The sequence below is a fragment of the Nothobranchius furzeri genome, chromosome 5 (genome assembly GCF_043380555.1).
Source record: "Nothobranchius furzeri strain GRZ-AD chromosome 5, NfurGRZ-RIMD1, whole genome shotgun sequence".
Taxonomy (NCBI): Eukaryota; Metazoa; Chordata; class Actinopteri; order Cyprinodontiformes; family Nothobranchiidae; genus Nothobranchius; species Nothobranchius furzeri.
In genome coordinates this window covers 48,375,527-48,519,705 of record NC_091745.1, presented here as the reverse complement: position 1 = coordinate 48,519,705, position 144,179 = coordinate 48,375,527, and the positions used below count along the sequence as shown (strand labels likewise).

Here is a 144,179-nt window from a genome sequence, read left to right as displayed (position 1 = left end):
CCAGGACTACAAATGTGCTTCACCAAAGTGACACCATTGAACCAGACACAGAGAAAACTGAGGGAAAATGGCTGTAAGTTCAGCAAACTTCCCACAGGAGGAAAGAACCTGGCCATGTGGTAAGTAGCAGCTACGCTGGTGGGGGGTGGGTGGGTGGGGGGGGGAGGAGATTATGTGGTGATGTCATACATGCAACGTGCTGATTTCTAGGCAAGGCGGATTAGAAAATAGCATTTTTAGCCCCGTTGACTTGCATTCATTTTTTCATTCTTCCGGGGACCTGTGATGCGGAAGTAGGCTCCCTATTTAGAATGCTGCTGCTAGAGTCTTAACTGTACCAAGAGAACCGAACACATCACTTCTGTTCTTAAATCTCTACACTGGTTACCAGTAAACTACAGAATCCATTTCAGGTAACACTTTACAATAAGGTACGCAAAATTGTGCTTTGTTACTAGGGAACGACTTAGGTGGTAATGAGTAATTAAGCAGGGAAGAATAGGTAGTTAACCAGTAGTTACTGGTGAAAATGCTCATCAGTCTTTTTTCAGGGACTAATAGGTAGTTAACCAGTACTTGCTGGTAAAAACCCCAGCAGTCTTATTCAGACCGTAATAGGTAGTTATCCATTTGTGCTTCGTTACTAGGGAACGACTTAGGGGGTAATGAGTCGTGAAGCATGGAAGAATAGGTAGTTAACCAGTAGTTACTGGTGAAAATGCTCATCAGTCTTATTCAGGGATTAGTGGGCAGTTAGCCAGTACTTACTGGTAACCACCCAGCAGTCTTATTCAGGGACTAGTTATTTATGAAAGCAATAAGAAATGAATCCCAGATTAATGTAGTGCCTGTAGACGCTCTTTTATAAACCTCATGAAGGATGCAGATAATTTGCAACGTCAATCACTGTTTCATCTTGAGTTCACTCGTCTGTCACTTCGTCATCCATCGTCGGCATCCGTCCGTCTCGAGACAATGGAAAGTGAAGCCTCCTCCCAAGTACCTACAGAGGAATGAATCAGTACCTACTAGGTACTTAAGTGTTACCTACTGCTTTTGTGTACCCTAAAGTAAAGTGAAGCCTCCTCCCAAGTACCTACTGAGCAATGAATCTGTACCTACTAGGTACATAAGCATTACCTACTGCTTGCATTATATAATCTTGACAAATAAATGATTTATTAAAATATATTAAAATACAACTAATATAAATAAATAATATTAAAATACAACACTGTAATTAAACATTTTTAAACTATGACTTGTTGAATGTATATCATGCCCAAAAACTACACAAGACAGATACAAATTGCAGAAAACAGTTTTTACTATAGACCACAGTTTTATTCACACACACACACACACACACACACACACACACACACACACACACACACACACACACACACACTATAATATAAACAAATTAAATGTTTCAGCTGGCTAAATAGAATGCTGCTGATCCCACTGAGTTTCGAACCAACATCAGCAAAGGAAATATAAATTCATAACCACACAATCATGCCTCTGGACTACCAGAACCCACACACTAGAGAGCCTTTTCGTTTTGACATATATTTAAGCTTTGTCATGTACCAGGTTGTAGTTATCATGTTTAATTGGAGCATAGAACGTAGCATTAACAATTCCAAACTAGTAACAACCGTAATTCATGTGGGTCAGCTTAGTTTAAGATTAAGTTAAAAAACAAAAAACAGAAGAAGTCAGTGGGCTAGGCTGAGTTTGCGTGAATGGGCAGGGCTGACTCTGGTGCAGCTCCACCTTTGTAGCTCTGCAGCGAGCCAACTACCCCTGACTGCATCCCGGAGATCGGGGCGGGGCTAAATGTGGGCGGGGTCAAACGTTTAGAGGTGGGCGGAGACAACTATTTGACTCCTGCGTCCTGCCCCTCTCAATGGAACAATGGAACCAGGAAACCGCTATGCTATGTGTGTGTGCAATGCTGTGACAGGTGTCGGGACAGAGGGAAGTAGCTGCCAAAATGGAGGTAAGCTAGGATTTTCTTTCTCTGTTTTAACAATATCGAGGACCAGTGTTGGGCGAACGTTTTATAAACTTGGAAATTAAAGGTTTTTTTCCCATTATGAGTTTTAGATGATACATATAGCCTATTTTACACATGCGGGGCGACTTACTTTTGAGGAGAAATGTTTACAGGGTTCCCACGGAGTCTTAAAAGCATTGAATTTATGAATTTGAAAGTAATACCTTTAAAAGACTGGAGAAACCCTTCAATTTTGGCATCTGGGTCTTAAAATTTGTGTTGGATGTAAGTTTTCTGTACTGCATTTTTCTTCTGAAGTTCATCAAAATATTCCAAACAAGTGATGACACCAAGAGAAGCACTATTTTTAGACATTTATTTCAATTTTGTGTCTTTACTGTTTGCACTGTTGCTTTTATACAATAGAAATACTGCAAGAAATTAGGGTAATAAAATTAGCAATAATAAAAAAAAATGTCTTAAAATTAAACTAAAATATAGGCAACAAAAATTATTAAGGTTCTAATGTCCAACCAGATCGGTTATATTTTTAACCATTTGTTTAAAAATATAACCGATCTTCTACCAAGTGCCCACCCAGTGTTTTGTCAAAATATATTGGTAAAGTTGTATAGATAAATAAATGAAATTAGTTCAATAATTTTATTTTATTTATTTACTTTTTTGCTGATAGTGCCGTGAAATAGGTATTAATTCTCCATATGGCTTTAGAAAGATCTTAGACTTAAATTTAAGTTGAAGAAACCTGTAGGAACACTTTTATAGCTTTGGGGAGATATGTTGTGTGGTCATGATTACTTTTTGGTGGAAATATATTTTACAGGGGGAAATATGTTAGTTTTTTAAGCTTTTTATGTTCGTATCTGAGTTCTACACCTGATGGGCTTTATTATTATGGTTAGAGTGCTAATCTGATGTGTGTAATTATATAAACGTTTTGCTCATTCAAGTGTCAACAGAATAGCATGAATGTTTTCATAGTGAATGAATGTTGTCATTGTATCATCAAGGTCTGAGGAAGACAGAGTGCAGGCACGGAAAAGACGGAGAGAGGAAAGAGTAAAACAGGTGAGAGACAATTTGATTAATTCTTGTAGTTTAACTGTTGCTTGCAGACTAAAGCATAATTCCTTCATTTATTTCAGGGCCTGGAAGTGGTCCCTCCTAAGAAGTCCTGCCATACTGAATGAGTCTGTGCAGCATCAGGTATTGTTCAAACAAGTATTATTGTACACAACCCCCTAGGTTGTCAAAATGGGATGTGGGAAGATTCAAGATTCAACCTTTTGTCATATGCACAGCTAGAAAAACACACTTTCTGCACAATGAAATTCTTACTTTGCCAAGATTAGAAAATTAAGACCGTTCCAGACAGAGCACTTTTTTTTTTCAAAGCAAGTTTTTCAGTCATTTCTCTATTTTCATTAAACCAGAATACTAAGCAACTGATCTTTTTTACAACTTGCATCGTTAATATGCTTTTTATGAACCACAGTCTTTTTCCTTTCTAGCAGAGGCTGAGAACTTGCTGGAACTGGACTTTTCTTGTGTCATTGTTTCTTCTCCAACCTCTATTTTAATTAGAGGTGTCAAATAATTCCATTACTTGCAATTAATTTTTTACAGCCATGATTAACGTGTTGTATATTTTTATTATGTTTATCATTTTTAATCTACTGCTTCTTTATGGGACTTTTAAATAAACCAATTTCTTTTCCTGTTCTTGAAGGGTTCATGTAAACTCATAAGTTGAAGGGTTGACGTTACAGTGACAAGACCAGTGAGAGATTAGCTGCAGCAGTGTTTATTTCAGCGACCTTGTTATCTTTACTCTGTTTTTTTCACCCTTCTTGCAACTTTTTCCAAAGTTATTGTTACCATTTGGATGTAATGGGTGTGTCACTGAGCATCAAGGCTGCTGACAGCTTCTCTCCTGTATCAGACGCACCTCCGTGCTGCAGTTTGGAAAGACCAGCATCAGCTGTTTGGCTAGCTGTTAGCATTGAAAATAAGGCTTATATTATGTACAGTTATTAGATTAAATTGAAAGATTAGATTACTTTCAGATCATACATAATTAATGTAAAATATGTTTTTAATCTCTTGACAGCAGTAATTTTAATATTGTCTTTATTTTTGATTAGGAGAATTCTCTGCTTGAGGACACCTTTGAGGCAGCAAGGTGGTGTACCACAAGGTCCTTCAAAGGAAGCCTTTCCCTTCCCCAGGTCATCACCATGGACAGGGAAGCTTGCCGGAGGGCAGTGGAGAGGTCATGCTTCTGTGATGGCCTGGATGAAGAGGAGATGAACGATTGCAGGGAACCGTTCCTGTTCATGTTTAGTTTTCAGTCAGACTATGAGGAGTTCTGCAGAGAAATTGAGGAAAAAAGGAAGATAAAGGTGTTTTCTGGTTTTGAAATGCCATAGTACAGCGGTGTCACAGTTTTTGCATTCTTTTTCCTCCTCACATTGTTTTTTTGGAGGTTCTCTTGTTTTTTGTGTGCTTTTTGGTTCATTTGTTTGTACTTTTTTTTTATTCCTGTGTTGGCTGTTGTTTGCTCTATTAAATTTACCTTTTTTGAAAAATTTAGTCTGCATTCTTGGGTGTCTCACACAATGTCTCACCACCCCGCCTCAAACCCTGGCATGTTTTAAGAAGTATCAGCACAATTTAAGTCTCTGTTCCTCTTAATGTAGCTGATATAACTGAGTGTACAACAAATTTACCCGTGTCTGTCTGTACTGTTTTACACTCACTTGGGAAATGACTATTAAAATACAGGCAGCATTGATAAAATCAACTATTAAAATGGTTTTGACAGGTTCAAAGAATAGTCTATTAAATGCTTGAACCTTTTATAGAGGTACCAAAAGTATAGCTAAAAGACACAAATACCTGGCTATGTGCTATAAATACACATACCATACAAAAGTAGAAAAAAGAATAAAAATATCAGAACAGATTGGATCAAAAATGGCGCCTGTAATTATCTGCTCTTTAAAATTATCATGACATCCAGCAAACAAGTCATTTGATTACCAATGTTATGCTTTACATGGGTTTTGTGGGTTTTTAGGGCTTTCTAATCCTTAGAAAGGGGCTACTCGCAGTTTCCTGGTTCCATTGAGAGAGGGGCAGGAGTCAAATAGTTGTCTCCACCCACCTCTAAACGTTTAACCCCGCCCACATTTAGCCCCGCCCCGATCTCCGGGATGCAGCCAGGGGCTACTCCAGCCAAGTGGTGCTCGCTGCAGAACCACAAAGGCGGAGCTGCACCAGAGGGTGGAGCTGCACCAGAGTCATCCCCGCCCATTCATGCAGAGTCTTCCCCGCCCGTTCATGTAATTTTAAGGTGGAGCTGCTATTTCACTAGTCCCACAGCCTGTTTCACCTTCTGTTTTCATGCTTAAACATAATTCCTCAATTTACCCTTGACTTTTTTTTAATATAAATGAAAGGATCAGTTGATTCATTCATTTGTTTCATATTTTATTGCTTTGTTTTACTAACTACATAGAAGTATATATATGTATATATATATATATATATATATATATATATATATATAATTTATAGCAGCTTAAATTTGGTATATCTCTGCCTATCTAGCTTCTAAAAAGCAGAACTGTTGTTGCTTTCTTTTGACCTGGAAAACATCAGTTTGAAGACACAAGTTAGAACATTCCTGTGGTGTTAAAAAACCCTCATTCCACTCTTCACATCTACCATAAAAATGCCATTTCTGCTGGTTTATTCAGCATATTTTAATCTGAAACGCTGATTAAAACAGCAAACAAAAAATTCTAAAATAATTTTTTTATTTAGTGAAGAATTGAAACACTTGCATCCCATTATTACACTTAAAATAATTTTGTATTTAGTGTATATGAACCTGACCCATGTTAGCCAGAATGATAACCAAGTTACGGTCGGGCTCTACTTACGCAGGTTTGGATCCCGGCCAGGGCACTTATCTTTTATATCTTTGCAAAGTGTTTTTCCCTGTTTTTATCTCAATTTAAATATGTTTTCTCACTTTTTATTCTAACAGTTTAGGTCCATGTGTACTGACTGAAAATTATGCTAGTCAGCCAGTTACAGCAGGGGCCCCCACAATTTTGTCTTTGCTGAGGTTGTGAGGTTAGCAAGATTTTATTTGTAAAAATTACAATTTAAATTGTTTTGCATCTTTGCAACTGGACTTCATCAGAATTTTAATGTTACATGGCAGCAATTGAAATAAAAAACAGCTTCTAAAAGGGCACGCAGCAGTTATATATATATTAAGACATAATCCAGTAGCTATATATATATAATGTGTGTATATATATGTGTTTATATATATATATGCATATGTGCGTGTAGCCTGCCTTTCTAAATCTGAGACATAATCCAGCTCCCCCATAGCCCTAGTGACGATAACAGACATTGAAGATGAATTAATGACTGAGATGTTGATGATTTTATTTTACATGTTATTGATGACAGATTGGTAAACTAAACCAAACAGCAAAACACCAAGTACTAATCTGTGTTGCACATGCAAGACACACGGATATCTCGTTTGTCTCTTATTTCATGCATGAAAAACTCCATATCATCTTTGTTTGAGAAGGTGAAAATGAAGGGAGACCGAATTTCATCCTCATCCCTATCCATGTCATGTGTAGTCATGAACAGTTCCTGCATTGTGATGGCCATTGCTGCGTCGTCTTCATCCATACTGATGATGTCTGGTGGGATAACCTTTCCAGCAAAGTGTTTTTGGTTTTCCTTCACCCAGTTCCAGGCCACCATAATGCCTCTCATCACAGGCACGTCCTATATGCAAAATGATAATGAATTCCAATAACAATGAAATTAGTCATGTTCTCTTCATTCAATACAAATACATAAAACAACCAATTTAAAAACAATAAACATTCACTAGATGCTACACACTTGTATTTCTTTTCTTTGGGTGACCTCCATAGTGTCTGGCTCTGTTGGGGTGGGCTCTCCTTGGGTGACCTCCATCATTTCCGGCTCTGGTGGGCTGAATTGACTTTAAAGAAAAGATTGCAAAAAAGATTTTTCCCATGATATATTACAAACTCCCCATGTACTGGGGACTCACATCTTGGAAATTTCCTGCAAAGGATTCATACCCAGCCAGAGGAAATGTCTTCAGTAATTGTTGGCACCACCAACTCCTGATTACGGGCATATCTGACTGATAATATATATAAAGTGAAAAGTTCTTAATATAATTGAAATAGGTCTTGCAGTGCATTTTTTAAAAATAACTATACAAACTCACTTGAGCAAAATCAAAAGGCATGTCCAGGGTCACATAGAGGGCATACTGAAAAACAAAATTCAAACCAAAATGGTACATCCACAAATCTGCATTTAGAACACACAAAGACCATGGCATTTAAATTGTAAGACCACTGACCATCATCATGTATGCCCCACAGTCATTCCCTCCCCACTGCAGTGGTGCACCCTGTCAATAATAAGACCACATATATTATCTATAGTTATTCTTTCATCACACTCCACAGCAGATAATAAAGGTTTGTGTGCAAAGATGTTAAAAACCCGTACCTTCAACTGACTCAATGTTACAGTGTTCCAATGGCCTGGTGAAATGTGATTAGCCAAGACTCTGTCATAAAACAACAATACAATATAAATGCATACAGTACGGCCCTAAAGCCAAAAACTAAGTAAACATACAAGTCAAAAAAATAAAGAGTTGGGGTTTAAAACAGAACTACCCCACCTCATGTTGTGTTTCAGCCAGTGGTTTTAAAATGAATTGGTCTAATAAGATGACCATTATTTATAAATAACCATACCCAACTGGCTGAAAGAGGAACATATGGCCTTGAATGGAACTGCCATACCCGTCATCATGAGTGACAGACTCCAGGAGTTTTATATTCCTTAGCGGTGACTTTATCAATAACTGGCACTTCAAAGAGTGTCCACCAAGGCAAACCCATTTATTTATATGGATCCAAATCAGAACCTAAGTTATACCAAAACAGTTCTCAAATAGAGGATGTGTAGACTGTAGCTTCATCATATTGACATATGAGAAGCAAAACATACTGATATATCCAACGCCTGGAGTTTGTTTTTCATGTTCAAACTGGAACAAACCATGCAGAAGTAGAAAACTTCTTGAAGAATTTGACTGGAAACTCCGGAACGCTTTGTAATGAGAACAAAACCTGAATATGTCTCTGTAGCTCCCAAGTCCAAAGTCTACAGAGTTCATGGAGTCTAGAAATAAAATCTCTTTTGACTTTGGCTTGAGTACCTGGAAATGCAGATGATATTAAGACATGCAACAACTGAGAGACCACAACGCAAAAAAACCAAAAAACTACAAGTTTACAAAAGAAAATGAATGTGTGTATGGCATGCTAAAAGAGACAAATATAGTGATGGGTTGAAAAATGCAAATGTAACAGAAAAACAAATACACATCACATCAACAGCTACACATCCACATACATGTTAATAAAGTATCTCACTTGGAAAATTTGCTAACTCACACACAAAATCCAGTGCCCGGACTCCCACGAAGGGAGTAAAATGATGTCCTTTGTTCCAATATTGTCCTGTGTATTGGAATAATGACATATACACACAGAAGTACTGTATATATATATGTACACACAAACAATAATTTAAAAAGAAACTTACAGGTAAAGCTGCAAGGGGATCATTGTGAAATGGTGGTAACCAGGTAACCACCAAATAGATGCTGAAAGTGTGGACGTCTTTGCCCTGAAGAGACAGAAACTAGTAGTGCTACAGTTTTTTTTTGAAAATGTAGGAAAAATGTATTGTGTAAAGCCTGTGACAAACTCCATGAGAAGTGAGAAATTTCTTCTTAAGGCCACAAGGCCTCCCTGCCAAAGGCTTAATAATACCACACAGAACAAAAACAAGCTGACCTGTGAAGCTCCAAGAGCAGTTATGACTTGAAAGCACTGATCAGCAATCTGTTAAAAGAAAAGTAAGGTCATTACTAAAAGCTGATGTAATCATGTACACCACATGCATGGAAGTGTACAATTACCTGTGCTTCAACCTCTTCAAAGGCCAAAGACCAGAAATCACATCTTGTTAATGTCCGTCCTGGGCTATAAGAAAGTATGTCCTCATACGGATCTTTGTTTTTATCCAACACATACGCCAACTGGAAAAAAAGCATTTACACACACAAATAGCACAACAGAAAAAATAATAATAAAAATTTACAAAAGTAGACTACATATTTATGTATATTACTACAAAATTATACATCACCAATTTCTGTTGTGCTGGGAGAGGGTTAACAGCCCATATCCTCCTGTTCAGTTGGTCAGATGTCTGGTTAGGTGTTAGACCTGGAAGCAGGTCAGACATGCTTGGACAGTCTGAAGAGTACATTTATGCCAGTGTGGCAATAAAACATTTGAACAGTCATCATATAACCTTCTCTGTGAAAAGCTTATTATGATGCTTATGAGACAAACACGTAATTCCATGAATTTATCATGCTATCCTTTCAAACATAAAGTTGTTACATACTGTTGGCATGATTTTTGAAATTTCTTCTCAGTATTGTACTTACAGGGTTGTGTTGTTACATCTGCTTCTGTGGGTGGCTGTGCAGCTGTGGGTTTAGTAAAAGAAAATATTAGAATGATAAAGATAGTTATTTGTTTTAATTAGTGAAAAATATGAATTAATGAATGTAAATAATATTACCCATTACTATCTGCCCATTGTGATCCAACTGCAGGACATCCTCGCTCACCACTTTCTTGATGCTTTCTTCAGTCTTGTTGTTGCATTGTGTGTTGTAGTGGTGCAATATGTTGCGCATCATGAAGATGTGTTCAGACGGTGTGAGTGTATTCAGAAAGTAATTGTTCTTCCTCATGTCTGCAAATAATTGCTCAGCACACTGGCTGTTGACCCAGCCAGCCAGTTCAGGAACAAGTGCTATTCTTCGAAGGATGTCTCTAGGATCCTTTGTGTTTTTCTCATGGAAAACATCATACAAGGTATAATGTTCCGATGATCCTGTGAGTGGGTGGCAGTTTGTGTCTGCATCCTTTTTTTTACTTTTTAGCCATGGTAAATGGACCTTCAGCTTTCCTTCAGCAGCTGACTTTACATTATCATTGGATGCCTCAGCCAGCCGTCCCTCATGTGGGCTGAAAGGCAAGTTTTCAGGTTCCCTCAAGTTGGTGTGTGTGGCCAGTCCCCTCGCAAAATCATAAATGGCAATGTTGGGAAAGTGCTTCCAGCTGAGCAAAATATCTGCATAGTCTCTGGGGCTTTCTGCTCTTAAATTAAATTTTATTGAATAGACAACAGCACAGGGGCACATAACAACTGCCCAGCCACCTATGGAAATGAAAAAGTTGAGTTAATGAGATTGCAAAACTTTGCTACACAAAATAACTGCCATGGATAAGTCTGTATTGTGTTACTCAGTGTGGTCCATGATGTAAGTCCCGTGACAACTGTTGAGCTACTATGTACATATGTTTACTTTTTGAAAACCTCTCACAATAAAGATTGTATGAAGCATGATTTTATCACTGCACACTAATAACATGCTGCTCTTCAGTGAAAGATGTAGCCTACCTGATGCTCCCCAGACCTTCTCAAAAATCTTATCATATGACGACCTGTTCTTCATCTCCTCCCGGAGTCTGAGAATAAGGTCCATCTTAGAACCTTTAGAATCTATGCCACATTGTTTGCATAGCTTACGCACCATGTCCACCTATTATTTCAACATAGGAAAAACAAACAAAATAAATAACATTGTCATTGAGTCCCAATGATGAATTAACAGTTACAAAATAGCAATTACCCGGAGGTTAATAAGGGCATCTTGGAGTCTCTCCTCTGTCATTTGGAGATCTGACATCTCAGCAGCCTGCCTTGGTGCATGCAACTTCTCATGCTCAGTGTTGAAAACAATGTCCCCATCTCTGCATTTTGGTCCAATCCAAGGTGCCCAGTTGTGATATGATGGCAAAACAAGAAAGGGGTTCTTACGACCACCTGGTGTTTAACAGAGTAACTTAATCACACAAAAATTGTCTGGATAAATCATTCCAGAAGATTAATTTCTGACCACTATGTAGAATGAAGAGAAAACATGTCACGGAGTAAGGGTAAACACACATCAATAAATATAAGTAGTAAAATGTACATTATGTAATCAGAGAGCTAGGGTGCTATAATGATGGAAAGTCATTCTTTAACAGAATGTCTTAAACTGTATTCAAGAATTGATATTATTCTTCTTACTGGAAATGTTATCAACTCACTTGTCAATAAGCCAGTACAAATGATCTGAGACGTCACAGAGTCATAAAAATCTTTGATGTTGACTCTGCCATCAAAGTCTGCTGGTGGAGTCTCCATCTCACTTGCTGTAAAGCCAAGCATTCTATTAATCAAGCATTAAAATAGTTTCTTTACATGCAGTTTGTTCTGACACTCACTAGGCATATTGAAGACACCCTTCCTGTGCAGGTCCATGATAACCACAGGTGGATAGTATCCACACTTATAACAGGAGTATGAGTAGCTGTGAGCTGTCAGGGCTTCAAAATGCATGTATGCATGGAGCATTGTGGCCTTACTGGGGAAGGTCTGATTTTCAGTTTTCTCCAAGACCTCAATTGCTCGGCTTACAGCATGGTGTGTCTAGAACGGTAAAATATAGAGTTAGGTACACGTTCTAATCAATAACAAGGGCATTCCTTGCATGTTTTGCTTACCTGAATTGAGTTACGGAGATAAATACATAGATGAAGAGTGAGGAGTATATGGTCATTGAAATTATGAATCCCATCACTCCACTCCTGGTATCGATAAATCAGCCCACAGTCGGGACATTCCCTGCGGTATGTAGAAAAGCCTGAAGAAGAAATCAGAAAGAATTGTGGTAGACACAAAGTAGGTGTTAGAGACTGACTTATTTTATATTGTCTTATATGTTATCTACAAGTAATTCATTGCGCATGTGTACAACACAGACTTTAGGTTTACTTTGTATTAAACCTTGTAGTTTAGTTAATATAGATTAAGTTAGTCTCACCATGTACAACACCAGTGTATGCCACCAGCTTGGCACGTGCTGTAATGAGCACTGGCTCATTAAGTTGGCCTCCACATTCTGCACATATGGTTTCTTTGGGAATCAAGTCCTTTGAAATGTCCTCTAATGTTTGGGAGCCAGTGACCAAATCCTGGGGGAGATTTTCCGGTAGAGCTTTGTTTTTCATTATGTATTTTACCATTCTCATGAGATCATTGTCACCAGGAGGATATTGTTGTCCTCCGACTGGTATTGCATCATCCTGCAGTTCTTCATTTGTCTCAGCAGCATCACCACTGTCAGTGGCACTCTCTTTGGTCTTGAACATTTCTCTGTCTGTCTGAAAGAGATGCCATTTAGCCACACTTTTGTGCAAGCACAACAGTCTGGGTTTGGCACATGGGCAATGCCATGACCTCTTTTTCATGTCGAAGGCCACCATTACCCTTCCCAGTCTGCTGTAGCATGACACTTTGGGTTCAAAAACTGATATGAACTTTTTTGAGGACGGCCCTCCAACTGTGACATCAACTGAGAGAGGCACCCCTGCAGCAGCAGATTTGCTCTGGAGGTTCAAGCAGCTCTGTTTTCTCACATCCCCAAATATTTTGGCAGACACTATGTCTGACAGCACCTCTTCTTCCAGAATTGTGGGGGGGGTGTCTGATCTGGGAGAAAATGTCAATGATTTTAAGTGGATGCATTCATATGGCAGAATTCCACTCCTCACTGCAAAGTCCAAATTAGTATTGCAATCATCCAATTCACAAATTTGTTTTTGGCTTGTACCCCAGGTTTTTTTCTGTACATGTATTGGTGAGCATGGTTTGAAGAATGATTTGTTGACTGCAAAGATGCCATTTGTAGCATCAATACACTGACATGACAGGTGTCGTGTCTCTGATATCTGTTGTCCCTTTGGCCTGTGCTTTCTATTAATATGCACCTGCAAGTTCTTTTTATTTAATGTGATGCCGCAATGGCTGCATGTCACTTTCACCGGCTGGCGGACCTTTAATCGTCGTGAGGATGATGAGGATGACGACGGTCCTGCCTGTGGTGAAGGAGGAGGTGCTGTCTGTGCCGATGGAGGAGGAGGTCCTGTCTGTGGAGGAGGAGGTCTTGTCTGTGCTGATGGAGGAGGTGCTGTCTGTGCCGATGGAGGAGGAGGTCCTGTCTGTGCCGATGGAGGAGGTCTTGTCTGTGCCGATGGAGGAGGTGCTGTCTGTGCCGATGGAGGAGGAGGTGCTGTCTGTGGAGGAGGAGGTCCTGTCTGTGGAGGAGGAGGTCCTGTCTGTGGAGGTCTTGTCTGTGCCGATGGAGGAGGAGGTCCTGTCTGTGGAGGTCTTGTCTGTGCCGATGGAGGAGGAGGTCCTGTCTGTGGAGGTCTTGTCTGTGCTGATGGAGAAGGTGCTGTCTGTGCCGATGGAGGAGGAGGTCCTGTCTGTGGAGGAGGAGGTCCTGTCTGTGGAGGAGGAGGTCCTGTCTGTGGAGGTCTTGTCTGTGCTGATGGAGAAGGTGCTGTCTGTGCCGATGGAGAAGGTGCTGTCTGTGCCGATGGAGGAGGAGGTCCTGTCTGTGGAGGAGGAGGTCCTGTCTGTGGAGGAGGAGGTCCTGTCTGTGGAGGAGGAGGTCCTGTCTGTGGAGGTCTTGTCTGTGCCGATGGAGGAGGAGGTCCTGTCTGTGGAGGTCTTGTCTGTGCCGATGGAGGAGGAGGTCCTGTCTGTGGAGGTCTTGTCTGTGCTGATGGAGGAGGTGCTGTCTGTGCCGGTGGTGGAGGACGTGATAATTTCTCCTTACATATAGCAAGATGTTTCACAAATGCCATTCTCCGCAGAATCGTTGACGGACAGTAACAACAATGATAATGTGCCATTTCCCTACAGCCCAGGCTGCATTTTAAGATGACATAATCTAAAGTGAAAAGAGAGCAGATTGATTAACTGTCTTGTGTACGGTGATGCTTCATGCAAAGTAGCACAACAGACTTCACCCGATACCAGATCAAGTACTTATATAAAACTACTAGCCTTGCCTTATGTTATTTATTGATAATAAAAAAGAAGAAACTGACATAAAATAAATGACTAAACATTCATATTGGAAACTCACTCATACAAAGTAGGGAATAGTAAATAAATTACTGGAGAAATTTAAAACACTGCATACATACCTTCATGTTTTACAGCAATGCTCACATGATTCTGTACATGGTATTTAACCTTGTAAAAATCAGCATATGTCATTTTACAGAAAGTGCAGTGAATGTTGCTGCAACAATCGCTGCATCGCTTGATAGACTGAAGAGGATCCTGCCCTCTCCTCAGTATTGTTTGATGCATCTGTGAAAGTCATACACACACAAGAACATTCTAAAATATGAAGAAAAAAATTAAATATCAGAATACACACACTGAGCACATTTAATTTGGTTTTAATTTATTTTGTGTTAAACAAGTGCACTGGGAAAGTCTACCAGGGTTATAAAATACTTTTAAAATTGTCATTAGATTAAAATTTTATTTAGTTTTGAATAAAAATTTTAAATTCAATTTTAGTTTTAATTACTTTATACCATTCGATAGGTAGTTTAGTTTTGATTGTTTCTGTCTTCTTTAAACAAGATGTGTACAGGGAAAAGACTAAAAAATAGTATAAAAACTCAGAAAATGATTATGCTTTTTAAGAACTGTAATCAGGCAAGTACAAACGATGTATGGCAGAGTAACGTTCAAATTCAGTAAACACAATAACAGCACCTGTGCGTTAAAACGCCAAACAATTAATGCAGGTGCTACAATTCTATTAAAAAAAACACTGACTGGCAACACAATAAAACTAAAGCCAAGCTACCATGACTACCACAATGCTTTAGGTTATTTTGCACATACTCTTAGTCATAAATAATCCCAAATAATCCTGTGACGCTTTCTCTCAACCTTTGCTTACATGATGTGTAACCGCAGCTACACAATCAGCACACTGACTTCTCTGACGTGTTGGAATAATGCAGTACTACCGAGTGAAAACCACCCAACAACCAGAAAAAATAGAGGGATTATTTTTCATCAATTTAGCATATACACACACACAACCTAAACCAGCGTACACCGCTTCGGCTGGCTCCCATTGCTATGATTTGCAGTTTACAGTTGTAATGTTAGCTTGTTTGTTAGCCATAACTCACCGGTTATAAAGTTGTTTCTGAAGACTAGTGCGTGTTTAATCATCGTTCCAATAGCTAAGACGTCTTTTCTTTGCCTTGAAAGGGAGTGAGTCGATGGACTTTTATCAAACTTTTCCGTTCTGTTGATTTTATCAAAGCGTGCTAACCAAAAAGGCACAACAGATGATCGCATCTGTTTCTGGTGACAACGCGCCGTAGGCAGGGAGTGACATAGAAATAATTCTTAGACTTTATGACATACTTTATGAAACAAAAACTAAGCCCATTATTTCAATAAATACAGTTAGTTAGTTTTGTGTACGCGCGTTACAGTTTAAATTCGTTTTCGATAACCTTGAAGTCTACCCTACTAGCTATGTTAGCATAAGTACCGAGTGCAATTTGAGCCAAATTTACCGCACATTGCAAAATAAACGTTTAAATAAATAACTTTAATTGTGTTTATTTTAAGTTAGGTTACTTACAGCCATTAAGCCGAAGTTGGAGTCACTTGGAACGGCCGGGAGCGGCAGCTCCACCTTTGTGCTTTTGCTGCAACAAGGACCGTCTCAGCAGAGGCGAGTCTGCCTGCACCAATTAGGAGCAGGAATGGGCGGAGCTGACTCTAGTGCAGCTCCACCCTCTGGTGCAGCTCCGCCTTTGTGGTTCCGCAGCGAGCACCCTCTCACTCCAGCGAGCACCCTCTCGGAAAAGGCGATGCAACTGTAAGTCACGTGACAGCCGGCTGCCAGGTCCTCGCATAAGGTCGTCGCCCTCAGCTCATAATACCGCTTTTTCGGACCGTACGGACAAGTAAGAGAAAAAGACAGCCTCCACGGCGTGTCATGGAGGATGCAATTATGTGTGAGTATGTTATTTAAAAGATAAAAGAGTAAATGTTTTGGTCCTCTTTTTATGCTAACACGTACACAGCACATTTAGCCACCAAGCTAACCTTAAGCTAAAAGAAGACTAACCTTTAGCATTGGGAAGTAAAGTTTACTCAGTTGCATACTCTTGAATGAGAGAGCATACTTTTAAGAATAGTGTTATTATACTGTACTTTTAACTTTTACTTGAATAATGTTTTTGTGAAGTATACATGAATGTCAGAGACAGAGATTATCCTTCTTGTTTCTACAGTGTTTTTATAACTCTTTCTCACTATTACTAGTCCATGTTGTATGTTGTATATTTTAATCCTGATATTTTTATACAAGAAATGATGGCATATTTAGGTTTTATTCACACCAGTAAGGTTCGTTGCTTCACTTTACCTGGTCTGGACTAAATACTGTTTTTATTTTAATATTTTAAATTTAGTCGTGGTTCCTATGCAAGCTGCAAATAAATGCAGCAGGACCTGAGTTTCTTAACAAAAAGACACTGCTGAGCTCTGTAGTGAAAAGAAAAGAAAGATAACTATCTTTTCTATAGCACCCCTCAATATAAAAATCACAAAGCGCTTCACAAAAACAAAAATTAAAAATATAAAAAACATTTTGAAAAATGATTTTCAAATATGTTTAAAATGAGAACAAATAGAAAATTGGGATTTATACATGTGAAGAAAGAGAAAATGCATTTTTGTGATGTCTACAGAGAATATAATTTTCATTAACATGTTTAAATTTTAGTGTTCCTTTTGTAGCAGTACGAAATACCTGCTCCAAGTTTATTGGTTTAGAACAGTACGCCCTCCATACGTAGGAGGGCGCTCCGGCTATAAAAGGGGAGCTCCTCCGGTAAGGAAGTAATTTCAGGAAACGGCTGGTTTTAAGTATACCACTACGTGTTACCAACCCGTGTCCTTTGGCTGCGTTTTTGGGGTGATCGGCTCTGCTCCAACTGTGCTTGGGCAATTAATCAGTGTTGGGTGTGACATCATCGCTTGCCTTTGCTATACAAAACATTAGCAAACGGGAAAGATTGAATCCCCGTTGCTGCTGGGCAGGGAGTTCCCTTCTACTCAGGGGTCATCGGTGAGAGGACCGGTAGATTTCTCCGTGGTCCAGCGGGAGGCGCCGCTGTTTTGTTTCGTTTCCTTTTTCTACATTTCAAATCAGCTGTTTGAAGGAAGTTCCCTGGCTCGTGGCCGGAGTCCAGAAGGAAGAACAGCTGATTTATATTGTACACATTTTATACCGTTTTTAATCTTTTTGTCTTTGTGCAGGCTGAGGCAGGAGGTGTGGTGTGTGGCCTCGGAGGTGGTGGTCCCGTGTGCGTGTGGTGGTGCTGGTTTTCTCATGTTGGTATGAATGTTCACTGCCAGGGGTGAATCCTTTATACGTTCTTCATTATTTTTCTTGTGTTGGGGCTTCTCTGCCCCGCGTTACCTGCCTCCATCACTAGCCTCAGTCCTGCTTGTTAACCTTTTTATTTATTTAAATTTGTAGTTGAATTGTGTTTAGTTAATTCTCATTTTTTGGGACCTCATGAATTAATTTAACTCACTGAAAGCCTGTGTGTATTCATGTTGTCTAATCAGCACCATCATATGCCACACCTGTGAGGATTATCATGGCAGAGAAGAGCTCACTAACACAGATTTAGCCAGATTTGTGAATGAGGTTTGAGTTATGGGCTCTTGTATGTATTCAGAAAATGTTTCAGATCTTTCATTTAAGCTCATGAAAAACGTGAGCAAAAACAAGCGTTTAAATATTTGGTCAGTGTTTGTCGTAACCACAGCTGCCCTGGGGCACACCGACAGGCTGCCATACATTTGGTATTAGTGGGTCCCTCTGAGGCAGGGGGTTTGAACTACCAATCCCCCGGTAACAGGATGAGCATCCTGAGCTAATGTTGCCTCCGCTCTGAGAATGATTTGTGAATGAGTTTCAGCTCAGTCTTGTTCCGCGACTGGTTCCTGTAACAGAAATAATCTAAACGTCAACACAAACCCACCAGAGCAGCTGAACAAATGAAAGGGTGAAGAGGATATGAACATCTGTAACACAGTGACTGAATAACAGAACTTCAACTTCCCGCGACAATGGCAGGATTTGGAAAGTTTTATTATTTGAATCTTGAATAAAATCATCGTGGGGGTATGAAACCATATGCAGCATCGCACATGTAGATGAGTTACACATTTTGCCTTTTGGCAAAAGAAAACACACCTCACAACGTTTCATCTCACAAAAAGGAAAAAAGCAGTAGTGTTGACGAAAAAAAAAAATCTAGTTGATTAAATAAGCTGAAAAATCTGACCTTTTTATGGAAGCAGTGTTGCCATCACCACCACCTTGTGAGGCACTTGTCACCCTGGCAACCAAGATACTGCAGGAGAGACATGTTGTTCTCTGTCATTTTAACACATTACCTGCCTTCACCATGTAGAGGTGTTCTGCTGAAGACAACCCTAATCATCATCATCAGGTGTCCACACGCTCCAAGTATTCCTGGCAACAAGCATAAAAACATCAGCTCTGGATGTAATTAGCAACTTTCTTCTATCAGGAGACATGGTTTAATGGACGTTCCCTTTCTCAATTCACATTTTCTCAAGCATGCACAGATGTTTTTGTTTGTTCTTTGTGATGTTTATTAAAAAGACTTGATGTTAAAGTAATAGTACAGACCTTTTAAAGAAGGGTTTGTTATAAAGCATTATTACCTGTTATAGATAACGTTTCTGTTCGGAGACACCGACATTAGTTCTGATGGAAACAGTCAGTTAAGAGGCCGTCCCAATGGAGATCCCAACTGAATCTGTTCAAAAGTACAACAGGCCAACTGAAAGGGGACTCCCAGGACCAACTCTCTAGGCAGAGGCTATTTAATTCCAGGCCTCAAGGGCCGGTATCCAGCATGTTCTAGCAGTTTCTCTGGTCCAACTCACTTGATTACGTAGATGAATCACCTGTGCAGAAGCTCATCAGGCTCTGCAGAAGCCTGTTAATCACCTGCTGATCAAAATCAGGTGTGTTGAGGGTTAAAGCTAAAATGTGCTGGAATTGAATAGCCCTGCTCTAGGCTGGCCGTGATGTTGGATCCAGTTTGTGATGTTGAGTCTCGTTTCTTCTCTTCACAGATGTTATGGTTCTCTTGGTGTCTTCATCTCATCTTTGAGGTGCACTGAGGCATTTTAAGCTGTTCTATAAATGTGTTAGACCGACATGTAATGCAAAATCAATTTGCTTCGGCAAAAGACGGTCGACATGCTACGCTAGCAGTCTGCAGCTTCTGGGATGACAGTCCAGACATGAAGCATTGGTTCTCCATCCAAGTTTGGAGGCTGCCTCAAGCAGGATTGGCTTCAAAGGAGAGGGGGCTGAAGCTCGTCATTTATTGGTCTATCCACCACAAACTGTTTGTGAATAAAAGAAAGAGATCCCAGATCTTTGTGGCTGAGTCAAGCAGCCTTCACCAGGTGGACCAGATCAGCCTTGGAGTTCAATTCAATTCAATTCAATTTTATTTATATAGCGCCAAATCACGACAAGAGTCATCTCAAGGCACTTCACATAATAAACATTCCAATTCAGGTCAGTTCAGTTAGCCAATTAGAAATAATGTTTCTTATATAAGGAACCCAGCAAATTGCATCAAGTCACTGACAAGTGTCAGTGACTATACAGCAATCCTCATACTAAGCAAGCATAAAGCGACAGTGGAGAGGAAAACTCCCTTTTAACAGGAAGAAACCTCCAGAGAATCCTGGCTCAGAATAAGCAGCCATCCTCCACGACTCACTGGGGATCGAGAAGACAGAGCAGGCACACACACACGCACGCACACACGCACGCACACACGCACGCACGCAGACAAAGACAAAGTAATGTGTCTATAGTTACATTGTGATTTCTTAGTAAATATTCTATTTGGTGAGAGATAAACTTTATTGTATTTATCCTAGTGGATCTATAATTAAACGAATAAACTAGTAGTAGCACGTCCAACGTCAAGGAGAGCAAAAAGTTATTATCAGTAGAGGGAGAATGTTTAAGTGGTTAGCAGCAGTGTGCTAGACGATGTCCCCCTCCATGAGGCCACAAAAGCTCAGCAGAACATCATTGTAGCTTCTTCTGGGGAGAAAAACACTTACAGAGAAAATAAAGTTAACAGCTGAAATTGCAGAAAATAGTACAGTTAAAGAGCAGATTGTAGAAGAAAGTAGTAGAGTGTGAAAAGTGGTCAGTGTATCAGTCTAAGCATATAGCAGCATAACTACAGAGATACAGTAACTCTGGCCAATCTATCCTATTTAGATGTAGGCATGTTGGAGGCCGGGCAAGGGAGAGCCGTCTTAACCAACTGTACGCTCCACCTCCCTGTACTCCCCCACTTGTCCAGATCTAGGCTAACATCAGATTTTAACCATAGGCCCTATCAAATAAAAATGTTTTAAGCCTAGTCTTAAAAGTAGACAAAGTGTCTGCCTCACAGACTAAAGCTGGGAGCTGGTTCCACAGGAGAGGAGCCTGATAACTAAAAGATCTGCCTCCCATCCTAATTTTAGATATTCTGGGAACCATCAGTAACCCTGCAGTCTGAGAACGAAGTGCTCGGTTAGGAACATATGGAACAATCAGGTCACTGATGTATGATGGAGCTTGATTATGAAGAGCTTTATATGTGAGAAGGAGGATCTTAAAATCTATTCTGAATTTAACAGGTAGCCAATGTAGGGAAGCTAAGACAGGAGAGATATGATCTCTCTGAGTGCCAACATACAAGGAGTTTTGTTGCTCCTCTTCATCAGTCAGCAGATGTTTTTCATCTGATTAGGATGTCTCCTGGTTGCCTTCTGCCGGACATTTTCTTTGTAAAAGAACAATCACCTAAACTGCTGTAACCTTTTGTTTGTGTAACTGTGTGGTTGTCTGTGTGTGTAGGTGTGTGTGTAAGTCTGTGTGTGGTTGTCAGTGTGTTTATAGGTGTGTGTGTGTGGTTGTCCGTATGTGTGTAGGTGTGTCTGTGTGTAAGTGTGTGTGTGTGTGTGTGTGTGTGTGTGTGTGTGTAGGTGTGTGTGCAGTTGTCCGTGTGTGTGTGGTTATCCGTGTATGTGTAGGTGTGCGTGTGGTTGTCCGTGTGTGTGTTGGTGTGTGTGTGTAGTTGTCCAATGTGTGTAGGTGTGTGTGTGTGTGTGTGTGTGTGTGTAAGTGTGTGTAGGTGTGTGTGCAGTTGTCCGTGTGTGTGTGGTTATCCGTGTGTGTGTAAATGTGTGTGTGGTTGTCCGTGTGTGTGTAGGTGTGTGTGTGTGTAGAGGTCTATGTGTGTAGGTGTGTGTGTGGTTATCCGTGTGTGTGTAGGTGTGTGTGGAGTTGTCCGTGTATGTGTGTAGGTGTGTGCGGTTATCTGTGTGTGTGTAGGTGTGTGTGTGTGGTTGTGCGTGTGTGTGTAAGTGTGTGTGTGTGTGTGTGTGTGTGTGTGATTGTCCGTGTGTGTGTAGATGTGTGTATAATTGTCCGTGTGTGTAGGTGTGTGTATAGTTGTCCGTGTGTGTGTAGGTGTAGGTGTGTGTGTTTGTCCGTGTGTGTGTGTGTGTGTGTGTGTGTGTGTGTGTTTGTTTAAATGTGTGTGTAGGTGTGTGTGGTTGTCTGCACATGTGTGTAAGTGTGTGTGGGTGTGCGTGTGTGTGTGAGAAGTGTGTGTGTAGGTGAGTGTGAGTAAGCATGTGTGTAGGTGTGTGTGTGTGTGTGTGTGTGTATGTAGGTGTGTGTGTAGTTGTCCGCGTGTGTAAGTGTGTGTGCGGTTGTCCGTGTGTGTGTGTGCAGGTGTGTGTGTGGTTGTCCGTGTGTGTGTGTGTGTGTGTGTAGGTGTGTGGTTGTCCGTGTGTGTGTGTGTGTGTGTGTGTGTGTAGGTGTGTGGTTGTCCGTGTGTGTGTGTGTGTGTGTGTGTGTGGTTGTAAGTGTGTGTGTAGGTGTATGCAGGTGTGTGTGTGTGTGGCTGTATGTAGGTGCTTGTGTGTAGGTGTGTGAGTGTGTAGTTGTCCGTGTGTGTTTGTAAGTGTGTGTGTAGGTGTATGTAGCTGTGTGTGTGTGTGTGTGTGGCTGTATGTAGGTGTATGTGTGTAGGTGTGTGTGCAAGTGTGTGTGTGTAGGTGTACGTGTGTGTGTGTGTGTGTGTGTGTGTGTGTGTGTGTGGCTGTATGTAGGTGTGTGTGCAAGTGTGTGTGTGGGTTTATGTAGGTGTGTGTGTGTGGGTGTGGGTGTGGGTGTGTGTATGTAGGTGTGTGTGCGTGTGTGTGTGTATGTAGGTGTGTGTGTGTGTGTGTGTGTGTGTGTGTGTGTAGGTGTGTGTGTGTGAAGAGGAGTATTTGAAGAAAACTTGTTTTTAGCTTTTTAAATCAGCATTAGATTAATTTCAGTGGCTGGAGGGCGTTAGAGCCCTACATGTTTGTTAGAGCTTTTCTTTCTTCACAAAATGAAATCTAAGGTTTTAGAGCCTGGGGCAGCAGAACATTAGCGTATGAAAGCAAAAACAGAGAAAACGTAACCAAACAGCAACAACATCCATCCACCAGCCTCTTGTTACTGCAGTCAGTGGCGGAGCTTGATATGTGCAACATGTGCGGCTGAACAGGGCGGCAGTCTGGAGGGGGCGGCATTTAATTTCTTTTTTTTTATTTTATTTTTTTTTCTTCCATCAACCGATACATCAACAAAACATAGAAATCGCATGTTCTTCATAATAATAATAGTGATTAGTGATGATAATAATAATATTTCTGTAATAAAAGCACAACAAAGTCATTGTTTGCGTTTATATTGGGATTTTATTGCGCCCCCTTGTGTCCGCCGCGCCTCTGTAGTGCGCTCTATAGCGCCCTTCTTCAGGTGGGGGGCGGAGGGATCTCGGAGAGTGATGATGGAGGGATACAGGTACCGTTTCACATATCACCGCTCACAAACATAATGGAGAAGAAGCGGTCCAAGCCATCTGGTGCCCAATTTCGGAAAAAAAGAAAAGAAGAGGAGGAGAAACGAGGAAAAGATGCAGGCATGCATCTCTTTATTATTTAGTTGGTATTTTTACAGCCTGTCCCCCAACTTATTGATTAACTAACCTCTCTAATCTGAACGTTTTGCATGGTGCTATGATGATCCCTTCAAATGTCTTTTGCTAGCTTCTTACGTTGCATGTATTTAGAACTACTTCCAACCGCTAGCTTTTTCTTTGTCAAATGAGCTTTTATGAAAAGCTAAGAGTGGGAAAACTGAAAGGCTGATAACCAAACTCTATCAAATTAAAATTAGTCTTTGAGAATTTTGCTGAAATACATTGACGGCGGGCAGCAGGTCTCGCGCCGGCGCCATTCGCCTTTCTTTTTGGACTCGGGAAATGAGCTACGTATTATTTACCCCACGATAAACGGAGCGGCAGCGGGCCGCTGCAGGTGCCCTGCTAGTAAGATCCTGTGTATACTGTAAACTGCCATAAAATAAAAACTATAATAGCTAGAGCGGTCTTTTTTAGCTGAAAGTTGAGACTGTCTCGCCTTTCAGCACCGTACAAGTCGATGATGTCATCGTGTTGCGTTGTGTGCTGCACACCGCGGCTATGTTAACTCACAGTGACCTTGAAGCAGCGTGGGAGAGTTGAAGAATTTAACCAGTTAAAATGGATTCATGGATATTTAATCAATAGTTGTGGCTCCTCTGGTCATTTAGTTCTTTGTGTGCCGGAGACATTTGCTGAATAAGGAAATAAAAACTTAAAATGACAAAAAAATTAGGGAAAAACACTTGTTTTGTATTTTATCAATTATTAATGATTAATAGATTGTTGGTGTTTTAACTTTTGGTAAAGGAAAACACACAATTTCCAGGCAGCCCCAGTCTGGAGAAGTGATGGTGACATCAGCCGTTAAAAAGAAATAATACTCTGAGGTTTTTATGAATAATTTGTACTTTTACTTGAGTATTTCTCTAACACCAGTACTTTTACTTGTAAATGAGTAATATTTTAGCAATGTAACGGTACTTGTACTTGAGTACAGATTTTCAGAATTCTTTCCACCACTGCTGAAAACTGTAAATGCTCATTGTAACATGTTAATTAAAATGCTTAAGCAACAGACGTGACATGAAGATTGTATTGTTTGTTTTATGCAACATCAGGAGCCCTACACAGATATTTTGGGATGACATCAGCTGCCACTGAGGAACAGCCATCTACCTCCACTGCTCATACCAGTAGGCCAGTATTTGAACTCGAGGAGGGACAGTCTGCTGGCACCACATCTCCCCAGGAAGATACTTTAGGTGGGTTTTGCACATGTGTGTGTGTGTGTGTGTGTGTGTCCAGCAAACATTTAGCTATAGACATTTAAATAGTATTTTCACAGAATATGGGAATTGTTCCATATAGCAATGTGGTGAGTTATGCTTCCATTTTCTGTCAATAGAGAGACCTACCAGTATATGTGAACTTGATGAGGGACAGCCAGCTGCCACTTCTCCCCAACAAGATATGTCAGGTAAGTTTTGCACAAGTGTGTGTGTGTGTGTGTGTGTCCTGCAAACATTAGAGAAATTTCAATGTCACATATTGTATTTTAATAGAATATGTGAAATGGTCCACATAGCAATGTGTTGAGTTACGCTTCTGTTTTCTGTCAATAGAGAAGCCTGTACGATCAACCAATGAGTCCCAGTGAAGGTGATGATGAGCCTCTTTCTTCAGACCCAGCCAAGTGGCCATCACCAATTACCGACAGCATACGCACAGAGCTAGTTCGAGGAGGACCTACCAAGGTGCCAACTACTTTCATATTTCCCAGGAATGAAGGCGATGGCAGATGTTGTCATCATCACTATTTCAGTAGAACTTTGACAAGTGGTGAGAAGGTGGCCAGGAGCTGGATGTTGTATTCAGTTAGCAAACGTTGTTATATATAATACACTCCACGCAATTTGAAACAAAGTTGTAGGTGTAATTTTTTTTCTTGTGTGTGTGTTTGTTTGTGTGTGTGTGTGTGTGTGTGTGTGTGTGTGTGTGTGTGGGGGGGGGGGGGGGGGGTCACGGGGGATCTCGCACAGGGCGCCATTTAGGCCAGCTCCGCCTCTGACTGCAGTAACAGGTTCCTCGTTGTATTAAATGAAGGTTGACGCAGTTTCGCTTCTTTCCCACTTGTCTTTCTGATGGAGCGTTTTGACTGTCTTGCATTTAAGAGCAGAAAAACTTGCTAAAATGAAACAGTAAGTTTGCGCCGAACTTCGCTAGTTTCCTTCTTGGTAGTGAGCTGTGACACTAGACACACGTCAGCTTCAGCTCTCTGAGTCGTGCACCGCAACGGAAGCAATTAGTCTTTGGAGCGCACTGAGAATTGGGAAAAGCGGATTATCATACATGACCAACTATAAGCCATTTTTGTTTTGACATTTGGATTTTGTAATTTTTTCTCTATGAAAAGTTTATCACGGCTGAAATCCTCTATGACACAGCTGAAGTAAGGAGAAACATCTGGAACCACCGCTGGTTTCCTTTTGAGTGTTTAAACAGACTTTTTTCTTGTCAGTTGGAACTTAACATCCCTGCCTGCAGCCATCTAAAGCAGAGGATGGGGGAAATAAAGAAAGAGTGCTATAAAATGAAACTGTCAAAAAGATAATATGAAATTTACTTCTTTTAGCTTTTATTTAAAATGAAAACAAGCTCTAGCTCGTACATGGAAACGCTTGAGTGAAAACATTATGGGATTGTGTTTCCTGTGCTGGTGGTTAATTAAAATCCTCCAGTTGCTCTTTGGAGTGCAATAGTTTGGATAACTGGGGAAGTTTACATGCACTTTCCTCAAGGCTAATTAACCCTAAACATGTTGTTAATGGAACCTCCACCTCCAAACTATCTTAGATGCATGTTTGCTTCATTTAAGGTTCTGAAAGAGTCCAAGACGACAGCACAAGTGTGCACGCCGGCACAACCAGAGGGTGCTTCAGTTCTCCATACCAGAGTCTTCATCCTGCTAATGTAAATCTAACCCAGCTTTGATTAAACGGAGAGGCTTGGGTGATTGCAGGAGAAGAGGATAACAAATGTCTATTATTTTCTCTGAAGAGAGTCCCAAACTTTCAGTTGTTTTATGACGTATGATCTCTAAATGGACAATATTTAATCAGTAAACCCAGAGGAAAAGTAGTTGCTTCTAAGGTCAGTTTCATTTGAATAATTACAAAGAAAAGTTGAATTAATCAAAACAAATTAGAGCAGTGATTATTATGTTGTACTCCCACATAATTCATCTGGAAGTCTGGCCTTTTCCACTACAGTCCAGGCACGTGCAGAGGGGGGGGGCGGAGGGTGCTTGAGACCCTGCCCCTTTTCTCCCATGTGCCCAAAGTGCCCTTTTTGAGGTTTAATGATTTTTTTATATATATTTATTTATTTTATTTTATTTTTCAAGAATTTTCTGTTTGTTCCCCCTCAAGAATAACAAAAATAATAATTAATAAAAATTTCTGTTTAATAATGTTATATGGCTGGCGTGAGTCACGTGACCATACCGTCACGTGACCATTCCGTCTCTTCCTCACGCCAGAGCGCACAGCCGGTCACAACAAGCTGCAAGCAAGCACCCACATTTTCTTCATGGCCGAGCGAGTGGTGCAGAGCTTTTAGGACATACATATTGATTGGGAGAAACGGACTAACACCGGTAAGTAGGATGCACACTACTATACACAGTTATTAGATTATTTTGTACATTATTAAGTTGTTTTGTGGCACTAGGTGTGTGATATATTACTAGCTGGGTGTGTGTCTGTGGCTGGGTACCGATTCTGAACCTCAGTAACTAGGATTAACCAAAAACATTCTGTACATAAGTACTTGTACGAAAATATTTTTTCAATCTTAAATATTGGGAATTTGCCAATAAAATGTCATTGTTGTTAACTAGGTACCGCAAAGTTGCATTCCTATTGCTGCTGCGTGTCACGTGACTAGGGTCTCACACAGCCCTGCTTCTTGTTTACAGAATCACTTCCTGGTTCGCGGACTAATAAAACTTGGAACAAATTTAAAATTTAGCTACCTTTTGTGAAAGGAAATAAGAAAAATACTAAAGGTAACATCCGTCACAAGTTTTGTGTTGCTAAATATTCAGTTCTTGTCTGTAAATTCTGTCCAGCGTTTTAGGGAACATAGTTTTGTTTTAGATTTTAAGGTTTCTCAGCCCTTCTGGTGGGTTTTTTAGTTCACTAATACTATGCATATTCTCAAAATTTGGAGTTTATATTCGCTCTCTTTTTGAATGCATTGTATTAAAAACATTATGTTTTAAAGATGTACATTTAAAAAAAACTACTGTTTTCACAGCAAAATTATTTTATCTGTACAGTTCTCTGTTTTGCACAAAGTAGATAGTAAAACTGAATGAAAGCATAAACATTGTTTTATTCTTTATTTTTATTATAATTACTAAAGCACTATGATTAAAATATTATGGAAATATTCTGGATCAGCATCATGAAGCTAATTTGTGGCCAAATTATATACAGTTAGTTTTCTGGAAAAGGAATGAAATGTCCCAGTATGTGTATGCATGAGTTTTATATGCATGAAAACATATTTGTAAATTAATTATGATATATCATTGTACAGACATGCTTCATAAGGACAGGAGGCTGAAGCAGCGACAGAAAGAGCTATGTGAGGCAGCTAAAGGCAGTGGGTCCCTCACCAGCTGGATAAAAAAAAGAGTACAGGTAAGTTGCATCACAGCAACAAGTGTAGAAACAATAATATACACAACTGCAATGTTTTGATGCCAGAAAATGTTTTTTGTTAGCCTCTTGATCATGGATTAGGTGCAAGACCTGTTAAATGTGAATAACTACATAATTCATTCATACAATAGCTAATTTTGCCTTGTCCTCAGATGGACAGCAAGTGGAGAGTGATAGATCACATGAGGAGATTGAAGACACACACAACTCTGTTTATATCTCTGTCACATTCTTATCTCTGACATAAACTCCTCTATTATCCACTAATGTTTAGATTTCCATTTATTTACCACAGGTGTTGTCTCAGATATTTCTGTCTTACAGTTCTAAGAGTTTTCACCAATTTTTGCCATTTTTTATTATCTTACATTAATTTTGTAATTGACTAACATTTCTCCTCTGTTCGTTTTACTACCTACAGTCTGAGATCAACACAGCCTTGCCCTCCAGCATCATCAGCAGCAGCAAGAGGAGCAACCCTGCAACAGCTACATTGTGCCCCATCATCAGGTAAAATAGGACAGCAATGGATCAGGAGGTGGAGCAGGTTGTCCAGTAATCGGAACGTTGCAGGTTTGATCCTGACTTCAATCAGAGATTGATGCTGTTGTGTCCTTGGGCAAGACACTTGACCTGCTTTGCCTGCTGGTGGTGGTCGGAGGGACTAGTGGCGCCTGTGCTCAGCAGCTTCACCTCTGTCAGTGCGCTCCAGAGCAGCTATGGCTACATCATAGCTCATCACCATCAGTGTGTTAATGTGTGTGAATGACTGATTGTGTTGTAATGTGCCTTGGGGGGTTGTAGAACCCTAAGAAGGCATTATACAAATACAGACCATTTACCTAAACAAGTTACTTTTGCTTTACATTGTCCTTATGGTGTATATAATGATTCGCTTCCATTTTGAATTTCTAATAAATATGAATTGTTATTCAGCCAGGTATACTGTGGTTATGTCATGGTGTTTGAAAATATTATTCTGTGTGCCCCTTTTTAAATTTGAGCACCCGCCCCTTCAAAGGTCTCTGCACAGCCCTGCTACAGTCTATGTGTTAGCAGCATTTAGACGGAGTACTCTGAGTGAAAAAGGAAGGAGGGAGCGAGCAGAAGAGTGAGATGGAGAAATGGACTAATTTTACAGGCTTATTGAAGTATTAGTTTAGGCACAGAGAAATGAACTGAATAAAAAAACAAAATGTCTGGAAAACATTTGTTTGTGTGTGTGTGTGTGTGTGATTGCGTGCGTGCGCGCCTGTGTGTGTGTGTGTGTGTGTGTGTTTGTGTGCGTGCATGTGTGTGTGTGTGCGTGTGTGTGTGTGTGCGTGTGTGTGCGTGCATGTGTGTGTGCGTGTGTGTGTGCAAGTGTATATAGATACATATGCGGTCCTGATGCAAGGAAAAAGACCAAAAAGGTCTTGAAGGTCAGTCTAGAAACAACATATGGACTGACATCTGCTTTAAAAAACACAAAAACTGAACATCCAATAATAACGGTATGACAGTCTTATTCAAATCCTGCCATATGCTAACAGTCTTGCAGCACTGACACAAACATCAGTGTTTTAGGTAATGATGTCGTGTGATTAGTTAGAATTCATAGCGTGTGTTTGGAAGGACAGCGGCTGAGCCTGGGCTGTTTTTGTGTTTTCTAAGTCCTTCAGCTGAACCTGTCACTGCGTTGACGATGTACGTGTCATGATTCCTTTATGACAGTCTCAATAAAATCTGTCCTGTGGACTACAAGATGTGTGGCTTTCAGAAAGACTCCAATGCAAATGGTCGACTCAATGATGGAGATTTTAATACAGATTTCATGTTGTCAGGTAGAGCTTCGAGCATGCGTACTGAATGACTGCTATTAACATTTTAGCTGTAAATAGTTTTGTTTGGCCTGCTTGTGTTTCTGCTCAGGTTTATTAGACGTCTTGAAACAAGCTAACTCTGGTAGATGATGATCAGAGTTGTCTCGAGGACCTTTTCAAAGTAAACTATCAAACTGAATTGAACTGAATTTATTCCAGTCAGTTAAAAGTTTCCTCACTAAGAAAAATGAGCAGATCACATCGAGTCGCAGACTTGTGTCAGTGACTTTACAGCAATCCTTTGAATGGAGCGATAATGGAGAGGAAAACTGTGACTAAATACATTATTATTATTATTATTATTATGATCAGGCAAAGCCGTGGTTGCCCACCTTTTGTCCGTTGGCAGCAGGTGATGAAAGGACTCAGACTTACAGAGAGACCACATGCTGAAAGAACACTTAAACATCAGCAGAACCTTCCGCTTGAGCCGCAGCAACACGCGTACCTAAACATGGCTGTCAGGACTGCTGCAATACTCAAAAGGGTAACAAACATCAGGGATGCTGAAGGTGACATATATATGATTTGCTGGAAAGAAGGTGGTTAACACGACCCAAAGTCAGCAGCGAGGGCATGATGCAGCTTTAACCAGCTTTTGATTATAAAATGATAAAGATTAGTTAGCAGCTAGGGGGCTCTGCTCAACATTTAGCTACAGGCTGGGTCCAAATCTGTGATCAAACGCTCACAAACACACACATATAAAGGAGTGAGTGCCAATTAGGGAGTGGCTGGTGGTGAGGATCAGGCCTGTGACTGTGTGTAGCAGTCTATGGTTACGTAACCACAGCGTCTCCTAAAGTCAGCTGCTACCCAGACACTTATGTCACTTCCTGTAACATTCAAAGGGACAATTGAAGCAGCGCAGATCTCTGGACAGCCGGGAGCTGACGACTGCCCTACAGCCACAACCACAGTGTAACAGTCATTTAAGCAACACGCTCTTTTAGCTGCTGAACAAATGTTGAACTTCGCCATTTTTATGATACAAATGCAATCAGGACATTGAAAGAAGCAGGATAGCCTCCTGGGTTGAAATTCACCAAATGTTCCTGAATAACAAACAGGATTCTGATGTAAGACGGACAGATAAAAAGATGGGTCCTTCAGGGCAGAAGCATTGAACTTGTTCTTCTACACACAATAATGGTCTGTCTCTTCCATTTAGATTTCTGCTTGAAAGAAGAAGCTCCAGTTACATCCAAGCCTGTCATTGAATCAGCGTTAGTTACCTTGAACAAAGAAGACAACATTCACCCATAAACATTTCATTCCTTTTATTCTACACATAATGCGAATGTTTTCAGAGATGAAATGTTCCACTGAGTGTGTTTTCACACACTTCAGTCATTGTGCTGTTTGAACTTTCCACTCTTCTACAACTCTTCTTCCTTTGAAACCTTTACTTTACCTAAACTTTCCTTTACTTAAATATAGTTGTTGTATAAAGTATTTTTGCTCTCACAGATTCCTTTTAAATCTTTGCTTTTTTATCATTTAAATGTTTTAGATCATCCAAACATATTTTTTGCATCAGACAACACTAAATGTTTAAAATGATTATGTAATTGTTCAATAATGAAACAGTAACTGAACCCTAACATTCATCTGTATCGACTTCAGACACATTAAAGGGCATCCTGCATGAAATGCCTGATTAAGGTCAAAGGTCAGAAATTCTCCATCAGCATATTCGGCTGAGTTTATGGTTCCATCAGTTACAGCAGATGGTTCAGGTCCTGCAGCAGCCCCAAACCACCATACTACAGCTTGGTTTATGCTTGATGCATTTACTTTCCGCTTGGTGATGCGGCTCGTGGATGGAACGCGCTTCACAACTTGCAGCATTTATGGTTCATGCAGCTTATCTCTGCGGTGAGCAAATATTCTCCCAAACTGTAGGGGGCAGCATGGAACTCTACGGCATGTATCCAACACTAAACTGTAGTAGAAGTAAAAATTACTGTTGTTTACTACATGGCATTCCAGCATTTTTTAACAGCTCCCTCATCTTTTCCGACAGTGCGAGCTATTTCTCTCCAAGAATTATTAACAACATGTTGATCACGGTGATCTTTGAGAGCTGAATCATACAAATGTCTGTATTTATGAACCTCTGCCATACTAGTTCTTGCCAGTCCGCCATGTTTTTCCGCGTCCGACCGTCCGCGTGGTTAGAAAATTTCCTAGGTGCGCGTGTGGAAATTTTGGGCCGTGCGGAGGCGTGGTGGAGGGGCGTGGTTGTTAAAATGACGCAATTGCGCTGCGCGGAGCCGTGCGTACCTCGCGGACGCGTCAAGCATAAACCAACCTTACCACCACCATGCCTGACTGTTGTTTCACTCCCGTTGGAACGAGACACACACCTTCCAGAAAGTTCTGCTTTCATCTCATTGATACACAGAATATTTACCCAGAATGTTCCAGATGTGTTTTAGTAAATGTTAGATGTGTTAGCTTGACAAGTGAGGGGTGCGCGCGCAGGGTTTAGGGGCCACAAAGAGAGGGCTTATGGGCCGGACATGGCCCGCGGGCCACCAAACATCAAAATTATTCCAGACTGGGGAAAACTTCTTGGAACGATCCATGAAGTCAGCGGAGAAAAATGAGCGTGAGGGTAAGGAAAAATCCAAAATCCAACAGCAAAACTCTATCCAACAAATCCGCAACATGTCGATACAGTTTGTTTCCTTTTAAACACAATTTGTCGTGGCACATCCAAACGACACACTTCCTGTTTCGGTCACGTGATATTTTCTTAAAGTGATACACGCACCAATACGGGGTTTCGCTCTTGTGCACTCGACACTGTGCTGACGCACCAGTGTCGTTCGTCCCATCACTACCCGTTACCAGGTTTTGTAACATTTTTGGACTTCTGTGACTTCTCTGGATTATGTCTTTGGATTTCTGCGACTCCACAGGATTACTCACCTGTGCCCCATAGGATATACGGACGCAGCTCTCACCATTCTCCATTCCTCCCGGCCGGCCCGCTCTCCTGCTCTCCTCTCGCTCCCTCTCCCGGACACCCAATTCAATTCAATTCAATTCAATTCAATTTAATTCAAGTTTATTTGTATAGCGCCAAATCACGACAAGAGTCGTCTCAAGGCACTTCACATAATAAACATTCCAATTCACAGTTCATTAAGCCAATCAGAAATAATGTTTCCTATATAAGGAACCCAGCAAATTGCATCAAGTCACTGACTAGTGTCAGTGACTATACAGCAATCCTCATACTAAGCAAGCATAAAGCGACTGTGGAGAGGAAAACTCCCTTTTAACAGGAAGAAACCTCCAGAGAATCCCGGCTCAGTATAAGCAGCCATCCTCCACGACTCACTGGGGATTGAGAAGACAGAGCACACACACGCACACACACACACACACACACACACACACACACACACACACGCACGCACGCACACACACACACACCACTTGGATTCACCCCGGCACCCAACCTACCCTCCCTCATTCCTACGCTCCCCTACTCCCAGTAAAGCTTGGTTTATGCTTGACGCATTTACTTTCCACTTGGTGATGTGGCTCGCGGATGGAACATGCTTCACAACTTGCAGCATTTATGGTTCATGTGGCTTGTCTCTGCGGTGAGCCAATATTCTCCCAAACTGTAGGGGACAGCATGGAGCTCTACGGCATGTATCCAACACTAAACCGTCGTAGAAGTAAAAATTACTGTTGTTTACAACATGGCATTCCAGCATTTTTTTAACAGCGTCCTCGTCTTTTCCGACAGTGCGAGCTATTTCTCTCCAAGAATTATTAACAACATGTTGATCACGGTGATCTTTGAGAGCTGAATCATACAAATGTCTGTATTTACGAACCTCTGCCATACTATTTCTTGCCAGTCCGCCATGTTTTTCCACGTCCGACTGTCCGCGTGGTTAGAAAATTTCCTAGGTGTGTGGTGTGGAATGTTTGGGCCGTGCGGAGGCGCGGTGGAGGGGAGTGGTTGTTAAAATGATGCAATTTTGCCACGTGGAGCTGTGCGTACCTCGCGGACCCGTCAAGCATAAACCAACCTTAAGTCTATTCTCTGCACCCACCAAGTTTAGACTTACCTTCCTGGACTCACTCGTATCTGCTCTCCCCTCCTCAGATGCTGTGCTCCCGTTCTCAATCTCCACTGGGTTTTTCCAGTCCACCTTCAGTTCCCGTTTTAAAATAAAGATTCATTTTTTAACCATAAGATCTGTGAGTGTGTGATTCTGCATGTCTTGGTGTAGATCAGTTGGTCCAATGATTGAGTTATGCTGCAGATGGACTTTAACAGACACCGTAGTTGTGACGTAGGAGGTGTTCGTATGTACCACGTGTTCGAGCTACCCGGTTAACATGGCTGTGTAAGTTGCTGAGAGTAACCAGTAAAGCTCTTATAAACAAATCCTGGTCTCATAACTCATTTCCACATGGTGTCAGAAGACGTCACGGATCTATCGCCAGCCAGCGTCATTTTTTTCTTCGTTTGAACAGAAGAGGAATACGTCACAAGTGGCTAACGGACTAGCAAGAGAAAAAATGGCGGAGGGTTTTCGCAGACCAGACCCGCTTGTCTTTGATGGGGACATCGCCGAGAATTGGCGTGTTTTTGAAAGGGAATACGACATCTTTATTGAGGCAGCCCACTCGGACAAACCTGACAAAACGAAAGCTTATATCCTCCTCAATCTAGCAGGAACAGAAGCTATTGAAAGAGAACGCTCCTTCATCTACGCCGCAGAAATTAGGGCGCCACCCACAGGAGACGGGCAGGCCGGTGCAGTCATTCATCCAGCAGAGTCCAAAGAGGACCCAGACTGTCTAAAAAAGAAATTTCGGGAAATGTGTAACCCACAATACAACAAAATAATGGAGAGACACAAGTTTCATTCCCGAAATCAGAAACAAGGTGAGACTATTGAGTCCTTCATCAGTGATTTGAGAATTAAAGCCAAAAGTTGTCACTTTGGAGATTTAACAGATGAGTTAATCTGCGACAGGATTGTTTGTGGCATAAATAATGACGGCATAAGGAAGGCTCTTTTACGTGACTGTGACTTAACCCTTTCCAAAGCCATTTCTATCTGCCGCATTTATGAAATGACCGAGGAGAACACGAGAGCTCTGACAAAACAGCCAGCCACGGCGGTGGATGCACTGCAGCCAAGCTCCTCCAGAGGGCGTCCCAGGACAAATTATAAACCTGCGAGCAGGCATGATATGAAACTCATCACAAACTGCAACAATTGTGGAGGAAATCACGCTGCACAGAGAGACAAATGTCCTGCATTTGGCCAGCAGTGCCACAAATGTCAAAAATGGAACCATTACAAGAAATGCTGCAAATCAAAGCCTCTAAATGAAAATCCCAAAAAGAAATGCTTTGTGGGTAAATACCACAACAAACAACCTGTACATCAGCTAGAGTTACAGCAGCCTGACAGCAACAGTGATGACACATTCTATGTGGATGGTGTCGAGCCCGTTGTGGTTGTGGACGATATAAACACCCATAGAGGCAACCGGGATGAAGGATTTGTCACTCTACACATAAGAGACAAGCCTATTGAAATTAAAATCGACACTGGAGCTAAATGTAATGTAATGGCAAAAAGCACATTTCTCCAGCTGTCTGAGGGACAAATTTTGGAATGCAATAAAACTGCAAACCTAGTGGCCTTCGGGGGCAGCAAGATCGAAACAGCTGGTTTTGCCACACTTCCCCTATCACTAGATGGACAGCTACACACACTACCATTCTTCCTTGTGGATCGTGATGTTGTGCCACTACTGGGATTTCGAGCATGTGTACGCCTAGGACTTGTCACACTGAGCCATCATGTCCACCAAGTCGGTACAGAGACTAACAGTGATTTTATCGACACTGTCCATGACCAGTACAGTGATGTGTTCGGTGAAGAGCTTGGAGAACTTCCAATAACATACTCCATGACCCTGGACCCTGAAGTGCAGCCTGTTGTCCGGCCAGCACACCGCATTCCTATAGCAATGCAGGCCCGAGTCAAAACGGAGCTCGATAATATGACCAGTAAAGGCGTAATTGCAGCAGTCTCAGAGCCCACAGACTGGGTTTCATCATTGGTGGTAGCGCACAAGAAAGCCAAAGAAGAGATAAGGCTGTGCATTAATCCCAAAGACCTAAACGCTGCTTTAAAGAGACCACACTACCCAATGCGCAGCGTTGAGGAAGTTGCCACCCAAATGGCAGGTGCAACGCTGTTCTCAGTACTTGATGCAAAGAGTTCATTTTGGCAGATAAAGCTCGACCATAAGTCATCATTGCTAACCACATTCAGTACACCCTTTGGGCGCTATAGGTTTCTACGCATGCCATTTGGCATAAATTCAGCGAGTGAAGTTTTCCAGCGCTCAATGGAGCAATTATTCGCCGGCTACCCTTGTGCAATCATAGTCGACGACATCATCGTGGGAGGTCGTGATGCTGCAGAGCACGACGCAAATCTAAAGAAGGTGCTCGATCGTGCACGAGAGATTAAACTCAGGCTAAACCCCCACAAATGTAAGTTTCGCCTTGACCAAGGTTGTTACGTGGGACATCTGTTCACAAAAGAAGGTCTCAGGGCTGATCCCACAAAGACTGAAGCTATCACGAACATGCCAGTTCCCCAGGACTCCCTGGCCGTACAGCGTTTCCTTGGTATGGTTAACTACCTGGGAAAGTTCATCCCAAATCTCAGCAGCATTGCAGCACCGCTTAGACACTTAACACACAAGGACACCGCCTGGTGTTGGCTCCCACAGCATCAACAGGCATTTGAAAACCTCAAGTCCTGTTTAGCTAGCGCACCAGTCCTGTCATATTTTGATGTAAAACAGCCGGTGATTTTAACCTGTGATGCTTCACGGTATGGACTGGGTGCTACATGTCTGCAGGGTGCAAAGCCAGTAGCGTACGCGTCCCGCACGCTCACAGACACCGAAACACGCTACGCACAAATCGAAAAAGAACTGTTGGCAGTTGTGTTTGCGTGCACCAAGTTCAGAGATTACATATATGGGAAACCCATAACGGTTGAAACAGACCATCAGCCCCTCGTTACAATTCTAAAAAAGCCAATCCACACTGCCCCAGCTCGCCTACAAAGAATGTTACTGCAGTTACAAGCTTATGACATTAAGCTGGTCTACAAGAAGGGCAAGCACATGTACCTTGCAGACACTCTGTCGCGAGCCCCAAGCAGCAGTGTTTCCCGAACACAAGGTGAAAACAATGACTTTGAAGTGATGTCTCTCAGCTACATCTCTACAGCCAGGTTGGAGGAGCTACGAGCTCACACAGCAAGGGACCAAGTCCTGCAAACTCTAACCTCGGTGATTCAGAACGGCTGGCCCAACAAAGACCGTCAGGTTCCGCTTTCCGTGCGTCCATTCTTTCCATACAGAGAAGAGTTGATTGTGGAGAATGGTGTTGTTGTTAAAGGTCAAAGAACTGTCATCCCCGACTCCCTGCAACATGAATACATAAGCATCATGCACAGAGGTCACCCAGGCTTAGAAGCCACAAAGCGCAGAGCAAGAGGCACTGTATTTTGGCCGGCAATGAACAAAGACATAACAACAGAACTGCTCTCCTGCTCAGCATGCAACAGCACCCGACCGCACCAACAGAAGGAACCTTTAAAACTACATCCGGTTCCTACCCTTCCTTGGTCTACAGTCGCCACAGACATGTTCGAGTGGCATGGACAAGAGTACATGGTGCTAGTCGACTCCTACTCAGGCTGGTTCGAAATCGACCGTCTCCAGGACACATCTTCGGCAGCTGTGATCACCAAACTGAAAAGACATTTTTCAGTCCACGGGGCACCTCACACCCTGATTTCTGACAATGCAAGACAATACACCAGTCAGCGTTTTAGAGAATTCGCTCAGCAATGGGACTTTGTCCATGTAACCAGCAGTCCAGAATACCCACAGTCTAATGGACTAGCTGAAAGAGCCGTTCGCAGAGCCAAGCTTTTGATGGAAAGATCTCATAGAGATGGGACAGACGTTTTCCTCAATCTTCTAAACATCAGAAATGTTCCACGTGATAAAACGCTGGGATCACCTGCAGAACGTCTAATGTCCAGGCAAACCCGTTCGACTTTTCCTGTCAACACCACACTGCTGGAACCGGCCCCAAAGGACGCTGAGCTGATCAGCGTGCAACTCAAAAAGAAAAGGCTCATCCAGAAGCAGTACTACGACTCAACAAGCCGCCCATTGCCACCACTCACGGAGGGTCAAGTCGTCAGGTTGCAGGCTACTAAGGGACACTATCGCCTTGGCACGGTGAAGGAGGTGTGCAGCGAACCACGCTCCTACATCATCGAATCTAATGGAGGAACCTATAGGAGAAATCGTCGCCACATCCTACCCGTTGCAGAGCCACCACCACCCCGACAGGTCAGCCCTGCACGTCTCTGCCCCCATCCTGCTGATCCTGCCACACCGAACACTCCTTCCCCCGCTCTAGGACCCCAGCAGACACCTCCACCAGTTGGAACGCCCACTCCCCATTCCAGCGTGCCACAAGTTCCTGCAGTTTGCTCTTCCACCGAGATATCACACAGTAATGCTCCCTATGTGACACGCTCAGGCCGCATTTGTAAGCCTAACCCCAAGTACAATGTTTAAAAAAAAAAAAAAAAAAAAAAAAGGAAGGTGATGTATTAATGCTACGTTGATGGTTCTTATCTATCCAGTATTCAGTTGTGATGTCAGACAACCAGATTCATGTTTATGTTCCTGGACATTTGGGTTTGATTAAAAAAAAGAAAAAAGAAAAAAAATGTTATAAGAATGTTATAAGGGTTTGAAAAAAATGTTACAAGACTTATTAGCTAATCACCAATTAATGTTCAACACCATTTCACATCTCCTACTTTGTAAAGTGATTTGGATTGTGGGTCATTAGTATTTAATTTTGTTATACATAGCATATTTTGATTTTCATTGATGGTAATAACTAAAAGGAGAGGATGTAGATCAGTTGGTCCAATGATTGAGTTATGCTGCAGATGGACTTTAACAGACACCGTAGTTGTGACGTAGGAGGTGTTCGTATGTACCACGTGTTCGAGCTACCCGGTTAACATGGCTGTGTAAGTTGCTGAGAGTAACCAGTAAAGCTCTTATAAACAAATCCTGGTCTCATAACTCATTTCCACACTTGGGTTAAACACATTCCCCAAACCATGTCAGTAATGTGTAAAATTTGTAAACAGGAGATAAATACTGCTAAATTAAAACTCCGTAAGTTAAATTGGACAACAGATTTATCTAAGGAAAAAACTAATTTGTCACATAGAGACAGTGAAAGTTAAAAAAAAAACAACTGATGGTGTTCTTAGATACACAACCCTAAAGATGTTTGAAAAGATGATAATCATTTCAGGAAGGAAAAAGACGTTCTAAAAAGAAATAATTCATAATTTATAAAAGGTGTACTTTGTCTAAAATGGTTATACTACAGGAAACAAAGAAATGCATGAGGAGGAGCCCTAATTAGTTTAAAGGTCAAGCAGAGGAATATAACTAATTGTGATTATGAACAACTAAAGTATTTATACTCAGAAAACAACAAGAAATAAACAAAATAAAAGACTGACAAAAGTAGAAGCTACTAGGCCATTCTCAAATTAATGTGACCATCAAAGAACATTTGTTAGATCATCATGCTACTGGTCACATCTAGGTAATTTTATTAAGATAACCATTCGATATAGAGGAACTGTTGAGTGGAATAAACTACCAGGTTGTGTTAAGGAAATCTGAAGTCAGAGCTCTTTTAAGAAGAATATAAAAACAAGGCTATTGTATTAAAAGCATCATCTGTTATTGACTTGTTCTTGCAGTGTGATAAAATGAGAAGAAAGGTATTTTCAGATAGCTCTGCAAGTTATGGGGGAGCCAAGGGCAAGATCTTCTCTCTTGTTTACATTCCTGAGAGGACGGGTGAACACAATCAACTGTTCAGCAGCTTCTTACTAAATTTCAAAGTGTGCAGACCCCATTTTTAAATTAAAACAGTAACTTATTTATGTTTTCATATTTTCTTCCAGCAGTTATTTCTCGAAGACTTCCTGATTTCTGCTTCAGCTTCTTGGCTGATAGAATAGGATGTGTACGTTTTTCTGATACGACCTTGCTGTTTAACCCAGACACAGAGGAGCGTGAAATTCTGTGTCAAAGCAATTCAAAGTTCCCAATCTGGGAATACATGAAGAATTAAAACAATTAAAAATTTTAAATGCAAATTCCCTACAACAGCTTTAATCTGCTGTCTCATTTTTATTTTACTTCCAGACAGTTTCTCCCCTTGTTCTGATCACAGTGTCTGCTAATCGGAGATCTGAACAAGTTCCTACATTTGACAGACACCAGGAGATTCAGTTCATGACAACCGATATTTTTAGCGTGTTCAAAATGTAGTTTTCGACGTCAACAGGTACTGCATACCAAATTCCAATCCAATCCAGTTTATTTCTAAAGCACTTTAAAAGACCAAGCACAGGAACAAAGTGCTGTACAGAAAGTACATTAAAACAATTGACTAGACAGAAAACAGCAAAGATAAATAAAACACATGATACATAAAATTAAACTAGCCCTATATTAAAAAATAAAAACTTGATAAAACTTGATAAAACTGCATTTGAATCACCTAAAACAGCTAAAATAAAAATAAAAAATAGAAACCAACATCTCACAAGGTATTAAAAGCTAGGGTAAAGAGGTGTTATGATACAAATGCAATCAGGACATTGAAAGAAGCAGGAAATTTACTGTTGCCCGGGCTCGATTGTCATTCGCTGAGAACTCCCTTGACTTATTTGAAATGTCAGAGACAAAGATAAAAAAAAATAAAAATAAACAAGGAGATAAAACCACGAATAGTGACACAGTTTATAGTTCAAATTATATTAGTCACCAGAATACCAGGAATTAAATATTTGGTCAGTGCTTAACCCTTTTATGCATGAATTATGAAATCTTCAACCATGATTATTTAACCATGTCTGTCATGTTCTGCAGGTGGAGATGGCAGACCATGTGTGGTGGTGGGTTTCAGGAGGCAGAAGAGCAGGCAAACGGATGAAAAAATAAAAAACATGTTTAATTGTAGACTCGGAGCGACAGGACAAACGAACATGCGCAAACGACAATGATCCGACAACTGACAGGAGCAAAGAGGGAGGTATATATACACAAGGGAATCAGGAACACATGGGCAGAGTAATGAGGGACAGGTGAGAACAATAAGGGTAATCAAGGCAGGAGAGACACAGTCAGGGAGGCCGGGGTGGATCATGACAATGTCTTTCATTTATCTTCAGGTGTGAATGAAACAAATTTCAACAGATATTTTTTGTAACATTTAATAATTTGCAAATAATTTTAATACATTTCCACCACAGTGGACAGCGGAGGGTCTCAAATGCAATAAAGTCTTCAACACCTGTGCTTAATAGCAAAAAACAAACTACAATTTTGAGTACCTGTCCACTGTAATGACCACTTTGCATCAAGGAGTTAATTTTTCATCTTTATGTTCTAGTTTAAGTTACCTTTGAGGCCTCGAATGATAAGACCTTATTAGCTCAGAGCACAGCAGCTGTTGTTTGGGTTATTTGAGCCTGGTTGCGCTCTCTCTCTGTTTCACATCTTCAACCCTTTTATCTCTCCACCGCTCTGTGCTTTCACATAAGCATAATATATTTGTGACATGTCAGTGGTTATCAAATCATGTTTTCCACCAATCCTCTGTTAATTTTCAGATCATTTCCACATTTCCTGGATTTACATTTCCATCAATGTACAATGTTTACTCTAAAGCTATTTTGTGAGTTCTTTGTCCCCCATGTAGATACCACACCGTCTTTTCTTCGGCATGAGGTCAGATTTTGGCTCACGGATCTGCCCTCCAACTGTGTCTCTAAACACAACGGGACTCACTTATCAGCCAACTAGTTTAAAAGTCTGACCACCAACTTGAGACGTGTGCAAATGAGTTGCAATATCCTTCTTTCTACAAGAATAAGCAAGTCCAGACACTCTCTCAGTCATTCGAACAACAGTTAAAGCAGACAACATCTAAGACAAACAAACAACAACCAATAACTAGAGTTGCGTTTCTATTCGAGGCAAAACGCTCAAAAACCAATTAGCCTCTTGGTTATCCCACCGGTCTATTCATTTATAACTTTATCACACCAGAGTTGCGTTTATAATTTTTGCCAAAACACTCAAAAACCAAGCCAAAACAGAGTTGTGTTTATATTTTCGGCCAAACGCTCAAAAGCCAATTTAACCTCTGGTCACCGAGGATTTTCTCTCAGTACTACAAGACAAAACAAACAAACAACAAACTTGTCTCACCAAATCTCTCCACTTCAGGGCTTGGGTAGTTCGTGGATCTGCATTTACTCCCAGCGACGTCAAGACCCTCACACCGACCCCCCAGCAAAACTCAGCGCTGGAGGAGATTTAGGCTGTCGACAGTCCTCCGGCGTCGGTTCTTGGCACCGCGAGGTGATGGGACCCCGGCTCACAAAGGACTAAATTATGCCATGGATTTTATCAATATGTTTACCAATAAACCCATTTCCTGCAGCTAGAGAGAGAGACAAGAATCAATAAGGCAGACATACAACCAAATCATGATTTAGTGGCAAGTGCACAGGGCAAATGCCCTGAACAGCTGGTCACAGAGTTTATTCAAGCAGAGAGATAAGAGAGGAATGGGAGTGAATCATGTGTGGGAGAGGGTGAGTGTGTGTGTGTATGGGAGGACAAGAATGCGTGTGTGTGTGTGTGTGTGTGTGTGTGTGTGTGTGTGTGTGTGTGAATGCTTTCAGGACATTCAGTTAATAGATCTGTTGATAGGACTAAGATAATGAAATACAAAATTTCCATAACAGGGTCCTTGTTCAGACTCTCGCTGTAAGATGAGGAGGAATTTTCTTAGAACACGCTCGTTCACAAGGTTGTTTCTATTGAGAAAATGATTTTAAACACTTCTCAGCATTCGGATGCCTCCTCGGAATTTCCACTTGTTAAAATTCATTTCTGGGAAAGCAACAAACCTGTTTTATAATTTAAGTCTCAAAAAGCCCTGAGGTCAGCTTCCAAAGAGACAACTTCAAAAAACATAGAGGGGCTTTAATGAAGTGTGTGTGTGTGTGTGTGTGTGTGTGTGTGGGGGGGGTAGTTTCGAACACTTTTCTCTTGATCACAAGACAAAGCAGAACACCTCTTACCTGCTTCAAAATTACAGTAATGCAACTTTTTCAAACTGTGGTGATGAGTAAACTTCATCTTTAAATGGTAAATGGAACCCCCCAAGGCACTTTACAACACAACCAGTCATTCACCCATTCACACACTGGTGGGGATGAGCTACTGTACAATGGGTCTTTTCATATCATGGACCATTTGATTTAAATTACTGTCAGCTCGGTGGCCTAGTGATCTGTAGTAGTATCTGCCCTGGGACTGGGAGATCAGGGTTCAATTTCTGGTTAGGTCATACCAAAGACTTTAAAGAATTTCACCAATATGTGATACTGACTTTATCTTTATGAGTGCATCATGTTGCTCATAAACAGGAATGAAAAAAACTCTATCTCAGCCTTTGTCCACATAGGGAGCCTAAGTCACTTCCGCATCATGGGTTCCCGGAAGAACAAAAAAAAAAAAAAAAGAACGGAAATCAACGGGGCTAAAAACGTTATTTTCTAATCCGCTTTGCCTTATGCCCAGGAACACACATATGTTGTACCGCAATTGAAATGAAAAGTAATGATGGGTGTTTTGACCACGCCAGTCATGTACTTTGAGATTTATCAGCTTGTAAAAGTTCATAATTAGCATGACTACAAACTAGAAATCGGCACGTCGCATATGTGACGTCACCACATAATCTCCTCCCCCCTAGCATAGCTGCTACTTGCCACATGACCAAATTTATGGTGGTTATTTCCTCCTGTGGGAAGTTTGCTGAACTTACAGCCCTTTTCCCTCAGTTTTCTCCGTGTCTGGTTCGATGACGTCACTTTCGTGAAGCACATTTGTACTCTTGGACTTATTTTCACACAAAACCTAAAATATCGTTCCCCCCGTTCAAAAATAAGTGCATTCTTGGTAACAAAATGTGTCTTTAAAATTCACGTACATCATATGTGAAATTCATGGCACATAACAAGCGGATTAGAAAATAGCGTTTTAGCCCCGTTGACTTGCATTCATTTTTTCGTTCTTCTGGGGACCCATGGTGCAGAAGTGACTTAGGCTCCCTATTAGCGTACTAGCACGTTTTCTTCAAGCACACGGAAAAGTCTGGGATCTCCAATCTTCTACCAGAGGAATAGTGCTTCAGGGTTTTCTCTGTATTTTATCAGCTCCTGATATTTTTGATATTGTTCCTGACATCTGTTGGAGTCACAGGTACAGTTTTCGGGTCACTGGGGACTAGAAAAACCTGGAATCACCGAGGCCTTGACTTCGCTAGTCCATTCAGTCCTTGGCATCTCTTCTTCTATTTCTCCTTCCTGATGTTCCAGCCATTTGGTATCTCTACATCTTTCACCGCTGCCTTGTTCTGCATCTTTTGGACCATCATGGTGATGCCTGGTTGGTTAGTCAACAGCCTGGGCCTACAAGTCCCACAGTTTCTTAGCTTCTCAATCACTCTCCACCGCTCGTGGTGGAGCCTCCCACTGTGATTGTAGGTCCAGACTCCACTGCTGTTCATGGCTGTCAAAGTTACCGCTTCATCATAACATTCAGGCATTCATTAAATGAACCAGTGAACGTTTTATTGCATGTGAACACACTTTTATACTTATCATATGTTTTTTGTCTGCTTCTCACTCTAACCCTGACCCTCAAATCAGTTTTAAGACTTGCAAAGATGCATTCTGCATGCAGATTAAACACTGAACTCGAAACAAGGAAGTTATTAAAATCATAAGAAGCATTTCTGATGTTTTAGTGAAGTAATATTAGTACAGAAACTGTGTGAGTGAACCAAACCGTGCACGCAGCTGATGACCCAACAGTCTTTCACAGCTTAACAAGATCACAGGAGAATCTGCATCCTCGTGCAAGCACGATGGCAGCTTTTTATGTAGCCTCGGAAACACTCTCAGACCCAAACTGTACACGCTTGTTGTCATCATGTTTTTGTATGTTCTCCAGTAAGCTTGTCAGGACTGCTGCATGAGCTCAGGTCTACATCTTTACCTGTTTGTCCTTCTGGTAGACATCTCTAATAAGATCCACTCCTTGTGTTTATTCCAACTCCAGCATCTCTGTACCTGTGAGACAAACACACCGTTCACATTTTGAGTCTTTGGTTCTCCAAGTTACAGAACTCACTTATACCTACAACCTAAATTTATGTTTATTTAATTCCTCAGTGGACGAAAACCTCCCAACACAAAAAGGGTCTGGCCGCTGCTCATTATTTGATGTCACCTGCTTTGAAGAACTATGTGTTCCAAATTTCCTGTCAGCAAGTTTGGTGCAATAATAGGAATAAAAAATAAGAAGAAGGTAGAAGCCTTTAGACCCAGGTTTGTGCATCTGCTGGTCTTGGCTGGAACAGCTGCATGGATTTGTAATTTTCACCAACAAACACCCAGTGCCTTTTCACTTCTCAGGATAATTCCCACCCTTTCTACTGCATCCTGTGAATGAGTTGTCAGGTCTTTTGAACAACCAGAATCAATTTCTCAGTTAATTCAAAACCTCAGCAAGGAGAAAATCTGCTTCATTTTATCTCAGAAAGGTCACATTTAACCAGTTCAGTTATAGTATTAAAATTCAAAGCTTTATTACAACCATAACATTGTGTTTTCCTGTTTGTCTCTTAAGGACTCTGTATGAATGCACTGATTAGCTGATCACCGTGAAGTGTAATTACCTCGAGAACAGCAGATGCTGTGAGACTTTGTGTGTGGAACACTCAGAAAGAACAAAATAATCACAAGTCAAAATGAAAAGAAGAGATGCTTCAGTCTAGCCCGGTTAACACTAAAGTTCACGACAGGACAGACTTTATAAAACATAAAAACCAGAAACTCAGTTTTCCTCTGGAGCAGCACACCTGCTGTCCCCACCTGGTGCTGTGTGATGTCAGTCAGCTGATCATCGTAGTCCAAAGTCTCTACTGACAACAACCTGCCATTTAACTCTAATACAGAGTGTTTGTGCTAAGGGGCACCCGCATATGTTTATTACACACACACACACACACACACACACACACACACACACACACACACACACACACACACACACACACACACACACACACACACACACACACACACACACACACACACAGCTTCTTAAACAAGAGGCAGTAACATTACTGGGATGAAGTGAGTGCTTTTCAGGGGGTTGAGGGAAACTGGGGACAGGTGTGCAGGAAAGGAAAGATGGTAAAGAGTAAGCCACCAAGAAGGTTGCCCCCAACGAAAGACTGGAGCAGACATGTAGAGAATGCCCTGGAACCAAGGCCTGTCATGTTTGGGGGAAGGTACCTAACCCAAGACATGCAGAACACAACACAGACCAAGAACGGGGTAAAAAATGTTTTATTTTAAGAAGGAACTGAGGATGCACAGAATATCTGTGGCTGGAACTGCTACGACAGCTCTGCGTCTGGAGGAGGGAGAACACTGGTGAGCATAGATTCAGATTCGGAAATCCATTTAGGCAGAGGTGTTCAGCGGGACTTACTGTGGGACGAGAGTTTGCTGGCTGGAGAAGGGAGCAGGCTGAGAGCCGAGGAAGCGCAGGAGAGGGAGCACAGGTGGAGGTAAGCGGGGCGTCCTGGTGGCTGGGGCACTGGGTTGAGATGAGAAAGGAGAGTTATGGAGATTGGTGATTTGGTCCACGTGCAGAGTATCCAAATCCTGGTGTCCAGAGGTAGGTATCCAAAAGCTGGATAGAGTGTTTCCAGAATCCTTTAAGAAGGCGGTCGTCCAACCGCTATTGAAAAAACCTGGCCTGGATCAAAATGACTATGCAAGATTCCGTCCAATCTCCAGACTTCCTTTTTTATCTAAGGTTATTGGAAAAAGTGGTACATGCTCAACTCACATCATTTACTGGAACATTCACTACTTGACCATTTTCAGTCTGCTTTTAGGCCAAATCATAGCACCGAGTCTGCACATATTTGTGTGTTAAATGACATTCTGACAGAGACTGATGCTGGTTCCTTTGTTCTGTTACTACTGCTAGACCTATCAGCGACATTCGATACAGTTGACCATAACATTCTGCTAACTAGGCTGAAATAATTTGTTGGAGTCACTGGGACGGCGCTAAACTGGTTTCACTCCTATCTGTCTGATAGGAGTTTCAACATTCACATAGGCGATTGCTCTTCTCCTTTTGTCCCGCTCCCCTGGGGAGTTCCCCAGGGCTCTATTCTAGGTCCACTCCTCTTTTCTATATATATCCTTCCACTGGGAAACATCAATGCTAAACGGGGCTTACATTATCACATTTACGCTGATGACTGTCAAATGTATATGGCTTTAAATCAGTCAAGTTCCATTACACAGCTCTCAGAATGTCTCTCAGAAATTAAAACCTGGCTAGCTTCCAATTTCCTGAAGTTCAATTACAATAAGACCGAGGCCATTCTTTTCAAACCAAAACATAATCTCCATGCTTCTGCTGCTTTTGATCTCTCCCCCCTAAACCTAAATTCATGTGTGACCAGCCTTGGGGTTAAACTGGATGCTGATTTGTCAATGAGTGCACATGTTAATGCCACAGTTCGATCCTGCTTCTTCCAGCTTCATCGCCTTACACGACTAAAGCCCATTCTTAAGAGGCCACACTTAGAATCAGTTATACATGCATTTATCACTTCCAGACTCGATTTTTCCAACTCCGTTCTAATTGGTGTAAATGTATCTGTCCTAAATCGTCTGCAGAAAGTCCAAAATGCTGCAGCCAGATTTCTTTCCATTGCAAATAAACGCTGTCACATCACTCCCATTCTGGCTGATTTACGCTGGATTCCTGTACAATTTTGAATTCAACACAAAGTTTTAACTTTTACCTACAAAGCCCTGAATGGTTTAGCCCCCTTGTACCTGTCAGAGTTGCTCATCCCCTACATCCCCCCTGGTCACTTAGGTCTGCTGATCATCTTCTACTCAAAGTCCCTACAATGAAGTGGGGAGCGTGCGTTCGCCTTTGCTGCTCCCAGACTCTGGAACGCGCTCCCTCTGGTGGTACGCCAGGCTTCTTCACTGGCACAGTTTAAATCCAGCCTGAAGACACATTTTTTTAATTTAGCTTTTGGTCAATGATCGGTCTTTTATGCTGTAACTCTCTTCTGTTTTTACTGACTTCTGTTTTTACTGACTTCTGTTTTTAGTGACTTCTCTTTTTTTTTGTGTGTTTTAAACTTTTGTTTTAATTTTAGGTGTTTCTATTTTACGACAGTTTTAATCCGTGTTTAATCTGTATGTATGTTAATTTGAATGGCTTTTTAGGTTTGACTCTGTGCAGTGCTTTGGTCAGCTGACATGCTGTTTTAAAATGCGCTATATAAATAAAATTGGATAGGATGAGGTGAAGCTGGATGAACCACAGAAGACCAGCGCTGGCGTGCATCTGGCGCACGCGGGATGGGCCGTGGCTTTGGCTGAATGAACATCGGTGTGCAGGAGAAATACAGTCCGTCTTCTGTGTGTGTGTGTTTGAGAGAGAGTGTGTTAGTGCGTGTGTGTGTGTTACCAACTTAGCAGTTTAGTTTCTATGTTTAAGAAGTATTCAGACCCCTGGTGTGACAAATTTAACACTTTTTGGGCATTATTGCTGATGTTCAGTTTGGTTGATGTGGTTCATTCTTGCTTCAATGAAAAGCAGGTGCTGCCATAGGACCCTCCCCCTCCTGAAGCACTCGCAGGTGGCCCAGTCCTTCAGCAACGGTCAGCCGCTGAGCTGCAGTCAGAGCAGGAGGCATCAACCTTTGCATGTCTAGACTGCAATTGGGTATGACATGCATGTAGTCTGTTGTATTCACTGTGTGTTTACCTGTCTATCTGCCTGCTTTCTGTCGGTGTTTTTGCCTGTCTAACTTGGTCGTGTTTTACCGTGACTTGTAAGCTCACAAATGGACAGTAGTGAAACCAAACTGGACAACGAAAACAATGAGAAAAAGTGAGATGTTCTTTTACATTTAACTGGCCTTTTCTGGCTCCATGTCTGAAGAAAAAAGAGGAAGTTTAGGACTGTAAAATGAGAATCAGTGATTCCGAACAGATTTGGGATTCTTGAGGCAGTTTCCTGCTCCTCCTCCATACTGGTTGAAAATGGAATTACAATTATCATAAACAACCCTGCAGCAGCCTGCTGTAGCTAGTGATAACAACAATCTAACACTAACATGAGCCAACTAAGCTAAAATCAACCACAAAGTAAAAAGATCCACACTGTTGGATCAAAATATTATTACTTACAAGTCCAGTAGCAACAAAGCCAGGTCACCATCAGTCCTTGATTTTGTAGCCTTCTTTATCTCCCTCAAACCGGCGTATGTTCACTCTGGTTTTAGCTCTTTGCTTCGCCTCCAAGGACATTACTCTCTTACTTTTACCTCGAGGCTCTGCCATGATGCCGACAGAAAAAGCAAAGTTCTTCTGTTTCTCTTCTTGTGCTTTTGATTGATTAACTGAAAATTGCAGCATTACAGCTAACTGATGTAAAGCAGGCAAAGAACTCCCCCTAGAGGACACCTATTGTTCCACAAAACTGCTAAGTTTGTTCAGCAGAGAGGAACAGAGTGGCGTTAAATATGAAACAGGTCAAGTTTCTAACTCAACAATCAAGGAGATCAATGTTAAAAAAAAACATATTTAGTGTTACTTTAACTGCCCACGTTTTCCACCTGTTGAATCAGAAGTGGAGAGATCTTTGTAAACATTCTCAGACCAACAACAATGGCCCTCGATAAGGAATACAGTAATCTACTCTGAAGTGAAAATACTAAGATTAGCTCTGGACGATGTAAGATGGTCCGAGGAAACCAATTCTGTCCAAATATCCATCATGCCTGTTTGGAGTGCAACAAAGAAGTTTCAGAAAGGATGGATCAGTGTAAGTGGTCAGAATAAAAACATCCTTTTAGCTCAAACCCTTGGTAAGACAGCTGAGCTGTGGACATCTGTGACAGAATGAGTGTGGGGTTTACGTGGTTTTTATGTAAAAGGACAGATGTCCTCTAGTTAAAACGAGGTGTTTCTGTTGGTGGAAACTAATCTCCAGCATATCATTTTAAATCTGCTAGCCCTCCCCACCAGTATCCCCAGCAGCCACCACTGCACTACAGACAGTAGGTGGTTTTCTGTGTGGCTGTGTTACGGTTTCATGGACAAGCCAGTGCTGTACATGTGTTTATGAAGCATGTTGATGGCTGCAGACGTCATTGAGGTTCTGGACACTCACGTCTTTGTCGAAGTGTAGAGAACAGCAGTGACAGATGACCACTGCCTTCCTTCTCTCCATGAACAGCCAAGACTCTGGGCTTGACTCATCTGAACGTGCCCTCCACCAATCTTATGCGGAGAGGGGTCAGTCTGATTTTCTGATATTATGCTACATGCTAGGTTTTTACATCAGATTTCTTCAGGCTTCTCTGCACCCGTTGTGGTGATGAACTCAGTCTTCCTGCCCCAGTCATTTCTGCTCGGCTGCCTGAGGCTCTGGGACCCAGGAGCAGGAAATCTCCTTTTTCATTTGATTATAAAATGAATAGTTCTTCATCCTGCTTGCTCTGCTTTGACTGGAACATTCCTTTTTTATTACATTACCAACTCCACCATTAGGATGTAGCATGTGCAGAAATATTCTTGTTAGTGTTGACTTGATCCACAGCGTGATTTGATCCGTTTAAAGACACCTGCAGAAGCTCACGCCTGTATGATGAGTGGACTTTATTTGTTACATGAATAATATTTCACACTGAACTGGAACAAATATAACCTGGAAAGCAAACAAGCCAACATCAGCTATATTTAACTTCAACTCAAACAAATATATGTAAAAAACGTTTTCCCCCATGAGACATAAGCAAGTGTCCCTGCTGGAAAAACCAGCGTAGTATGTTCCCAGCACATCTGCTCCAGCATCCCAGCACCAATATGCTGGTTTTTCCAGCCGGTTTAGCATCAAATCCTGTTCAACAGCTAAACTGAATTCATCAGTTCTTTTAGGTTGAGGAAGTAAATATCTGATTTCAAATGAAATGCTTTAGTTTTAATTGTAAACAGTATTTTTCTTTTCTTCCTTGAATAATTTGCAGCTTCATGTGTCTGGAAATAGCCTGCTGAGTTACAACGTTACTAAAGTCAGAGTAAATTACCTCCTCCAGATGAAGTCTGGCAGAACCATCAGCAAATGAAATGCAGGACTGCAGCCTTTTATTCATGACCCACTTCACTTTTCACTTCTCCTCAAAAATCAAACATCACTGTCAAAGTTAACATTCATGACTTTACAGATGTTTTACTGAAATATGCTAACAAGCGATTCCTGCAGACAGGACACTCAAAAGGAATTCTCATGCAAGGTTTCCTTCTGATTTATTCAGCAGACCCTATGAGCTCATCAGAAAAAAAGGCCAAGGGACCTCCAACGATCTTCTCAATAATAACTCAGAGCTTTTGTTTCTGAAACTGTAAAAAAACAATAAAAACACTGAAATGTTTGAGCAATAATAACATAAACTCACACATTTGGATGTTTTGAAGGGATTTATTCAGACCAGTGGAGCCTGTGTTCAGCAGTGTTCCCCAGGCCAGCTGTGGCTACTATTTAGCTCATCACCACCACGGTGTGAATGGGTGAATGGCTGATTATGTTGTAAAGCACCCTGGAGGGAGGGTCCTTTATTTTCTACTAGTTCAGTCAAATTATAAAACAGTAAAAACTCTGATTCCAGTATTCGACATTTATGTAATTTCATTTGTTAAAGTGAACAAAACATTTTGTTTTGAAGCAGCGTGATTGTGAGAAATATTTCGAACTGGAACTCTGTAGGATCTCCATCTAGTGTAAAACTACATCTGATTCATGGTGTTCTCTGTCCGTTTGGTTAGAAGATGTTTAAACGTCTACTAGAATGTCCTCAAAGGCATCCTTTTACAATAACATAGTTATTATATTTAATAAACACAAGTCCAACATATTGTATCACGTTTTGGGATATTTACAATAAAACTGGTCATTAGAAATCCACTTATTCTTACAGCCCAAACAGTCCTGTTAGATGAAAAGTGATCGGCCAGGGGCACATTTCCTTTGAAGGGTGTGTGTAAACCAGAAATAAAACCTCAGCTGTGAAAGGTTTTTGGATTTTCATGGCTGGATTTTTGCGAAAATCTTATGTTTATAAATGGTTTGGCAAAAACGGAAAATATTTCCCAGTCTACGCCCTGAGCAGCTGATGACCTTTTACCAGTAACTCCCCTCAAACAGCTAGCGTAAACAACTCTGGTTTATCTGCAGCAGCAGAGGACCGTGTTTCATCAGTCTGATGTAGCTAGCTCTGCTAGTCGGCCAGATTTTTTTTCTCTGGATTACTACGAGGAGAACGGATATCAGAGAGCTGGGGGAATTCAGCTGAGTCACTCAGCCTTTCTGACTCAGTTGAGCCGCATGTAGGGGTAATCTGGCCTATCTGGCATTCTGGCACTGTCCCGGTGGGTCGCTTAAATAGGTGTTGTGTTCTGTAACCACTAGGGGCAGTATAATATCTGATGAGAGAGACCAAGAAGAAGAGATGTACGGCTGCCTCCATGTTACTTGAGCTCTTCTGACGTGCTGACATTAAAGTGAGATGAAAAGTAACTACTGCCTGCTTTATTACAACTACAAAACATAACAAGCGGCGACGAGGATCTGCATGAGGACGACATGGCTCTTGCTGCTACGCCTTCTCCCCCTCCTTTTCTTCCGTGTCCGGGTGAGCCTAGCATACCGCTCGACCAGTGTTGGGCAAGTTACTTCAAAACTGTAATATGGTAATTATTACTCTTTACTGCCTGTTTAAAGTAATATGGTACATTCCAATATTGCTGTTTTTAAAATGTAAGGCATTACACTACTATAGCATTACTTGACGTTATCCTCATTAAAAAAACAATATTAGTTTAAGTGACGCTCACTTAGCTCATAACTTCCAGTGAAAGGCAGTGTGGTATCCGAGCTAGAATAAAGATAAAAAAGAAAGTAAGATAAAACAGCCACAATGATGACAGAATACAAAATTAACCTTTATATGCATTTATTACTAAGTTTACAGTATTATGCACAGTTTGTTTTATAAAGAACTGATTAGCTCAAAGGAATATGACTCACTTTGAGAAGATTATGAACATAACATATTAATGCAAATTGTGGCCTTCAATAAAAATGGCCTGTGAACAAAGAAATAAAATGCAAGCCTTTTAAAACACAATGACAATTAGCCACACAAGGCTATCCAGTCATATTTTGAAACTTAATTAGAAATAACAAAATTAAAGTGTTTGCAATTATTTTAAAGTGCTTAGGCCTATTGGCCTTGAAAGAAACAACTTTAGCCTGAACTGTGACCAGAAAAAAAACTCTGTTATACAGGACAAACATAAATTAACTGTTACTACCAAATCGACAAACTGAGGCAGCAAATGTTCAAACAAGGCCTGGAAACCTATATTGTGTGTGTGTGTGTGTGTGTGTGTGTGTGTGTGTGTGTGTGTGTCAGGTTGAGGGGCAGTTAACCTTGACTGAAATATCTATTAAAGCACATCAGAAGTAGGCGCTGAAAACGCCCATCACTGAGACGGTTGCGTTTTGGGGTGAGCACAAAGACTGCCAAGACTAAAAAGTCTTTCTACTGGTGCGCTGGATGGCGTTGGTGCATTGTAGCGGAGTGCAATTTCTTTAATTCTTGGAAAATGATGAAGACTTTCCATCACAGGAGCAGAATTCAAGTAAGATGTTACCTCTGTTTCCACTGACATGAGTGCATCAGCTGAGACACTTCCCTGGTCATCAAAGGAGAAAAAGTCCTGCTCACTTGGGGCAAAAGCAGCAGATTGAGAAGGACCGGGCATCGGGGCTACAGGTTCCTCTGTTGTTAGTGTGCGACACTCAGCTGTAAGAAGGAGAGTGATGTGGTCTCTTTTGTTCTCTTCTTTTACCCAGCGCAACTTAAACATGGGCAATGAGACAGAAGCCAGTAGGGCATCCTAGATTTATATAAATAAAGTTGTGTCTGGTTCTAGCATTTCATATTTCCTAGTTACTACTGCATGAGTTCAGATGTATTAATCCATGCACTTAAATATTAATGTTCTGATTTTATTGAAACACTTGTTTTGTAATAGTTTCTTTACTATTGTGATAAAAAATATTTAATCTCAATTCTGAGGCTGCTCTGTAAATAGTTTTCAAATAAACAATACACATCTCAACTTCTGATCATTCCATATCAATTTCAGACTTAAAATAATATATTGATGTAAACCACACCCACTTCCGGGTTATGCCACGCCCATTCCGAGTACAGATACAGATACAGATAATTTAGTTGGTTGAACAGATACAGATACAGATAGTGGTGTACTCGCTCATCCCTAATGTTCATCTTCATCAGTGCTAGCAAGCACACTGTGAAGGTATGTAAAGTGTGCTTCCTCTTCACAAATGTCCTCATCCACTTCTTCCTCCTCTTGGAAGGAGTCTTATCTCCAGCCGGTGCGGGGTTTTTCTTTGTGGAAAAGAAAGATGGATCCCTTAGGCCTTGTATCGACTATCGTGCCCTGAATGACATCACCATAAAAAATCGCTATCCCTTACCACTCATAAACACCGCTTTTGACTCTCTTCACGGAGCCCGAATATTTACTAAACTGGATCTACGCAACGCCTACCACTTGGTTCGCATACGTGAAGGAGATGAATGGAAGACTGCTTTTAACACCCCCACAGGACATTATGAGTATCTCGTCATGCCATTTGGACTAACTAATGCACCTGCTGTTTTTCAGGTCCTCATCAATGATGTTCTTAGAGACATGGTGGGCAGTAGTGTGTTGGTCTATCTCAATGACGTTTTGGTATTTTCTCCTGATCCAGAGACCCACCAGAAACACGTACATGCCGTACTTCTCCGCCTCCTCCAGAATAACTTGTTTGTCAAAGCTGAAAAATGTGAATTCCATTGTACCACTGTCTCTTTCCTTGGTTTCACTATTTCTCCCAATCAGATTGCCATGGATCCTGCCAAAACTTCTGCCGTTGTCAACTGGCCTGTTCCCACATCCCGTAAACAGCTCCAACGGTTCCTAGGATTTGCCAACTTCTATTGGAGATTCATAAAGGGATACAGTAAGATAACCACACCTCTGCATGCCCTCACTTCCAGCAAGGTCAGTTTTTAATGGAATAAGTCAGCCCAAGACTCATTCCAAAAACTCAAAGACATGTTTACGTCCGCACCAGTCCTGCATTTACCCGATACCACAAGACAGTTTATTGTTGAAGTTGATGCCTCTGCCTTTGGAGTTGGGGCTGTCCTCAGTCAGAGATCCAAGGACGATAAGGTACATCCATGTGCATTTTTCTTCAAGACTCTTTCATCCACAGAGTGCAATTATGATGTCGGAGACAGGGAGCTTTTGGCCATCAAACTTTCACTGGAAGAATGGCGGCATTGGTTGGAGGGGGCTGTTACACCATTCATTGTGTGGACCGATCATAAGAACTTGGAATACATCAAAACAGCAAGAAGACTCAACTCTCGACAAGCCAGGTGGGCCATATTTTTTAGTCGATTCAACTTCACTCTGTCTTATCGCCCAGGAGAGATGAACACAAAACCCGATGCCCTGTCCAGATCTATGGAACCCACAATAACAGACCAGGACCACGATTCCGACTCTCTGATCCTCCCACAAAGAGTTTTGCTTGGAGCATCCAGACTGGAGCTGGAGAATCAACTCCGACAGGCCCACCAGCAATATCCTGTGCCTCCCCAGCGTCCTCCTGACCGCCTGTTTGTTCCTGATGCCCTCCGTTCCCAGGTACTCACCTTATGCCACAGTTCCCATCTCTATTGCCATACAGACATCTCCAAAACACTGGCCCTCATACGCAATCATTTCTGGTGGTCTACCCTGTCTAGAGATGTTAAAGAGTTTGTGTCCTACCTGTGCCAAAGCCAAGACCTCTCGCCGACCCATGGCTGGATTGTTACGGCCATTACCTATCCCCTGCCGTCCCTGGTCTCACATCAGCATGGATTTCATCACGGGTCTTCCCCCTTCTGATGGGTTTAAGGTAATTCTCACCATTGTGGACCGATTCTCGAAAATGTCTCATCTGGTTCCTCATAGGAAACGTCCCTGCTAAAGATATGGCCGACATCGTGGCGAGAGAGGTGTTTCGCCTTAATGGATTGCCCCTGGACATCGTCTCTGATCGTGGCCCTCAGTTCATCTCTGGCTTTTGGAAGGAGTTCTGTGCTCGTTTGGGCATTCAAGTGAGTCTCATCCGGTTTTCACCCCCAGACCGATGGCCAATCGGAGAGGATTAACCAGGAGGTGGAGACCAGACACCGTACACTCTGTGAGGGCGATGCAACCTCCTGGTCTCGTAACTTGCCCTGGGTGGAGCATGCCCTCAATTCCCTTCCGTCAAGTTCCACAGGTGTTTCCCCATTCTATGCCGTCTATGGTTTTCAACCTCCCGTGTTCTCCCTGCAGGATCATGTGTCCAGGGTTCCATCGGCCCAGGCGGCTGCTCTCAGGTGTCATCGGGCATGGAGGATAGCCTGCAGGAACCTCGTCCGCTCCTCTGCAGTCTACTCCCGCTCGGCCAACCGTCGTTGCATACCTGCTCCTACCTACAGTCTTGGGCAAAGAGTCTGGTTGTCCACTAAGGATGTTCCCCTCAGGGTGGATTGCCGCAAGCTGGCTCCTCGATTCATTGGACCCTTCCCTGTGTCTAAGGTCATCAATCCTGCAGCAGTACGCCTCCGTCTCCCCAGGCTGCTTCGCATTCATCCCACCTTTCACGTCTCCAGGATCAAGCCCGTCGTCTCCTCGGCTCCTGTGCCCGCCTCCGGACCCCCTCCGCCTGCCCGGCTGGTGGGGGGTGGGCCAGTTTGGGATGTCAGGCGGCTCCTACGATCCAGGTGCTGGGGTTGGGGACTTCAGTACCTGGTGGATTGGGAGGGGTTTGGCCCTGAGGAACACAGTTTGTAAGTCACCGCTTGTCCATTGGGGACATTATTGGGGTGTGGCGTGCGTATGCCGGAGAGCAAAGGCTGGAGGAAGCTGCTGTGTATTTCGCCTCGAGACGCAGCAGACTGTGCGTGTTGGTTTGCGCTGAAGAACAGCTGTTTCCGTCAATCAAAGCCGTCTGAAGACGTTTGATGCTGCGTTTTGATGCATGTGATAAAGAAACAATGAATGAAATGAAAGAAATGGAATGTGAATTGAAAGAAAAAAGATCTGCTAAACCCACGGCAAATGCGCTCGCCTGTAAAATGGAAAATTTGCAGAAAGAACGACAATTCCACGTGAATAAAATTAAAGGGTTATCCCGTGAAATTAAAGAATTAATGAAGAATAATGATAACGCAAAAGATGTACAAACCAACTTGGAAAGATTGAATACATTGTATGATAACGCAAAAACAGCTCATGATTCGTTTATGTTATTAATCTCAAAAGATGAGCACAGCACTCAAGATGAATGGTTTGGACGCATAATAAAAAGTAATGCTGCTTTTGTTGAAGACATGAAGCAGTGGCTTCATGAAACTGGAAGGTCATTTATGAGAACCGGCCATGTTCAAGAGGCCGTGCCCGTTGTCGCTGGGCCAGAATTACCTGTTCCTACAGAGATAATTTCATCAAAGGAAGCACAGGACCCACAAGATGAAATAAAACCAGAAGATAGCATTTCAAATGTGGGAAGTAAAAGAAGTAAAGGAAGTTCAGCCGGCTCGAACTCCAGAGTGCCAAGTGCAACCTCTGCTCGGATAATGGCTGAAGCAGAAACAGCTGCACTGGTTGCCAAACAAAAACTGCTTAAAGATAAGCATTCCTTAGAGGAACAAGAGGCACAATTAAGGAGAAAGAGGGAGCAATTGGAGCTGGAAATAGACATTGCCGCTAGTATGGCAAAGATGAAAGTCCTTATAGGCTCAAAGGGATCCAGCATTAAAAGTAAATCGTCAATACCATCTGATGCTATGATGTCATATTTTGAAAAGGCATTAAAGGAAGCAGCAAGTAACGTGTTAGACATCAGGACTGGTGCTGTTGCATAAAAAAAACATGTGCACACATTACCAGAATGTAACGCTGCAGATTCACGACCACTTTTTAATACAGATAGAGTCACAACTCAATCTCAAACCCATTCTGCAGATCTCTTAACTTGCCAAGCAAACACCAGTTAACCTGCAATTCGACATGTCACATCTCAGCTTTCTGGTCAAGAGGGAAATTCCAACATTATATCTGTGATGAGTAAGCAAAATGAACTCACAGCTTTACTGATCCAGCAACAAGGCCTTTCTGCATTACCCAAGAAGGAGATGCCAATTTTCGATGGTGATCCACTTCAGTATCAGACTTTCATCAGATCCTTTGAACACAATATTGAAAACAGGAATAAAAATCCTGGAGACCAACTTTATTATTTGGAACAACACACAAGGGGACAACCAAGAGCCTGCACATGAGCCCAGAAAGAGGATTTGAAAGAGCAAAGTCTTTATTACTGCAGCATTTTGGAAACGAACACAAACTTGCTACAGCTTATATGAACAAGGCTCTTTCTTGGGTGTCAATTTGTCACGAACTCCTCCAGCTGACTGCATTCCATTCATTCCTGCCACCAACGTGGCGACTGACGTCATCACGCCTTAAGGAAGTGCTGGCGTTTCATTCATTGCTCAGTCATCGTTCTCACCAGACTTTGTATCGAGTCTCCAGGCTTACCAACCCTCTAAACCCTCAAGCTAAACCTACAGGAGATAACCACGCCGGTTATCTCCGTCTCTCCGCGTCTGGGCAACAGAACTCTCAGTCACGCTTCAGATCTGCCAACGAACCTGACACAATTAAACCGGGCTCTTCAATCATACACAATATTTCTTAGAGGTTGTTGTAATGCTATGGAGGATCTGAACTATATTAAGGAGCTTGATATGCCAGCCAACATGCTCGCCATTGTACAAAAGTTGCCCTATCGACTTATAAGTAGAGAACATTTGTCTGTGACTTTTATGAGAAACATAATCAACAAGCTAAATTCAAGGACATGATTGATTTTCTTGAAAAGCAAGTAAAGATTGCATCGGATCCAGTTTTTGGGGACATCAAAGATGTGCACACAATGAACAAAGACACAAGAAAGCCGAAGTCGCAAGCTTATTCAAGATCTAAGGAAAGTTCTTTTGAGACTTCTGTGACAGCATCTGAAAAGGAAAATGACGAGGACAAGAAAATGAAAATTAATAAAGAGCAAATGTATTGCTTGTTTTGTAAAGGAGACCGTGTTCTAGAAAAGTGTCAAGAGTTTGAAAGTAAAACACATAAAATAACCTTTCTAAAAGCAAATGGTGTCTGTTTTGGATGCCTTTGTAAAGGTCACATTAGTAAGGATTGCAGAAAGTGCTTAAACTGCAAAACCTGTGGATTAAAACATCCTCACTGCTACACATACCCCAAAAAAGGACAACAAACAATGTTCCAGAAGGAGCAATGGAACAAGCTAGGGAACATGCTGTAGTCTCTATTCAGATAAGTACTCTTACTGGGGCCGGTAGAGATAAAATCAAACTGTCAATAGTAGGGTTGTCGCGGTAACTGGTATAGCGGTAAACCCCGGTAAAAAAGTTGACAATAAAAATTACCGTCCAGTTTTTAATAAAGTAAATTATCTCGGTGGGTTTACCGTGGCCGCGGTTTCGGCGCGGTGACCCTTACCAGCCACCGTCGCTTCAGCTGAAGTTCCCGCGGCGCACACACGCCTTTTTAGTTTGCAACGGCACCAAAACTTTGAAGCTGAAATAATGGCCGAAGGAGGAGACGGCAGCGCCCAGGACATCCATCAGCCCTCAAAGAAGACTAAATCGGAAGTATGGGCATATTTTGGATTTCTGAAAAACGCTGAGGGACAGTTAATAGAAGACGGCTATCCCGTTTGCAGAACGTGCAGGAAAAAAGTGTCTGCAAAAGGCAGCAACACTTCGAATCTCATGGCACATCTGCGTGACCATCACCCACGTCTCTACAGCCAGTGCAAGGTAAGTTAACATTAGCATTTTAGCTTAAATGCATGACGTGAGAACTTTTGGTTGAGGGAGAATGCAACGAGTCACTATATACTGTAGCCGCAGCGTCCTCTGCCAGCATTTAAACCGTGTCACGGACACCCTGTTGCTGGATGAAGCATCTTATTTGTTGATGATGAAGAGAAATATACAATTAGTTCCTTGTCATTGATTTGTTTACTTATTCAATGCCATTTATACTTGAACATTTGGATTTGATTACATAGTGTAGTAGTTATTTTAGTAATTTGTTTAAAGTGGCTATTTATTTTAAAAACATATTTTTTAAGGTTGACTTGTACAGTGCTCAAGTCAAGTGTGGACTGGAGTTTTAGATTTTCATTTTGATAATGAAGAAAACAAGTATATGAGAAAACAAGTGGTGTTTCTTTGATTTGTTTACATATTGTTTATGTTTTGAATGTTTGGATTTGTATCATTTAAACCTGCACTGACTACTGTAACATGTTCCAGAAAAAGAAGCTATTTGTTCCTTTACTTGTGAAAAGTTGCACTTTTGCTAAGGCTTTGTGTTATTTTAGGTTTAATAAACACTGTTAAACCTTTTCAAAACTATTTCAGTTTGTGTAGAACAGGACTATCAATGCTTTCTGAACATATGCAACACCGTTTAAAAAATACCGCGAAAATACCGAAAACCGTGATAATTTTGGTCACAATAACCGTGAGGTTAAATTTTCATACAGTGACAACCCTAGTCAATAGTACCTGTGAGGGTTAAATCGATAAAAGGAAATGTGACAGTGAATACGTATGCATTTCTTGACCCGGGAAGTACTGCATCATTTTGCACAGAGAAGCTTATGGATAAGCTAAATCTTCAAGGAAGAAAATCCAACATTTTGTTGAGAACCATGGGACAAAAGAAGGTTGTTGAAACACATATTGTTTCAAATTTGGAAGTTGCTGGACTGGAAGACAATGAATTTTATGATCTTCCCACTTTTTACACCCAGAAGGCTATGCCTGTGAAAAAATAAAATATTCCAAATGAAAGTGACATAAAACAGTGGTCATATTTGCAGTCAATACATCTACCTGAAATCGACTCAGAAATTGATTTGCTGCTTGGCTCGAATGTGCCTAAGGTCCTAGAACTGCTAGACGTGGTCAAAAGTGTTGGAGATGGACCATATGCAGTTAAGACTGCACTTGGCTGGACAATTAATGGACCCTTGGGTGAAACCCAAACCAAAGAGGAACCCCAGCTAAGCATCAATAGGATATCCGTGGAGAAGCTTGATGACTCTGGCCTCTTCAATTCAAAACAGATTTTCCAGAGTGTGCCAGAGATGAAAAGGAACCTTCCAAGGAAGATCAGAAATTTCTGGACAAAGTTTCTAATAGTGTAAAGTTGCAAAATGGACATTAATACATTGGACTCCCATTTAAAGACTCAGGATTCTGCATGCCAGATAATAGAGCTGTGGCAGAGCAACGTCTTCAAAACCTGAAAAGAAAGTTTATAATGAACTCATCTTTTCTTCAAGACAACAATAACTTCATGTCTGACATAATCTCCAAAGGTTACACAGAAAAAGTTACAGAAGACAATCTGGAACGCAGCAGTGGCAAAAAATGGCACCTGCCTCACCGTGGTGTACTCCACCCATAAAAGAATGAACTCAGAGTGGTGTTCGACTCTGTGGCCAAGTACAATGGAGTCTCGCTGAATAGCCAGCTCTTACAGGGGCCCGACCTAACCAGCACATTGATCGGAGTTCTGACAAGATTTCGTAAAGAACCTGTCGTTATTGCTGCAGACATTAAATCAATGTTCTATCAGGTAAAGGTACCAGAAGAGGACAGAGACTTGTTAAGTTTGGATGGATGTAATGTGGAAAAAGGAGCTCCAAATGGAACTGACGGATTCAGTATTTTGGACTGATAGCACCTCGGTGCTAAAATACATAAACAATAAAACAACACGATTCCGCACCTTTGTTGCCAACAGAGTTTCCGAAATCACCAGGGTTTCAAATGCTCAACAATGGAGACACATCAAAACAGAAAGCAACCCAGCAGATTTGGCTTCTCGAGGTATGATCGTTACATCGTTACGAAAGAATAAAAGGACATGGTTGTCTGGACCTTCGTTTCTCCTGTTACCACAAGAGGAATGGCCTTATAACCCCGATGAAGTAGAAGAGATCTCATCACATGATGCAGAAATAAAGACAACTGTGAACGCTGTTCAAGCATCAAGAGAAATAGAACCTGTTTCTTGTTTCATTCAACGTTTCTCATCCTGGACTAATTTGAAATGAGCAGTATCATGGATCGTAAGAGTTAAAGAACTGCTTTACTGCTTTTATACAACAGTAGAAGAAGAATTCAAACCAAGAACAGTTCTGAACAAAAACATGATGGACAAGCAAACAATGAAAGGCTTATGCTCACAAACAATCTGTCAGTTGAAGAACTGGACAATGCTGAAACCGCCATGATCTCCTTTTGTCAAAGGAAAGATTTTAGAGATGAAATTTCCTGTTTAACAAAAGAAAACAACGTTAAAGGAACTAGTCACATCCACAAACTCAATCCAATTTTGAAAGAAGGTGTATTGAGAGTTGGTGGGCGACTACACAGAGCATCCATGCCAGATGAGATGAAACATCCTGTGATTATGGCCAAAGACTCTCACAGTGCAAATCTAATTCTACAACATATCCATAAAGAGGTGGGTCATGGAGGCCGCAATCATATGCTCGCCAAAGTGCACCAAAAGTACTGGATTCCAGGCGTTATAGTACCAATCAGAAGAATTGTAGCAAAATGTGTTGTGTGTCGAGGCATACATGCTTCACCAGGACACCAGCAGATGGCAGATTTGCCCTTACATAGGGTAACACCTGATAAACCACCTTTCACCTATGTTGGGGTTGATTATTTCGGACCTTTTCCAGTAAAGCGGGGACGAAACGTAAAGTGCTATGGTGTGATATTCACATGTTTGGCATCAAGAGCTATTCACATAGAGATGGCATCATCACTATTGTAGTGAAATAGAGTGATGTAATGATCTAGAGTTGTATTTTAATATACTGTAAGTAGATCACTTGTTATAATCAGAAGAATAGATTGTTTTTATCATCAGGGAGTTCATTTAACACTCTGTATTGACCTTGAGACAAGAAAAGAGAGAGTTGGGATCGTTTAAGAATTTTATTATAAATTCTACAATCTATCAGGACTAACTCTGTGTTGTTTGGAAATGAATGTGATGTTTGATGTGTGTGTGTGTGTGTGTGTGTGTGTGTGTGTGGTTGGTTCAGACTCCTTAGGCTGACGTCATTGAATCTGGTAGTCTTTGATTGTTATGACTAGATATCACGAGGCTTATAAAGTGATGACATGAGCTGCTATTTTGCCGTGTACGTACCCAGTGGGGGCCTCCCAGGTAGATCAGGAAATGCCAGGTCTGAAGACCTCGGATGTGCGCTGGAGCTGGTCGAAACAGCAGTCGCAGCGTTTCAAAGCCCGTCTGAAGGGTCGACCCAGGTAACAATCGGCAGCGTCAGCAGGTGCTCTTATTTTGAAAGGATGTCGTCTGGTTGTTAAACGACGAAAATCTCCAACTTCACAGTTCTTAGTTTAAAGAAGAAAACACGTCTGGCCAGGCTGTGCTTCTCTTTGGGATGACGGTGAATAGAACTAAAGTCAAAATGGAACTGAGCTTAAAATGGCGTTGCCTTGTTTTATATCTCTGAATTGTTGATAAGTTTTAGTAAAGCGGAATGGATACTTTAAGTCAACAAGCCAGATTTTCTTGCGGCAGCCGAAGGCTCTGATTGGTTGGAGCAATGTGTCATGCGTTGCCATGGGGATGAGTGTCAGTCTGTCTGTGCATGTCGTCCTGTTTACTCATTAAACACATAAATCATGACATCTTTATTTCACAGATCATTCACTTGATTATTATTGATCAACATATGTTTTGCTTAATTTTTAATCACAAATAAAGTACTTTGATTAAGTAAAAGCGTTCTTCTTCCTTCTTCTGGAATGTAAACAGTCTGAGGATCAGACGACCTTGGCGTTTTCTACACGGGTGTAAATGTGTACAGGGGCAGCATTTAGGAGCTGAAAATCATAACTTCATAACGTTACACTGGATACAGATTCATTTATCAATGCCCTTCGCCGCTTTATCGCCAGACGAGGTCAAGTGAAAGAACTAAGATCTGACAACGGCATCAATTTTGTTGGAGCCTATCGTGAGCTAAAGGAAATGATACAAAGATGGAATCAAAGTCGTATACACAATACGCTTCTCCAAAATAACCTAAAATAGACTTTTCATCCACCAACTGGTTCTCATCATGGCGGCGTATGGGAGAGACTCATACGATCTGTAAGAAGAGTTCTCAACTCTGTCTTAAACTTATAAAATCTTGATGAAGAGAGTCTCAGGACAGTTTTCTGTGAAGCAGAAGCTGTTTTAAACGATCAACCAATTACAAAGGCTTCTACGGATCCGAATGACCTTGAAGCATTGACCCACAACCATCTGCTACTTCTGTAAACGATACCATCACTTCCACCAGGATGCTTTCACAAGGAAGACCTGTATTTGCGTCGAAGATGGAAACAAGTCCAATATATGGCAGATCTATTCTGGAAGCGATGGATCAAAGAATGTCTGCCACAACTACAACAAAGACAGAAGTGGTTCAACCCACAACGGAACTTTATGCCTGGAGACATCGTGATCATCGTTGATGAGTCATCGCCATGGAATTCCTGGCTAACTGGAAAGATTCAAGAGACTATCGAAGACAAAAAAGGAGTTGTTCTTCATCTTCGGATCAAGACGAAGACTGGATTCCTGAATAGACCTATCACCAAAGTCTGTCTTTTGCAGGAGACTGAGAACATTTAGGAACTTGGACTGACTTTTCATCTTAAAGTTTTGTTTTCTTTTTCTTCGTGGGTATTGGCTTCATAGATTTACCAGGAAGTTATCGGTAATCGTAATGATGAATGTAACACTAAACAAAATAACTTTGTTTGAAATTTAGAACTGATGTAACTTGACATACTTGAGTTTTGTAATTATTACTAGAAGTATCATAATTAGGGGCCGGTATTGTCGGTACCAAATTGAATGTTTTTGTTTATTAGCCATGGCGCAGGTGTTTTAATTTTTCATCATGCTACAGGTGACAGAAGGGGGGTGGGGGTGGGGGTGGGGGTGTGTGTGGGGGGGTCGCCTACCTCTTATTTATCAGTTGAATGTCCAACTGGTCAGTGAGTGGTTGCCATGAAAACTTTTCTGTTGACCGTCGGTATCGTTGTTACTTTAAACCATTTAATATAACAGAAGCCAATTCATTTATCCCAACCTATGTATTCTAATCATAAATAAAAAAACAAATAAGACGATTCAAAATGGTTTGTTGGAAGACGCATCACAGCCTGGCCCACTCACCCACAGCAGCGTTTTCAATGGAAAGAAGCTGCTACAATATATATATATATATATATATATATATATATATATATATATATATATAATGGTTACATAAAATACGTGTTACACAGTGGGAAATGTCTGTATTTTAATTAGCATGATTTGTTGTATGTTCTTTCCTTTTTTGTATGGTTTTGTGATGAACATCGGTTTTGCGTGTGTTTGAAGCATTCTTCCCCCTGTGGAACTCCCCAGAGACATTGGGACAATTGCTGAACTGAGTAGGGGAAGGACCACAATTAGTCCTGCAGGTGAGACTCCCACAGGTGTAGCTCGTTGATGGAAGTGCTCTTAAGAGCTGAGGAAGGAGAGCCAGGTGGTCAGAACAGCTGGGATGGCAGACAGGAGAGCCAACGAAGAGGCAGAGGGTGGCATCTCGAGCACACATGTGCCCGAACCCCTCGGAACAAAAGAGTACCCAAAGCACAGTCCCGGAGTATGGACGGCGGCCGAGTGCGGAGGAGCGTGGGTGTCCCTCTCTCCGCATGTGTGAGGTGTGCCTGCTGGCGCCACTGTCTGGCCAGGACCTGGGACCGAGGAGGGTGACGTGCCCACCAAGCGCAGCTGTGCCAGGGAGCTGCAGGAGATTTGGAGGAGAGGAGTGCGCCAGGAGGATATCTGCAGTCTGCCGGAGTGACAGCTGAGTGACAGGTTGCGCACGAGGTTCGGGGGCCACAAAAAGGCGGCCCACGGGCTGCACATGGCCCGCGGGCCGCCTATTGGTGAACACTGATCTAGCTTGAGAGTAATTGGGCGTGGTTTGGCTCAGAATGACTAGTTATCAAGATTGGCACAAAAGAGTTGAATTATCTAATTTCTCACTGGTTTCACATGTTTTAGATGAAACTAATATTTGAGACTCTTAAAAAATATTTTTAAATTGGGAAACCCAAAGAAAACGATTAGAACTTTCTAACCCTAACCATAATCAAAGGAAAGCATGTCTGCAACTAAAAGAGCACAACGGACAGTTTCAGAAACAGGGTCTTTTGACACATTTGGAGATGCTGAATGAATCTTCAGCTGCAGGCCTTAGTAAAATCATTCAAGAAGCATTATTAATATCCCATCTGAATATATCATGGTTTGAAAATCTACGATAAAAATTTACCTCAGCATTAACAAGGGTGTTCCTCAAGGATCAGTCGTGGTGACACACATACTTTTTTTTAAATTGACGTTTAATTGCATCAAATGTGAATAAAATTTTTCTGGGGTGAGATGCAACAAGCTTTGTGCACTGAAACTTGTTTGGGAGCCAACAACAGTTTACTTTTCAAACGTAAACCCTTCTGTCAATCACCAGCCTCCAGAGTCCTGAAACTCAGACAGCATCTTAACACACATACGATTCAGAGTGATTTTTATCCTATTTTTGTGGTCTTTTTAACTAGCATCAACTCGTGCTGCCCCTTGGAGACCAGCAGATGACTTGTCACCACCACTGACAGGTCTGTGGTGAATGTCAATGTACACATACTGATGATTTTGGTGTGTGTGTGTGTGTGTGTGTGTGTGTGTGTGTGTGAGCGTGCTGAATGGTAAAAAGATGTTGGCTTTCTCACAGTTTGCTGCTTCAATGTTTTTAGACATTTGACTCAGATCAAGTAGACTTGCAGAACTTCTCATAGATTTCTTAGATATAAAATGCTTTTATCGGCAATGGGGCTGGATGGTTTAAGGATTCAATTGGAATTTTTCTGGCAATAATTGTGATTTCAATTTTATTCATGATTTTTTTTCAAGCTTCTGCACAATATTACTATAGATAGCAACATTTACAAACACGACAGGGAATGACATTGTACCCTCCAAACATTAACATCTCCATCCATCCATCCATCCATCCATCCATCCATCCATCCATCCATCCATCCATCCATCCATCCATCTACTTATGCAGGTTCGGGTCACGGGAGCAGTAGCCTAAGTAGACAGGCCCAGACATCCCTTTCCCCAGCCACTTGGGCCAGCTCCTCCGGGGGAATCCCAAGGTGTTTCCTGGCGTTCCCAAACATTTTACCCTTTTTTCACCTGGTTTTGGAGGCGCTTTACACTCGGCTGCAACCCGCTCCAGTGAGAGCTGGACATCAAGTTCTGATAAAGCCAACAGGACCACATAATCTGCAAAAAGCAGAGACCTGATCCTCAGGCCACCAAAACAGATCCCCTCCACACCTTGGCTGTTCCTAGAAATCCTGTCCATAAAAATTATGAACAGAATCGGTGACTAACGGCAGCCCTGGTGGAGTCCAACTCACAGGGAACGAGCCCGACTTACTGTTGGCAACACAGACCAAGCTCTGACACCGGTCATACAGGGAGCTAACAGCTCGTATCAGAGGGTCTGGTACCCCATACTCCTGGAGAACTCCTCCTCTCAGAGAGAGTTACTCCAGAGTGGAGGAGCTTCCAAGCCCTCTTGAGGAAACTGCGTCTGGAGCCATGAGTCTAGGTGAGTCCAACTACACCTATCCAGAACCTCTCAGCCTCACACACCCACTACTCGGGCTCCTTCCCCACCAGAGGGGGGGCATTCCACGTACGGCACCTGCCTTCAGCTAACGCTCGTCCCATAACGTGGCACAGTCAAAATGACTAAACAAATAATAAAAAGGTGAATAAAAAACTCAAAATAAAATATATATAATGTAGTTTTGAACCTAAAGGTCCCAATGGCCGATAAGTTGTAATTGTTTCTTTTAGCTGATTTCCTTATTTAGATTTTTCTCATTATTTATACGTCCCTAAGTTAAAACACCACCTCTACAGGAAGACAGACCTTTAAGTTGTGTTTAAATGCTGACTTTCTCCATAACAGGTAAAATCCCTCTCAGATGGAGCGTCTCGCCATCTATTTACCAACATGAAAGGAGTGTTAAGCAGCTGCTTCCGTCGTCCCTCTGAGAGAAAGAGCTCTGGCTAAAAATGGCTTACAGTGGCTGCTTGTCGTATCCACACTGAGGAGGGAAGGGCTCTCTCTCTCTCTCTCTCTCTCTCTCTCTCTCTCTCTCTCACACACACACACACACTCATTTATACACACACACTCACAATTCAGCATCTCCGCTCCCACGACTCGTAAATCCGCTGGACTGATGAGCCACAGAGGAAGCTTTCAGTTGGAGGGAGGATCTCTAACAGCTCCGGTGAGAGGTGAGTCTGATTATTCCTGTTATTATAGATTGTCTGAACGTTTTATCCCAGTAAAAAGAAACACTGGTGGGAGACAGAACAGCTGTTTTACTTTGAAAGGACATTCATCACAATGTTATCATTATTTCTAGATTTACCCACAATGACACTTTGTCTGTTTGGGAGTGAATTCTTCTTGTTTGGTTGATGTAAGACTATCTGGACGGCGTTCTGGAATCTCTAGGAAACAACGTTCCTAAACTCTGCACACTAATGAGCACCGGTTCAGAAGGTTCACACGTAACAGGCTTTCATCTTCAGTTGAGTCAAAACTAAATCAGCAGCAGGTCTTTCCATCCTGCGGATAACTTTGTAGACAGCTGAATGCTGCGTGCGCAGAAATGAGACTGTCTTTTGCAGTGAAGAATAATTTCAAAGTGTTGATTAAACTTCAGCCAGAGAGAGGCTCCTGGTGCTCCATCTTATGGAAACACAAACACAGCCAGGTCCAAATGCTGCTCGGTCCCATGGCAAGCTGCCAGATCTGCATCCGTTACGCCTGAAATTCCTCCTGTTCCATCACGATAACAGTGTGTGTGTCCAAAAAACTCTGGAAGTGACTCGTTTCCGCTTAGCTGGTGGCTGTTTTGCATCAAATCTGAACAAATGGCCAGGTTGGATTTGAATCAGGAGGGTGGAGAGTTTATTTAATGAACATCACGCTGATTCCACACCTATACTAGACATGCTTTCCAATCTAACCCTTGACGCATTGTGGAGGAAAGTATCATTTTCTCTGTCAGAGTTCAGCCTCCATCAAGTCAAAGCTGCAGCAGCTCTAAGCATCTCAGTGTGACACGAGGTGCTGCTGCTCTGACAAACACTCCCACTGGTCAGAAAAATAAAGCACCATCCTTTTTGAGCAGCTTGGAGTCCTTTTGTTTGGTTTTAATTAAAAAGGCTCCATTTATTATACATCCTGCACACCTGCAGACGGAGATGTTCTTTATTAAAGCTCAATAGGGACACGGTTGGAGCACAGCTGGATAACAGCTGACTGCGATTACTCATCAGGTACAGTCAGAAGTCAGTCAATACAAGGGAATTATTAAAACCTAATGATATTTTATGTTTTTGCTTCACATTCATGTGTGGGAGTTTAGTAACACAGCTATGTTTTCACAGTACATTCAGCATTAAATAAATCAGCTTTACATGAAAACATAAGGCAGCTAAATAAAGAAGCACTGCCGTTTTTATGCACGTTGTTTTATTGTAGAAAGACTAAAACCAGTAAAAACAACCTGAGAGGTGCACATGTGGATGAAGGGGCTTTCATTTAAAACAAGGACTTCTTTAACCACGGCTCTATTTGTGTTGCTGTTTTTCATGTTTATCTGAATGAAGACAGAAAAAAATTAATTCTCTCGTTCTGTTTAAACTCATTTAAATCCTGCGTGAACCATTCACTTTAAATCCTCACCCTAACTGTCCCACCGTGAGTAAGGGTCCATGAACACATCTGGAAGTGTGATTAAAGAGTAAAACAGCAGCTCAAGGTGCCAAATACCATCCGGATATAGAAGTCCATCCCTCCACCTGGACCAATGAAAGCGTGTACATCTGTTTAGATGTGAACATTGTCTTGTTTGTCACCTTTTATAAAACGCCGTACACACCACTCCAGATGACTCTAACTAAACACTGAAATAACCAGATCTCACCACAAGGGGGCTAAACATCAAAATACAGAGACAGGAGAGTCTTGTTTTTCATGAACTTTTTATAAGCAGGAAGTTCCAACAACACCAGAACATTTAGAACACACAACAACCAACTTCCTGTTTATAACATCTTATCGATTCAAAAGCATCCTTCTCTAGTGTCCACCAGTGAGCACATTCTAGTCAGCAAGTCTCTAAAGATCAAATCCATCCAAGAGGCTGTTGTATCTACAGTTGCATGACTGTGCCTCGCTGATAATAGTTCCATGTTGGCAGATTCCATTTATACTAGAAGCTGGTGCACAGGTGGTTTCCAGCTATGATGCCAGCTTCTACGGGACATCATCCAGTGACAGGAACTGAGGGAAGACGGACACCAGAAGAACAACAAAGTACTTTAATCCAGAGGTCCTGAACCCCAGAACAGTAAAAGCAGGGGAAGTGGGTTGATAGGCTGTGGCTTGTTCTGAGGTAATGAGCAGGCTGCTCTGGTCCGTGGAGGTTAAAGGTGAAGCTGAAATCAATGGAACTTGTTTTACTGGTCTTTACTGGTAACCAGCGCTCCCCTATGGTCATGAGTTTTGGATTATGACTCAAAGGTCATTGATACTCAAGGTTACTTTGAAAATTAAGTCAGTATGGAATAAGAGGTGTGGCTCATCAATGGGTGAAAACTTCTTTAGACAAAAGGAAACAATTTGTTCAGATAAAGGACCATAAATCAAAACTATGTGATATTAATTGTGGAGTGCCACAAGGGCCGGTCCTTGGACCAAAACTGTTCATTTTATTTATTAACGACTTGGTAAATGCATCTAAGACATTCAGTACCATTCTATTTGCAGATGATTATTAAATATAAATTACTGAAATTTCATGATTTAAAAGACTGGAAAATCTTACAAACCATGCATAAAGCCAATTTAGGTACTCTGCCAGCAAACATTCAGGGGATATTTGAAAAGAGAACTAGTAATTACATGCTGAAAGTAACTGATGTGTTTACAAAACCTGGATTTAGAACTAAAATTAAGGAGTGGAATATATCTGTAAATGGTGTTAAATTATGGAATAGCCTTAAAAGGGAAATAAAAAAAAAACTCTGCCATTTATTAAATTCAAAATATGTACCAAATTGAGTGTACTAAATAATTTTGAAAATGTAAATTAAATCAATGATCATGATCGCACTGGAATTTAGAACAGGAACATTTTTAAATGAATCTGTATGTGTGTGTCTGACAAATTGAAATTGTATATAAATAGATTATTTCTTCCGGAAAAGGGGGCAGAAATTATAAGATGTTTTCCTTCATTCTGCTCCTTTTCGTTCAAATTAAATTTTTTGTTATATATTTCTTATTGTTTATATGTTTCATTTGTTTTTATTTTGAATGAAATAAACGAAAAAAAAAAAAGATCCTGGATGCAAGCAGCTGAAATACCTTTAGTACATGGTTACCAGCATATACTATCTCCATCGTCCAGGTGGAGCTCAGAGTTGGGCTGTTGGAGAGGTAGGTCAGGTATCTGACTGGGATGCCCCCTGGTGGCCTTCCTTTAGGGGTCCGTCAGCCCATTTTGGCCGACCCCAAACTCTGTAGGGGGACCCTTTCTGGCCTGGGAAGGATTTAGATCCTCTGGGGAAGAGCTGGAAAACGTCTCTTTGTAAAACGATGAATGGGTGTTTCTCATGGACCTGATACCAACTATGGAGGAGCTGGAGAGCAGTCAGGATAAAGTCAGAAAACCTTAAAAACAGCTCCTTTGTATTTGTTTTTAAGACACAAAGCAACACTGGGCGGCTGAATACCTCCAGTTACACGGGGAGGGGCGCTCTTTTAAATTCCCAGTTTGGAACCAAATCTCTGCTTTCCCTCACCAGAAACTGTTTACGTGAGGCTCAAATGCAGCATAAATTCATTTAAAAGCTTTTTGCAGAGGTTTAGGATTTTTTTCTGAACCAAACATACAAAATTAGACTTTTGGAGGAGTTTGAGTTTTATCTGTCGTATGGGTGACCCGGAGAGAAAACGAAGAAACTGAAAACACTTCTAAGTTCCAGCAGGCTTAAATAAGGAACTGTGGGTTTGGTTAGAGCTATGTCTGAAGTTGAACTTCATGGTGAACCCATCGGGTGAACCGGTGTTTAAGCTGCAGCGATTTGTGGCTGTAAATGTATAGAGACCTCAAAACCCTCATTAAAGTCCTGCAGTGGGAGGTGTCCTTTAACTCAGAGGTCTCACTGATAAAATTAGACCCACGCTTTGTTAGAACGGCATGCTTTTCCAAACCAACGCTGTCGGCTACCTTGTGACTTTATTTAAATGAACCTCCATCAGCGGTCACCGTTGGTTAATTAGCCTCAGACTGCATGCAGCTCCAAAGCAAGAGGGATGACCTGAATAGTGAAGTCAGGGTTAGTTTGGGTAGAGGACTCATGGTAAAGGAAGAAGCCTAACACCACGTAACAGCATGTTTGTGAGAGCGTAACCCTGGCAACCTCCGAAAAGCACCTCCAACTGAGCTGCTTCGCTGCTGTCCATGCCAATGTCATTGGATTCAGTCACATTGCGAGATGAGCTGCAGATTGAGATCTCATCGCGCATGTGTGTGTGTGTGTGTGTGTGTGTGTGTGTGTGTGTGTGTGTGTGTGTGTGTGTGTGTGTGAGAGAGATATATTGTGGCAGATCAGACCAGAGTGTGAGGAGTCTGACAGCAGCAGCAGCTCTTTGTGCTGCCGTGTGTGAGGTTAAATGAGAATCTGACTATGTGAAATAAAGCATAAACGTTAAAACCTGCATAGAACCGGGACAGTTTTAAGCTAAACATTTAGCTAACATGGAGGGCAGAGTTAAAGAGATGGTTTTGTTGTGTTGCAGCTTGGATCTTTACCTCGTTGCTCCACTCAGTAAAACAAAGCGTCACATCGACGGTGTCAGAGAGGGGATCTCTTCACCACACGTTTATTCTGATGAGCTCATTCTGTTTGCTAAATAGGTTTAAGAACCATTTATGAAACCTCATATGATGAGATATGATTCCAAATATTTATTTTTATCTTCATCATCTGAAGCTCAGAGGGGCGCCTTACATGTTAAATGCTGCGCTCATTTAGGATCTACTCATGAACATATCTTTTATATTAACAGAACTTCAGTTTGAGACCATCCTCTAGACTGAACGTCCTCTCTGTGTCTGCAGGACGTTATTATGACTGCAGCTCTGTGACTTAAACAGATATGCTGATATTTAAATGCTCGGCGCTTACTAAAGCTTTACTTTTGATTAGACTAACTACATCAACTCTCGCTGAATTTTAATGCTGTGTAAATAATAAGCCAAAATGGTTTATCTGCCCTTCTCTGCACGACTTTAGGAACATCTAGTTCTCTGATTGGAAGCAGGTACACATCACATACCACCTGCTTGGGATGTCAAAAATAAAGTCAGAACAAAAGAGCATTTGTGCATTTAACTGGTGATGAGGCATTTACAAAAAAATACTCATCCTTGGAAAAATCTCCTAATGCAGAGATAATGAGCCTGTGAGATTCAAGATCAGCTTCATTCTTCATGCTCTACATGAAAATCAGTTAAGATGAGTGAAGATGAATCAATCATGACTAGTTGTAAATAAACCTGTCATATGATGTTGTGTTATTCATGAGAACACTGTGCTGTTTTTGTTAATGTTGCTTGTCTCCAGCATGAACTTTACAGAAGAAACATTGTTGTTCTGATTCTCCTCACGAACACACTCAGGGTGTGTGTCCCACACCTCTGTCACACCCTGTCCTTCTCCCCGTTTTGGTTTAGCCTTGTGTCTCGTTAATTGCTCCCACCTGCCTCTCGTTTCCCAATCACCTTAGCTCCCCTGCCCTCGTGTATTTAAGCCCCATCTGTTCTAAGTCTTGTGTCGGTCCATTGTTTCATTGTCCAGCTTGTGTTCTAATAAACCGATGTTAAGAGATCTTACCTGTCTGCCTGTCTTCCTCCCCGCGTGTGGATCCTCGCCTCACCTCCGCTCACCTCGCCCACATGCCGTGACAGAATGGACCGGCCCGTTAAAGGATCCAGCGGGGAGATACTCCCGTGGGAGTACCTGCTCCGGTGGCTAACTCCAAGCCACCAACCGGCTTCTCCAGCTCCAGTTCCGCCCCGCCGTGGACGGCAGCGCCGACCTGCGCCCTCGGCCGTCCTCTCCACCCTTCCAGCGCCTGATGGAGGATCACATTGAGAGGCGCACTCGGATAACTCCAGTTACGTGGGCACCCGTCTGGCTGTGTGCTCCCCCTGGGTTGGTCCACGGTGTGGGGAGAGACGCCGGGCTCCACCGCAGTCCTGTGTTCCGGGACGGAGCTGTGAGCTCGCCGCTGCCCCTGCTCGGCGCAGCAGCATGGACACGCCCCCGGTCAGACCAGCAGTTCCGTCTCCGACCCAATCGCCACCTCCGTCATCTACGGGGGGGAGCGTTGGCCGCAGCCCAGCTGACCGAGCTCGTCAGTCTCCTGGCGGAGCTTGGCCAGTTCCGCCAGCTCATCAACTTCCAGGAATCCCGCCTGGACGCTCTTTCCTCCTCATCTCATCCAGCGGAGCTCGCCGGTCTCCGGGCTGAGCTGGCCCAGCTCCATCGGACGCTCAGCCTCAAAGAGCTTCAGCTGGACGGTCTGTCCTCCCTCCTCTCACAGTTCCCAGCACCACCTGCTCTGTCGCAGCCTGCTCCAGCGGTGGCCTCGGTGGACGCCCCGCATCCAGTTCCAGCGGTGGTCCCAGAGGTCGCACCCTAACTGGTCCAGCCTGTCCAGGCAGCCCCTCCCGCAGCAGCTCTGCCTCCGGCCCAGAAGCTGACGGTACCGGTCCGGAAGCAGGCATTCCCGGCCCAGAAGCAGAAGGTTCGGGCCCAGAAGCAGACGGTTCCGGTTCCGGTCAAGAGGCCGGTGATCCAGAGGTCGACAGTCCAGAAGTCGAAGGACCAGAAGTCAATGCCCCCGGACCAGAAGCAGACGCCCCCGGAACAGAAGCAGACGGTTCCACTTCCGGTCCAGAGGCCGGCAGTCCAGAGGTCGACGGTCCACAAGTTGAAGGACCAGAAGTGGACGCTCCTGGACCAGAAGCCGACGCCCCCGGACCAGAAGCCGACACCCCCGGACCAGAAGCCGACCCCCCCGGGCCAGAAGCAGACGCCCCCGGACCAGAAGCAGACGGTTCCGGTCCTGAGGCCGGCGGTCCAGAGGTCGACGGTCCACAAGTCGAAGGACCAGAAGTCGACGCTCCCGGACCAGAACCCGATGCCCCCGGACCAGAAGTCAGTGGTGTTCGACGCCCTGTCCTGTCCTGTGGTCGACGCCTCTTTGTGTTCTGAAGTCGACGCCTCTTCGTGTTCTGAATTCGACGCCTCTTCGTGTTCTGAAGTCGACGCCTCCTCGTGTTCTGAAGTCGACGCCTCCTTGTGTTCTGAAGTCGACGCCTCCTCGTGTTCTGAAGTCGACGCCTCCTCGTGTTCTGAAGTCGACGCCTTCTCGTGTTCTGAAGTCGACGTCTTATCCTGTCCAATGGTCGACGCCTCATCCTGTCCAAGGGTCGACGCCTCTTCTTGTCCAAGGGTCGACGCCTCTTCCTGTCCAAGGGTCAATACCTCTTCCTGTCCAAGGGTCGACGCCTCTTCCTGTCCAAGGGTCGACGCTTCTTCCTGTCCAAGGGTCGATGCCTCTTCCTGTCCAAGGGTCGACGCCTCTTCCTGTCCAAGGGTCGACGCCTCTTCCTGTCCAAGGGTCGACACCTCTTCCTGTCCAAGGGTCGACACCTCTTCCTGTCCAAGGGTCGACGCCTCCTCTGAAGTCAATGCCTCATTTGAAGTTGACGCCTCATCTGAAGTCGACGCCTCATCCAGTCTAGAGGCCGACGCCTCATCCAGTCTAGAGGTCGACGCTCTCTCCACTCCAGAGGTCGACGCTCTCTCCACTCCAGAGGTCGACGTTCTCTCCACTCCAGAGGTCGACGCTCTCTCGTGTCCAGAGGTCGACGCTCCCTTATGTCCAGAGGCTGACATCCCCTCTGGTCCGCCGTCTCCAGTCCCGTGGTCGACGCCGTCTCCGGTTCCAGTGGTGGTTCTAGAGGTCGCACCGTATCCGGTCCAGCCTGCAGAGACTTTGTCCCCGGTCCAGCCTGCAGAGACTTTGTCCCCGGTCCAGTCTGCAGAGACTTTGCCCCCGGCCCAGCCTGCAGAGACTTTGCCCCGGCCCAGCCTGCAGAGTCTTTGTCCCCGGCCCAGCCTGCAGAGACTTTGTCCCCGGCCCAGCCTGCAGAGACATTGTCCCCGGCCCAGCCTGCAGAGACTTTGTCACCGGCCCAGCCTGCAGAGACTTTGTCACTGGCCCAGCCTGCAGAGACTTTGTCCCCGGTCCAGCCTGCAGAGCTCCCCTACCATAAACGCAGGCCCCCAAGAGCCCGTCGTCACCGCCTCCTCTGCCACAAACGCAGGCCCCCAAGAACCCGTCGCCGCCTTCTCTGCCGCAGACGTAGGCCTCCAAGGGCCCGTTGCCTCCTCCTCTGCCGCAGACGTAGGCCTCCAAGGGCCCGTTGCCTCCTCCTCTGCTGCAGACGCAGGCCTCCAAGGGCCCGTCGCCTCCTCCTCTGCCCCAGGCGCAGGCCTCCAAGAGACCGTTGTCTCCTCCTCCTCTGCCCCAGGCGCAGGCCCCCGGACTCTGCTGGTTCCTGCCTCCTCTCCGTTGGTCCCTCGGTTCCTCTTGGCCCTCCCTCCGGGTCCCCCTCCTCCCGCCCTGCTCCTTGTTCCTGTGGGCATCTGGGATCCGCCCTTTGGGGGGGGGGGTGTTACTGTCACACCCTGTCCTTCTCCCCGTTTTGGTTCAGCCTTGTGTCTCGTTAATTGCTCCCACCTGCCTCTCATTTCCCAATCACCTTAGCTCCCTGCCCTCGTGTATTTAAGCCCCTTCTGTTCTGTGTCTTGTGTCGGTCCATTGTTTCATTGTCCAGCGTGTGTTCTAATAAACCGATGTTAAGAGTTCTTACCTGTCTGCCTGTTTTCCTCCCCACGTGTGGATCCTCGCCTCACCTCCTCTCACCTCGCCCCCACGCCGTGACAACCTCTAGGCTGACCTTAATGCACTCACTGCTTCCTGTTCCTCTGCAGTGTTTTCTTACAGCTTTTTTACTTGTAGGTTTATTAACTTTTGGTGCAGCTCATCCCAGAGGAGCTGTACTATGACCCATGCTATGTTCAGGGATTAATCTGCAGGAAGGTCACAACCTAACCCTGACCCTAACCCCCGGCCACACAGGAGATTGCACTGAACCCCAGACACCAACATTTAAAAACATCGAGGCTCGATGATGGCTGTTATAGTGATATCCAATATGCCGATACTGTCTGACTCTTAATATCCAATACCGATATCTGCCGAGTCCCCCTCGCTTTGGGTCACTGACGCCACATTTCTCCTGTCTTGCTCACATTTAAAACATTATTTGTGCAACAACTTCATTTGAAGCTAGTAGGATAACAGGAAAAATGCCATGCTTACTAGGCACAATGCTAAGATGTATTAGTTGGTGACGTGCTTTTTCTTTTTCTGTATTTTGCAGCTATGGTGATGAAACATTTAGAAAGGTCTTCAGATAAGAGAAACAAGCCTTGGGTGAAGATTCTTGTTCTTGTTTAGTTGTCTGTTAGCTGCTAGCTACACATAGCTACGCGCTGTGACGACAGCACACGTTCCCTACGCAGAACAAACGGCTACTCCACAAGTTGTGCCAAAATAAACTAAACTATCTCAAAATCTTGACCTCGGGTCTGCCATATTTACACATTTTGAGAGAGAGGAGAGAGAGCATCTGTACGGTGGCTCCATCGCTGGCACGGTTTAAATCCAACCTGAAAACACATTTCTGTCTGTTAGCTTTCTGCTGGCGAACGCTCTTCTTTCTGATGCGTCTGTTTTCTGTCTCGTGTGTTTTGTTGGCGCTTTTGTGCTTGGATGCTTTTCCTCGAGCAACACTTTGGCCAGCTGACAGGCTGTTTTAAATGTGCTTTACAAATACATTTAGCATGGTATGGTGTGTGAAGGTTGGATCATTTAAAGACTGAAAACTGATACAAATATTTTCTGACATTTTAATGCTGATGCTAATATTGGATGTCCCTGTGAAACAGAAGGTAAAGAAATCTGACAGATGTAACAGCATCATAAACTCTTTTGTCTGATTTTGGAGCAAGGCCACAGCAAACAAAGCTGATTCATTGCTGCCTTTGCAAATCAGTTATCTCTTAGGCTACTGGCACACAGCTGGAATACAACAAACCTGCGCCGCTTCAGCTGCACTTCCCCACATTCTCCCACCTCTGGGATGTCTGGGGGAAAAGGGGCAGATTTAGGCTTCTGGCTCACTGAGAGCCTACAAAACCTCTGCTGCCCGGGACTGGTTCTGCCGATTCAGTGAGTGAGTCTGTAGAGAACCTGTCTGGAAGTTTCTACCAACATCCCAGACTTTATTTGTCCACCAGCTTCAGGTAGAAATTGTTTCTCCTTCTGGCCCACTGTTCTGGTCCAGCATGTCTCCAGATTGACTGGAAACCAACAAAAAATCTGCTCTGGGAATATTTGTTATTGAATGTAAAGATACAGATTTCCTGCTGAGGCTCCTGGGTCTGCATCCAAACTCCCACCCTGGTTAAAGCTGCAGACAACTTTCATTTCTGCTTCCATGATAGTGAAATGTGTGTGGTTTATTAATCCCCAATCCCCAATCCCAGATGCAGTGCTGTGATGCTCTTACAGAAGAAAATGATCCGTGGTCTCAGATGTTTATGGGCCAGCGTTGTAATCTCTGATTGGTCTTTTCTAAGTTTGGTTCTTTTTGATGCTGCTGTTGCAGCTTGTTTGTGACGTGGCACCACAGCTGGCTGTTTTCCACCCATAATGCTGCTCTGATGAGTGAAACGTCAGCGTCTGATCAGAGTTAATTACGTTTGTACCACTGTGATTAACTGTTGTTGTCCTCGTCTCTGAACCCATAATGAGGAACTTGTTCAAAGGCACATGAAAGAGAAGAGAACTCCTAATTCTCAATTTCAGATTCATTCAGTTTGAACCAAAGCTGAGACTTGAAATCATGGACGTAATTTTGGGGTCCCCCCCCCCTACTTTTTCCAAAGTCAAGTTTTGACCCCTGCACTTTTTACCATCCAAAAACAATATTATGCTATATTAAATAGACACTGGTTGAGCCATTACAACATACTGTGAAGATACAACCCCCCTGGTCCTCATGCCGGTTGTGTCCCCCCCACTTCTAAAGTGAAATTACGTCCATGCTTGAAATAATATTTATTCATTAAAACATAAAACCAGGTCATGTAATGATGCTCCTAATTAGGGATGCTCCATATTGGCAGTTTTATCAATATCTGATATTGCTTGTTTTTTGCATGCTTAAACATTTTTTGCGAAAAAGGCGGCTACTTAAAGTGCGAGTAACACCTAGATTGACATTTTTTGCTGATAACCTGTATAGATGAGAGTCTAATAGTGTATATATTGAATATTGAAGCTACAATGATAAAACATTAATAAAGATCTTCAGATTAGAAAAGCAAGCCTTGGATGGAGGTTTTTGTTTCAGTCTTTTGTTAGCTGCTAGCTACACGTAGCTAGCTGCTGTGAGGAAATTTCTACGTCACAAATTGTGCCAAATAAACTAAAATGTCTCAGAAACTTTACATCAAATCTGTTAAATGTTGCTATTTGGAGAGAGAGGAGAAGTAGCTGAAGAGGCTGATGTGTAACATGTGTATGGTGTGGAAAGTCGGGTCATTACAAGACTGAAAACCGATACCGATATTTTCCCGCATTACAGTTTAATCAGCCGATAGTATCAACTACTTCTAATTTAAAACAATCCAGTTAGAAAGGTTTTCTACTTAAAGATCCCGATTGGAGTATTTTATAACGACACCGTGTTTCTGGGATCACTTCTTTCCAAAGATGCTACAGCATCTGTCTCCTGCTGCTGCCCACAAGTGTCTGCAATTATCACTTTCTGTTAGTGACAACGGCTCACCATTACCACAGCGGGTGGATGTGGTGTGTGCAGAGAACCAGAAAGGAAGCCGGGCATCAAGGCAGCTGATTGTTGGACTACAGCAGGAGGAGCATTAACACGAGCATGATCACAGTCAGAAATTGCTGCCTGATTTCAGCTGAACAACAGCGTCAGTCAATGAGGCAGGATCGTCGATAAGTACTAAAGTGCAGAGCGGATGTTATTTTTGCATCGATGACACCTGAGAGCACAAATTACTCCGTACAATCGCTGATAACGTCACATCGCAGCAGTTGCACTCCATGTGCTGTGAATGCTGGTTGTCAGTGAAATCACCCCCCCGAACTGCAGCCAAATCTCAGCAGCAGTCGCCTGCAAACACACCTCAAAGCAACGCACAGATGGCTGCTGCAACCTGCATGTGGTTCAAATAAAAAACAATCATGACTGGTTTTTGTTTTCTGTCAATTAACGTGTCCTTCAGGCTGTTTTCTTTCATTACCGAGTCACTCTGGGCTGCGTGTCATCAGCTGAAACAAGCTGGGTTTACAGGGACGTGGTCATTTCCATTAAAACGACTGAAAGGCATTTCCAAAGCATGTGTGAATCAATGTTTGCGACAAGCTATTCATGCATTAGCTCAGATGTTTTCCTAGTTTGTGTGAAAAACAGCTTTATATAAATGACAACTGCTTCATCGGCCTGCCCACAGGCTCGTCTGAGTCACATGAAAGTGGCGCGTTGCTCAGAGGGACTGGTGAATTTCTAATGAGGAAAATCCTAAACCCCAAAAAAACAAAAAAAGAAGTGCCCGTAGGAAAGGAGCCAGACAAACTTCATCTGTCTTCTTTTCAGCCCGGGCTGGTCTTAGTGGATACATCACAGGCGGGTTGTTGTCTCGATGGCTAAAGCTTCTGCTCCAACACTTAGGAGGTGTTACATCACCCAAACGTGGAGGAACCGGAGCACCTTAAAGGGCTCCAGTTGGCAGAGCCGCGTTGACTCTTAAGGCAACTTTTGAAGTGGAGTTTTATCGATGTCGAAAACTAGTCTAAGAAATGAGCGCCTGACTGTACCCTGATGCAAGGTTGTATGGGCTCACAAAGTCTCACCATTAAAAGCAATCCGAGCCGTGACCTCAGTCCTAATGAGCTAGCCGATGAGCGGGTTGAGCCTTCAGTCAGAAGACGTTGTCATTGGAGGCTTTTGGTCAGCTGATATTTTGGTAGGTGTGGCACAACTTGTGAGGAAGAAATTTGCCCTGCAACTAAAACAAAAATAAGAATCTTCACCCAAAGCTTGAAGATCTTTGAAAGTTTTATCAAACAATACACAGAAAAAGACCCTCATCGGAGCGCCACGCTCAGGGAGGAGGAGATTCAGCTGCTGTTGGAGCCAACGAATGTGGCCCTTTTCTCGTTACTAACTCAAATTGAACTAGTTGTTATTTTACACATAAAATGTTAAAACTTGATGGGAGAAATGTGATGTTAGTAAGCTAAAAGGGTCTAGTTTTCATTGTTTTATGAGAGGGGGACACAGCATGTATTGATATCAGAAAGTAAGTCAACAATAACAGTTTATGAGAAACTGAGCCTCCTGTTTTTGATTGTTCTTAGTGGTCCAGCATGTAACCTTAACAACAACATGAGTACAACTTTAACCCGGGATGAAACGTTTGTAGTTCTTCTGCCCCCTAAAGGGACAGTTCACATCTTCTGAAGTGAGTTTCTGCTGTAAAAACGGTTCATCGTTCTCCCCCGTCGCTCCTCGTTCTTTAAAATGCTGCCATCATGAAACAACTAATGATTTATCTATAGCAATTCATGCTAATGCTACTTTACACCCACCTTCACGCTGCTTGATGAATATTAGTTGTATGCATAGAAACCTTTGGTTGTTTGCACAGCAGCTTGGCGGACATGATTTGAGACGAGAGATATTTGAAGTAGCAACAGCTCCCTTTGTAACTACTCCCACCGTGACTAGCTGTTAGCTCATCAATCTGATCAGAACAAATCTCCGTGTCTCCTGATTGTGATTTTATAACAATGTTCATTTTTAAGAACCTTTACCAGGAACACAAAACTTGATCAGTTTAAGCCTGTTTTTACCTGATTTTGACTTCTTTGGTTCTCATATCAAACAGAAACCATCACAGGTTTTTGTTCCATTAAAACTGGATTAGTTCCTTGGTAAATGTTTTCTGTGTGACTTATCTGAGTGGAACAAATAATAAAATTACCTGCCTGCTTTAAAATAAATGCTGTCATTTATGGTGATCACAGGGAGAACTGTGGGATTTAGAGTAAGGGCAGAACTGGGAGTATGCACTCGGCACTTTCTGTGTTTTGGGTTGTATTTTTTATCATTTGGAGCGATATCAGGATTGCTGAGCAGAAAAGCCTCTCAGCATGAGTTTTAGCAAATGCTAGTGAGTGGAGGACATCTGAGCCCACACCAGGCGCTGCTCTTTTCATCACACACCCAACCCAGCCTGCCTTTCATTCAAAAGCACCAAACTTACCCACAGTCTGGACCAGGCCCACTGCCTGAATATGCTCCCTAACGCTCTGCATTTCCTTCATGCCCTGAGTGTGCCTCCTTCATGATGCAGCCTACAACAAAGCAAATGATGCTTCAAACATGGGGCAGGAAACATGACAGAGTTATCTGAATCAAGTGTTGTGTCCTTCAAATGTCTGCAAGTGGTGAGATTGGAAATCAGCAGAAATGTTGTGCTGCAGATGGTGGAGCAGAACCCCAAAGGAGACCCTTCCACGTGGCGCTGATTATACAGTCATGCTTTATCCACAGCATCTTTAACCTTAAATCAAAAACAATAATAGTTTACAATCAAATAGTGACATCTAATGCTTTAAATCTATTTCATAATGTTTACGTTCACATTCTTGTAACAACAGCAAAAAGGGAAGTGGCCTACCAAAATAAAAGCGCAGCCTAACATCTCAGAATGCCTTTGATGTTAGATTGTGTTTATTTTAGTCTGACTCTGAATGTTTACTTTTTGAATATTTGGTTTTCTTTTTGAATGTTTAGACCGAACAGACTGTGGAGCAGAACAGGGATTAAAAGCAGAATGAAGATTCGATCTGAGAGCCTGGAATGGTTTCCACATCTTCCCTCTCAGAGTTATCTTCTCATGAAGGTGCCGGATAAATCCCATGACTCTGTGGTGATTTTAACACCAACGCATATATGACCTCCGTGCAGTATATAAGCAACTCAAAGAGTAAAATCATATGACTTTGGTGAAAGGGTGGTTTTGTTGGATCATGAGTTAGAAAAGACTTGCTGCAGGGATGAGTCAAAGCTCTGATCACATCACACCTCATCAGCTGAGGCCCAGATTATAACCCGAGGCTTTTTGTGTGCCTCACTCCTTTAGAGGCGTCACATCACGGCCCTCCGCCTCTACTTTCAGAATCACACAAGAATGTTCCCAACAAATCATAGTTCCATTTATTTTGTTTGTCTAAAATCTACAGGTCCTGTTGCTTTACTGGACTTATAAACTGTGAAAATCTGTTTTTATATGTTTATGGAGAATTCCCCTAGAGTGTTTTTTTGTTTTCATTCTGAAAAAAGCAACAACCAGACCACTGATTACGTGACCTAATTAGGTTTGATCCACTACAGCTGTCTGGCCTTTGGGCAAGATCACTGGCTCCTTGTGTAAGCATGAAATGACACAAAATCAATAGAACACTTGGAGCAAAGGCTGGGTGAAAATAAAGCAAATCACAACTCATTTATTAAAAATACCTTTATATTGTAATGGATCAAACTGAATATGTCAGTTTCTAAAAGCTCTACCGCTTCACCAGGATTAGTGCGTTCGGATTCTCATGCGTGTTTTCTGCCCTCTGGTGGAGAAACGTAGACAAAGGTAACAAAAACGACACAATTATCACCCAAAAGAGTTTAAAATATTTTAGATTTTAAGTATTTTGGTCATTTGTGTTTCTGCGTAACTGCAATATATATGTACCATTCACCAAATTTGTGACAGATTTTCTGAGCATGAGGGAGGAAAACGTAGGCGTGTAGTGCAGGATGCATTTCATTTAGAAGAGCTTATGAAGGAGAACAGCAGCATCTACAGGAGTGGAGAACCAGAGACCAATATGGATAAAGGTGTTTTCACATCTTATGATGTTTACAGGATGGTTCATGTAAAAACGATAATTCTTTACCTCACCATCCGTTTGGTTTGAAACTGGACGTTGATTAGAAACGGCAGCAGCTGGACACCTCCTGAAGGAATACCTGAACTTATTTGCCAAATTAACTGAAATCACTTGTCGAGGGAAGATCAAAAAAGTTATTTTACACAAACTGATATGATATTTTAAAAACTAAAGTTGTTTTAAGACAGCAGTGATCCACTATGTGATCCAACGCTGATCAGAATAAACCCTGCTGATCCAACAGGTCTGGTCTAACAGCTTCCCTCTGAACTTTGTTTTAGATGAAAGAAAAGGTATTTTACTATTATAATGGATTTAGCATACTAGGGTGGTGGTGGGTTAGTATTCCTGATCCGTTTGGTTTGTGACAGAGGCTTCGCTGTTGTACAGAAGAAAAGACTCCCTTTGATTTTTATTGTTTGAAACACGGTTCCAGGCACAGCGGCTCGAAAAGCAAATCCTTTTGTCTCACAAACATCCAGCTTCGAGTGATGGTTTCAACAGCCTGCAGGGAGATCGTAGTGCTTCTTCTTATATCTGCTTACATTTTGTTCTGTTCCTTGGGAATTAGTGGAATTAAAGATGAGGATGTGTTTTTAGCACACAATTCAATTCGAGTTCAAGTTCATTTACATAGCGCCAAATCAGGACCAGAGTCATCTCAAGGACCTTCACACAGCAACAGGAAGAAACCTCCTGAGGATCCTGGCTCAGTATAAGCAGCCATCCTCCATAACTCACTGGGGACGGTGAAGACAGAGCAGACACACACACACACACACACACACACACACACACACACACACACACACACACACACACACACACACACACACACACACACACACACACACACACACACACACACACACACACACACACACACACACACACACACACACAGCTCCCCTTTTAAATCACCTGATGACTTATGTAGCAGAATATAGTTGGTATATTCTTACACTTTTATTAAGGTCCAGAGATATCACTGATCCAAACCTGAGCTGGATCATTGATCTTTGGACCGGGCCCTTAGAATCAAAAGAGGTTGTTTTTACTACAGGGAATTTTATTCAAGCACCTTGTATTGAATTAGAGACAAGAAGAGAGAGAGAGATGGGACGTTTCAGAATATTTATTTTATAATTATTTGAAACAATCACCAGGACTAACTCTCTAATGATGGATGCAGATGAATGTAATGCTGACATTTTGGTGTGTGTGTCAGTTCAGAATCTCCGTCTGGTGGAGGCGAGTCTGAGTGCGAGATGTTGTTTTGCTACTAACTGACCGTCGATGGACTTCAGGAAGGAGACATGAGACGCAATCTATGCCGATCTACGTACCGTGCGGAGACTCCCATGTTAGATCCGGATGCCAGGTCCTTGGACCCTCCTTGTGCTGGAACTGGTGAAACAGCGTTGGCAGCACGACAAACCAGTCTATGGATCGCCTCTCGGTACAACGGCAGGGTTCAGCGTCACGTAGAGACAGTTCAGCTTTTATTCTGAAGGAACTGTCGTCTTGTTGATAAAACGACAGAATTTTCCAGCTTGACAGTTCTCAGCTTAAAAGTAGAAAATACAGCTGGCCAGTCTGTACTTCACTTAGCGATGATGGACATCAGATGGATTTGAGAGCTGGTCGAGTACTTGGTTAGAACTCCGTTGTAACTGCGTTGAAAACTCGTTGGAACTAACTTAAAATGGCATTGTTCTGTTTTATTAAGCTTAGTTGTTTTTGATTCTTAGCCAATCGGAGTGAACAGATTAACTAAACACCACAGGGCTCTGCCACGCATCAGAAAGAAAGTTCTGATTGGATGAGTGAACAATGTGTCATGTGTTTACCTTATGTGGATCAGGATGTCTAGCTCAGTTAGCCCAAAGTCTTGTTATTCATTAAACACATAAATCATAACATTGTGATTTCACAGATCAGTCACCTGATTATTATTGACCAACAGTTGTTTTGATTAGCTTTATTAGAAATAAAGTTCTTTGATTAACTAATGAAAAGCGTTCTTCGTCCCTCTTCTGTCTTCTTTGCTGGAATGTAAACATCAGAAGCAAGCGCACGACCTTGGCAATTTATGCACACTGTCACTGTGTCAAAGGGCAGCTGTTAAGGCAGAAATGGCATATTCATAACGCTACACTTATGAACAACCCGTGGTCATTTGCAGCAGAACTAATGGAATGTTTCTGGCCAAAACTTTATTCCACATCTACCAGAATAAATATTAATGGACATTTCATTTAAGACCTGAAACAGCCACTGCGACCTGTCGTATCGGCTGGATAGAATCCGTCTTTTCTCCTAACTGAGGCCATTCAAACACCTTTCCACAACAGCTAAGAAAAGTTCTTACCATGTTTTCCACAGAAACCCATGAGGTGGATCTCCCTTTGACAGGAAGCTGCTTGGTTTTTGGTTTACTGTGTCCTGTTTCTGCTGCCCTGAACTGACCTCTAAACCCGCTGTATCTGTCCTGGATGGAAACTGAGAACATCAGCATCATCAGCGCTTTCACTAACGAGTGTTTCTGTGTCAGTGTTTTAGAGCATGGCCAGTAGATGAAGACACTGTGATCGAGAACCACAGCAGGGATGAACGGGACCGACAGAACAACATACCAGGAGGAGGAGCTGGGGAACTCCACCCGGACCTATTCCTACCATCACCAGAACTACACCCTCCCCCCACCACTCCTACAGGGCAAGACTAGCACCCCCAAACCTGCAGCATGTGAGCAGGTCCACATAGCAGTGGAGGTCTGATTCCCCTCTGGATCTGTCCCTGTCTCATCACACGTTGTCCTCATCTTGTTGCTGACATGTTCTTCTGTTTCCTCTCATCAGGTCTTCCTGATCCTGGGGATCATCTCTTTACTGGAGAACATCATGGTCATCACAGCCATTATTAAGAACAAGAACCTTCACTCACCCATGTACTTCTTTGTCTGCAGGTGAACCCTTTTAGACTCAACATGAATTGTAATCTAATAACATAATGTTGTATTTCCTCAGTGCGTTTTTGGCACGTTTGGTTGTCGCGTGCACGCCCCATTTGTCGGTTCCGTTAAAACCCAGTTCCGTTAGAACTTGTGAGACTGTGCATCTATCAGGGTTCGGTGGGGATGTCGGTGAGTTTTATTGTACTAGACCCTGGTCTGGACTTCCTAAGTTAGAATCATATCTTCTATTTTAAAGGTGAAATGATATGCAAGACTTGTCCCTTTGTAATAGCCCACTTCTTTTTAAGCAATCCCGTTATCTTTGGTTTAGATACTAGGGACGAAGCCCGGCGGGAGGCCAGCCCGCTGGCAATTATTTGGGTTATTTGGATTAATTGCGCCCCTATCAGCTTATGTGGGTGGTTGGTAACTATAAAATGATTCTTGTTAGTTGATCAGACTAACATAGATTTATCAATTTATCTAACTAATCCAACCTTCCAGCGCTGATAGAGACTTTTTCACACTTGCGATCAGAGCCAAAATTAACCCCTAATGTTTTGGTTTTATCATCCTTAAGACATCTCGTTACTCGCGGGTGAGGAAGGAGACAAGCTCCTTTTATCTTAAGGTTTCTTTATATTAATCTGTCACAAACCGTAAAGTAAATCCTGATGATTCAGGAACCTATAATTAATGTGCTTACCTCTGTGCAATAATGGTCAGGGCTCCAACTCTTAAGCTTTAGAGAAAACCTGAAAGAATCAGGACTATGGATCTTTTTCCAAAAAGTTTATTACAAGATCAAAAAATACAAAAATGAGTAAATACAAAACTAACTGTTTCCCCCAAGGAGAAATTAGTTCTAATGATTAATTAAGAAATAAGGAGTTGATTTACACCAACTCTGTCTTCGAGCTACAGCTCCTTCTGTCTCAATCGACTGCCCCAAAACGTGTGTTCTGTCAGCGCCGACCTCTTCTCTCCCAGCTCTGCTCTGTCTCTTCCTGTCATATGCCCCAACTGCTCTGTTCTAGCTCTGCTCGGGGCTGCTCTTTTATACCCTCCCTGGGCCAGCTTAGACGAGGTAAAAGTCACATATATCATTATCTCATGACAGTAAGGTCATGGGGTCATTTACCAGATACACAGTTTTTAGCTCAACACAAAACATCTGGTGTCATTATCAAGACATGCAGCATTCTACATGAGGGCACAGGTCATAAATCATCATATTTGTTGCAAATTGTCGATCTCCTTCAGCATTCCTGAGAGGGCTTCTCGATCCAATGGGGCTGTCTTCACTCTATTCCAGTCCTTCTTTTCCCGCCAGAGGTGGATCCAGGGGTGGAGCCAGAGGTGGAGCCAGCCTGCCTCCTGACCTTTTGCCCAGTTCTGTCCTCTTGTCCCTGTGACCCTTCTGTGACCCTCGTTCCTGACCACAGTTTTTGACCTGCAGCCCAGTTTTGCTCCCAGCTTGGATGCTTGTTGTGCAGCTGGGCTCCTGTCTTCTGGCTGATTTTACTCGCATAAGCCAGTTCAGTGTGTTTCAGCTTGCCACTGTCTTTGGCATGTGGGGACTGGCAACATGGTCAGCCTGTTGTTGCTCCCACTTGGAATGATTCACCATTTTAATTTTGTTCTACTTCAAACCAAATCAAAATTCAAGAAATGACAAGAAGCAAGTGTCCCTCAAGGCTCTTCTAATTTCTGCTCATTATGGGAATTTGTGATGATTAAAAAAACACTAATTTACTTGTCCTTTATCAAATCAGTCATATTAACTGAGTGGCACGTGCCAGACCCAGACCCAGACCCAGTTCTGACTTCTGGATCAGTTTTCACATAGCAAAGATAAGTATAATTATGATTAAGTACAATACAAGTACACAGTAATACCATCCAGAGCAACAAGGGTCTCATTATCCCCAAAAGTTGGTTGTTTTTCTGTTTGTTTCACATTTTAATGGAGACGCGTGGACTGTCGCAAAGCAAAACTCACATAACCTTTATCATTTGTCCGGTTTTATTCATAAAGGAAGAAATCTGAATTTTAAAACTAATCATTTAAAAAGAACTTCTCAGAATAAACATAAGAATTGAGGGCTCGTTTGGCTCAGTTAGCAGGTGAAAAGTCACACACACACACACACACACACACACACACACACACACACACACACACACACACACACACACACACACACACAAACACACACACACACACACACACACACACACACACACACACACACACACACACACACACACACACACACACACACACACACACACACACACACACTGGTGGTGATGAGCCACAGCAGCTCTGGGATACACTGACAGAGGAGAGGCTGCCACTGGTCTCCTCCCACCACCACCAGCAGGCAGTGGGGGTGAAGTTTGTGGGCCAAAGACACGACTCCAACCATCAGTTTGCTGAGCAGGCGCCTTACCACCGTATGCTGTCAGGAAAGGATTAGCAATCAATCACTGAAAACAAACAGGCTTTTTAATGAGGTCACGGTTAGAAACGTCTTTCCAAGAGCAACATGTCTCAGATGGCTAGGTTTATCTGAGTGAACCACACCAGTTCTGGACCTGCAATCAGACAGATCAGTTCAAAGTAGACGTGTTTACCCACAATGCAAGTTTGCTGGATCAAAACGAAACACCATTCATCAGCAGGCAGCGAGTCCACCATGAACTCCTCCTCCTCTTCTAGTTCCACGGGAGCCTGAGAGCTGAAATCTGGAGCAGAACAATGACCCAAAATCACCAGCAGATCTCCAGAGGAACGGACCAGATCACCATCAGAACCCAGTTAGAGACCAGTAGTCAGACAGAAGATGAAAAGCTGAAGTTGCTGAAGCATGAGGTCTTCTGAAATCTAAAAGTTTTCACCCTGTTACAGTTTGTTCTACTGCGTGTTAATTAATTACGGTCACAGCCTTTTGGCATAAATCATTATCAGCCTGCGGCTGTTTTCTTTATGAAGATTAAAACATCAAATGATGTTCAGTAAAAACTGATTTATTAGAATTCTGAATGATAAAAACAGACTATGCTCTCTTTCCTCCTGACTTAACCATTTTACAAGAAAATAAAGAAAAGTTTTGTCCTCATTCTTCAGTAAACAGGACCTTTGCTGATTATGGTGTAGGAAGTACCTCCACCATCAGACTCCTTCTGGACTGCTGGCTTCATTAACCACTTTACTCTCATTAGACTCTGCGGCGAGAGAGGAGGCTACTTCTCAACTCACTGTTTCCAGTCCAGTGCTGCTTGTAGATGCAAGCAGAGAATGGGATTACTTTTTGATGAGTGAATTCCTTATAAGTTTTTGATTTGCATTTTATTTCTGCAGATGTCTACCAACTGGTGACAAGCATTGATGTAAATAATAAGAGACACTCTCATATCAAAGCCCGCTCAGAAATGAGACTGAATAATCCTAGCAACAATTAACTGAGTCTTCATTTGTATGGAAACTCAGACGTCAGAGTTAACAAACGTTTCTCTCCCTTTGGACCAGAGATCTGATGTCCCAGCACTCTCAGATAAAGCAGACCTGCTCTGACCTCTAGTCAGCTAGAGGTGCTTTGATGTGGTCTGAAATCACACAAGGCAACAATGAGACAAGAAGAGAAACTGTCAGATAAAAAGGTTGGAATCATTCATTTAAAAGTAGATTTTATTTAATGCTAATGACCTAGAGTCACTTTGATTTCCTGTTTTATTATCGTCACGAAAGTTTTTGGTGGGCTTTGATCTTCCATGATGTCACAGGTGTGATGGATCTAAACAAGCATCTCCAACATCCCTCAGTATAAAACTAATAATTGATTAAACCATGTTTTACTGTTTTGATGTCAGAAACACAACCTGGAAAGTGAAGTGATCCTAAACAATAACACACACACATGCACATGCACGCGCGCGCGCACACACACACACGCACACGCACACACACACACACACACACACACACACACACACACACACACACACACACACACACACACACACACACTTTGCTTTAATGACTGCTGTTGCTTTGGCAAAGAGAGTAAAATGGTATTATCAGGAGAGGGACAATGTTTAAGTGGTTAGCAGCAGTGTGCTAGACGATGGCCCCCACCATGAGGCCACCACAGCTCAGCAGAACGTCATTGTAGCTTCTTCTGGGGAGAAAAAACACTTAAAGAAAAATAAAGTTAACAGCTGAAATTGCAGAAAATAATACAGTTAAAGAGCAAATTGTAGAAGAATGTGGTCGAGTGTGGAAAGTGGTCAGTGTATCCTCCAGCAGTCTAAGCCTATAGCAGCATAACTACAGAGATAACTCTGGATTACCTAGCCTTTTAGATGGAGGCATGTTGGAGGCCGGGCATGGGAGAGCCGTCTTTACCGACTGTACACTCCACCTCCCATATATGTATCTACCTATCAACATGCAGAAGCAGAGGTTTTTATACTGCATCTAAGGTTAGGACTATTGTTTTTGCTATTGTGGGATGTTGTGTGTTAACATTCGCAAATACTACAAAAACAATCCATAGTTTTGTTGGAAGGAATAGCTTCTCTGCTGAGACAATGTTAACATCATGGAAATCTGTGGACTGACTGCATTTTGTGTGAAAACAACATGAAATGTGTGAATTGTATGGCCACAAAACACCAATGCTGTGCTACTTGTATTTAGAGTTATGAAAATGTGACAGCTGGTTGGACAAACGCTTGTTAGCGACTGAAAAAAACTGTAATTTTCATTTTAGATGATGCATTACTAAGCAGGATGCCCCACCCTAGCCCTTTGTCCTAAACTTAGGGACACTTAATAGTTATTAACACCAGTAATGTTAACTAAGTGCTCCTTCTTTTGTTACTGCTTAATAATGCAATAATAACAATAATAAAGGGGCCTTTATTTGTAAAGTGTTAACACAAAATCATTTATAATCTCTGAAAACCAAAAGTAGTTCTTATAATTACCTAAACACACTGACAAACACTAGTACTGGATATAATGGAAACACAATAACAAGAAACATATTCAGACATGTTTGTCAGTGTAATAAAAAAAACGACATTTTCATTCATTCTAATTAGTGTAGATTTGTTCATTACAGAGATCCGTCCTCAACAGCATAGACACTGAAGAGTAGATACTACTCCGACTGCTACTGCCTATGGAGGCTGCATTTGAGGGGTCTATGTTTTACAAAGTTTTAGGGTTAGGGTAGGGTTAGGTTTTAGTTAATGGGCTTGACACATGGGAGGCAACAAACGACTGTGATCAGCGAAACTTTTTGCTTTGATAACCTGACACATGGGAGGCGACATGTGGCAGCGGTAGGTGGCAACAGCCAGCGACGCACTCTGTTCCAGGGCGAATAGCGAGTCTTCCGTTGTTCTGATTGGCCACCAGATTGGAAGGAATGTTGGGTTATTACAGCAGTTCAGAGTTGAAACAGCTGTAGATATGAAGTTAACTTCTGACTTTACTGTATAAACTAAAATATGTGAACGGGTTCATCCTGTATTACAGACAGATAAAGAAACGGTGAAAATGAGACCACACCAACGACCAACTCACCAATACTTTTCCATGCCGCTGCCTTTTTGTGAAGATCTCTTTATTCTTTTGTAGAAATGTTGTAAAGCTCTGGGAAATCCGACACGGCAAGTGGTAACTTCAGGTTTGCCCAGAGATGTACTCAGAAGCATCGTGACTGTTCACGATGGTTGGTCAGTCAATGAAACCTCCGCTGATTGGTCGTTGTGCGAGTGACAGTGATGAAAAGTTTCAATTTTCTCAAATCTCTGGCATGACATCGCTGGCTCGCCTGTGTCGCTCAGAAAGAGGGAGACCCCCGGTTATAGAGTGTGTCGCAGAAAAAGGATGGAAGAGAGGCGATGTCGCCTCCCGTGTATCGGGCCCAAAAGGCTCTAGCTCCTTGAAGATCTGGAGCTGTTGAAGGGAGAGAGCGCCATTCATGAACCCGTTCAAACACACCAGAATGAGCGCGCTCACTTTAGTGTTCATCAGGTAAAATATAAATGAGTTCTATTCTCGTTCACAAATAAACCAAAAATAAACAAACAAGTTCACAAACTGATGTTCAATGAACTCATTCCAACACTGCTGTGTTGTACTTAAGGCAGCTGCAGCTCATGAGGTAGAGCGGGTTGTCTTGTAATAAGAAGGCTGCAGGTTTGATCCTGTCTCTGACTAGAGAATGCTGCTGTTGTGTCCTTGGGCAAGGCACTTAACTTGCCTTGCCTGTTGGTGGTGGTCGGAGGTACCAGTGGCTCCAGTGTTCAGCAGCCTCGCCTCTGTCAGCGCTCCCCAGGGCAGCTGTGGCTACAGCGTAGCTCATCACCATCAGTGTGTGAATGGATGAATGATACACTGTAGCGTACAGCGCTTTGGAGCTCTCTGACTGAAAGGCTCTACAAGTGTGGGTCATTTATCATTATCATAACTTTTCCTTTCTCAGACGTACCTCGGATTGTTGCTGGTTGTGTTTTTCTTTTTTCTTGTTTCCATTGGTTTGTTTTGCTGTTATGTTAATGGTTTGAAATCCCGCTCCAATTTTCCCAATCCCGCCTGATTCTCTGAAGCACATGCATACTCTGTGTTCAAGTAAACTCATGAGAACATGCAAGCATGGTGGGAATTGTAGTAGAATATAAGAGTAATTATATTGACAAGGTACATGTGTTATCACAATAGACCACTATTTGGCACAGTGGCGTGCTATGGCTTTGTCTGTCGCACAAAAAAAAAGGAGCTTACATTTGTTCAATAAAGTTCTGGGGAAAGAAAGTAACTCCAACCATCAGCACGAGTGCTAGGTCTAAAAATAATTTTATAGAGTTTTTTCCATCTCACGTGAGACACATAAGTCGCACAGTACAGCCCTGCTGAGCCATAGCTGGCAGCAACCATGACACTAAGAAGATTCTTACATAATGCACCTTTAAACTGTTAAGTGTAGGTTCATTAGTGACGCCGGTCTTTGTCAGACACGACCTGCCTATAAACCACACCCCCCTGGCCCACAATTGTGAAAAAGGTGGGTAAGGAGAATGAGGAATACACATGTGAAGGAGGCTGAGTAAGGGTAGCAGTACTTATTTACTTATTTGTGATCAAGTAAAAGTAAAAAGTACCTGTCCAAAAACATCACTCCAATAATGGTAAACACTATTTGAGTTTTTAGATATATCTGATAATTTTAAATGATTTCATCTTTCAGACAAAAACACACAACGTCATGGACAAACTGTGGTACTTTAAAGACTAAAGAGAAAGAAATTATACAAATAACATAATGAAGAAGAAAAGCCTTTCTGAGTGAATTACTGCCCACCTCTGGATTCAACTGCCCTCCATGTTTGGCAGAGGTTTAGGAGATGAAAACAGACATTCACTCAGATCGCCGACACAAAACAACTGTTTTACTTGCCTTTATGAAAATGCTGCGAGCAGACACGCATGTGGGGGGATGTGGTTTCTTTGTTAGTCCTCCTACTTTCTGTCCAGAACTTCTTTTCCAAGCAGGAAACAGAAAAATTCTTCTCGTTATCCAGGTTTTACTTCTTGTACTTGTGTGAACTGGTATGGCAACCCTTCACACAACATGAGTATACCATCTTCTGCAGGTTTATAAACCCACAACACACAAAGCAAACGTTGTTTATACATACAGCTATCCCATGATGCAACGGGCCTACAGCGCCCAGTACGTCAGACTGGCTCAGACCTGGTACAGTAACCCGAAGCCACCTTTGAAGTAAGATGACTTGTGAAATTCCCTCTCTGCTGGATGATCCATGGCATATTAGGAAGTGGAAGAGTTCAGGAACAGCACCAACGCAGGAAGTGGAAGACCCGGTGGGTCAAAGACTGCTGAGGTGCTAAAGTTGTACTGATGAGGAGTTGTGAACTTCCACTGGGAGAGGTGTGAAGTGTGTGGCGGGGCTTGATGGAGTGGGGTTCGGGTGTCAAGTAGCTGCATTCACACCATGTGTAACCAAGATTAACTAAAGAGACTGTAGAGCAGATCTATGTTTGGTGGTGAGATCAGCAGGTAGATGTTCAGAGAAGGTTACTCTCTGGGTGCATTGGGAAAACATGTGAAGTTTGGTGGAGGAAGGGTAATGGTTTGGGTCTGTATGTCAGGATGAGGGTTTGCTCTCTATCTCTCTGGCTGACCATTTAATACCTCAGCTAACCAAGATGTTCTAGACGGCTTCAGTGCTTCCAACATCGTTGCAACACTTTATCTGCATGTACACTGCTTTTCCTCGGAGTACAAACAAGAACTATGAAGAGAGGCGGGTCTGCACCGAGCCCTGCCTCAAACCTTTTAATCGCCTTTGGGATGAATTTGGAAACTTTCTAGACCAAGGCCAGTGCTTGACCTCTTGGAGTCTTTACAGAATATTGAAAACAATTTTATTTATCACGTGCAACTTTCCAACACATTACAGTCTTTACTACTCATAATGATGCTTTATTTATGAAATAATTTACATGATACTCAAAGACCTGTGCAGTGGTTAGAGCTGTTGCCTTGCAGTAAGAAGGTCCTGGGTTCGCTTCCCAGCCTGGGATCTTTCTGCATGGAGTTTGCGTGTTCTCCCTGTGCATGCGTGGGTTCTCTCCGGGTACTCCGGCTTCCTCCCACAGTCCAAAAACATGACTGTTAGGTTGATTGGTCTGTCTAAACTGTCCTTAGGTGTGAGTGTGTGTGTGTGTGTGTGTGTGTGTGTGTGTGTGTGTGTGTGTGTGTGTGTGTGTGTGTGTGTGTGTGTGTGTGTGTGTGTGTGTGTGTGTGTGTGTGTGTGTGTGTGTGTGTGTGTGTGAGTGAGTGTGTGTGTGTGTGTGTGTGTGTGTGTATGATTGTTTGTTCTGTGTGCCTCCGTGTTGCCCTGCGATGGACTGGCTCTCTGTCCAGGGTGTACCCCACCTGATTGCCCATTGACCGTTGGAGATAAGCAACCCCCACCACCCACCCCCGTGACCCTACGTGGACAAAGCGGGTTCAGACAATGGATGGATGGATACTCAAAGACGCTTTTGTGCATTATGAGATAAAATACTAAAAATGAGTTCAAATGAAAGGAGTGACAAACAAATCAGTGAAACATTCCACTACGATAACCAAGCTACAGGAAGGCCAAGCGTTTAAAGACAAAGACTGTGTGGTGAGTTCTAACAGCTGCTGCGTAAGCCTGAGGTTTGAATCCTTGAGTCTGAAATCTCTGCATGAATGAATCATCTTCAACTAAAGAGAACATCAGATCATGTATTCGTTCCCTAAACGACTTGAATGTGTCGTTGCACAGCAGGAGACTTCATCTGGTATTCTGACAGCTCTTCTTATAGTACTGGAGCTTTGTGAACAACTCCGTTTATCTTCCTGCCTGTTGCAGTCTGGCAGTCGCAGACATGCTGGTGAGTGTGTCCAACGCCTGGGAGACCATCATCATTTACCTGCTCAACAACAGGCAGCTGGTGGTGGAAGAGCACTTCATCAGGCAGATGGACAACGTCTTCGACTCCATGATCTGCATCTCTGTGGTTGCATCCATGTGCAGCCTGCTGGCTATCGCTGTAGACAGGTAACGGTGGAGTCATGTAATTACAGTATTATTAAATATCACCCCCCCCCCCCCAACTAAATTATGAAAGGCAGCTGTGTCAGAAAGCCATCCTGCCACATCAGTTCTTCTTGAGTCTTTAACTTGAACAGACCCTGACCCTAACTCAACTGTAGAAAACACAAACATGAAGTTCACAAACAAGAGCTCATCATCTGACAAACAAGCAAAAAGGAATTTAAATATGCTGAATATTTAGTTTTTGACCTGTGGTAATGTTTACATTTGGCACACACTGGGATAACCTTTATAAAAGACAGCTTTGGTTTTATTACGGCTGCAGCCTCGATGCCTTGCAGTTGACGTTTTCAGTGATCTTAGATTTGTCATCTTCTGCAGGTACGTCACAATCTTCTATGCGCTGCGGTACCACAACATCATGACAGTGAGGAGAGCCGGCTGCATCATCGGAGGCATCTGGACCTTCTGCACAGGCTGTGGGATTGTCTTCATCATTTATTCTGAGACCACCCCTGTCGTCATCTGCCTGGTATCTATGTTCTTCGCCATGCTGCTCATCATGGCCTCCCTCTACAGCCACATGTTCATGTTGGCCCGCTCACACGTCAAGCGCATTGCCGCCCTGCCCGGCTACAACTCCATCCATCAGCGCGCCAGCATGAAGGGAGCCATCACTCTCACCATCCTGCTGGGGATCTTCATCGTCTGCTGGGCTCCCTTCTTCCTTCACCTCATTCTCATGATCTCCTGCCCCCGTAACCTGTACTGTGTGTGCTTCATGTCCCACTTCAACATGTACCTCATCCTCATCATGTGTAACGCAGTGATCGACCCGCTGATCTACGCCTTCAGGAGTCAGGAGATGAGGAAGACTTTCAAGGAGATCATCTGTTGTTACAGTCTGAGAAACGCCTGCACCAACATCTGTGCTCTGACCGGTAAGTACTGAGCAACAGGAAACCAACCACGCTACAGGAATGATGGATGGACTGAAGCCAACCTGAGACTGGAACAAAAATTATGTTCAACACTGAAATCCTGTATCTGCTGACCGTTTCGCTCCTTGCCAGACTATTACTGACAACGACCAATGAAATGCATCCTACTGGACTCAGACATATCTGCACAAAGAGGATAATTGTTGGGCTTCGTTATCCAAATAACCAGTTAGCAGCAGACAATCCTGCACACGAGGCCTGCGCTTCTCGCTGACGCTCTCTCACATTTCTCCTTTGACTCCTACTTTTTCCTGATCAGTGAGATTATTATATTTTCCTGACAGGATGTGACTGATGAGGAATGCGGGTGTTCCTGATTTTAATCATCTTTGCACATTTATTCTCCCCTCAGCCTTGCTCTGGAGCACTAATAAGCACACCCTCAGTAATTAGGACCCCACACATGAATGAGTATCAGAGGCAGTGAAGTCAGCAACAACTAAAGTTTTGAAAACAAGCCGTCAGAACTTCTCTATAGTTATTCTTATTTATACACAGTTTCACGCTGCTGCCTCTTGTTTCCTGGATGTGAACTATAGCTGAATAACTTCATGAATCAGAATCAGACCTCGGTTTTTAAAGCAGTTCAGATGGAATAACACATGCTGGGGATGGACAACATGCTTTGGTCGCCATCATTAGTATCTGAACTCCATCCAAGGTCAGTGTGTGAGATAAACAAAAATAGAAAGTCTGTCGCTTTGGTTGTTGTGATGGCGGTTTGCATAGACCTGGTAACCCACACCTTAAGCTCTTCTTCACTGACAGGATTAGTATCTTCCTCAAAAAATCTGCTGGATGAAAAACATGTTTTCGGCTCTCTGGTGGACCATCGATGTCATGCAATAACCAACGTAATGCACTTTTATTTAACGTGCTGCTATAAAAATACATACAAATAAATTATTGGATTTTAAAATTTGCATTAGCCAAAAAATGTGTAAAATGTATTAAACGTGGACTTATGACAACTGCAGCAGCCCTGACTAACAACGATCAAATATCAGAGACTAATAAATCCCCCAAAATACAATAAAAGGAACAAAGAAGAATTTCTGGGTGTCATCCTTTAAATCTGCAAGGTCTCCTTTGTAGAAGCAGGACTAAATCCCAACTCGTTTACTTCTCTGGTTATTCTTCAGCGTAACTAAAAGTTTACTTCCCCTCATGAATCTGTTTCACTGGAGCCTCGAGAATTATATTGTCAGCAGCGATAGTTATCCATGTCACAGGAAAAACTAAAAAGACTTCAGTTTTCTAATTTGGGCTCAATTTTCTACAGACTCTTGACTCGACCTCTTTGGCTGCACAGATTACAAGATTTCCATTTAGATGTGTTTAGTTATGGAACAGAAACCCAGGTGTGTGTGTGTGTGTGTGTGTGTGTGTGTGTGTGTGTGTGTGTGTGTGTGTGTGTGTGTGTGTGTGTGTGTGTGTGTGTGTGTGTGTACAGAGATAACAGCGTGAGCCAAGCGGCATCCTGATGAGTAGCTGTGTGGTTAATCAGCAGGTCCGTATTCAGATGATTAACACCAAAACAGTACATCAGAATAACGATGAGGAGGAGGAAAAAGGATGCACACAGCCTGACGGTCCTCACATTAAAATTCTCTTTAATAAAAACAGGATTATCAGCACTCTCAGCCCCAAAAGCACAGGATTCATGTGTGTGACGACACATCCCAACATCTTTCAGCATGGTTCTAGAATAGTCTAAGTCCAGTTTCACTGATGTGGTTTCTCCTCTTGCTGCAAACAGAATGAATCATTTTATCCACATCTGAGGCAGTCTGGAGTCCAGCCTCACGCATGCTGCACGTTAGCTTGTTATCTGGAAATGGAGAAAAGCTGGCTTTGAGCTGAACTGAACTTTTGAACAGCATCACTTGTAAACAGCCAGTTTCCTCACTTGTAAACAGCCAGTTTCCCTCCCTGTTGTGCCCTGCTCTTAGTGCTGCTCTTAGTGCTACAGTTACCAAGCAGCCCCCTCCAGTCTGCCAGCGCTATCCCCACAGATCTGAATGTGACGCTCCTCTCCTGCCTGATCTCTTCTCCATCTCCGCTAAGCTAAGATGCCATGAGGTTTCCGCTGAAATGTAAAACACTGAATGTAAAAATAGCATTGCAGCGCTCAGTGTGATTGTGTTCTGGTGCCTACCTCCCAACTGACAAGCTTGATCCAGTGCTGTAACAAAAGGCTTCAGCCATCTGCTGAAACACAACGGTTTACATCACTGCTGCGTTAGACACCAGTTTCTGTCAAGAAAACAGCACACCTTCCCCGAGCCCATCCGAGGCATTTTTTATTCATAACGGTGTCAAATGAAGAAGTGTATGTAAAGCTGGATGTAAACAGTGCTAAGATGTTGTTTTCCTCCGTTATGTGCTGTGCTCGTGTTATCCTTGCATCCTTTGAAATGTTTTACAAATCTTTTACGAACGCAGATCTAAGAACTGCTTCTGCAGAAACACTGTAGACCTGTTTGTGGTTGATTTATCTGAGTTAAAACAGTTTTCTGTACACATCTGTATGTTGGATGTATGAATTCAGTATTGTTTACTGATCACTCAGATGAAGCAGCTGAACTGACCGCTGCACCGAGGTTAACCCCGTGTTGTGGTTGCTAATTGCAAGCTCAAGCTCGTGCGCACATGCAGCGAGACGATTACCAGCTGGGGAGGACACATGACCTGGGGTCTAGTGACAGTGGACAAATGTGAATGCAAGATGAACTGATTGATGTCTGTGTTGCTTATGTGGCTTCAAATGAAATCTTCTATTTATGTATTTATGTATGAATAAAAGCAGAAGGTGAAACTAATATCCGTTTGAATGTCCAGATCCGTCTCATCGTAAACTGTTCCATATCGGGATGAAGAATCCTGGATTTAACCCAGTGCCGGAGGTTCTCTGGTCCCAAAAGGCCACGAACTAGCTTGGTGCCTCTTAAAACAAAGCTCCCCTGATGGTTTAAAGCTCGTTAGCTGCATGAGCGACCGAGTAAGAATCAGTCACATTTTGGTGTTTTTAGCACCAAGGTTGCCTCCCACTTCAACTAAAAAGGGGATGCAGTTGTTCCACTCCCTCCATTAGTCAGACTCCTTGTACCCAGGTGTTTTACACATTTACCTAAAAAATACAGGCTGTAGTCAGGATTAAGTGCATCTTCACTAAAGTGAATAAATAACATGAATGGAAACAAGACTTTCTTTAAAGGAATAGACCAGGGGCCTCGTTTATAAATCTGCTTACCCAGAAAACGAGGTCTAAAACTGCATAAGCGGCTTTCCATGCAAACTTTGTGATTTATAAAGAAAGATATGACAGAATAAGTGGCAAAAAAGCAAACTTTAGACCTGCTCGAAGTACATTTTGGAGACGGGACAGCTGGCAGCGTATAGCCGGTGAGATGGTAAAATGTTTCCATGCCTATGTCACATCCCAGAGCCTCGATTTCTGTCTTGGTTGTCATGGTTACCCATGAATCAGCAGCTTACGCATATGCAGGATATTCATAAAGTGATTTGAATTGACCATTCACACCATATATAGCAGGGAGTGGATGTGTAGGAGGCGGGGCGTAATCCACAAACACATCCAGAAACACCTGAGCACATTTGTTTGTTACAAATCAGTAAATGCATTTTGTCCTCACGGGCTCCCGTAGAAGGAAAGATGGCTAATATGTGGTAGCCCAGAGAGACCCGCTTCGATGTATTTTAGAACAAAATTTTCTGGTTATATGTTACGAAGCCGCCGATATTTTTCAACAACTGGGCATCATTTCATTCATGGAGATTTCCAGAGATTAACGGTAAAATCTACACACTGTCTCAGAGTTTTATAGTTTGCAAAAGAAAAAGGTGTTTTTGCTGAGCTTAAAGTAACAGCAAGCGGTTTCCTGATCTTCCCTTCCCTTACCCTACTGTTGTAAACAACCCCGCTGCAGCCTGCTGTAGCTAACGCTAACAAGCTAACAGTAACGTGAACAAACACTACTAAAATAAACCAAAAAGTAAAAAGATTCACATTGTTGGACAAAAATATTATTACTTACAAGTCCAGTAGCAACAAAGCCAGGTCACCATCAGTCTGTGATTTTGTTAGCCTCTTTTAGCTCCCTCAGATTAGCCTAGGCCGCACCAATGTTCCCTCAGGTTTTTCTCTTTGCTTCATCTCCAAAGACATTACTCTTACTTTTACTCCCAGGCTCCACCATGATGCCAGCAGAAAAAGGAATATTTTTTTCTTGTGCTTTTTATTGACAGTCGATAAACTGAATATGCTGACTGCTAGCATAACACGTGAAGAGAGCCATAGAGCACCTCCACCAAGCTGCAGCCTATGGTCAGCAGCCGAGTGGTGTCAGACATGAAACTGGTCAAGTTTATAACCCTTTAAAAACCATCACTGGCATCAATGTTAAAGCTCTAGCTTAAAGGTTTCAGTAAGGATTCAATGCAACGTTTTATAAATGAAGCCCCTGGTCCTTGAAAAGGGAGTTTCTGTGTACATGTTATGAACATTTGTCATCTTAACAGTTGTAGCTCTTTGATCCACCTCAGTATGCAGAAATAACGTAGTTTTGACCTAATTGATAAGCTCAAAGCTAAATATGGAAGGACCAATCAAACTGAGGTGGTTCTAAGAGCCATCTGCAGCAGGTGGGACACTGTTCCATAGAAACCCACCTAAAAAGCTACAATCAGTTCCTTATAAGCTTATGCTTCTGCCCGCGCCCATTCTTAGCATTGTGTAAGTTGTGTGTTTGCTTGTAAACCTGCAAATGTTTCTTTGTTATATTATATTGCACTATTGATTTTAATTTCTCATTAATTTCTCATTAAACTTCTCTCTCTATGAAAGAACACTACTGGCATTCTGAACAAAGCAGCATCTTCTTGAAGGTGTGTCGGAGCTCGACGCTGCGAAAGGCGTAGATGGCTGGGTCAATGAGGGCGTGGCTCATCATCAGCACCACGTGCAGCTGGAACAGGGATCTGTAACACTCGCAGTATGGGTTCATGGGGCACACTGTGATGATGATGAGGTGGAGGAAAAATGGTGCCCAACACACCACAAAGGCTCCAAACAGGATGGTGAGAGTCAGAGCCCCTCTCATGTTACTGCTCCACCTCTGCTGGCGCCGAGACCTTCCCCTGCTTCCGTCAGGAAGCGCTGCGATGCTCTTGGCATGAATGCGAGCCAGCATGAACATGTAGACATACAGGAAGCAGATGACTACCAAGGACACGATGAAGAAGACAACAAAGCAGATCATGATGAACTTGAAGTCAAAGAACTTGACCATGAGCACGGCCAGTACTCCACCCGATGTCCAGATGGCTCCTAAGATGACTCCAGCTCGCTTCATGGTCATGATGTTGTGGTAGCGCAGGGCATGGAAGATAGTGATGTAGCTAAAAGACAGGAAGCAGCTTTTGTCAAGTCAACCTTTATTTACAGAGCACATTTAAACGGCAACACCGTCACCCCAAAGAGCTACACAACAGTAATAGTAATAAAAAACAAATGAAAACTTCAAAGCCAAAAAAGCATTCTAAAATATTAAAACTACAGTCAACTAAAACAGAATACGTAGCACAAGTTAAAATAAAGCTAACAGTAAGAGAAACCTGCAGCCACTTCATTATTTGTAAAATGCGAGAGAATCCTAATGCGTTATCAGATGTACTTTGAAAGAAACCAGCATATGCAACAGAGCAGGAGATGAACCTGCAACCCTCTGAATATGAGGTGGACACCTAATGCTTCTGACACCAAAAGGAAATTAGTAGGTTTAAAGGTAGAGAATGCATAATATAGGACTAAACACTGATAGATGATTCGCTGTGGCGACACCTGAAAGGAGAAGCTGAAAACAAACAATTTCCACATTTCTGGCCCCGGGCAGAACGAAACAGAAAGAGCTTGTTTCTGCTTACGTACCGGTCCACAGCGATGGCCAGAAAGCTAAAGATGGAGCCTACAAACGACATGCAAAGCAGGGAGTCCATCACGTCATCCAGCTTGGTCTCAGAAGTTCCTCTCTTCTCCAGCTGACCCACGTCAGCTAGAACCATCATCAGATTCTCCCAGGTTTTGGTTAGGCTGGCAATGGTGTTGAAGGCAGCCAAGCTGCAGATGAAGCAGTACATGGGCGAGTGGAGGTTTCTGTTACCTATGACAGCCACCACAACCAGAAGGTTCTCAGCCAGGCTGACCGCTCCGATGACGAAGAAGACGGGAAAGGGGACCTTCACCTCAGGACAGTCTGTTCGGTTCATTGGGTCATTGTTTGTGGACAAGAGAGGGTCCTGTATAAAGTAATAAAAAACATGTTATCCCAGTCAATAAAGGACCAAAACATCAAAGACAACATGCTTAAAATGTTGAGGATTACTGGGTTTAAAGGCCCAGCAGCCTTGTCTTTAGGCTCAGGCAAAGGCCGATGAGAACATCTAACAGGTCTGCATTAAACACAGATTCAGCCAAATGAACTCAACTAATTTAATTTTAATTTTTTTTATTAGATATTTTGGTGAAGGAGGATAAAGAAAGAAAAAGTAGGCAGCGTGTTAGCGTTTTAAAACCTGCACAGACTTAGCATCACACAGCATCAGTGAGCTTTAACAGCCATCTACAATCTGAATGCTAAACAACAGCGTGGCCAAAGTGTTTCAGCTTCACGTCAAGTAAACAAAAACATGGTAGCTCAGGCTTGTGTATAGATTAGAGACGGTAAATACGCTGCTGTGTTCTGTCCCTACTACTGACTGCATCTACAGACCATTACTCTACATGTGGAGATAAATCAAACAAGACAAGCTCAAGGGTAAAGGCTGAAAACCATCTAACTGTTTTGGCTTTTAACAAAAATCAAAAGAAAACCAAAAATCGCTAAAGCTGATGAATACGCTCTCTAAAAAGGAAGTGAGGAGGGTTCGTCTAAATGTAACCCTGCTGATTGTGGAGGCAGAAGTCTTGTCTGACCAACACCCAGCTGGTTAGTAGCTGTCAGCTGACACAGTGGGGCTCCTTCGTCGGTGATTACTGGAGCGAAGGTCACATTTAAAGGAACTCACTCAGGTGGGTTCTTGCAGCTGCTCAGTATCATCATGTCTTTTTCTCACATCCTGTTTTTGATCAGAGGGAGATGTTTTTGGCTCCACTCAGTCTTTATCAGCCATGTGGCCAAATTTTCCTCTTCTCCACTGTACACCGGGCTCAATCAGATTTTCACTGCATCTGTTGTAGTCCGAGATTTTTATATCCCAGGGCTGACAGCTATCGTGTTATTGCCAAGGTGTTTCACAGGATATTACAGTGCTACCGATCGCTGTTCAGTAATCCGTTGTGTTTTCTCCTCTGTCTGTGCACGAATCTCTGCTTCACCTGTGGAAAAACAACAGAAATGTGTGTGTGTGTGTGTGTGTGTGTGTGTGTGTGTGTGTATGTGTGTGTGTGTGTGTGTGTGTGCGCGCGTGTGTGTGTGTGTGTGTGTGTGTGTGTGTGTGTGTGTGTGTGTGTGTGTGTGCCACCACTCATTTGCTGCTGACCATGTGGTAATTTGTTTCAACTGGTTATGAATCAAACAGATTTACCATGAGGATGTTTTATTTTCCCCAAACTGGGCAGAACGTGGTCCTCTGATTATCTTTACATTTCTAATCTCTCAGTAAAGAACACTTTAAGTGATTTATGACTTGATGCTAAATTATTGGGATGATGCTTAATTAAACATTTCCTATTTCAGAATAGAATGAAATGCTTCATTTGCCATTGCACAATGACATGCTGTTTTAAGCACAAGGAAACTTTAAGGCTGCTTCAAGGTGCTGCTGACCATTTAGGGAATGAAACAGCATAAATAAAAATTCAATAGAACAAACAGCTGGCTTCTGGGTGGAGTACTGTTGTTTGTAGGTTGCATTTGTGGATTGATTTAGCATATTAGTGCATTCACAGGCAGTGTTGTGCCTGAACGCCATTCATTGAATGATCGTTCGTGAATTTGTTGGTTTTTTTCGTGAATGTGAACTGAACTCGTTCGTATTTTGCCTAACGAACGTAAAAGTGTGTGCATTCATCCTGGAGTGCATGAACGGGTTTACGAACGCGTTCTTTCGCCATTCTAGCTCCAGATCTCCATGGAACAAATGAACCAGTATAGCTACTAGCTAACTTAGCTAACCCAAGAAACTAGGAAGGGCTCCTTGGACCGGGGTTTCCCACCCGCATGGCAGGCTGGCTCCCAGGCGAGACTGTAGTCATGCTGGTCTCCTGTGGAGATCCAATATGGACTGAGACTGTTAAATTACAAGCGGAGCCTCAGACCGCTGCGATCATAACCAGGTGCCGTGTGCTTTTACAACAGTTCTTTAGCTACCCCAAGGCTAACGGCGTTTTCCCAGCTGTTTTCAGCAAGAAAAATGCGGTAGAGCGACTCCAGAGTAAATGCACCTCCGGCCTGCTTGGTAACAAATTCATAACTAGGTAAGCTGACCGAGGATATTGGGCTTCGCTGGTCCACTGAAGTGAAAGATCCGCTTGTCCGCCGTTGTTGATGGTCCCTTCTCCAGGAGCCAGAGATCAGCGGGATGTTAGCTACATAGTAACCTGAAGCTAACAGGGTTTTTCCTAGTGTTTTCAGCAAGCAAAATACAGTTGAGCAACTTAAAGGTGAAGCAGCGTCAGCAAAAAGAGCTGCGGTGTTTCTGTGGTCTCCCGCAGAGATCCACAATTGACCAGCATGACGACAGCCTTGCTTCGTAGCTAGCTCCACTGCCCGGGAAACGGGAACAGCCAGCTGCCTGCTATTCTCAGGCAGGAGACTGGAGAAGCTGGGCACCGCTCAAGTTTTTTATCCAGCCAGCAGCCCCACTAACATGTTTGACCAAGCAGTTAAATGACACAGCATCCCCCATTCAACCAGCAAATAAAGTGTATAAAATAACGGTAGCTCACGCACCAGCTGACTTGTGTCTAAAAACAACACAACTTCTGCAGTTTCAGTATTTCTGGTTTGACGCAAACTTAAGCCGGTAAACACTGATGAGGAAATTTGTTCAAACTAAAGATGACAGTGAAAAATGCACATACGCCCCGTCTGAACCGCAGAGAAGCAAGCCATAGCTGAAAAAGCAGACTTTTCCTGGTATTACAGTACAAGAGACAACATCTGCTTTAGTTTGGGGCATGGGTGTTTAGTCTGGTCGCGCGTCTCGCAAGTTCTGAAGTAGGCTACATGTAGAAAAAATGCTTTATAATTAGTGATGGTAATTGCAGCATTAATGACACATTCTTTCAACTTGATATCTTGCAGATATCGCTTTATGGTTGAATCAATGAAGCTGGAAAGCCCTCACAAAGCTTCACGAATCCATTACTGAACAGAACCACGTTTTATGTCCATGGACTAAACCTCTGAATCACGCCTTTTTGTTTCCCCTTCTTCTTGTGGTTTTTATTAGTGGTTGGGTAACAACATAATTACCACCAACAAGTGGTAAGGAGTGCAAGTTATGAGTCTAACATCTCCCAGATAACAAATGAATGATGGAAAGACAGGCGGACGGACGGCTAGATAGATAGATAGATAGATAGATAGATAGATAGATAGATAGATAGATAGATAGATAGATGATAGATAGATAGATAGATAGATAGATAGATAGATAGATAGATAGATAGATAGATAGATAGATAGATAGATAGATAGATAGATAGATAGATAGATAGATAGATAGATAGATAGATAGATAGATAGATAGATAGATAGATAGATGATAGATAGATGGATAGATAGATAGATAGATAGATAGATAGATAGATAGATAGATAGATAGATAGATAGATAGATAGATAGATAGATAGATAGATAGATAGATAGATAGATAGATAGATAGATAGATAGATAGATAGATAGATGATAGATAGATAGATAGATAGATAGATAGATAGATAGATAGATAGATAGATAGATAGATAGATAGATAGATAGATAGATAGATAGATAGATAGATAGATGATAGATAGATAGATAGATAGATAGATAGATAGATAGATAGATAGATAGATAGATAGATAGATAGATAGATAGATAGATAGATAGATAGATAGATAGATAGATAGATAGATAGATAGATAGATAGATAGATAGATAGATAGATAGATAGATAGATAGATAATGCTTGCTATACTTGGTTGAAGTACAAAAATGGTACTGTACCATAATAGCACATTGGCAGTCACTTTTGATATGATTTAGCAGAAGTGCATTCCTGATAAAAGGAAACTGTGGCAAAGCGACTCTACATTTTAATGTTAGAAGCTGAAAAACATAAACTTAACCTGCTGGAACACCTCACAATGATTTAGAAGGTCGAACATAAGAGCCTCTGTAAGGGTTGAGTGTTTTGTATGCGAGGAGTACATCACTGAGGTAATACATGGATAAAAAGTTATTCAGCTTGAAAACAACAGGGTGAAAACCTACGACTCTCAGCATCACAAGCTTAAACAAAGTGAAAGCCTGAGCCAAATCAGTGACTAACATGTTTTTACAAACATAGTAGCAGTAGCTCAGGAGGTAGCGCGGGTAGTCCAGTAATCAGAGGGTTGCAGGTCCGATCCCGGCTCTGACCAGTGAATGCTGCAGTTGTGTCCTTGGGCAAGACACTTAACCCCCCTTGCCTGCTGGTGGTGGTCGGAGGTACCGGTGGCGCCTCTGTCAGTGTACCCCAGTGCAGTTATGGCTACATTGTAGCTCATTCCCACCAGTGTGTGAATGGGTGAATGACATATTATGAAGTGCCTTCGGGGGTTGTATGACCCTAAGAAGGCACTCTAAAAATACAGGCCAGGTACAGGTGCTTTCTGTGGCTGGAGCTCAAATGGCGCTTACACATTAGGGTCAGTGAGGATAGCATCAGCTAGGTCTCATTCAGTCAGTGTAGTGTTTACATGTAGTTTCTGTCATGACTCCCATCCTTCACCCTCCTCCACTTCCTCATTATACCTTCATTCAGCTCACCTGGTTCCTCTCACCAAGCTCCAGCCAAGCCCTGCTTTCCCCAGCAACCTGTCAGCTTCAATCAGCTCCATTCATTCCACCTGCTCCTGTAATCAGCCTCATCCCATTCACCTGCTTCCCCTGCTATAAAAGAACCAGCCATCCAGTCAACAGATGGCAGATTATTACAGCCTTGCCAGTAGTTCTCCAGCCATCCACCCTGCCTGATCTTTGCCTCTGGACCTTGTTTTTTGCCTGACCCCTGCCTTGCTCTCTGCCTGCCACTTTGACCTTAGCCTGCCTCTGAACCTGCCTCAGCCTTGCCCTCCAGGTACCTCTGCATTAAATAAAGACTTTTTAATATATTTTTACTGTGTTGGCGTCTTCACGGGTCTTCTGAACTCGGTTCATGACAGAATAATCTGGCCAAAAATCTGACCCAACGCTGACACAGCACTTGGAGTATTTTTTTTTCTTCTTTTTTTTCATCGTACCTGTCATGGAGGATCTCACGCTCCTGGAGTTTATGGAGCTAGAGAAGGAGCAGGAGTCACCGTTCTGGGGAACGCGGCTGGCCATCAGGCCAGAGCCACGCAGAGGCTCCACTCCTCTGTCCAGGCCTGCTGCAAACGTCTTGTGCAGCGGGTTCATGACCACGCCGCTCCAGCCTCAAACCCCTCCTGTCAGGTCACGACGGCGGCGGTCCCGGAGGTTTTCTGGAGCTGATAAGAGGGTTAATCCTTCTCCCGTGCTGGTGTCGGCGGGTTCCACGGACGGCACCTCATGTTCTGCTTCTGGACCGGTCCCGACGGAGGAGATTGTTCAGGGGATGACGCAGATGGTCGAGGAGGCTGTGTGGGAGGTCTTTGCCAAGCCAACCTGCCCCCACTTACGTCTGCGGGCGGCTGATAGGTTAAATGTCATCTTCTCCACCCATCCAGAGTTGATAGCGGTCCCAGCACTTGGTAATTACTACCTTTATGTCCGGAGGGTATATGGGTCTGCACTGAAGGATGTCGCCATGGAGGGTCTGACCTGCTGTGAGAGGTGGTCACCTTCCCCAGAACCCTCCAACGTGTCGCATCCTGCTCCGGCGGTGGTCCCGGTGGATGCATCGCATCCTGCTCCGGCGGTGGTCCTGGTGGACGCATCGCATCCTGCTCCGGCGGTGGTCCCGGTGGACGCATCGCATCCTGCTCCGGCGGTGGTCCCGGTGGACGCATCGCATCCTGCTCCGGCGGTGGTCCCGGTGGACGCATCGCATCCTGCTCTGGCGGTGGTCCTGGTGGACGCATCGCACCCTGCTCTGGCGGTGGTCTCTGAGGACGCATCGCACCCTGCTCTGGCGGTGGTCTCTGAGGACGCATCGCACCCTGCTCTGGCGGTGGTCCGGGAGGACGCATCGCACCCTGCTCTGGCGGTGGTCCGGGAGGACGCATCGCACCCTGCTCTGGCGGTGGTCCGGGAGGACGCATCGCACCCTGCTCTGGCGGTGGTCCGGGAGGACGCATCGCACCCTGCCCTGGCGGTGGTCTCGGAGGACGCATCGCACCCTGCCCTGGCGGTGGTCCGGGAGGACGCATCGCATCCTGCCCTGGCGGTGGTCCGGGAGGACGCATCGCATCCTGCCCTGGCAGTGGTCCGGGAGGACGCATCGCATCCTGCTCTGGCGGTGGTCCGGGAGGACGCATCGCATCCTGCTCTGGCGGTGGTCCGGGAGGACGCATCGCATCTTGCTTCGACGGATGAGGTCCAAGAGGCCCCAGCCCAGCCTGTCCAAGGTGCTCCGGCCCAGCCTGTCCAAGGGGCTCCGGCCCAGCCTGTCCAAGGGGCTCCGGTGAAACCTTTCCACGAGCCTCCAGTCCAAGGGTCGACACCTCCAGGCTCTGAAGAGGACCTCTCCTGCCCCTGCTCTGAAGAGGACCTCTCCTGCCCCTGCTCTGAAGAGGACCCCTCCTGCTCTGAAGAGGACCCCTCCTGCTCTGAAGAGGACCCCTCCTGTTCTGAAGAGGACCCCTCCTGCTCTCAAGTTCCCCAGTCTCAAGTTCCCCAGTCTCAAGTTCCCCAGTCTCAAGTTCCCCAGTCTCAAGTCCCAGAGTCTGTGTCCCCTCAAGTCCCAGAGTCTGTGTCCCCTCGTAGTCTTAGTCGTGGTCCAGTTTCCCCTCGTAGTCTTAGTCGTGGTCCAGTTTCCCCTCGTAGTCTTAGTCGTGGTCCAGTGTCCCCTCGTAGTCTTAGTCGTGGTCCAGTGTCCCCTCGTAGTCTTAGTCGTGGTCCAGTGTCCCCTCGTAGTCTTAGTCGTGGTCCAGTGTCCCCTCGTAGTCTTAGTCTTAGTCTTGGTCCAGTGTCCTCTGTCACCACACTCCCACGGTCCCGGCTCCTGGTTCCCCGTCGCCGCCCCCCCAGACTCCCACGCTCCCGGCTCCTGGTTCCCCGTCGCCGGCCCCCCAGACTCCCACGGTCCCGGCTCCTGGTTCCCCGTCGCCGGCCCCCCAGACTCCCACTGTCTCAGCTCCTGGTTCCCCGTCGCCGGCCCCCCAGACCCTTCCGGCCCTCCTTCCTGGTCCCCCTCCTCCCGCCCTGCTCTGGCCCTCCTTCCTGGTCCCTCTCCTCCCACCCTGCTCTGGTTTCCTGTGGGCGTCTGGTATCCGCCCTTGAGGGGGGGGGGGGGGGGGGTTCTGTCATGACTCCCATCCTTCACCCTCCTCCACTTCCTCATTATACCTTCATTCAGCTCACCTGGTTCCTCTCACCAAGCTCCAGCCAAGCCCTGCTTTCCCCAGCAACCTGTCAGCTTCAATCAGCTCCATTCATTCCACCTGCTCCTGTAATCAGCCTCATCCCATTCACCTGCTTCCCCTGCTATAAAAGAACCAGCCATCCAGTCAACAGATGGCAGATTATTACAGCCTTGCCAGTAGTTCTCCAGCCATCCACCCTGCCTGATCTTTGCCTCTGGACCTTGTTTTTTGCCTGACCCCTGCCTTGCTCTCTGCCTGCCACTTTGACCTTAGCCTGCCTCTGAACCTGCCTCAGCCTTGCCCTCCAGGTACCTCTGCATTAAATAAAGACTTTTTAATATATTTTTACTGTGTTGGCGTCTTCACGGGTCTTCTGAACTCGGTTCATGACAGTTTCGAAGGAATTCTCAGAATGTGGAAATCTTTGAACACATGGGTGACATTTAAGACATGCAAGAAACTCTGCGTGTTCTCATTAAGATAAACAAAAGGTGAGAAACTGGGTCATCCTGGAGGGGCTCGGAGTAGACCCGCTGCTCCTCCACAGTGAGAGGAGCCAGTTGAGGTGGCTTGGACATCTGATTAGGATGCCCCCTGGAAGCCTCCCTAGTGAGGTTTTCCGGGCACGTGCAACTTGTTATTGTTGTTGTCAGCCTCAAGGGCAATATGCCGATTATCACTTGTAAGTCGCTTTGGACAAAAGCGTCTGCTAAATACATAAACACAAACTGGGAGGAGACCTAAAGGGAGACCCAGGACACGCTGGAGGGACTATGTCTCTCGGCTGGTCAGGGAGTGCCTTGGGATTCCCCCAGAAGAGCTGGCCCAAGTAGCTGGGGAGAGGTAAGTCTGGCCGTTTCGGATTAGGCTGCTGCCCCTATGACCTGACTCTGGATAAACGGCTGAAAATGGATGGATGGATAAGTTAACTTCTACTTCTTGGAATAAATTGTTACCTAAAGTGTTTTGTTGCTGCTTTTTTAGACTATCTTATTTTTAGATGTTATCTACCGTTCTGACGCTATTAGGTTGTTTTAGGCAGACACACCAAACCAGAGCAGCCTTTCCAGCTTTTCCTTCTACAGGATGTTCAGTCAAGATAAAAGAAATCTCATCCAGATTCTGATCTTCATTAAAACCTGTTAGAGTCAACATTGTTTAAACCATTATTGGATTTCAATCAAACTCTTCATTAGATTAACCTAGTAACCATATTCAAGATGGCTGCCACTTTGCCAAACACAACAATAGCTCCACAACTCAGTCAGTTTGGCAGATATGGAGCTAATTTGTGACGTTCTGAAAATCATTCACCCACATATACTGAGCTCAAACAGATCAGACCAAATTGTGCTGTTTTGAAGATGTGACTAAAACAGCTGTAACTCTCCCCATAGATCAGGGGTGTCAAACTCAAACTCACAAGGGGCCGAAATGAAAGTCTGGGACGGAGTCGAGGGCCAAACTTAATATTTTTTGAAAAAGTGACGGCAAATTTGCACATTTTCTTTATCAACATATATGCAATTTTGAACCATTAAATTTGGAAACAAACTTATTTCTGCATTAACACTGAATGTGGAATAACCAAATTACACACGAGCAAGTCAGTTTTAAATAAAAGGCATCAGTGGTATTCATTACTTGTGGTATAATCAGCATTTTTAAAATCTATTCAGGATTTATGTTTTCTTGTTTATTCATTTTTCTTATTTTTTATTCTCCTTTTTTTCTCCTGTAATACGTGTCATCGCTGCTGTGACGTCTAGCTTTCCCCACTGAGGAACAATAAAGGGATTTTCTATTCTATTCATCTATCTGCAGCCTTTCCACTTCCTGTTTACTGTAGGTTAAATCTTTGCTCACGTGCCAACAACAAAATAAAAATATCATTTTATCTTAAATGAAAATGCAACATCTCACCTGTTAACTTTCATGTTTTGGAGCAGAAAAAGAGCATAAAACCAACATATTTAAAGCTCAGTTTGTTCCACCGGTTTACTGTGATGCTCACCTGTTCCAGCCAGATACCTGCATCATGGGGTTGATCTGAGCTGAGGAGGAGACTCCTGTTGTTTTGTTCATCTTCATCATAATAATGACAACATTAGATGACAACAGGTGCTCACATAGGTTTGTGCTGATGAACATGTCTGAGCAGCTTGACCACGTTGTTGTGTGTAGGGGAGGAAACGACGATTGCAGCCACAGAGCTGGTTTGAGCGTGTCGCTGTTCGCTGGAGTTATATCAGCTCTGTCTGGACGTTAGTTGGAAACTTTCTCTTTCAGTTGTGAACACATGACTGAGCGGCTAGAATCTCCGTTTCTGGGCTTCAACGTCAGAAAATAGCTGAGTGAACTTGGCGCTGAGAGGAGTGTTTGTCCGAGACAGCGGAGCTGCAGAGACCAGCAGCAGGCGCTGAAAAACACAAAGGAGGGGGCTTCGTCGGCTCCGCGCTGACGCCGCAAAGCATCATGGGAGTTGAAGTCTTTGCGGTAAAATCGGCCAGCGGACCAGTTTTAATATATTTTTGATATTTATCTCGCGGGCCACATAAAAATGCTCCGCGGGCCAGATGCGGCCCGCGGGCCTTGACTCTGACATATGTGCCATAGATGATCTTAACCTCCAACATATACATTTATGTTTTAGCATATATGGTGGTTCCTTTGTGCTAAAATCAAACATAAAACTAACTTACTGAATGAAAACATGTAATTCTGGTGTCAAGGGCTTATGTGAGTCATCTGGTACGTGGTGAAGAGAAATGTTGGCTGCATAAAGGTTTATGAACCAGAATCTTTGGTTCCATTTTTGGTTCTTTTTTAAACACAGATAAGGTTTATCTTTACCTTGCTGATGGTTTCGTTTGCGGCTGCAAACATCTTCAGAGCTGACACCGATGGTGGCGTCACTTCCTACTCCGTTTATCCGCGGGCAGCAGAGGACGTTGTCGGCCTAAACGGAGTAGGAATTGACGCCACCATCGGCGTCAGCTCTGAAGATGTTTGCAGCCGCAAATGAAACCGTCAGCAAGGTAAAGAGAAACCTTATCTGTGTTTAAAAAACAACCAAAAATGGAATTAGAAGACAAACACAGCAAGAACGTACAAAAAATGTTTACAGAATCTTTGGTTTTGATCTAGCTTTACTGTCTTGTTAGAACCATTTTTTATTTCTAGTAAAGAAGGCGGCTCAAATATTTGTTGACAGCAGCTATACTTACAGCTCATGACCTTTCCTGAAAACCCACTTCAAGGAGTCATCGTTTCTCATCAGCTAAGTACTGATCCTCATTCGTCTAAAGCAGCTGTTCCAGTGTGAACCACCTGTACATGGTGTGTGTGTGTGTGTGTGTGTGTACGTGTGTGTCAGTCAATATTCATTAACTTAAGGTCAGATAAAGCTTGGAGGGATCTCATCGATTAGGCAGACCTGAGGAGAACTTGTTTTCGCCCTTCGGTTTGAAACCTTTTCATTTCAGTGATCTCAAGTGTGAGCACTTGTGAACGTGTGGGCACATTTCACACCACGCAGTATGTATATGTGGTCTGGGATGATTATGCTACTTAGATTTCTTCTCTGCTAAAACCCTGTGCCTTTATGTGCTGCTATAATAGGCTCTATAAGCCAAAAGAGCTTTAAAAGGTCTTCATGATTGTTGATAATATCTGAGTCATAATCGGCTTCCATGATCACACCAGAGGTGTAGGAAGAGTTCAGGGTTCTGCGTACGCTCAGGATCAGCAGCAATTTCCTCTGTTTCTTTACATAGTTGGTTTGATGCTCCAGGGACACGATTGTTTTAAAACAATCCAGACAGATCAAGAAAACTCACATAAAACCAGCCCCTTGAAAGGACTACATTGTGCACCTTCATCATCGTTGTTGAACCTTCAAATGGTTGTTTTAGTTTAGACTTTAGTCCCCTATCCATTTGTGCAGCTTCAAACGGGCTCCAGGATTATAGACTCCAGGATTATTAGTGCTTTACGCTCTCTCTCTCTCACACACACACACACACACACACACCCACGCACGCACGCACACACACACACACACGCACACACGCACACACACACGCACACACACTCTCTCACACACACACACACACGCACACACGCACACACACTCACACACACACACACACACACACACACACACACACACACACACACACACACACACACACATGTATTGCAGATAGAAAGTAGCAGGGTTCTGCTCTGCTAAGAACAACTGAAAGCTACGCAGAAACATTGTAAAGTTGTGCAATAATTCATCAGCAGACAAAGAAGGTCTGTGGAGCAACATCATGCTTCAGGGCCTAGAACGTGTGCTGTGGTGTAAAACTAGTATCACAGCATGTAAGAGTTTTCTGTAGACGTCATACACAATTGATACCAAGGTTTTGAATGTTGGTTGTATTACTTTGTGACAAATTGCAAACATTCACATTTTCTAAGTTTATGTTGGAGTCAGGTAAATTTTGGGAGAAATATCAGTGAGAGGGACATGACTGAGATCTTTTGTGACTAAAGAACATCCAGGTAATTTATGTGAGACCAGTTCAGTGTGACAACAAATAACAAGAGAATTACTATTCACACCAGTGTTCCCGACACTACAGCCCACAACCACCCACACACTCTGGACGTTTTGTTCTGTTTGTAGCACAGCTGAGAAAACATCTCTTTTGTTGTGAAACCCTCTTTTAAATTAGCATCAGTCAGTATTAAGTACGATGGCCCACAAGGTTCTGTTCTTGGTTCTGTTCTATTTGTGCTTTTTTTCGCCTACTTTTTACCATTGTTTTAAATAATTTAGTGGACTTTTTCTATCACTGCTGCACTGATGAGATTAAGCTTTGAGTTACTTGTAATATTTGTTAAATCGCCAAATAAATGAAGGTGTGCGTGGACTCTGTTGAATCCTGGGTTCTTCCAAACTTTCTATAGACAGAAATTCCCAACCATGTCCCGAATCACCAGCCTCTTGGGTTCACGTGCCTCCTTTGATTTATAATTTGGGTGTAAGTTTGACGGTAATCTGTCATTTGACACATATTTTGTTTGTTCTGGCGTTTTCTAGTTGAGCCAGTCGTTAAACGATGCTGCTATGTGGTCTCTAAGCAACAGCTCCTCGTTCAGACAAAAGGAAGCTCTGCTTAAAAATCTCCTTCTATGATCAAGATTCAGGAGTGGCCCGATTGATGACTGAAAATGATCACACACACCCCACCCACCCCAGAAGCCCAGCTCTGATGTCTAGATTATGTGGACTCATTGGATGCCTTCAAGAGACGGCTGAAGACATTTCATTAGACTCTTATCCTTTCTGTTGTAATGATGTGTTTCTAAGTGTGTTGGTTTTTAAATGTCATCTATATTTTATCTCTGAGTTTTCATTTGACTTGAAGCAGCCTGAGGCGTATATTTTACAGACATTCAATAAATAAAGTGTGTTTACATATGTGAACATGAATCATCAGCTCCAAACCCGACTCTCACTTGGACACAGGTCTTTTCAGCAGCAATTAGACGTCCAGTAGCCAACAACACATGCACCAACATCTGGACATTTCTGTCTCATGCACAGCTGCTTCTGAATGACTTAGATGTTTGTAGGAATTGGTGTGTCATAAACAAACAAGAAGCCACATTAAGCTCACCTTCATCAATAAAAAATGAGTAAAATATCCTTTTTTCTTCCTTTTCTTTCCTTGTCCACTTCCAGCTGCAACAACTCATCCGTCTCCTCAGCACTAACCATCCTCCTGCCTTATTATCATTTCTACATTTATTCCTCTGCATTACCTTGCTGCTTAGGGTGAGTCTTGTATAATGTGCCAGAGATCAAACGAATGGCCTAACGGGGCAGGCGTGGTGTTACACAGGTGGGTGGAAGTTGCACAAGGTTCAGATTCATCTGCAGCATGAGATCATAACCTGACTTTAGCTGTTATATAATGTTTTGAAACGGAAAGGTTGGAAAGGCTGTGGCATTCTGGGACTTTTGCTGCCAGTTCCTTGAAAGTTTATCTTGATGCTTAGAACATTTGAACAAATCCCGTATTTTAATGGAAAATATTGAGTTCTTAACAAAGTGTGCACAAGACCACTTCAATCAGCCAGAGGCGCCCATAGCGGGAGCAGCGATGGTAATGCACGGGGGCTTTAAATCTACTTACAGTCACAGCCTTTCCATCTCTGCTTCAATATTCTCATAAATAACGGAGCTAAATGGTTCCTCTTTGCTTTTTACTCGACATGTTGCTTCTCAGAAGTAGCCCTGACTGATTTGTTCTCCTTCAGGTCAGCCAACGTTAGAAATCCCGATCTGAACATTGTACCGTGGAGCTGCTAAAAGTCAGATTCTCTCAAAGCTGTCTGCTTACAACAGGTCTCCTGTTTCTGCAGCCATGAGACACGTTTCGTGTTCGTGTCGAGTTTCTATAAAGAGCGTGAATGCAAAAACTCCGATAAAATAAAGGAAAGAGCTCAAGCCTTACTTGTTCGTTGTTCTGCTGGCTGTAGATGAAAAAGTCTTTTTGAAAATGGTTTGTAATTTTTTGTCATTACTTTTAAGAACGTGTGAATGAGAGGCTGTAAATGGGCCCACGCTCAGCGGGGTTTTATAGAGGACGTCTGGATGAGTGGACGCTGTTATTTCAGCCTTGAAAGGCTGCCTCACCAAGGCAGCACTCGTGTTATTTTGTTCATTCTTTGTTTTTGTTTTTCCAACAGTCGCCATTTATGATGCTCACAAGGACAGTCAGCGAGTCTCTCAGCCCACTCCGTCTTCAGTTTGTCTGGTTAGAGCCAGTTTTGTCATTGATGAGCACAAATTCATGCTGCAGAAAAACCTTTCATTCTGGTCAGATTCTGGGTAATGATGTGTTTTACTCAGCCAGCAGGGTGGGGAAAACAGTTCAGCTCAAGTCTGAAGTTACCATGACCTCCTCAACACAGCCGAATGCAGAAATCAATGCATGTATGAGTCGGTGTCAGCAGGTTAAAAACCATCGACCTGGAAGAAAGAAGAAAAAACAACAAAACAAACAAGAAGCAGTTACTTTTATTCTCATGCAGTCATTTAGTTTTTGAGTTTTCACAGTTATGATGAAATTAGTCATTTGCTTATTTTCTTGGAGCTCTTTGAGTTTATGGATTAGTTTAAGTTTAATGAGTTTCCTGTGACACGGTTTCGAGTTTTCCCTGTAGATTATATTGTTTAACTTTCATTCCAGCGTGACTGATCCGGACTTGTCTGACTCCAGATGGACACTAAAACTAAACGGGACACCATGCGTGCTTTGTGGACTAACGTTAGAGGCAGCAGAAAACTGATATTTCTGGGCTGGAATGGATAGATTTATTGCTTCTGCATGTTTTATTGTCAATTGATAAAAATGGACAAATCAGTTAACAATTTCTGTACTTGACTGCAATGAATATCTCACTAGATTGACTTGATGTAACTAATTTTCCACCTAAGACTTGGGCTTATCATGCTGGAGGTACTTGCTGTTTGCTGTCGTTTGTTAGAAAACGTTTCAGAATCCCTGATTTTGTCAACAGTAATTCAGAACTAATGACACTTGCAAGCTAACAACACCTGAAACTTTCTAAGCAGGAAGTGTGAAATCCTCATTAGAAACTGGTTTGATGTTTAGAGAAGTGGAAAATTTAAAATATGTGCTCCCCCTCTCCACTCACACAGTGTGGCACTCAAACTTTTTAATGCCTTTTAAATGCCTCTAATTAGTCAGGAGTTTTTATTTTATTATTATTTTATTTAACCTTCATTTATCCAGATGAGTGGATTGAGAACTCATTCACAACGACGGTGAGCTGACCAAGAGGCAGCAGCAACAGACACGTAGTTAGCTTTACACCAAAGAACAACAGGTAAGATAAAAACATGCAAGATAAAAATCAGATAAACAGTTAGACATGAAGACAAAGGACTGTTCTCATATATAATATGTACAAGCAATCAGAACACAATAAAACAGTCTTTAATACTCAGAAGCAGGAACATTGATCAGAAACTGTTGATCAACATGAATTACTGAAGGTAGATAACGGAATGTAGGTAGTGAGCTTCAGTGGTTTCTGCAGCTCATTCCAGTCATAGGGAGCAGCAAACTGGAATGAGGAGTGGCCAAAGGAGGTGCAAGCTTTGGGAATAACCGTAGAGAATAAGTTACTGGAACGTTGTTATGGAAAAATTTATGTTTATTAGTTCTTGATCATGGACTCAACCAGCTGGATGTAAAATGTACTGCTCTATGCCTCTCTGCATCCTCTCACACACACACACACACACACACACACACACACACACACACACACACACACACACACACACACACACACACACACACACACACACACACACACACACATTCTTGTATTCATACACACACTGACTCTCCTTCTCTCACACAAGTACCTCACTCCTCCTTTCTTATCTTCCACTCTATAAATAAAGTCTGTGAACAGATGTTCGAGGCATTTGCTTCAGCATCTTGCCACAGTTATAACTGTTTGACTTGTCTGCTCATTGTCTCCTTCTCTCTTCACTATAGGTAATGGGTTATTGATAAAATCCATGAGAAACGTAAACAGTGCTGGTTGTTGGAAGTGATGAGTAATGAGAGAAGATATGACGGTTCTACCGATGATGGTTTTGTATATGAACTGATACCGATGTAACATCCTGCAGGAGTGGAGTGATGGCCAGTTAACGAGTGAGTACAGATCACAATGATGAGTAGTTAAAGGGGCACCAGTGGTCAAATGGGTTGCTGAGTTATAAATGCCATCGAGTTTTTGGGAAGCATAAATGATGTCACCGTAATCTTAAATGGAAGGATTGTCATTTTGAATAAGGTTTGCTTTGCAGAATGAGTAAAGGATGACCTGTTGCTATAGAAACCCAATTCTAGACTTGACTTTAGAAAGTAATGAATTAATGTGAATGTCACAGTAAAGTGTGCTGTCAAGCCAGATACCGACAAGCTGTAGTTCTGTACCATCCAGAGAAACAACACTAGGGTGGAAAGTTGATTGTGGTAAGTAATGGTTGAAGATCATGAGCTTTGTTTTACTTGTGTTTAAATGAAGATGAAGGTTGGAGAAGACATGTTGAAGATCATTAAAATGTTGCTGTAAAGAGGACAAAGCAGCATGCGAGGAAGAACTGCATGTATATAATATGGTGTCGTCTGCATATAAATGGCCTGTAAATGGCCTGTATTTGAAATAGTGCCTTTTAGAGTCCTGGAACCCCCCAAGGTGCTATACAACACAATCAGTCATTCACCCATTCACACACATTCACACACTGGGTGAGCTATGATGTAGCCACAGCCTCCCTGGGGCGCACTGACAGAGGCGAGGCTGCCAAGCACTGGTGCCACCTGTCCCTCCGACCACCACCAGCTGGCAACGTGGGTTAAGTGTCTTGCCCAAGGACACAACGACAGCAACAGACTGAGACTGAACCTGCAACCTTCCAATTACGGGGTGAGCACTTAACTCCTGTGCCACCGTGGCCATGTATATGAGAACTGTCAACAGCATGAACATTGTTATTAATAAAGATTTTGAATAAGGTTTGGCCCAGTATCGACCCTTGAGGAATACCCAAAGATAGAAGTAGAGGAGCAGATTGGTAACCCTCTGTTCTCACTGGCGCACGACCTATATAACTTCTGAACCATACCACGGATGCCTGAGAAAGTCCTGTGTGTTTGAGCCTGCTAAGTAAGATGTTATGGTCTACAGAGTCAAAGGCTTCAGCCAAGTCCACAAACACAGCTACACAACATTCCTTATAGTCAATGGCACATATGAAGTAATTTAACACTTGAAGGCAAGGCAAGGCAGCTTTATTTCTAGAGCATATTTCAAAGAAAGAGGCAATTAAATGTGCTTTACAGTTATCAGAACATGATCTGAAAACAACATAAAAACAAAAAATAAAATACACACAAATAGAATTACAGTTTGGAACTAAAGGAGAAGACCAAGTTACAGCGCAGGTTGCAGTGGAGATGACGCAGCATAAGAAACGATGCTTTTAAAAGGCTGATGAGTACATTAGGGTTTTAGTTTTGTTTTAAACAACACTAGGGTTGGGGCAGATGTCAAGGGAGGGTTGGGGCAGATGTCAAGGGGAAGCTGATTCCATATGTGAGCAGCATAGTTGCTAAATGCATCTCCACCATGTTTGGTTCTGACCCGAGGTTCTACCAGCTGACCTCAGAGCCCTATTGGGTGTATATACAGGGATGAGATCGGACATGTATTTTGGTCCCATGCCATTGAGTGATTTATAATCTAGTAGGAGCACTTTGAAATCTATTCTGTAGTTCATTGGTAGCCAGTGTAGGGATCTAAGAACAGGAGTGATGTGCTCTGTTCTCTAAGTTCTTGTTAAGACTCTAGCAGCAGCATTCTGAACAAGCAGCAGTTGCTTCACAGCTTTTTGGAACGGCCAGTTAGGAGACCATTGCAGTAGTCCAGCCGACTAGAAATAAAAGCATGAATGCTTTTCTCCAAGTCTGGTCTGGACATGAGACCACTGACTCTTGATATTTGATGAAGGTGATAAAACACTGATTTAGTTATGGCTTTAATATGTCCAGAGAAGCTCAGGTCGGAGTGTTGCAGAGACACATCCATGGCCAGGAGTGCATGAATATTATTCATATTTATCAAAAACAGGATGAGAAGAAGGACATGTGGGAGAAGACCGGAAGGGCAAAGTCTCAGCTCAGGTCTGGACAGAACTGGAAGTTCTCCACAGTTCACCGTCCTGTGCTGTTGTAGAGCAGCTGATACACCTCGTGGAGTTTTGTTATTGAAGAACCAGAAAAAGATGGAATGTGGTATCAAAGACTTTTGAACACTCTCTTGCATGTAAAAAGGTGGATTTTTTTTTTACAATAACACAGATTATTACAACCCAATACGGCAAAGGTAGGACTGAGTTAATGCTTTTAACTTTATGAAATTAGCTTTGTTTGTTGTTATGCTGTATTTGCATTTAATGGTGAATATTAAGCACATTATTGGAACAATTTTGCTGTTATTGGTCTGTCGGGTGACATAAGAATGGTGATTTGGCGCTTCCTGGTGGTGATATGTGAATAGTGCATCTGAAATAAGCCCAGTCCTCCCAAACGCACATTTCAGACTTAATTGCTAGAATTACGAGCGATGAGGCTATTTTTAATACATTCATAATGTGAGCACTTTTCTAATCTGTGTTTCTCCTGAAAACCTTTTGTTTTTCACTAGAAAAATGACGAAATAATGATGAAATATTTACGTTTTTGACACATTTTATTTAAATACCTTGAAGTCTAATGTTTAGTGAGTATTTTTATATAATTTATTTCTGCCTGCTTGAACCATTTTGCTGTTGGTTTAAAAACCCAGGAATGTAACTCGAAATTACAAATATTTTAAAGATTAAATTTTTTTTTTCAAATAAACTGGGATTTCTTTTATTTATCTGCTCATAAACCATCATTTTGTAAGGAAGCAAATGGATAAGAAACGTGTTGATAATACATATTTATTAAAAAAACCTTGTTATTCATATGCACCTTCCCATTACAGGTTATGCAAATCTTGGCTGGCATGCTCTTTTCCGCACACTTTTGAAAATCCAACTTTCTTCCAAACTCACTGGCAACCTGGACACTTTTAGAGCTCTGTGGGGGATGGGACAGGTTCTCTGTCTGGTAGAGGAGGAGGAGGAGGAGGAGGAGGAGGAGGAGGAGGAGGAGGAGGGGGTTCCTTCAGGATCACCTTTTAAACTGTTGGTTTTCATATGTTCTGGTTTCAGAGGGTTTAAGCCAAAATGCATGATCTCTATGTCTGTAAAGATGATTGTTGATCTGTAAAACAAATAGATTATTCCTCTATCTTTCTCTCTCTCTTCCCTCTTTCTCTCTCTTTCTCTTTCTCTCTCTTTCTCTTTCTCTCTCTCTCTCTCTCTCTCTCTCTCTCTCTCCCCCCTCTCTTCCCTCTATTCCCTCTCTCTCATTCCCCTCTCTCTCTGTCTCTCAGCATGATTTAAAGTAAACTTTGACGGGTTTTGTCTTCTTTGCCGTGGAGGTTTTGCTACAGCAGCTGTACACACACAGAACAAACTCAAAGCATTTTCAGTTTATTCATTTTATTATTAGTTGTTTTATTAATTAATTCATTGTTCATCAGTTGTTTACACATATCGACCAAGCAGGAAAACAGTCAACACTTTTCCTATCCAAAACAAATATTTGTTTAGTTGAAACAAGAATTTCCCCAAATTCGCGAAGCTCTTTAGGATTGCTGTAGAAATGCATTCAGCATCAAAACATCCTGATGTCACATTTCCACATTAAACACCTGCTCTCCCTCGAAGAGCATCCAGAAGGTTTGGACCAATTTTGTACGTTTCTCTAGCTTTATAGTGTGCAGATGCGTAGATCTCATAAATTTGGTTGTTGTTTGTGCTATATTTCACCAGAACTCTGTCCATGTTGCTGTCCGGATCTTTGGGGTTGTAATACTTCCTGACTTCTTCTGGCAGGTCCCTTGCATGAGGAGAGTGCAGGTTTCCGATGGTGTAGTAGCCAAACTGACCTTTGTCCTCAATCACCGGAAGCAAGTGGTCGGGCCCTCGGTTCTGAAAAAAGTGAAATCCATATTCTCCTTTTGTGGGATGGCACAGAGCCCTCATGTTGTTGTCCAGGCAGTTCTGGACGTACCACACCAGAAGCTTGAGGCCGTGGCGTGGTGGGGGTGTACCAAAGCTGCACCTCTGCAGCTCTGCTTCTGAATCCAGAGTTGTCAGAGCTGAAGTCAGGATCAGCGACAGCAGCAGCGTGGCATGAAACAAGAGGTTCTCCTTCTTCATCTGAGCCATCTGTGAAAATCAACACGGGAAATGATGAATAAACCACGAGAGGTAAACTACTTCGCTGTATCTAAACGACTCACCTCTGAACAGGAATGCTGTTTGAACAGAAGATGTTTGCTGCTCACTTAGTTATGTTAAATATATGGAGAAGTTGCTCGTGTGGTTTCAGCATGAGGGTGCAATGTTTGTGCTTCCTCTTTCTGATGAAAAAGAAAATGCTTCTGCGGCTGCAGTGTTTGATGTAGTGCAGGTGTCCAGATGCAGATGCTTTCGGTTTCAAATATCCTCACCTCAGATTCAGATTTATTTATTGTCCTTCTTGTTAAAACATGGAGACCATTTCACTTAGCCTAACCCAGATAAACAATCTGAAGCCATAAATGCCAAAAATCAGACTAGTAGCATGGGCAGGACGCAGCTCACAGCTTCAGTGAATAAACTGTTCCTCAGGTTTGTTCTCTGGGCTCTGCGACTGCTCATTCTTGAGCCTGAAGGACAGAGGGTAGAATGCTGATGGGCTGGCTGGGTGGGGGTTAGAAAAGGGGAGCTGATGTTGGTCATAAACAATTTTCACATATGTCAGGACCTTCTCCACCACACACAAGTGCACATAACTGACCACTTAGACCTTTTTAAAGATGCTGGCTGTGCTAGTAGCCCGGGTATATTGGCATATTAACCAAACATAAGGGTGGAGGACACACTCATACCTGCAGCACCGGGCTCTGACTCACCTCCAGATGCAAAAACGCACTAAGAGAATCATGTTCTTCCACTTCTCAAGTGCCTTCAACACCATCCAGCTGTGTCTGCTGCAGCAGAAGATGAGGGGTACAGGAGTGGATGAACATCTGACTGCATGATCCCACAGCACCCTCTGCAAAGTCATGTTGGTGTGTCGAAACTTCAGTCCCACATCAACTACCTCACCAACAGGCCACAGTACGTGAGGCTGCACAACTCTACGTCTAATGTGGTTGTGTGCAGTATTGGAGCTCCACAGGGTACGGTGCTCTCACCCTTTCTCTTCACCTTCTTCATCTTGGACTTCACCTACAACTGGTGGCAGCTGTCACCTCCAGAAGTTCTCTGATGACTCGGCCATTGTCGGCTGTGTGTCTGATGGGAATGACCAGGAGTACAGGTCAGTCATCATGGACTTTGTGGACTGATGTGAGCGTAGCCACCTTCGCTTGAACACCAGTAAGACAAAGGAAATGGTTATTGACTTCCAGAGAAACACTCCTCCTCACTCACTGGCAAACACCCAGGGAGCAGACACTGAGGTGGTGGATATCTTTAAGTGCCTGGGTGTTCACCTCAACAGCAAACTGAACTGGTCCAACAACATAGATGCTGTATAAGAATGGCCAAAGCCGCCTCGACCTCCTGAGGAGGCAGAGGTCCTTTGGAGTTAATTCTGCTAAAGTTCTTTTATCACTCTGTGGTTGGATCTGTTATCCACTCTGCTGTGGTCCGTCGGGGTGCAGGCAGCTCTGACCGAAACAGGAAGAGAAGCTAGCTCACTGTCATGGGTGGTTCTGTAGGTTGAGTGTTTTGCAGTCAAGTTTCTGGTTTTATTGTATTTCTGGTACTTCCTGTTTTATTTTGTGTATTCACTTCCTGTCTCATTACAGGCAGCTTCACGACCTGAGGCTCCTCACTAATCAGCCTTATGTCTTGCACCTGTGTCCTGGCTTCTCCATTTATGCTTCTTTGCAAACAGATTCCTTTGCCAGTTTGTCTTCTTCAGTTGAGTAAAGTGAACCTGCTCTCAGTAACACTTTGTGAGAGTGTATTTAGTTAGTTTTGGACTTGTTCAGTTGTGCTGTACTGCCAGGAATCCCTTCAGCTTACTAAACTGTGTGAGCTCTACATTTGAGTCCTCTTGTGCTTTGATACTCACAAAGCTAGCTCGGTTCTGGGCTGCCCACTGGATTCAGTTCGGGAGACGTGTGAAAAGAGGAGGCTGGGGAAGATGACCACCATCTTTAAAAAAAAACTCCCACCCACTGCATTCCACTGTGGAGACCATGGACAGCTCCTTCAGAGGCAGACTGAGACATCTCAGATGTAAAACAGAACGTTACCTTTTGTATAAAAACTGATAATACTGATGATAATGTCTTTAATGGTTTGACATCTGGAGGTTTTAAATGAAGGTTCATCTATTTCTATTTCTCTGGGAACAGACAGGCTTTTGTAAGCTCTAACAGGGAGGATTGACCTTGCCCTCGGTACCAGACTTGGTGCTGGTGCTGGTCCCCTTCTCAGTAGAACTCCCTTGAGAAGTCCAGACAGCTCTATTGTTTTAGAAATTGCACCTGGAGTGCCTTCCTGCCTGAGAGTCTGGGAGAACCTCGAATGTTTGTGTGTAAATGTGTGTGCCTTTATCATTTTGTGTGTCTGCTTAATAAATACACTTGGAGGACGTTGTTGGACGAGAGTGAAGTGTCAGACCTCTTGTGTGGTGTGTATTTCATTCTCCACTTTGCAAAGTCTAAATTGATTTGTTGGTTGATTATTGGTATTGGTTTTTGATCAGCTGGTTATTATAACCCCTGCGTGTTGAACTTTCCCTAAGGTAATCCTGGATGGGACAACCGTAGGTCATTCATCCCCTCTGCAGTAAGAGTGTAGAACTCCACAGTTTAACTGGTACTGGCATTATCCTGGTACACAATACCACCAGTACTATATTCAGTATGTGTTCAATACTCGTTCAATACCAGAGTTACAAAGTATGTCCATGTCTCTTACAGTATGCTGCATAATGTTTTCTTTTTTAATTGTGGTTTTCAGTGGTCAAAGGTTACAACTCTAGCTTAATGCCTATGTGTACATACATGTACCTTAGTTATTATTTTTTCTTCAAATTTTTCCCTTAAGTGTTGGTGCTGCTGTAACCAGTGAACTCCCCACTGTGGGATCAATAAAGTCTACTCTATTCTAAGGTCAAGGGTCATGTGCAGACCCGTATCACCAGCTCCAGCTTCTCCACCAGCCTCTGCCTGCGGGGATGAATTTATTATTTCCTGTTCCAACTCACTTCCTTCATTCATATTACCTTCACAGGTTCTGTACAGGCATTTTAATGAACCGTTTCTTAAAACAAGGTGTGTTGAAGCAGGTAATCATTTAAATCATGCGTGTAGGATGAGGGTGTACACCAGTCACCAAGCTCCTCATCCACTCAGGGTTGTCACGGTGTGAAAATTTAACCTCACGGTTATTGTGACCAAAATGGCCACGGTTTTCGGTATTATTGCGGTATTTTTTTTAAACGTGTTACATTTTCACACAATTAAATAAACCCTGTATTTCAGGAAATATTGTCCTCAGTTTGTGTCTAAATTTTGCCTAAAATGTGTTATTTTGTAATTATGTTGTTTATTTGTTTACATTTTTCCCCTTTAGTCTTTAAAATACCAATATTTGCCCATAACTTCTTATTTTTTGTCTGTTTGATGTCATCATTTTAAAAATATTAGATCAGATGATACTCGGTACTCAAGTGGCCTTCTAATCAGATACTTTTTTTTACCCTTACTTGAGTAATAAACCCTGTATCAGGAAAATATTGTCCTCGGTTTGTGTCCTTCTAGTGAGCTTTGCAGATGTGGGAAAATGTCATCAGGCAGTAATCATTGTTAAATTCATAATTATTCTCAGAGAGAGAGAGACCAACTCTTATCTGCCCCTGGGAGCCCCATAATGCATAGCATCATTTCAACATGGGGGTGTCCGCGGCACGGTTTATATGCAGGTAGCGGCGCTGCGGCTGCTTTATATAGCGACTCGTTGCATTCTCCCTCAACCCAAATCCTCGGATCACGCATTTTAGCAAAAACGCTAACGTTAGCTTGCCTTGCGTTGACTGTAGAGTTGTGGGTGATGGTCACGCAGATGTGTCATGAGATTTGAAGCGTTGCTGCCTTTCACAGACACTTTTTCTGCACGTGCTGCAAACAGGATAGCCGTCTTCTATCAACTGTCCCTCGGCATTCTTCAAATATCCAAAAAATGCCCGTACTTCCCACTTTGTCTTCTTTGAGGGATAATAAATGTCCTGAGTGCTGCTGTATCCTCCTTTGGCCATTATTTCAGCTTTAGCTTCAAGAAAGATTTGGTTGTAAAACAAAGTGTGCATGTGTTGCGGGCAACTTCAGCAGATTATACGGTGGCTGGTAAGGGTCACCGCACCTACACGGTAAACCCACCGAGATAATAGATTTTTTTTAAACAAGACGGTTATTATTATTGTCAACTTTTGTACTGGGGTTTACCGTTACACCAGTTACCGTGACAACCCTATCCACTCATCACTTCTGGAGATCAAACCATCAGGAGCAGAATCATCTGTAATCCTCTCATGACTCCCAGAATATCCTCAGGGTTTCTGTGATGTTTTTAAAAGTCGTACTTTTTTTTAAAATGATCTTTTTACTTTTAGGTCACAGAAAAGTCCTAAACACATTCAGATTTTTCAAAGGAGACTTTCAATCTGTTAACTGCTGCTGCTAGTTCTGTGTTTCCTGTATTTTGGGTTTGTTAGCGCTGTGACAAACATGATGCAGCAGACACACAGCTCTTCTCTACTTTAGAGAATTAAAATCTAAAAAAATTTATGTTTTTATCCACGACAAGCCTCTTTTGAAAGTGTTAATTTAAAACTGATTTGGTTTGACAGTGTGAGATTTCAGTGAAACCCTGTAGTCAATCATTTAAAAGTGGGTTCTTTCAGTATTTCTTGTGGCTTGTGAGAGATGTCCTGTCTATCAAATGTAATATTATCAAAGATAATAAAACAACTTACACCCTTTATCAGACAAACACGCACAGGCTCGCAAACCAAACCAAAAAAACAAGAATATCTTAAGATTTTAGGCTGCTGAGAATTTCAGGCTCTTGGACAAAACAACAAACAAACAAAATACACATTTTGTATATAATGCAACTCAAAATTAACAGTTTATCAGCAAAACAAAGTGTGAATTAGTAGAGTTTATATGGTTCTGCAAACAGCAGCATAACTAATAATAATCATTTTGGAGAAATATCTATCTGAAGATGCTAAAAGCACCAATCACCGATGTTAAAGGAATCATTAAGTCATTTATTAACAAATCTGCTGTGGACTTTAGAGTCTTTGGGTCATGAAAAGGAGCTCTTGCACGCAAGTGGGTGGCATTTTGTCGGTGGACTTCAGGATTATAAGTTCCCTTGGCTAATATTCATGGGAGGCAAACATCACACCTCTGATTGGCTAAGAGCAACGTGGCTCTTCTGCTGCTACCTTCATTTGCTCCTCTTTCTTGGGAAAAAAATCGTTTTATGTATGCAAATAACATAAACCTGAATGTGTTCCACCATGTGGAGATGCTATTGCTAACGGTTAGCTTCTATAGCCAAGACACACTCTGCCCTTTCCTGGCTGAAACATCACTACCATCTTCAAAACCTACAGTGTGTGAGTCCATGAATGCAGATTTACTGAGGGACGTAGACGTGAGTGGTTTTATTCTGACCGGATCCTTTTCCCATCTATTTTCTGCCAGACGAGAAGGGTTGAAGAAACATGTTTATGCTATGTTACTCAGTGAACAAGGCCTTTAGATTTGATACTTATTAACAAATGTCCAAAAAAAATGACCTGTTTTGTTTTTTTATTCTTATAGGAATTAACATTTGATTGTTTTCTAATTTAGTTGCAGTTAGTCACTTACATAATATAAGAACATTGGACAACTAAGGTGATTTGCTTTTTAAAATGTCTTAAGCGGTCTTAAATTTGAATCATTGTGGTCCTTAAAGAAGGACTGAACTTGCTCAGAACACATCCTGGTGGAGCTCCAGAGCTCAGCACCATTAAAGCAGAGCAGTGGTGCCCAACCTTTTTTTTTTTTTTACAAGGATCTTGTTTCCTATCAAGTCAGGGCCCCCCAAACCCAACTCCAACCTACAAGCACACAAGTAGAAGTGAATAATTACAAACATTTTACAGTCAGACAATCAACTCTTACCCTGAGTTTGATTGTTCTACAGGGTGTGCTACTGGGATATTTTAAATGTATTTCTTACAAATATAAACGTGATAACCTCTCAACCTCAGACAAAATTATGGTGACCCCCTTCAATCTCGTAGGGACCTCACTGGGGGGTCATGAATCCTAGATTGTGAACCACTGAAGGAGAAGAGACACCATGGATCTTCAGAGTTGGGTCTTCTGAACATCAGGAAACCCAAACCTAGTAGTGAACTGGTGACAGCTTTTTCATTTTTTTCAAATGTAATTTTCTGAATTAGCGTGTTTGTCACTGCTACAAATGTAATAAAATTATGTTTTTCAAGTACAATAGACTACTGAGTGTCTCTTCTTCCCCAGTCATCTAATATAGTTGGGCCTGCCCTACTTGTGAACAGCTCTCTTTTGTACTGGCCTGAAAAGGCTCAACAGCCTAATAAAAAGGCTGGTTCTGTTCTGGGGACGGCTGTGGAACCACTGGAGGAGATAATGCAAAGAAGGATTCTCCAGAGAATCAAGAAAATTACGGACAACCCTGAGCATTCTCTTCACAAGACTGTCTGACAACAGAAGAGTGTCTTCAGTCAGAGGCTTCTTCAGTTTCGCTGCAACACTGACCGCTACTGGAGATCCTTCCTGCCAACAGTCATTGTAATATACAATAACTCTTTGATGACTTTGTTGGGGTTATTAGGAGCGAACAATTAGTAAGCTTCAACTTACTTTTGGATTCTTCAATAAATTCTGTAAATATGGGAATATTTACTGATTTATTAATTAATTAAGATATTCTTAGATATACGGGGCACCATTCCCCTTTAACCGGGGAAAAATTGAATCCAAAACTCTTATCAGTCTTTCTTGAAGTTCGTAGAATCCTTGGAGCAGAGACTTCTCTTCGACACAACAAAGCTACTGGAGACGAAAATCTGAATTTTATAACGTTTAATTAACAATTTGTCAAATGAATAAACAGTGGCATAAATGAATAATAACCATGTGATATAATAAAAGGATGTATATTCAAAATAATGTTCGAGGTGTTTGTGTGGTGTGTGTGAGTGAGTGTGTGTGTGTGTGTGTGTGATGAATGGGTCTTTGTTTCCCCAGAGTAGGTGGGGGGAGTGAGCTGTGAGTGTGTGTGGGGCTCTTCCCCTCCCCTCGCATTCAACAGGAGACCTGGATGTGTAAAGTTTTCTACTTTCCCGAACACTTAGTGGCTTAGAATCACAGTAAAACTTAACTCAAACACTTCAAAAGTTAACAAACAACAAAAGGGTCACTTGTAAATTATTTAATCTAAAAGGAGTCGGCAGCCTGGCCAGAGCTGACGACTAAAGATATTAGCGATGATCAATAAGCAGTTTATTCTTTCAAAATGACCCGAAGGACGAATTGGGAGCGAAAGAGGAAAACACGAAGCTACTTTTTAAGCAATAGCGCGGTTTTATTGCTTATTCTGGACTATAGAGGAAACGGGAGAAGAAAAGGAGAGAGAAAAAAATGAGTTTTCTGATCACCAGAGCAGCAAGGCGTCCCAGCTGTTTGATTTGACGGTTCTCCGTTTTCTCCGCAGTTTTCAGCGTCATCCGTCGGTTTAATGCTTTCTCCGTTGTTTGGCTCCACGAGTGTTTCTCCACGGCTGGACACAAAGAGAACGAAGTTTCTTTTGTGCTGAGTTTGACAACTTACAGCGTCTCTGAGAGCTGAATGGAGCTCCGCTCGTTCCCAGTCAGGTCCCGATGGAGTTGAGTGTAGTTTCCAGCGGTTGCGTGGGCTCAACTTGGCACTTAGAGCTTCCGCGTGCTCAAGTTGACGGAGCGTTCGACAAGCGTGTCCTTACCGCCAGGTATCCTGGGCAAAAGAACGAGGTTTCTTTGTCTCTGCTGAAGATTTATGGTCTTAGTTCGCGGGAAAAGCTCCACGGCTTCCCGCACATGCGCAGAACGTGTTTCTGGTACTAGGCGGTGACATCACCCAATGCTTCCGTGTGCAAAGCATCATGGGAAATGAAGTTTCTTGGCGCTGATGTGATTAAATTGCTTTTCAGAGCAATTTAAGCACAGTCATTTTGGAGAAAATCACTGCATAGTAATTTCCTCATGAGGTCAGACCCTCAACATTCCCCCTTTTGGTTTCGGGGATCGCGCCCAAAGCTCGATCGTCGGAAGCACAGATGGGTTTGTTCCTCATGAACGTAGGTCGACTTGATTGTCGGAAGCACAGGTGGGTTTGTCCCTTAGGACGTTGGTCTCCTTGGACGCCTTTGTCTTTGGTCTTGGCTTGGATCCTGGCGCCTTTGGTCTTTGATCCTGGTCAGGCACAAAGAGGATAGGAAACGGCATAGTCCCCAACGCGCATAACGAGAAGAAGCCACTCACGCAGGTGGTACGCAATGATGATGTCGTCCATGCGAGAGGTAGTAGTGTAGAAGGAGGAAGGTCGGTGGGCGGTTAACTCCACGAGTGGACACAAAGGCATCTCACCGCCGGCCATACAGTTCAGTTTATAGAGCACGCGGTGATGTACGAGGTCCATAGTTCGCAAACGCGCATTGACCTATGTGGTCCCAAGATTCCCCCCTTTTTGGTCCAAAGGGTGGATCAGGACAGTCTTTGGGCTAAAACAAGGACCATAAAACTAAGAGGTACTACAATGTGCTGGTGCGTCAGACAGAGTCATTGACAGACTGAGCTGGGCCGGCACATAACCACTAGTTAATATGTGACCAAGTAAGAAACAAAAATACAGAAAACCCAAAAAAAAAACATATAACATCCAAGAAAATTCATAGCAACCTTGAGGTCTCATAAAATACATTCTTAGGTCATACAGTCAGTGTGTAGCTTATAAAGAATGTGACAAACTGCAACACTCAGATAAATATGTGAGGTAGACTAAAATGAGAACTACTCTTAGGTTTACAGAATAACAAAGAAAATGTTGCTCACCCCCTTTAGACAGGTGTGGTACATTCACGCTTGGAGTCTCCCCGAACGCGGTTACGAGGCACACCGTAGGTGAGCAAGTGCATCTTATCTTGGAGTTTATTAACACGCCTGTAGGCGGAATAAGCTATCACGGCCGTGATGAGCCATTCCATCCCCAGGGCGACCAATGTGCAGATTAAAGTCGTATAATCTGTGTCAATGTAGCGTCTTGGGCGTCAAAGTAAGTTCACGCGGGTTTTGTGTGAACTTAGCAAATTTGGTTCCTTCAATCAGTAATTGTTGGTCAATTTCTAAATCGAAGGCAAAGTTACAACCCCGGAAAGCGTCCATGATCTCAATCTCTGAGTCATGCTGTTCGAGGTTGAGGTGATGGAGTGTCAGGTTTCTAGTTCAAAGTGGAAATGCCTACCGTCCTTTCAAATACCAATGTTCAGCATCGACCTAAACCTATAGATGTGAGGTGTCACAATTATGGGAACGTTTAACAGGAAACCGAGTTCTAATTTTTTTTCAACGTGAATGGGAATTGCACTGCCTAGACTGTACGCTAGGTGGATTTGTGAAAGGTGCACAGTAGAGGGGTAGCAGCTGTCAAGCTATCTTTGAGCAGGTCCAGTGGTACCAAGTACGGGGAAATACGACTTTCAACCAAGCTGTCCAGCGTGGAACTTACTTCCCTGAGCAGGTCCTGCATCAAATCTCTCACCACTCATGTGTACACAATATCCTGATGTATGGTTTCAGACAAAGTCTTGATTGCACGTAGAGATTCATTAATCAGAGCAGAATGTAGGTTGACAGTTACAAGAGTACCCTGTAAGGTTTTAGTAAGTACTTCCTGTTAGCGTTCTAGGAGGAGTTTCTCTTGGTTAGTGAAAATGACGGCGGGGGGGGGGGGCTTGGTTCTTTGTCGGTTAGTACATGTTAGTGGGTTAAACATGCACTTCCCCCCTTTTCCATTTCCATGCATAGAACTATGTAGCGACTACGTCTACCTCCTGCGGGGAGTCTGGTCTCTGTACCCGCGGGGATGGTTTGACGTAGGGTTTGATTTGGTTTGCATGCACCCATTTGTAGACAGGCTCCTGTCTCGCTTTGGTGATGCGTAACCTGTATGCAACTGGAGAGAGTTTTGCCACGATCTCAAATGGTCCTGACCAGCAGGGCAGGAACTTCTTAGCTTTGCATGCCGGTTGGGCGAACTGAAAGTAGAATACTTTGTCACCCACCTCATATTCGCGGCTGGTTGTCTTTTGGTCGTAGTAGGCTTTAGCGCCTTCTACGTTGGTCTCCAGTTTCTTCTGAGCGTGCGCGAACGTAGCTCTGAGGTGTGTTTTCAAGTCTGCCACATACTGATGGGCGGTATAGGCAGTGGCAACACTGACATCCTCTGGGTGATACAGGAGGTGCAGTGGTAGAGTCATTAGTCTGCCGGTCATCATCTCAAAGGGCGTAACCCCCGTGGATCGCTGTGGAGTGGACCGTATGGCCATCAGGACCAGAGGGAGCTTGACGTCCCAGTCCTTCCCAGTGGAGCAGACGTACTTTTTGAGCATAGAGACGACCGTGCGGTTCATCCGTTCGACCTGTCCGGATGACTGTGGGTGATAGGGGAGGTGGAATCTCACTTCCACTCCCAGAAGTTCAAACAGGGACGTCATTACACTGGATGTGAAATGAGTTCCTCGGTCAGAGTCAATGCAGAGTGGAAGTCCCCATCGACTGAAAACGTGGTTAATCAGCAGTACAGCGGTTGTGACAGCTGTATCGTTTGGCGCTGGAAGGCATTCCACCCACTTTGTGAAACTGCAAGTTACAGTTAGCATATATTTGTTTCCTCTTGCCGATTTGGGAACCGGTCCAACCCAGTCGATCTGCAGGTGGGACCAAGGGAAGGTTATTCCCCTGCGTTGCAGTGGTGCTCTAGCAAGCGGCTGGGAGGGTTGAAACTGGGCACAGATGAGGCAGCCTTGGACATAGCTGTGTACGTCCTTGGACATCGACGGCCAATATGCTACTTCTGTCAGTGACGCGAGCGTAGCTTTTGCTCCGCGGTGACCTCCAACCGGAGTGTCGTGGGCGTAGGCAAGCATTACTCCTCTGTGGTCGAGTGGAACGACCCAGCGCGGCGGGCTGTGATCGTCACGCATGTAAACTAACAAATCGTTTTGTAGTTTCAGGTGCGTGAGTTGACGATGCAGGTTTACCAAATCTCGGCTTGCGCCATTAGGTGGTGATGGTTGTTCAGGCATCGGGCCCTTTTGGAGAAGCTCGCGGATGAGCTTCAGGTCAGGATCTTGTTCCTGCATGGTGACTAGGTCCGCGTCCTGTGGTTGTCTGCCTAGAAACACGGTTACCCCAACGGTCCGAGGTTCGTCTGCCTGTTTAGCATGGCGACGAGTAATCGCGCAGACCTCGTGAACAGCCTTGGGTGGAAGCCACTCGTCTTTGAATTCCCAGCAGGTTCCCTGGTCAGCACCGAGCTTAGCAAGGCGGTCTGCTTCGTCATTACCATCTTTCTCCGGACCTAGGGTCCTGGAGTGACCTTTGACCTTTTTCCAGTAGACCATTATGCCTTTCTCAGTGGTGAGCAGATCACACGCTAGGAATAACTCCGAGTGTTTCACGTCTCTGTTCCTGGAGTTTTTCATGTGGTTCTCCTTCCACATGGGGAAGTGAGAAATGAAGCTGTGTCTAGCGTAGTTTGAATCAGAGCAAAGGACGATTTGAGTGATGTCCAAGGCTGCCGCCTGCTGGAGGGTTATCAACACTGCAGCAATTTCGGCGTACTGACTAGACTTTTGGCCCAACCGGTAGTGATTTGGTTGCTTAGTGTCACAGTCCACCCAAACGACTCCAACCCCGGCACGGAGCTGGCCTTCGAGAAGGTAGGCGCATCCGTCAGTGTAAACTTTCGGAAGCCCTTGGCAAACATTCTCATCAAAGTAGCGATGATTGGATGCGGTTGGGTAGACTGCGGCAGGTGTGTCCAGGGGGCCCATGACGGAGTCAGAGTCACAGTGCTGGCAGCCTGCTAGCCCTTGTCCTAGCGCTAGCTTGGTTTTCTGACCATACTTGACCTCAATGTTGTATCCTTGGAGCACCATCATCCACGTCGCAATGCGGCTGTTTGACACTCTTCCTTCGCGCAGTCGCTGGCTGTTTAGGAAGGTGACAGGCTGATGACACGTTTCAATGATCACTTTCTGTCCACCGATGTAACTACGAAAGTGTTCGACGGCCCAGACTGTAGAGAGGAGAGCTCTCTCGCAGTCTGAGAACTGGAGTTCCACCTTGCTCAGAGGCTTGCTGGCGTATGCCCACCGATGTAACTACGAAAGTGTTCGACGGCCCAGACTGTAGAGAGGAGAGCTCTCTCGCAGTCTGAGAACTGGAGTTCCACCTTGCTCAGAGGCTTGCTGGCGTATGTCACAACTCTCATGTCCTGATCGTGTTTCTGCTTCAAAGCAGCGCTCAGGCAGTGAGAGGAGAAAGTAGCCTCTATGTAGAACTCTTTATCCTTGTCTGGGTAAGCCAGACAGGGTGCGGACGCCAACTTCTGTTTTAGGAACTGGAAGGAGAGTTCTTGGGGTCTGTCCCACACGAAAGGTGTGTCGTTCCGAAGCAGCTCAGTGAGGGGCCTCGCTGTTTCAGCGTACTCCTCAATGAACTGTCTGGAGTAGTTGCAGACTCCGAGGAAGCTCCTGAGTTCAGTCAGATTAGCTGGGGCTTTGATGTCCTGAATGGCTCTAATGCGTCCCGCTTGGGGCTCGACTCCATTAGGGCCAACCAGCAGTCCAACATACTCCACTTTGGTTCGACACCACTGTCCCTTGAGAATCGCCAATTTAGCTCCGGCGTCAGCGAGCTGTTGCAGCACGTGACGGAGTTCGGCCAGGTGCTCCTCGAAGGTTCGACTACTCATCAAGATGTCATCGACATATATGAGGTTCCCTCTAGAAGCAGCATCTGACATGGCTTTGTGGAGGAAGATGTTGAACTCTGCAGGTGAGTTAGAGTAGCCAAAGGGGCAGCGGTTCCAAGTATATTGGCGATTTCCAAAGGAGAAAGCCAGTTTATACTGGTCCGCCGGCTCAACCTTCATGGTCCAGAAGCCGTTGGCTACGTCAACCGTAGAGAAGAAACGAGCATCTCTGACTCTGGCTAGCTCCTGATCTAAATGGATCACAGGCCACCTGGAGAGAGGTACTTGTTTGTTCAGTGCACGATAGTCTATGGTGAGACGCCATTTCCCAGTCGGTTTCAGAACCGGCCAGATGGGAGAGTTGTAAGTGGAGTTACACTCTCTGATGATGTTTTTCTCCTTCAGCTGATCGAGGATCTCCTGGATCGACTCATAAGCAGCGAGGGGAATCTTGTACTGACGTACAAAAGTAGGAGGGGCATTCGGGTTCGTCGGAATGCGAACCGTGTGCAGGTTTGTGAGTCCACAGTCCAGGGAGTCCCTGGATAAGATGGACTGAAACTCATAGAACAGGCTTCTAAGCGCTGCTCTCTGCTCCTCTGACTCCAGCGCATCCGCTTTGTCAAGCTGCTGGCTGACTTCGGCCTCGAAGCCGTCATAAGGTTCAGAGGAGGAGGGTCTCTGGTGTTCCGGGCTTTCAACCGGTGACTCAGAGGGTTGAGTATTTATTGCAAAAACCGTTAGACACTGACCGCTGTCAGTATCTAAGGTTGCACTGCAAATGGGTTCCTCAGGAAGGGCTTCATGCCGCTTGATGGTAATCATTTGTGAAGGGAAAGTACTGAATGTGTCTACACCAACCTGTCTGTCGTTCAAGAACAACGGAAGTTGTCCGATCACGGGGACTGAAAGTTCAAAGTCATGGAATGAGCTATCTATCAGCATGCCCAAGGGCTTTCCTGCCGGCATGTGGATAGGACTCTGGGTCGGATTTTCGACCAACAAGTACGCAGAACGATTGTTCAGCTCCAAGAGTGGCGTGCCACAGACGGCTAAGTTGAGCTCCAAGAAGTGTGGTGATGGCTGGAAGAAGGCCTGTGTGCCTGGCAGCTTCTGATGCTTCATCAGAGTCAGACGAACAGGCACTCCTTTGACCTGTGGGGGCAGAACCGTGCTGGCCTCAACCACTGCACGGCAGGCCTGTGGAATGGTCTGACCGGACAGCAAGTGTTCAGGGCCTTCTGAGCGAGGCTCAGAGGATGGTGTGGCTCGGGCCCAAAGGACTTGATTGCAAGTGTCCAGCTGGGCACCGAGTCGAACCAGCAGATCTGCTCCGATGAGTGCAGGTGGATCAAGCTGTGGTATGATGCTGAATGTATGTGTGAGCTGTCTTGCTCCAAGCTGGATAGTCAGAGAGCAGACCTCTGGCGCTTTCAGGAGCCTCTGCGGCCAAGTAGGTGACAAGAGCCGATGGCTACGTGTCACACTGACCAGAAGGGGGTCCTTCTGACGCAGGTGTTCAAACATCTGCTGGCTGATGGCTGACTTTTCCGACCAAAGAGCAAGGCGAGCATCTGAGATGTGGGTGCAGTTGATGGTAAGACCACCAACTATGTGTGGTGCATATGGCTGCAGGCTGACGTTCTTCAGCGAGCAGAGAAAAGATGAATGTGTGCAGAGAGGAGTTCCAGGAGCGGTTTCGTGCCTTTGCAGGCGGACATCGTCTGTGGGAGCCGTAGGAAGGGGCATGACCTTGGAACAAGGGTTTTGCGGCTCACTTATGCTGACTTCAAGAATGGAGGATGGTCGGCTGCTATCTGGGTTCCAGGGCTTAGGTGTGTCCACCTGGGCCCACAGTTGACCCTTCTGGCAGTCGATGAGGGGAGCTAGACGTTCAAGCAGGTCCTGACCAACGAGAAGTGGTTCAGTGTCTAGCTGGCAGACATAAAACGGGTGAACCAGAGTCATGTCTTGGAAGGTGATGTCCAGCCACGCCCGGTGAGTGATACACTCCCGGGTCTGGGTGTAGCTGGTGATTTTCAGGTCACAGGGTTCTACCTGGACTGGTTTCCCGAGCGACCGCATGGTGTCAGACACGCGATGGAACAGTGTGGAGCACATCAGGGTGATTTCTGAGCCGGTATCCAGCAGAGCATCAACCTGTATGCATCCACCTACCTTGGTGCTACAGTACAAACGGCGAGCATGATCATGGTTTGTTAAGTCACCAAGGAACTTCAGAAATTTAGTATCAGGTTTCTCTGGGGAATAGATTTCAGGAGACTCCTGTGATCTACCAGTAGTGTTCCCCCAGCTGATCAGGTAGGTCCTGGCCACGCTGGGGGTTTGAGCCACGCCTAGTCATGTGGACATTGGCTCTGGGTCTGGCTTCTTAGAAGAAGACTTTGGTGCAGGGGTCTCTTCTGCAGATCTCAGCTGTTCCTTCTGTTTAGCTAGGAACTGCTGAAACATCTCCTGGAGGTCGGCTTTGGTCAAGTACTCACCTGCGGACTTGTGTTCGGGACCTACCTGTGGGCGGCGCTCCTTAAACCTTCCACTGTTCCAACCTACCTGCCGTTGGTTTTGGTTGGGCCACTTCCTGTCTGATTGTCCAGACCTAGGCGGCCGATTAGCACCCCCCTTCCCCTGTTGAGGAGATTGGGACTGCTCTCGCGGTTTAGCAGGTCTAGGTTTAGCAGATTTTGGCTTAGTGGGTGGAGCTTCTGTGCCTTCGAGCTCCAAATGCAGCTCAGCGTCGGGAGCTAGGTGCATGACGCGGTGATGTGCGTCAGGCTTTTGGGGCTTTCCGCCGGCTTCCCAAGCCTGTTGGGCGTATCTCCTAACCTCCTGAGTTGTCAGTTTTTTCATCCGACAATACATTGAGACTTCGGAGCGAACACACTCGTGCAGGTTGTGAATGAACAGGGATCTGAAGGCAGGGTCTTCCTCGAGCCCAGGGCCGTTTCGACCTTGGAAGTAAGCACTTTTGAGTCGGCGATAATACTCTCTGGGGGGTTCGTTCCTCCCGTGTTTGATGGAGAAGGCCCCCATTGTAGCTGACGCAGAGTCTGCATACGTGGCGTATTCATCTCTCAACGCTCGGCAGAGCGAGGAGTACCGATCTCGAATGTCAGGTGGTAGAGTTTCCATGAAACCATGCACCGTTCTAGATGTGGTTTTCCAAATTAGCTTGAGCTTTTCCCTTGAAGAAGGTGCTGGAAGATCAAGCAGACAACGTTCTATCTCCCTGAGATAATCGTCGACATTGGATTCATTGGTGTTAGGATCAAAGCGTTCTATATCTTTAGCTAGCGATTCAATTTGACGTACACGGAGCCCTGACTCACGGTACGGCGCGTCATCCTCTGACTCTGACCCACGGTCTGTCTCAGAGGGCGCTGGATATCGCTGGTGTGCTCTGGGCTCCCAATGTTGACTCCTGGGGCCCAAATCGGGGTCCGGCATGTTGTGGCGGGCTGCTGGCACGTCACGTGGGTGTCTTGGGAGGTCCTCCTCCCGGGGCACGTCTGCGTAGTGCAGCCTGCGTCTTTCAACTGGGGCTTCTGCGTAATACACTTTGTCCGGATACGGACTGGCGTATGATGCTTTGTCCTGCAGCTGGTTACCGGCATGCCGAATACCGGAGTAGCTAGGATGGGTGGATGGTTGAGGTGCAGCTTGGGGTGCATAACCCCAATCGGCACCTTGCACCCTTTGTGGACTGGGGGAGCGGTCTAAATAGAGGTGCCGCTCAGCTGGTCGACTTCTCACTGATTGAGAAGGCCGTGAAGATGAGGGTGGTGGTCCAACCTGGGATTCGAGGGCGAACTGCCCTCGGCCCCTAGGTGGTCCTGAATGCCCTATAGTGTGTGTAGGGAACGGGGCCGAAGGTTGGGACAGATAAGCTTCATCTCTCCCCTGCGGCGTGCGTCTGTCCAGAGAGTCCCACACCACATACTGTTGATTATCGTATGGAGACGTATCAGGTGGTAGCCTACCTTTACGGCGGGACGGCGGTCCCTCGCTTCCTTGGGTGGAGGAAACCAATTGGTCTTTGGCGATCGTCCTGGGCGGACCCTGGTTGGCTTTGCCGGCTTGCTTTCGTACCGGTGTGGGAGAGCACTCTGGCTCAGCCTCAGAGTCACGGTGTTCCCCCCCTTCCCACTGTCTGTTGTCATCAGCAGAAGGGGGCGGGGTCTTCTCCCCATCTTCCCCAGAATCGGTGCTGGTGTTGTCTTCCTCGATCAGCCTTCCATTTCGCTGTTTTTCAGCTAGCATACTCTGGAGGTTCATGATCTTCTGACCACGTTGGAGTCCTCTCTGATAGAGGATCAGGGCTAACTTAGCTAAGTGAACCTGGATTGGTTTTGTACCATCCGGGTTTTCTATTTGATCAATTACAGCTTCTAGCTCGACGCTACGCTGTTCTTCAGTGAAATCCCTAGAAGGGTAGTCGGGTTCTCGAGCAGCCGCGACCAGTTTGGACAATATTTGTCCAGAAAGTAGGCCAGGTTCATAGTCGTGGGCCGCAGCGCCACCTGGTTGCTGGGAGTTGGTCAGTTCACTACTCTGTCCCTCCATTTTAACAACCGAACCAAAAATAGCCTAGTAGAGCTTCTGCAGATAGCTCAAACTGCACCTTTTGGGCAGCAACTGCTAGCTTTGTAGCAGAAAAACACTAAATTAACCTTTGTGCGCACAGGTTTTAGCGTTTTAAGATTGCACGGAATGCCGTGACTGACGCTTAAAATACTATTCCTTTCAGTATTTTAGCAAAAGCTGGTGCGTTGCCGTAGCAACGTCTTACAACACTTGCAGTGTTAAATATGCTAGTTATTCCTTCAGAATATTAGCAAACAGGGTGTTATCAGTCTTTGAGTGAAGGTTTCAGTTAGTTATAATAGCCACTGTGAGTTAAAGTCGCTAAATTAGCAGTTAATTTTAGCCTAAAAGGGTTAGTCAGAATTACTTACACACTGCACCTTTAATGAAGAACTGAATTTTAACCTAAAGGTTAACCAGAATTAATTACACGTTGCACCTTTAAGGAAAAACTGAATTTTAACCTAAAAGTCAACCAGAATTAATTTACACGTTGCACCTTTAAAGAAGCACTGAGTTACTGGTGAGAGTTCGATGCAGCTTCCTGCTCAGCGAAATCAGCACCACTCTGTTGCTGGTTCAAGGCTGAACAACTGATTATTTTTAATTCAAGCTCTTTGGATTTATTTGTTTGTTTGTGCCGGATAGAAAGTCTCTGTGTATCCAAGCCTCACACGGGGCACCAATTAATGTTGGGGTTATTAGGAGCGAACAATTAGTAAGCTTCAACTTACTTTTGGATTCTTCAATAAATTCTGTAAATATGGGAATATTTACTGATTTATTAATTAATTAAGATATTCTTAGATATACGGGGCACCATTCCCCTTTAACCGGGGAAAAATTGAATCCAAAACTCTTATCAGTCTTTCTTGAAGTTCGTAGAATCCTTGGAGCAGAGACTTCTCTTCGACACAACAAAGCTACTGGAGACGAAAATCTGAATTTTATAACGTTTAATTAACAATTTGTCAAATGAATAAACAGTGGCATAAATGAATAATAACCATGTGATATAATAAAAGGATGTATATTCAAAATAATGTTCGAGGTGTTTGTGTGGTGTGTGTGAGTGAGTGTGTGTGTGTGTGTGTGTGTGAGATGAATGGGTCTTTGTTTCCCCAGAGTAGGTGGGGGGAGTGAGCTGTGAGTGTGTGTGGGGCTCTTCCCCTCCCCTCGCATTCAACAGGAGACCTGGATGTGTAAAGTTTTCTACTTTCCCGAACACTTAGTGGCTTAGAATCACAGTAAAACTTAACTCAAACACTTCAAAAGTTAACAAACAACAAAAGGGTCACTTGTAAATTATTTAATCTAAAAGGAGTCGGCAGCCTGGCCAGAGCTGACGACTAAAGATATTAGCGATGATCAATAAGCAGTTTATTCTTTCAAAATGACCCGAAGGACGAATTGGGAGCGAAAGAGGAAAACACGAAGCTACTTTTTAAGCAATAGCGCGGTTTTATTGCTTATTCTGGACTATAGAGGAAACGGGAGAAGAAAAGGAGAGAGAAAAAAATGAGT

General features: G+C 43.4%; 5 protein-coding genes and 1 long non-coding RNA gene across 16 annotated transcripts; 3 read left to right on the top strand and 3 right to left on the bottom strand.

Annotated features, from left to right (window-relative positions):
* Positions 1–1,925: 1,925 nt before the first annotated feature.
* LOC139069838 (uncharacterized) lies at positions 1,926–5,243 on the top strand. Its single transcript, XR_011520502.1, has 4 exons — positions 1,926–2,008; positions 3,037–3,094; positions 3,172–3,232; positions 4,171–5,243. It is a non-coding gene; the product is annotated as an uncharacterized lncRNA (long non-coding RNA).
* A 1,229-nt stretch (positions 5,244–6,472) lies between these two features.
* LOC107374401 (uncharacterized) lies at positions 6,473–15,936 on the bottom strand. Of its 10 annotated transcripts, XR_011520500.1 has the most exons (21): positions 15,792–15,935; positions 14,314–14,482; positions 12,141–14,054; positions 11,821–11,960; positions 11,542–11,746; positions 11,365–11,469; positions 10,902–11,095; positions 10,670–10,811; positions 9,782–10,426; positions 9,645–9,686; positions 9,338–9,447; positions 9,108–9,227; positions 8,983–9,030; positions 8,729–8,812; positions 8,578–8,643; positions 7,619–7,679; positions 7,467–7,517; positions 7,329–7,373; positions 7,177–7,241; positions 6,971–7,073; positions 6,473–6,850 (listed from the first exon to the last, which is right to left on the bottom strand). XR_011520500.1 is itself a non-coding variant. In XM_054740479.2 (20 exons), the coding sequence occupies exons 1-20, from the start codon at positions 15,795–15,797 to the stop codon at positions 6,554–6,556; spliced, it is 4,782 nt and encodes a 1,593-aa protein (XP_054596454.1). In that variant the 5' UTR covers positions 15,798–15,932; the 3' UTR covers positions 6,473–6,553. The 10 variants fall into 10 exon arrangements, 3 of the variants coding, with proteins under 3 accessions (XP_054596454.1, XP_054596455.1, XP_054596456.1); XR_008563217.2 differs by having other exon boundaries at positions 8,557–8,812; positions 15,792–15,936; XR_011520501.1 differs by lacking the exon at positions 8,578–8,643.
* A 40,385-nt stretch (positions 15,937–56,321) lies between these two features.
* LOC129163336 (uncharacterized) lies at positions 56,322–59,541 on the top strand. The gene is made up of 2 exons (XM_054740484.1): positions 56,322–56,447; positions 56,671–59,541. Exons 1-2 carry the CDS (start codon positions 56,322–56,324, stop codon positions 57,169–57,171), a joined length of 627 nt encoding a protein of 208 aa, XP_054596459.1. The 3' UTR covers positions 57,172–59,541.
* Positions 59,542–68,774: 9,233 nt separating this feature from the next.
* On the top strand, positions 68,775–98,566 carry mc5ra (melanocortin 5a receptor). 2 transcript variants are annotated; one of them, XM_015949227.3, is made up of 5 exons: positions 68,775–68,907; positions 87,438–87,657; positions 87,745–87,851; positions 97,287–97,475; positions 97,854–98,566. In XM_015949227.3, exons 2-5 carry the CDS (start codon positions 87,493–87,495, stop codon positions 98,422–98,424), a joined length of 1,032 nt encoding a protein of 343 aa, XP_015804713.1. In that variant the 5' UTR covers positions 68,775–68,907; positions 87,438–87,492; the 3' UTR covers positions 98,425–98,566. The 2 variants fall into 2 exon arrangements, with proteins under 2 accessions (XP_015804713.1, XP_070406944.1); XM_070550843.1 differs by lacking the exon at positions 68,775–68,907 and having other exon boundaries at positions 87,361–87,657.
* A 4,552-nt stretch (positions 98,567–103,118) lies between these two features.
* Positions 103,119–104,789, bottom strand: mc2r (melanocortin 2 receptor). Its single transcript, XM_015949226.2, is given in 3 exon segments — positions 103,119–103,129; positions 103,344–103,894; positions 104,424–104,789. Coding segments are annotated over 3 exon segments (900 nt in total). The 5' UTR covers positions 104,762–104,789.
* A 19,624-nt stretch (positions 104,790–124,413) lies between these two features.
* On the bottom strand, positions 124,414–125,346 carry LOC129163335 (uncharacterized). Its single transcript, XM_054740478.2, has 2 exons — positions 125,232–125,346; positions 124,414–125,157 (listed from the first exon to the last, which is right to left on the bottom strand). The coding sequence occupies exon 2, from the start codon at positions 125,155–125,157 to the stop codon at positions 124,630–124,632; it is 528 nt and encodes a 175-aa protein (XP_054596453.1). The 5' UTR covers positions 125,232–125,346; the 3' UTR covers positions 124,414–124,629.
* Positions 125,347–144,179: the final 18,833 nt, after the last annotated feature.

What these genes read in the sequence shown, in the direction of transcription:
- LOC107374401 (XM_054740479.2), bottom strand. An exon ending in ATACACTGGTGTTGTACATG is followed by an intron (nt 11,961 to 12,140) that starts GTGAGACTAACT and finishes TTTCTTCTTCAG; the next exon opens with GCTTTTCTACATACCGCAGG. An exon ending in ATCTCCGTAACTCAATTCAG is followed by an intron (nt 11,747 to 11,820) that starts GTAAGCAAAACA and finishes TTACCGTTCTAG; the next exon opens with ACACACCATGCTGTAAGCCG.
- LOC129163336 (XM_054740484.1), top strand. Translation starts at nt 56,322, where the DNA reads ATGGCCGACATCGTGGCGAGAGAGGTGTTTCGCCTTAATGGATTGCCC. An exon ending in GTGCTCGTTTGGGCATTCAA is followed by an intron (nt 56,448 to 56,670) that starts GTGAGTCTCATC and finishes TTCTCCCTGCAG; the next exon opens with GATCATGTGTCCAGGGTTCC.
- mc5ra (XM_015949227.3), top strand. Translation starts at nt 87,493, where the DNA reads ATGAACGGGACCGACAGAACAACATACCAGGAGGAGGAGCTGGGGAAC. An exon ending in ATGTACTTCTTTGTCTGCAG is followed by an intron (nt 87,852 to 97,286) that starts GTGAACCCTTTT and finishes TGCCTGTTGCAG; the next exon opens with TCTGGCAGTCGCAGACATGC. An exon ending in CTGGCTATCGCTGTAGACAG is followed by an intron (nt 97,476 to 97,853) that starts GTAACGGTGGAG and finishes CATCTTCTGCAG; the next exon opens with GTACGTCACAATCTTCTATG.
- LOC129163335 (XM_054740478.2), bottom strand. Translation starts at nt 125,157, where the DNA reads ATGGCTCAGATGAAGAAGGAGAACCTCTTGTTTCATGCCACGCTGCTG.